Source organism: Dermacentor variabilis, chromosome 8, assembly GCF_050947875.1.
Source record: "Dermacentor variabilis isolate Ectoservices chromosome 8, ASM5094787v1, whole genome shotgun sequence".
Lineage (NCBI taxonomy): Eukaryota > Metazoa > Arthropoda > Arachnida > Ixodida > Ixodidae > Dermacentor > Dermacentor variabilis.
In genome coordinates this window covers 93373981-93518159 of record NC_134575.1, presented here as the reverse complement: position 1 = coordinate 93518159, position 144179 = coordinate 93373981, and the positions used below count along the sequence as shown (strand labels likewise).

The window sequence follows — 144179 nt, the reverse complement described above, 5'->3', positions numbered from 1 at the left end:
ATGGAATAAGAGCAACTTCGAGCACTTCGTCACCTGGCGGAACGTTGACATCGGTGTAAAAAATCAATCCATGACCTTAGGGCAACCAGGAGGATGCAAAAGAAGATTCAGCGTCGTATGGAAAGATTAGCGCCGGAACGTTGGACACCGTTTTACCAGACACTAGACCCCCGCAAGCCACTGTCTCACATTTGGAAAACGGTGGAAGGTCTGCGTTGCCTTCCGGAACAGCATTTTCCATTGTAGGCGCTCAAGTTTTTCCAAAGGCGGCAAGAAATAGATGTCACAGAAGACTTTTGTGCGCGGATCGCAGACCATGCGACTCGTCCAGATCCTCCTGCGCGAGGTGACGTCCCCCATTCCCGTTATTGCCTCATGGACCTTCCTTTTACAATGGAGGAGCTCGAGGTGGCACTAGCTCTCTGCAGGCGCTCTCCATCTCCGGGTCCAGATGGCATATGACACCGAGTCTTGTGCGATCTCAGAGAATTCGCACGCAGAGAATTGTTGAGTCTTTGCAACTCCTCATGGCAGGAAAGAAATGCTCCTGACGAATGGAAAGTAAGCCGCCTGGTGCCACTCTTGAATCAGAGCAAATCCCTGCTAGAGCTGGACTCTTACTGCCCAATAGCGCTGGCCAGCTGTCTGTGTGATTATGGAACGGATGATCCTTGGCCGCCTGGAATGGTACCTTGAACACTACAAGATTTATCTGAATTCCATGGCTGGTTTCAGACATGACCGCCCTTCCATCGACAATGTAGTTGATGTCGTTTCATATGTCCTGCACGAAAGGTCCCGTAAGCGTTTATCTGCAGCTTTTGTTTTAGACATGAAAGGCGCATACCATAACGTATTACATGAGGCGATTCTCCACGCTCTTGCGACGGTTAGCCTAGGTGGTTGAATCTTTTTGTGGATTGCAAGTTACCTATATTCAAGATCATTCTTTGTGTTAACTGACGATGGTCCAACTACGCGACGCGATACCAGCAGGGGCGCTCCTCAAGGCGGTGCTCTCAGCTCGACGCTATTCAACCTCGCTCTTGTTGGACTTGCTGAATACTCGCCAACTACCATCAAGCTTTCAATATACGCAGACGACATATGTGTCTGGACTTTGGCAGTTACACGTCCTCAGATAGGTGCGCGGCTTCAAAGAGTGGCGACTTTGACAGCGAGCTACTTGTGTAAGCAAGTTCTTAGCATATCACCAGAAAAATGCGCACTAGTGGCATTTACGCGCAAACCAATGACGCCTGTCATGTCAGTCAGTTTCTTATGTCAGAACCCACAGATTTCTTGGCGCAATTATTGACCGAGAACTTCTGTTGAAGCATGCACGTGGCCTGCATAAAACGGCGCCTGACAGCAACTTCCCAGTTGTTTAAATACTTGACAGGAAAAACGTGCGTGATGTCAGTAGACGCAATGCTAAAACTCTACAGTGCTCTCTTTCTCGGTATTTAAGATATAGTCTAGCTGTACTGAGCACAGCAAGACAAATATTCGTGTTCTGCAGGCAGCACAAGCTCAAGCACTCAGACTTTGCCTTGGTTTGCCCATGTGCACGTCAGCAGAGGCAACTATTGCGATTACTCGGGACCATCCAATGCAAACCCACATTGCGGTGGAAGCCCTGAGAATGCACATCAGACATTCCGCACGTGCCCCCTATCACCACCTTGCAACACTACCTACAGGCAGGAATCAAGCATCATATTCTAAAACTATCGTCAAGTAGAACGACAAACTTACCTCGGGCCTCACCGCTGCATCTAAACCATCGATACCTCTTGGTGTCTTATCAGCCCCCCAGTACATTTCAGTGTACCAGGAATCGCGAAAAAGTCTGAGCTGTCATCGCGTGTGCTGAAATAACTGTCTCTGCTTCTTCTGCACGAGAGGTTTGCGGACAGTGTACATATTTATACTGATGGTTCCACAAACATCCAGTGTTCGTCCGGTGCTGTCGTTGTCCCAGCAAGAGCTATTACCATCAGCTTTAGGACTGACCACCCAACGGCAGCGACATTTGCGGAATTGGCTGCTCCTCGCGCTGCACTTTGTTTAGTCAACCAGGGACCACCTCGGCAATACTAAATCTTCAGTGACTCAAAGGCGGCCCTACAATCTGTGGTATAACAGCTCTGCGTCGCGGGCCATACGAAAACCTCGTATTCGATATTAATGCGACAGCGTTAAGGAGCTCGTGTCGCAGAAAAGCCGGTGTCGTTGGCGTTGGCCATGAGTGAAAAATCCCGGAAGCCAATTCAAAATGAAAAGAACTTCCAAGATGGGAATCGAACCAGGGTCTCCGGAGCGTGAGACGGAGACACTACCACTCAGCCACGAGTTCGATGGTTCAAAGCGAGACAAAAGCGCCTCTAGTGAATGCGGTGTTGCCTATCAAGCATGCCGTAGAAAGGTATATTGCGGTGTATGTCGGTAATAATGAGCATGTGAATTACAGAAGTCGCAGTTAAACGAGTAGCGAAGTACGGTTCCGCTACATTTCTTCTGCGCTTGGCGCACATGCAGAGCCATTTTGCGGCAAACACAGAAGACCCCCTCCTCGCAATGTATGGCGCTGCCCCGACAGGTGGCGCGCCACTTGCCCGCTTCGCCCCTTCGTCTCGTTTGAGCGCATTGGGGCCATGCGGGGACCGGTGCGAGGATGTCCAAATACCCTTGCGTTTAATAAGTTTTCTCGCTCTCTCCGCTTCCAACTTCCAGCGTGAGTCACTCGAACCCTCGTGTTTAGGCGACGCGGCTCCTCTTTCCGCTCACAGCGAGATTCCTAGGTGCAGCGTCCGATGCGGGACGCCTCTGACGTGATTGCTGCGCCGTAGCGCGTCTGGTGGGAAAGCGTCCCCTGCGATGTGCGCCGTGCTGCTGGCGAGGAGTCATCCGTCTCGTGGTGCTCCTGGAACAAGTAATTAGAAAAAGGTTGTGCTGTGGACTTAGAAGTGTCGTATATGAAAACTATGTCTTTGTGTGACTCAAGAGCATGCCGAGCGGATGAGTGGGCGGAGCGAACGGGGTGCGATAACGCTCTCGCGTTCCACTCTTGAAGGCGAAGCTTATCCTTCCTCCAATTTTTTAGATGCCTACTCCATACATCACATGAGAAAGGACACCACGTGACGTTTCAGTGGCTGCCAAGTCTCTGTGGTGTCATAGGAGAGGAAGACGCCGATAATGCCGCTCGGACAGCTCTTGAACACACAGGAAGAGGCAATACCATTTTCACGGTGCGACGCAGCCAGCACACTTCGAGTGCTTGCACAGGAGATCACGCTCTCTCTATGATGCACACCAAGCAGCCAGACCAACCGGTGCAATCGTCAATACCATCTGCTCTCGTTGCTGCATCTCTGTATGCCAACTCGACTCCGCCGAAGACAGGCCACTCTGCTTTATCGCTTTATGGCTAGGGATGGCATTCACGAAATCTTACTGATTTCGCACTGGAATGGCCGACAACGCTCTCTGCAATGCCTGTCTTTGCGAGGAGGCGCTAGAACACATTCTGTGCGACTGTCCTGAATATAATGTTCAGAGACAGTCCCTGGCGTCCGTTCTAGCGCACGTTGACCATTTGCCATTGTCAGTTGAAAGATTTTCGCATGTCGTGGACAGAAGACATCGCAGCTGAAGGCGACGAAGGGACTGCTTCGGTTTTTGAAAGAGACAGCCTTGGAGAAGCGGTTCTGACAGTGATGTCACGTACCACGCAAGAGTGACGGGCTGTAATCGATGATGTGTGTGCTCTGCTATGTGCTCTCTCTCTCCTCCCCATCTTTCAACCCCCATCCCGCTCCCATGTGTAGGGTAGCAAACCGGTTGCGCTAAACTGGTTAACCTCCCTGCCTTTCCTTCTTCACTTTTTCCTTCTTTGTTAAAGATCCCCTGACGGCAAAAATTATTCTGGAGTGCCTAATAATAACGGTGTGCGGTGATTCCGGTGATTACGGTGTGCCTAATAATAAGATCTTGGTGCTGGCAGGTAACATCCCAGAATTCATTAATGAAAAAAGCAAGCGTTCACGTCAAATTAGATTAAACAATTTTCAGGTGAGAACAGTTTTGCTTTTTTGCGACTCAGCTACGATGGTCCAACCAATCTCTGACTTTACACAATAGTTCCTTCTTATATTAAAAAAAACATTCAATTGTATCTGCCTCTTGATGATACGCACATTTCTTGAATGTACACTTCACAATATATGCACACTATGACATAATGCATACCTACCATGATGCCTCATACACACTGCACACCCATCTTGAAGATACTGTGTTTCACAAACTTGTGCATGAATTCTTGCCGAGACTAGTTCAAAACAACTTTACTGGCAGGATCGGGAGACCTCTGTAACTTGGCCATCAGTGCCTATTATACGCAAATATGTGCGTAATTATTTACTGCGCTTGCCTTGCGTTGAAAGGGCGTGCACTTTTTCCTGTTCTTGCTTCTCTAGGTACGCGCACAATGCATGACAAGCGGAAGCTTATCTATATATCCTGGGAAATTGACTTTTAATATGTTATAAGGCCTGGAGGAAAAGCGATGCTGCTAGTTTTCTGAACCTAGTTCGCATGAGAAGTTCTATTGATATACCTGTTTTCATATTTATCTGTCCAGTGATGTTTCGATGTAAACTAAAACACGAATTTCATTTTCTTGTCTCACAGCCACTGAGAGAAGTGTTGACCATATTTCGCAGCAGCACAAGAAAACTGGGTAAAGTAAGAACGGAGACACACGCGAGCGCTACGTGTGACCTTTGTCTTCTTGCGCTGCAGTCGAACATTTTAAGCTTCAAGCACACAGCCTAACTTTCGTTCTGACGCGAGCTGCATATACACATTATATTTGTTATTTAATAATGATTGTGTGACGCAGGATAGAAAACTCAAACATGAGAGAAGTTCACTTGGAGACGGAGGCCAGACGTTGTGAAATGTGGTCGCACAAGGTATATCGGCTGCCGTCAATGTTTCTACTAAGCTAACGCTTTGAAAGGGCATTTCTCTACGTGAGGGCACTTGCCACCCTCACGAGGAGAAATGCCCTTTCAAACCGTTGGCGTCAGCGGCCGTCCTGGTTGGGCCATTACTCATCAAGATAGAAAATTGTGTTTACACATCCCACTTCTATAGAGTGGAACAGAAAAAAAAGGTCAAGTAACAGTAAAAGATAAACAGAGAAGATAACTTTTTTCCGTGCCTCAAAATGGGTAATTTATTTACACATACATTTTCCGTAAAATAAAACGTGAGGGCAGCTGCCACCCTCATGAAAAGAAATGCCCTTTCAAAGCGTTGGCGTCAGCGGCCGTCGTGGTTGGGCCATTACTCATCAAGATAGAAAATTGTGTTTACACATCCCAGTTCTATAGAGTAGAACAGAAAAAAAAGTCAAGTAACAGTAAAAGATAAACAGAAAATAACTTTTTCCGTGCCTCAAAATGGGTAATTTATTTACGCATACATTTTCTGTAAAATAAAACAGAAATTAATAATAAAGTAACAGAAAAATTTTAAACAGGAAACAGAACTTTTCTGTAACACAAAACTGGTAGTGCTCTTTAAACACAAAATTTCTCTTCATTTAGAACAGAAAGAACTTGTTAAATACCAGAAGAAGCAAAAATAGAAAACACAGCTTCACAGAAATTATCTGGCAAGGCAGCCGCCGGAAAATTTCTGTTTTTTTTAAGGAAACTCTTTTTACAGTGTATCACCGGGCCGCTTGATTATATAGTGCAATCTGCCACATCCACAACGCCGCAGACGTGGCGTGACCGAGCTAAGGACTTGATCAGGCCCCGATGACGCTTAGCTTGTGTACTGATTCCTTAGAGACGTTTACTTTAGGATGTCTTAATTTCGTGCAGTATACCAGGCCAATGCAACGGGCGTCACACGGTGAAAACTCACTCAGGTTTACGGGCCCATAGCACCCATTTCTCGTTTTGTAGCAGCTGCTTGCAAAAGAAAACGCTCTTTGCGAAACGTCGCGGCCTTGCTGAACGTGGCTTCGGCTGTGTGTTGGATGCTGCTGCTGTCTAGCGCATAGCCCACGTACAGGACAGCACTTATATTACGAATCGGCTTATACGCAGCCGCATGCTATGCCAAATACTTCTGCAGACGTTCGGTGTGCCGGCTTGGTTCTCTGGAATCAAGAAACGGTACCTAAATATTCCTACAACAAAAACGTGTACTCCTTGAAGCGCATAATTATTCTAGTAAAACGAAGCTTCAATGCCTTCTTCCCCGCGGTCGGCGCTTCTGTTGGTCCTGTTTCTCGCCGAGTAAGATGGGTAACCCTGGAGAGAGTGTAATAGTAAACTGGGCCGATCGCGAAGATGATGTAAAGAAAACTGAGCCTATTCCGAAGACGGTGTATGGAGGCTGTGTGGCAGGGTTGTCGGCGTCGCGCCGCGCAGGCAGGCAATTGCCATGCTGGAAAGCGTGGTGCAGAGGGTGAACATTCCCGGAACATTTCCGTAACTGCTTCAGATAGATTCCATCATGCGTGTGGTGTCTACATAATCAATTTTCTAGTTTCCAACTGTTTTGATGACCATAAATACGGTACTGACAACACTCCAGTCAGTCAATATGCGCGTTATGTGATATGCGAGAGCTCATCGTGTCTTTCAAGAACAAATACTACGTACCCTTACAAAATTGCCTATTAACATTATTTAGAACTTCTACCAACCTTCTATTTACTTTACTGACAGTGTATTTACATTTACATTCTAGTAACATTTGTTCATACATTGTCAAAATATTTCTTTCTTACTTTCGTATAAAGAATGTTTTAAGTACACCGTTAAAAGACATCCTTCTTACTTTCTATAAAGAATATTTTAAGTACACTGTTAAAAAGACTTTCTTCTTTTGTATATAGAATATTTTAAGTGCCCCGTTACCATATTTTCTTCTAGCTTTCGTCGAAATCACTTTAGTACTCCATCAAAATAAGGCTCGTTATTTTTCTGTAAAGAATGTTTTACTGTAGATCATTAAAATACATTTTTTTAGGAAGGACATGTATCCTCAGTACGTCCACAGCTCGTACTGTCTGCCGAAAAATATTTGGAATAAGAGGTGACGTGAGAGCTTTTGATCAATTTTTCTAACACACATTAATGCCGACATATGACACACTCAGGAATGAAGCTCACGGTTTTAAATCACGTTTCCAAACGAAGTCGGTAGCGAAATGTTGACGAAGTGCTACTAAAATGTTTAGAGAAATACGTTCGTAAACCGTTAGAACTAATCTTCTTGAGGTTCTGCTGGACTAGGTGAGCGCGAGGTGACGTCAGCACACTTCGACAAAATTTGCTTCAGCTACACCACCTGACCGGTGTGATAGCGGATCACTGTGCAGGCCGCGCACCAGTTACACAGCTTTATCCCGGCCTTAGGGCTGGTTAACTAGAGACCGATTTACGCTTGAGCCGTGACACCGCTCGCTTGCCGCACGTGTGCGGTCAGTGCGGAAAAACTGCGCATTTCGCACACTGGTTCACAGATTTCGGTATACGTACACTGGGCTCGCACATGCAGTGTGAGCCGAAATGTGTGCACCAGTCTGCGAAATATGCAAATTTTCACTCGACGACATGCGTGCGGGCAGGCGCTACGTTACTAGACTAGCTTCAGTTTTCAAACTCGGCGCCGTTGCGTGTAACCGCCACCCGCCCGCGCCTTCGTGGCGCTGCAGTCGCGCCCAGCTTCACTTCCTCACTAGCCGGCTACGCGGGCGGACCGGACTAAGCACGCAGTGCAGCGTTGGTGTATTCTGTGGTTCGTTGTTGACGGCGAATTCCAACAAGCATGTCATCCACGAAACTGTAGCCTTCACTGAGTTTGTTAAGAATATCAGCAGACGATGCCGACGTGCTGCGCACCTGGCTGCATAGGCGGCTATCGGAACGATGTCGACAGTTCGGCACGCCACCTTTTCTGTGCTCCCAGCAATGCGACGCTTCGCTCGGCGTGGAACAGAGCGATTCCGGGTGCCTACCGGGAACTTGTCTTGTCTTGTGTCCCAGACAGTGGCGCGTACCCACTATGGGGGATTGGCCAAGAAGCAGGCGGTTTTCCGTGAGGTTAGAAGTATAGAGAAACTAGATTTGAATAGTGGAGCGTGGGACGATAGAACTGTAATTTAGACTTGCAAATAAAATATTGGTAACAATTTTGATGAAATATTTTAACGTAAAGAAATGAAGTAATAGAAACTATCGATAACTCTAGAAAATCAGCAAGGTACTCTTTTTGTCTCTCTAATAAAATTGTAAACTGCAAGAAAAGCATCCCTGTGGCTGGTTCCCAGTGAAGTTGCCCCAAAAGAAAGAACTCTCTGCGAAATCCACGGCACGTGCTCGTGCCATGCTCCCGCGTTCGTCGTCGTCTTCCACAGCTGGCTGCGTTGCCGTTCATCATTACAGCGTAGAATTTCGATTCTCTTCTATCGTCGTACATATGCTCCCATTGCGACGTTCCAGACGCCCTGCAACACATGGTCCAGGATTGCCCACTGCGTGACACATCCACAGACCCTACCTCACAAGCTCCACAAGACGACTCCAAAGAAAGCCGCCCCATAGAAGCACAAAAAGAGCACCCCAACTCACCGCAGATCCATACGATAACTGAAACGTGGGAGGCCAAGCTTTCCTCCGATGACCTGGACGTTTCGCCCGGGCCAACGAGGCAGGCCAAGTCGGAGGGTTCTTGGAATAAGGAATCCTCCCACCTAGGGGGAACCGGGTTCTGACTCGGTTTACCGTCTCGGAAAATATTAGTTTAGTTCTCTCTCTCTCTCTCTCTCTCTGTCGTCGTAATGGGGAGGCCGCGTTTACGGGGGTGTCAGCCATTGCTTAAGGAAGTATGAACCACTCATTGTCTGACGTAAAGGACAGATCTAATATTGAAGAAATTTAATTTCGAAGAATCACACGCGCCAAATGGCGGGCGAAGGGTACTAACCACGCCGCCGAGCAAATTCGAGACATCGAACGCAAGCAACAACGGCGGATTGCGGGCATACCGTCAGTGACGTCGCTCTCTCAGTCGCAGACGATTGTGTGTTTGTAACCTCGTAAATGAGAAATACTTTAATGAACCCTCGGGTTTAACCAGTGATAAACACAGAGGCTGCACGTTTCAGCTTCGCTGGTTAACCATTATCACGGAGTGGAAAAGCCGACGATTCTTTTTTTTTTTTTTTGTGGCTTGTATGTTTAAAGACTGACCTCATCTTTCTTTTTGTAGTGCTTCTTTGGCGTGGTGAGAAGCTTCGGTGGGGATGAAGATCATCCTACAATCACGCACTTTGGCCAGGTCTTCAGGCTCCTGAGCCTGAAGGTCTGGCCTAGCAGAAAAGAACTATCCCCAAGTTGCTCTCGATAGAGCGTATGATGCTGCGTCAAGATTGGAGAGACAGTCGGAATTGGTGAAGAAACAGCCCACACCAGAATCTGACAGAATGCCTGCCTTTATAACAACATATTCTAATGCAGTCTCAAACATGAACAACATCCTAAGAAAATACCACCCAATATTATCAAGTAACGAGCGCCTGCGAAAAGCGTTCCCGGATGTACCTAGGGTTACCTATTGCCGAAACAGGAACATTAAAGACATGCTATTGCACGCAAAAGTCAGCCAACAGCCTTCCCCCGTAATATAACCATGTTGTCGCCCTAGGTGCAAAACCTGCAGGCACCTTCAAAGTGACATTAAAATTAAAAGCACCGCGAATAGTTATACACATGAAGTCAAATCTAGCTTCACTTGTACATGTTCGGATGTGATTTTTATGCTTGAATGTTCCTTTTGTAAGAAGCAATATATCGGTGAAACAGAAGGATCAATGAACGTCAGATTAAACGGACATCGTGCGGACGCAGATAAAAAGCTTGCCAAAGCCGTCGCCGAGCATTTCAACCAACCAGGTCATTACTTTGATGAACTTAAACTCTACATCTTACAGTCAAATTTCCGTTCCGAACGAGAAAGAAAATACCGAGAATCATACCTTATCCATAAGTTCAAGACATTGCAACCCCTAGGCATAAACGTTTCAAAGGGAGCTTTAGAATCTATTCTCTATACTAAATTTCAAGCTATAGGCAACAACACTTAGTTTGATTTCTTGACGTACCCCGCCCCCTTTTTTTCTTTTTTTTTCTTTTTCCCCCCTTTGCTTTCCTCTCTTTTTTTTTTCAGCCGGCGTGGCAGACGCCCTTGACACGCCGGCTAACACGCGTGCATTGACAGACCGGGGGGGGGGGGGGGGAGTAAGGGAGCGGCCTTGGCCTTGTGCACAGCATTCCTTTACTCTTAATTCGACACGCTAACATACCTTCCCTCGTTGCCGCACCCTCCCGCCTTACAACCTCTCCCCTTTAGAAGAACCCCACCTATATATACTGTGGCGTGGAAAGCACGTGTCGCCTTGAAGAAGACACCTCCATTTGTCGAAACGTTGGCTCCTGCGTTCACCTTGTTCACGTTTTGCTCATCATCTTGAATTTCCATCTCCCGCATTCCCCGTGTTTTCCCTGGATGTCAACTGATGTGCTTTACGGCGATGATAGCTTGCTGTGTGAGAAAACAGATCGAAAAGAGATCATAATGCACTATTGGTATTCAGTGCTTTCGATTCATAACACGGCAACAAAATTCTGAGCTCCGACAAAATGTTGCGGTGCCTTTGCGACATCCGTAATTATGGCATTCAGGGTACCAAGAGCCAGGATATCAAAGGCCATGCTTTTGCCGTGCTTCGGGCGTCTGAAAGCAGGTAACGTCATAGCCGCCACGCTTTGGACATCTATTTAGCTATAAACAATACTAGTACACTATGCTTCAGCATTATTTCGCGCGGGGCGTCATGAAGCAAATTTTTGTCTTTGAAAGCGACAAGTGCTAAAGGATGTTCTTGCGCAAAATAGAATAATCACATAATTTAACCTATATGATTTTATTGGTCTCTTTTATTACATTTGGACAAAAAACTCAGTTTTCCGAACAATAATTGTCTCGAAAGATAAAACTATACAGCCCCTAAATGCGCAACAAAATTGAGCCGGCGGTCTTGTCAGGTTCTTTTTCAACCTCGGGTATAAGGTACATTCCTCCCTCTAAATGCAGTTCCCAGAAAGGGGTGCGCAAAGAACCGCCACACTTGTCACCGAGAGGCGATGAATGTCTAGGCGTTAGTCAGCTCTCGCAAGGTATAGGGATGGGAGGAGGGGCATGGTTTGGCTCAAGAGGGGCTTTAGTTCCGCGGTGGTCAAGGCGAAGCGGGTGGATAGAATGAATATCACACAGCTCTCTCGCACATACGCACAAACTTGAGAGTTGTCCGAGTCAAGGAAAGAGGGAGACCGTCGCAATCGCCATCAGTTCTTTTGCGACGCCGGCGTGGAATGGTCGGAGTGATGTAGGTGTTTGGTCGCATATTAGAGCAGCATGTAATCTAGCTATTTTTGCTGATGTTTATGCTTATGCTCTGTTGTGGCTGATTCATCGATTCAAAGCAACCAGCAACGTGCTTGCGAAGCCCACGCCTCTTTCTTTGTTCCGTGATGTGAATGCCTCTGCAACTCCTCTGCCAGCTGCGATGAAGTGTCGTGTGAAGTGACAGTGATTTAATAGTGACTCTGCCCGTGTTTTAAACTGCACATTGCACAAGTAGCGAACAGCTGTTCCTTAATACAGCACGTCGCGTAAGTTTTGTCTCCCTGCAAACTATAAGAAAAGGTATGTTGTAGGTCCTTTGCCGCACTTTGGCCGGATATTATAGCACGAACTGTAATGACGTTAGATGTTCTAAGAACAATTTTCTTATATTTTTGAGCTACGCCGGGTCATGCGGTTCGTTTGAAGTTGCTATAAACACGAAGCGTACAAACACTACGTTTTCACAGAATGTGTAGTAAATATTATCTGAGCATGAACTCATTCTTTGCTCTATCCTACTCTGGCTGTACAGGATGGCAGGTAGTGAAATATTTCACCGTTCACAGTGACATAGGTTGCAGTGAACCGATTACCAATGGCATATGTTGCACTGGTTAGACCAGTGCGAATGTGAAAGATAATGATTGGCACTTGTCTAACCATTGCAACCTATGTCATTGTCAACCGGTATTTTTTCACACTGATATTTTGTTTTCGAGTAAAAATAAACGAACACGTGAAACTACAGAAGCGTTCTATATAATAAGGCGTGCTTAAAAATGCATCAGTCAGCCATTCGTTGCTATCACTGACAGAATTTCTATTGTTGAATACTGCTTCAAGTATTGTAATCTGTTTGATGACTTTCATGAAGATGGATGACTCGTTTTGCACATGCTCGGTGCAGCTTGCTGGCGGTTTTACGTTTTGTGTCTTTCCCAAATTAAACAGTTGGGAGCATGCGCTCGCGTGTCCACCTTTCCTGCGTCCGTGTCTATTATGCGCGCTAGAAATTTCACCATGAATAAACAATGTGATTGGCTTCTTGAGTGAATAATTTAGTTATGCATATAATTGGTGAAGAAAACATTTTGGGAAACTTAATTTATTCAGACCACATCTTTAGGGGCTTTAACAATAGTTTTCGACTGTTCCCTTTTCTACGGAAACGACCTTGCACACTTTCCTAATTTTAATAACACGTAGTAAACACAACGCAGCAAAGGATATGCATTGCAAGATCTGCTCAATCCTTATCATTTCTTCTGCAAGTTAACAGGGATGACAGCTACAATTTTAGCATTCATATGAACTTGCATGTAAACCTTGTTAAAAGGATGTTCTATGTATGTGATGCGCTAACCCGAACATGATGTTAACACTGACCATCTTGTTTCTGTGCAGGGTTCACTCTGAAAACATTCGCAGAGACATCAGCTTTGAATCTAAAAAAAAATAGATTATCATCGATGCTTGCTAGAGATTATGCAACCGCTGCCATGCCATATTTAACTAAGTCATAATTTATTTATTAATTTCTCTATTACATTTCTCATAATCTTGTGTAAATATTTTTGTGTGAATAAACTTATTTTAGCGCAAACATCCCTCTGTTTTCCACGTACATGCACCTTCTAGGTTGCATACAGCCTTATACCAACATGTTCACACAACTGACAAATGTAACTAGGTGGCTAGGAAAATGTCAGTAGCAACTAAATATGCACAAGTAAGTAAAATATTGCCACAATGTTACTACAGACACTAAAGACTTTTGTTGGTTGACGGTTACTAGAATGTTTACAGGCCATCTATGAACATGCTTCAATTGAAGTACGGTGGCTAATTCTTGACAGGATGTTACTAGGGTGTATACAGACAAATGCTAATAGGTGATTGGTAGGAAGTTGACAGAACGTTTACAAACATTCCTCAATTCGAAGAATCCTAATATGGTGTATAAAGAAGGCCTGTTAATAGGGGATTGGTAGGAAGTTGGCACAATGTTCACAAGCATTCTTCAATTGGAAGAATGTTAATAGGTGGTTGTTAGGAAGTTGGCAGAATATATATGAACATTCTTCTTTTGAAAGAATGTTACTGGAGTGTAAAAAACAAATGTTAATCTAAAATGGTTGGAAGTGTAAAGCCATCCCATAGAGAAAGAAATTTCAACAAGAGCGGACACTCGCATAGAGCCCAGCGGCCGAATTGACTGTAGGACACCAAGCGGATGGTATTAACTCCTTCCGGTTTCGGTTCTGGGCGCGCGCGTTTTGAACATCAGTTGGTACACGCCGCGCCGGCTCCGCTGTTCGGCGCGGCACTTATTTATTTATTTTGCTTCTGCTGAACACGCGTGGCCTTGACGTAGAATCGTTTCATTATTTAGTAAAAGTGAGTGCGAATGACCTTTACGAGACTCCGTCGAATCCGTCAGGTGCAATTTCATAAAGAAAACGCAAGACGTCTTCTGAAATGATGAAATGTTTATTTTGCTCTATATAAATACTCGCTCCGGGCTTCTACATTCATCCAAAGTTGGGGCACTAGGTAAGCAGCAGTCGTTACCGCACGAAAGTCCACCGGATGCCATCAGCTGAAAGAAAGTAAGTTACAAGCATGCACCATTTTGTTATATTGACGTAACAGGAGTATTGTGTGTATATAGGCGAAACGGGCGTAATGGACAGCCGTATTGCAGGGGCCCTGCTGCTTCGGCGTCGCCGCACCTTGTGTCTGCGCTGACTCTACTCTTAAAGCAACAATTTCGAAACACTTTTCGCGCGTTCAGCTCTGCGTCCCCTCTGTCTCGGTAAACCCGACCCCCGACTCGGTAAAAGGGTTTGGCTCCCACCGATCAACCCGCTCGAGCCAATAGAGCAAACATGTTGTTAGCGTATTGAGGTTGCATTCTCGCCTCTGTTATTTTCAACTGTGCCCATACTGAGCAGCTATCCCGCCGAACTTGCAGCAAAGCGCTCTCATTAAGAATTTTCTAATTACATGCCTAATTAAAAATGTTTACTCGACATATCGCCATATAGAAAATGTAGCCAGTGAGTTGGGAAGGTATATCTACACTGTCAAAAAGCGGTTGACTTAAAGAAAATTTACAGAAATTTCCTGTATCGCAAAAGAAATTTTCTGTAAATGCGCTATGACAGAATCCTGTCAAAAGAAAAAATAGGCATTTTCAGTTCTCCTTGATTTATAGCCTATGAATCCAATGAAAACTAAGATGTACATGTTTTACGTTATTGCAACTGCGTAAAAAAACGTAAAATAAAATTTAATAGTTTCTTTTTCTTTTCATACACGCCGTTTTTTGCATACACAACGCACGACGCGCTGTTTGTGGTACTGCCTTGATGCCTCGTGCCATAATCAAAATGGCTACTCTTCGAGTCAACGCATGTCGGCACTGCTTCGTTTCTGTTTTCGAAAATCGTAAAAGGTGAGTGGTTCTCTTTTCAATTACATTACAAACAGTGCACAACGGATTATTTTAAGCAATATTTTCCCTGTTTTCATGACATAGAACAGGATTACAATGTAGCTCGCAAAGAACATTCTGGCGGGCAATGACGAAACTTAGCAACTACATATTTCAGCGTATACGTTGCGTTTTGTGATGTAACGTGCAGTTTTGGTATTAAATTTAGGTTTAGCTTTTTTTGTTATAGCACACATAAGGGCTACCCAGTCGGCTTGACAAATGTACTATTGTCTCTTCTGGCCTTTTCAGAATGCACTTGTTCTTGCTATGGCTGTAAGAAAAAAAGCATGCGCGAGCTCTCAGCAAAGCTCACTCAGCGATGTTAGCCTTTAGCTACGATCAAGTGTTTAGCTTATAGCATTGAACGCGAAGGGCGACTGTATGTCTGCTGTGTAATATTTTATTTGTCTTGGTGCTGGCACATGAACCCACCGCATGTGAGGGAACATGGCATTCAATATTGACTTCGTTGCTGCGTTACCTGCAGTTCGACTGCTTTAGTGCGTTACTGTCGGAAAATGATTTTGCCTGGCCACTGTTTACGTTGCTCCATTGTGAAAATAGCGAGAACACTAGACTGCGAGGCTTTGTGTACTCGCTGCGCATTTTAAAAGCACAGTGCGGAAGGGGCTATTACCCAAGCCACGAAGATGTGCTGTCATCACGCTCGTGGCAAAGAATTGCTCTCATGTTGTCTACTAGCCTCACTTCCTGACTCTGTCAAAGAATAACTAAATGTAGGAATGGTAGACTGCAGAAAATGAGAAACAAATGGTCAAAATTTCCATAAATTGAACTGCAGCAACAGATTTAGTAAAAAAAAGAAGTAATAAAGCAACATGCGTCGTTGTTTCACGTAACTAGTACTGTATAGTTAGCGTACTGTTTCCAACACTCTAAATTATCGGGACTATTTTCTACTTTGTGCCGTTCTGCTAGACATTGTTACGAAAGTAGCTGAGGTGCAATTTCTTTGCGACTGCGTATTTAGCGACCGGGCGCAAAGGGAGCTGACGGAGGCAGCGCGATGAAGGACTTTGACTCCGCCAAGAAGTGCGTACTTTGCGCGCGTGACCGCGCGGCGTGTTTTAAAATCGATCTGCAGACGGCTCATGCCTTTGTGCGCGCTATGTTCTCGCCGCTCTTGCGTTGAACCTACTGGTCACGCGAAGGTCACTTCGCTGGCTGCTGCGGCTGCGCTTCTTAATGCCAACGTTTCGACGAGTGTCCGCGCTCATCCAGTGTGATGTGTTCATGTTTGCTAGTGAGCGCTGATACCATGCTTGTTAATTCTGTCAGTAAGCGAATGTTTCCGAGTTTATGCTGCCGATAAAACTAGTATCCTGACTTCGTACAGTTGTCTTCTAATTTGCTATAGCCATCGATGCTTCGCTTTTCCGGCGAAAGTGCGAGCTTTTTTTTTTTTAGTTCGATAAATGAGAAAGCGCATGGAGCATATAGCACAATTCGGCCTATTGATATGGATGACATGAAGAAGAGGACTTTACTTGAGTGAGCGATTGCAATGTTGAAGTTGCTAGTTAAAACGATTCACTGAATAACTTCATAAGTATTTTATTAGTAGCATATGTACAGATTCCAAAATTGAGGCCAAGAAGTAATCAAGTCGTCGCATCGCTTCAGTGATCGGCTTCAGTTCTGCAATTTCAACATGTGCCTGAATTGTAAGAATAGTAATGTTCTTACTATTCAGTGAATAGTACCATCAGTTTAGAATACCTATAAAAATGAATTTATGAGAGAATGTGCGCAGTCGTTTTTGATATCGCGTTCTAACTCTCTGCAGGGTTTCAAAAACGTTTGAACCATAGTTGCACACACGGAATGTTAATATCGTCATGAATAGGTAAAACGCACAAAAACAACCAAGAAATGGACGAAGATCGTTGTAAGCTGGTAATTACACTTGTAGCTGAACCGGTGCAGACCAAGCTGAGGTCTTTTTCTGTCTGTCTTCATTGACTGTTCTTCCATTAAAGTGAAGCAATAGCCATTCTGAGTCCGTCGCCGTTTGCATGTTTAAAGGGACACTAAAGGCAAATGATGAGTTCACATGGACTGCTTAAATGTCATCCCAGAAACCTCGCAACGCTTGTTTTGTGCAATGAAGGGACTTGGTTTTCGAGAAAATTGCACCCGAAGGCTCTGAATACTATTTTCTAGATTGAAATCTCCAGCGTCCCAACCGGGGGTGAGTGGTGACGTTGCATACACCATCGCCACACTTTGCTGCCGTCGGTAAGTAATACGGCGCCCAACAGACGGCGGCACCGAGCCAAGACAGAGCGGTGGATTCGTCGCTGCAGCTGCTTTTTGGTCGAGTAGCGTAGACCGTTCGGGCATCCCTCGACATAACATGGAAATTGAATTCTCCGCTACTTGCAGTTTGTGCGTGTTTTGCGAGCCAGCAAAACCAGCGCATTGCGACGTGATAACGAAACTGCTGAAACGCAAAAGCGTGGGCGCCGCAGAGTCGAGCGAGAACGAAAGCTTTGGACCGACCGCGTCGCTGTCAAGGGTGTACTTTCAATTAGTTACTTTTACTAAAAATGAAATAGAGCTGGAAAAGTATAATTTTATTTCGTCTTATAGAACAACACAATGCTCTTTTTGCAACGAGTAATCTAGTACTAGTGACAGAATTTAACGGAGGAGTGCTTTTGTCATCGGGCAAGTGCTTGAATGTCCCGGAGGAGTCTCTAATCATGTCCTACATTTACCTCAATTTCTCGATTAGTAAGGCCCTGTTCCGATAATATTGACGCCTTAGGGATTCTCAAGCAAGAACCATGACTTTAGCTTGACTCAATATTTGCCTTTAGTGTCACTTTAACTGTACCTAAAAAGAAAAACCACACACGCCTCAATTAACCTGACTTTCACACAGTAGTTAGCTTTTTGCATATTGGCAATAATGAAATTAGGCTTGTCAGTGCAACGTTTTGTAAAGGCTTCAGCATTGTTGAAACAAACAGCGACCACCAACAGGAAGTTGTGTGGGCGTTTTATGTTTGTGTCCATGTGTGGTGCGTGCAAGTTGCGTACGTGTTGTGTTCGTGTGTGTGTTTTGCACCTGTTGTGCGCGTGTCTGCTGTGTGCGCGGGAAGGGGGAGGGAGGGCGTGTAGAATATGTCCCATAGGGAGTGCTGTTTGTTTGAAAGTGTATGCGGTGCCACTGACTGGCCACGTACTAATGTTCTGCTGTTACCTGACACGAAATAGTCGTCTGGCTGGAATAAACATAATTTACACGCGCACACGGCACTCACATACGCACACACGGCAGTGCATTGTTGACCGCCCTTCAAAAAAAAAAAAGTACTGTGCTTCACTGAGTTCTGTGCAATCCTGCTACTGCCATATCTATAGTAAAACACCACTGCTGTTTCCAGGTGAGTTGCAGCATGACACCCTGAGAGAGGAACCAAGGTCTAGCACCCAAGGAAGCAGCGTGTCCTGGAACCAAAAGTTTTCTCCATAATCAGGTGCCTTCATGACTGAGTTTTACAGCGAAAATCTTCATCAACGTAATGCCGAGGCCACTTTGAGTTTTTTTTCAGCTGCCAATATGGTTTGATATATAATCTAGTTCTCTTGCACTGTAGTAAGAAGTTCGCTGTTTCTGTTTTGTTTCCATGTCGCCTATTTAGCTGCCAATTTTTCTTGCTTTAAAATAAAACACTTTTCTATTTCTGTACGACACAAACTGTAGCCTGGTTCTTCTTTGTAGCATCATTTAACACAGTGTTAGTGCTATCACGTGCTCTTTGTCAAGCATGACTCCATTAAATATCTGGTTCCTTGGTTTACCTGGAAAAAGAAAGAGAGACACCCGTGGTGGTGACAAAGCGGCCACAATGTTGCACTGCTAAGCACGAGGTCGCGCCATCGAATCGCGGCCGCGGCTGCCGCATTTTGATGACGGCGTGATGCAAAAACGGCTCTGTACCTGCATTAGGGGCACGTTAAAGATCCCCTGATGATTAAAATTATTTTTGAGTCCCCCACTACTGCCCACTACGGCGTGCCTCATAATAAAATAATCGTGTTCGCAGGTGACACCTCGGAATTCATTTATGGAAAAAAAGAAGCAAGCGTTCGAGTGCAATTAGATTAAACAATTTTCAGGTGAGAACAGTATTGCTTTTTTGCGACTCAGCTACGATGGTCAAACCAATATCTGACTTTACACAACAGTTGTTTTTTATATCAAGAAAGTATTCGATTGTATCTGCATTTTCAAAATACGCACGTGTCTTCAGCGTGCACTTCGGAATATCTGGACACCGTGACATAATGCACACCTACCATGAGGGCTCACTCACACTGCACACCCATTTTGATGCTGCTGTGTCGCAAATTAGTGCATGAATACATGCCGTGAAGGATTGTGGGCAGGTTGTTCTCGAGAAACTGGCCACCCTGTATACGCAATGCCTCATGACTTCGAGCGTACCGGAATCTTTGAAAAACGCTAACATATTCCTAATCCATGGGAAAGGGTATGCCAAAGACTTGAAAAATAATAGACCGATCAGCTTACTGTCCGTTGCCTACAAAGTATTTACTAAGGTAATTGCAAATAGAATCAGGAACACCTTAGACTTCCGTCAACCAAAGGACCAGGCAGGATTCCGTAAAGGCTACTCAACAATAGACCATATTCACACTATCATTCAGGTGATAGAGAAATGTGTGGAATACAACCAACCGTTATATATAGCTTTCATTGATTACGAGAAAGCGTTTGATTCAGTCGAAACCTCAGCAGTCATGCAGGCATTACGGAATCAGGGTATAGACGAGCCGTATGTAAAAATACTGAACGATAGCTGTAGCCGCTCCGCAGCCACCGTAGTCCTCCATAAAGAAAGCAACAAAATCCCAATAAAGAAAGTCGTCAGGCAGGGAGATACGATCTCTTCAATGCTATTCACAGCGTGCTTACAGGAGGTATTCAGAGACCTGGATTGGGAAGAGTTGGGGATAAGAGTTCATGGAGAATACCTTAGCAACTTGCGATTTGCTGATGATATTGCCTTTCTTAGTAACTCAGGGGACCAACTGCAATGCATGCCCACAGACCTGGAGAGGCAAAGCCGAAGGATGGGTCTAAAAATTAATCTGCAGAAAACTAAAGTAATGCTTAACAGTCTCGGAAGAGAACAGCAGTTTACGATAGGTAGTGAGGCACTGGAAGTGGTAAGGGAATACATCTACTTAGGACAGGTAGTGACTGCGGATCCGGATCATGAGACTGAAATAATCAGAAGAATAAGAATGGGCTGGGGTGCGTTTGGCAGGCATTGTCAGATCATGAACAGCAGGTTGCCATTATCCCTCAAGAGAAAAGTATATAACAGCTGTGTCCTACCAGGACTGACGTACGGGGCAGAAACCTGGAGGCTTACGAAAAGTGCTCTACTTAAATTGAGGACGACGCAACGAGCTATGGAAAGAAGAATGATAGGTGTAACGTTAAGGGATAAGAAAAGTGCAGATTGGGGTGAGGGAACAAACGCGAGTTAATGATATCTTAGTGGAAATCAAGAAAAAGAAATGGGCATGGGCAGGACATAGGGAGGGAAGATAACCGATGGTCATTAACGGTTACGGAGTGGATTCCAAGGGATGGGAAGCGTAGCAGAGGGCGGCAGAAAGTTAGGTGGGCGGATGAGATTAAGAAGTTTGCAGGGACAACATGGTCACAATTAGTACATGACCCGGGTAGTCGGAGGAGTATGGGAGAGGGCTTTGCCCTGCAATGGGCGTAATCAGGTTGATGATGATGATGATGACATGCCGTGACTAATTCAAAACATATTTACTGACAGGGTCGGGGGAGTTCCGTAGCTTGGCAATCAGTGTCTGCTATACACAAAGATGTACGTATCTATTTTCTTCGCTTGCCTTGATTTAGAAGGTCACGTACTTTTTCCTTTCCTTCCTTCTCTACATACGTGTGCGATCCATGGCAAGCGTAAGCTTATCTATATATCTTCGGAAATTGACTTTTAAGCTGTTATACCAGCTGGAGGAAAAGCTTTGCTGCTTGTTTTCTGAGCCTAGTGCGCATAAGCAATTCTGTTAATCTACCTATTTCATATTTATTTGTGCAGTGAAGTCTTGATGTAAAATGAAACAAAAATTCATATTATGGTACAATGTCCTAAATTACAATATATTTCTTACAGCCACTGAGAGAAAAAGTGTTCACCATGTTTAAGAGCAGCTCCAGAAAACTGAGTGAAGTAACAACGGAGACACACAGGAGCGCTACGTGTGGCCTTTGACTTTTCCCGCTGCAGTTGATCATTTTCATCTTTGAGCACAGAGGAGAATTTCCTTCTGAGACCAGCTGCATATTTACGTCTTATTTGTTATTTTTTTAATGATTAAGTGAGGCGCGATTGAGTATTCAAACGTTACAAAAGTTCTCATGAAAGGGAGTCTAGAATGGATAAACTGTGGTCGAACAGGGAATATCGGCTGCAGTCAACGTTTCTACAAAAAAAAAAAAAAATCTCTTTGTGAGGGCGGCAACTGCCCTCACGAAGAGAAATGCCCTTTCAAAGCGTTGGCTTCAGCGACATTTCTGGTTCGCCCGTCATTCATCACGATAGAAAAATGTCTTCACACGTCACACTTTTGTACGTAGAACAGAATGAAAAGTGACGTAAGAGAAAAATATAAAGAGAAGCTAGAACTTTTTCTGTGCCTCAAAATCGTTAGTTTTTAACACATATTTTCTGTAAAATAAAACTGAGAGAAAAAGTGTTCACCATGTTTAAGAGCAGCTCCAGAAAACTGAGTGAAGTAACAACGGAGACACACAGGAGCGCTACGTGTGGCCTTTGTCTTTTCCCAAAAAAATTCAAAAAATAAAAAAAAAATTTAGACTGAGAACAGAACTTTTCCTGTAATACAAAATGGATAACTGTCTCTAAACAGAAAATTTCTCTTAATGTAAAACAGAAAGAGCTTGTTAAATAAGAGGAAAAAGAAAAGTAGCGAGCAGAGCTTTACAGAAATTTTGTGGCAAGGCAGCTGCCAGAAAATTTCTTTTTTTAAGAAAAATCCTTTACAGTGTACTTGGTTACAGGATGGGCGCCAAGAGAATGGAAGCGCAGTCGAGGACTGCAGAAGATTAGGTGGTTCAATGAAATTAACAGTATCACAGGCGCTGCTTGGAATCGGTCGGTGCCGGACAGGCGTAAATATATATCGCAGGGAGAGTCGACCTTCGTCCTGCAGTGGGCACAAAATAGGCTGATGATGATGATGATCCACTTGGAGCGAATATTCAAGATGCCACTTGTTTCGAGATATGCACCGTCAAACTTGCGCAAAATTGCTCTGTTGTACAACATACCTTCATACAAAAACGTCTTATCCATTGAAGCAGGGGGTAACTGGGACGCCGAAATATTTTGTCGCCAATTTGGGGAATTAACATGTCGAAACTGGAGTCATCCTAAATATTGGTTCCAAGTGGATACACCTTATGAACTCACCGGGAAAAACTTGTAAATGACGGTAAGTGCCGTGAAGTACTCTGTTACGAAATTAATTAGTGATTTTTTTATTAATCGGTCAATCATGCATGTCGGCTTTTAGTCCTAGTAACGTTTGCCTCTTTGAGTAATCAGGCTGAATAACCTGAATTATGCCATCTACCGCAGGCTACATTTTAAAATTATATATTGTCTGAAAAATAAACTGTCTCCGCTTCTTGCTTGTGCGTCAACGCTTGGGGGCGGGAAATACATGTTCTCTAAATCTCTAAGGCATTGCTGATTGCCCATGCTGGGTGATTGTATTCTTGAGCCTTCTTCAATGAACATATCATTACCATAAACCTATGTAAATACTCTCTTGCATTTTGGTTCATGCTCTCGAAATGTTATCTGCCTCAATGCATGATAAACATTTCATTGTCATATACGTGTCCCTCAATGCACATAATTGCACCTTACACCTGGACACACCTGACCAGCGCTGGTGATGTGTGCTGTATATTTAGCAATCCTGGTGTTTATTACCGCTGATCATCATCATCAGCAGCAGCAGCCTATGTTATGTCAACTGCAGGACGAAGGCCTCTTCCCTGCGATATCCACTTACCTCCTGCGCCAACCGATTCCAACGCTATCTTATATTTAAAAAATCGGCCTACATTAGTTAACCACCGTTTATTTTTCTATCTCATATATAAAAAAGAAGCAACATGCTATTTTTTTTCTCTTTCCATAAGTTGCCACCACATGCGATCCCTGCGCGCAGCGTACGAATGACGTAATATGGAACAGTATTGTTATAGATGAAGTCATGAGGCATTAAATGGCCGTAAAACCAAAAGCGCGCCGTATCACGGTGATTTCAAATCGAAATACTATAGACTTTAGCTGGCAGTCCTTGGCGTCGTACAGAGACACGTAGCCTATAGGCTACGCTGCCAAGGAATTACATGTTAAAGATAATATTTAAAATTAATTAAATTAGGGGGTTTTACGTGCCAAAACCGCTTTCTGATTATGAGGCACGCCGTAGTGGAGGACTCCGGAAATTTCGACCACCTGGGGTTCTTTAACGTGCACCTAAATCTAAGTACACGGGTGTTTTCGGCCGCAGTGGCTGGGATTCAATCCCGCTACCACGTGCTCAGCAGCCCAACACCATAACCACTGAGCAACCACGGCGGGTAAGATAATATTTGAAAACGTGCGAGACAACGCAGGAGCATTTAAATGAATCGAAGAGTCGGGGCTCGTAAATACTGAACGTTCTTATTGAGTTTATGTAATTGATTTTCATTGGTTTCTGTACCATTTTTTACCACACTGCTGCATAGACAGATCAGAGATAGCGACGCTAACTGTTTCGTAAATTTTCCTGATGCACTTAATTTTGGTAATCCAAAAGTGCGTTCTACAAATTTCAACAAGGCATTAAAAGGCCGTAAAACCAAAAGCGCGCCGTATCACGGTGATGTCAAATGGGACTACTGTAGACTTTAGCTTGCAGGCCTTGGCTTCGTACAAAGACACGTAGTTATCAGAGAACAGAGTAGTTATCATGAGGTTAACGTTTGATGCTACGGCTCAGAGTGAGGCTTTACAAAAACAAAAAAGAAAGATTAAGAGAAAACGCTGCGAATGCACTTTCGTTGGGCGCGTCTCGTCGACAAACGCGGCCTGCTAGCAGATCTCGCTACGCGGCTGGATGCCGCAGCGAACAAGTACGCCGTTAGCAAAACCTAGGCTGATGTGTGCGTCACCGAGGGACATATTGATTTACTAGCAGTCTGGGGTGCGATCGGAGATCTTTGTTCGATACGTGTTCTGTTCGGTTGCTGCAACGTCACAAAGTCTCAGTATGCAAAATTTGTGAGAACGGGGCGGAGATAGCAGCCCATCGGCAAACGGGGAACTCCCCGGAAGTTTACTTCCCTTGTTCGTCGTCTGCTTGCAGACAGTATACTACAATATTAAATGTTTCTCGTCGTTCCAACGAATGAAGTCTTTATCTAAAAAACGTATTTTTTTCTTCTGAAGCTTAAATATATTTCCAAGTAGTAATACGTGCAACTACCACAATTTATAAATATTGGTCGTCGTCCCTAGGTAGCGTCGCGCACAGCGAGGGAAAGAAGCGCCCGCGGCTGGCGACGTCGGCGCGGAATAGGCCAATCGCGCTCCCCGGTAACTAAACGACCGCCCCAAATAACGATCTCCGATCGCACCCCTGGGGTGCGATCGGAGGACTGGTTAGTTGAGCACACAGCGGTCAAACTCAAGCTGCTGCTAGTCTATGCCACGGACTCCGCTCCCTGCTTCTTTGTTCATCCACCTTACGAAAAACATGCGCATGCTTTGGAAGTAAAAAATCTTGCTACGAGCTGATGACGTGAAGGAAGTACGCTCGCGTTCACCTTTGTAAGCTTTGCGTCGCCAAAGAATACGTAGCTAAAGGCAAGATTTAAAAAAAAAAGTCAACAAGAACCACTGAAAAACAGGGAGGATAACCGGGACTGAACCCGATTCATTGACCTCCACTTTGGGAAAACGTTCAAAAGAGGTGTTCATTATCATGCTAGCACAGCACTATTTGACTGTCTCTAGGCTTTGAGAGAACATTATCTGAAAACGTGGTGTCTGGTAAGTTGAATAACTTCAAGAAGTTTAATTTGTGACTCTGACTTGCTACGGGTAGCCACGAATGACGGATAGACAACGGGTGGACAGTATTTAAAAGCGTCGGAAAAGGCACTCCTTCGTGAACAGCTGTGAACAGCGGATACCGTTGTGTCGCATAACGTAGGGCAGTATTTAACCAAAGAGCACGGATAGAAGACAAACATCCAGTGAAGAAACACATGTGATACAAACTAAGGATCTGCCTGCTCCACAGCTACTAAGAGATGTCAATCAGTACACGTGAGAGGACTCATGAGAGTAAATATGAGCTCAGAACGAGCGTAGAAGACGGAAACCTGAGGAAGATGGGGTTCACTGAAAGACGGAATGAGCGACTAGAAAAACAGGGCTGAGCAATAATTCTTGAGAATAACCGTACCCGAGCAAATCTTGAGGAGCCCTTCAGAAGACAGTTCCGCTGAAATTAATGCTACCTGAGTGTTCTTACGTAAGCTGAATCTAAAATCCACGTACTTTAATGTATGGCCAGTATAGGCGACGTTCATGGGTATATTATGGTTGGAGTTTCTACAAATTTAGACAAGGAGAACGGTCACCCCATTTGGTCGACGGGCCCGCGTTGTTGCAAGTCTGGAGTTCGCCCGCACACCTTAAACAAAGACGGTTATTTTCGTGTCAGATACGAATGCAAATAAAATGTATACTGTCCAAATACATTCTGGTAGCTTCACAAATAGCTTATTATGCACAGTAACAGGGCCTTATCACTTTACTAAGCATTCTTACTAAGTACATGAAATTGTCGCCAGTCGGCTGAGTACGGTAATGACTCCGCTATTTTGTTCACAGGGGCATACCTCGAGGGGGGGGGCATACCAGCAACGGGCCCCCCGTCCTTATGTCAAGTGCGAGCTTACCTCTTTCCGCGGGAAAAAAAACTTCTTTACTACACCACTGTTGATTCATGCACTGTAATTCCACTAAATGCGGGATTGGCGAATGGGCCTATGCAACACAGAGCTGAGTCCCTCACAGCGCCACATGTCAGTGCCGTTGCGTTCGTGGGGAACGCGTGTAGAGGCCGTGAGATAGACAGCCGGAAATTACTAAAAGCAGGACGCGTACTGGAGTAGCTTGCCCCACGTCGACACCTCGCATCGTGAATAGTGTTGTTATTTGCAGGGGCACTTAACGCTTCGTTTTGTGTATAATTTTACAGCACGGTTATTAGTTGCGTAGGATTTCACCTTCTTGCACAGGGTCGTATATTCTTTCATAGCATCCATCAATACGAGTCATTTAGAAGAAGCGTAAACGCATGTGTTCGTTATTTTTGCCATTCAGCCTTTATTGCAATGTCCATGGCTCCTCGCTACAACAATATATTTGCAAATTGTTTTTATAGAAGCGGCAGAACTCCATCAAGACATTGACGTATCTTGCTGCCCTTGCTAACATTTGTAAACTCCCGGACCACGCTGTGAGGCCCACTGTCAACCTAAAATAAAGGGTATGGTGCAAGGTCCTGAAGGTGCACAGATGTTATCGGACGCCGTATAGATGAGGGAGGCTACGGATTTACGTTGGCCAACTAGGGTTCAAGAAATGCTGGCTGCCGCAGTAGCCAAGATGTGAACTCGTGTCCTCATTCTCCAATGCAGAGCACCATAGCGGTTGAGCCACTGCGATTCATCGAGGTCAGCAATTTGATAAGGCGTGCAGCTTGCATCCATATTGAGACGCAGCAGTTATCACGACGTTTATTCCGCGTCAAAGACTGGGCGAACCGACCACGCCCACAGCACGGATCACACTCTAGAGCCAGCCCCACAAGCTTTGATGAAGAAGAACTCCATATGAACCCCACATGATGATGATCATGTACAGATGACAAAGAATAGCTTATAAATTCCCACAATATATAGGCGTGCGGTACTCATATGCTGTTGAAAAGCAATGATCCCAAGTCCTTACGCGAGCCTAACATCGACCTTCGGCGCATCTGTGCTACTGCACGAGTAAACTCGAATTCAAAACCTGCACTTTTTACTACATATATGGAGAGAAATGAGTTTATCATGGCTTCATTTGTAGCTGATCACTTGCGTATGTACTCTATTTTGGAACCCAGCACTCTCTCCGCGGCCGGTGGTGCTGGGCTCGAACCCCACCGCCGGACACCCGCTGGTGAAACAGGTACATAAGCCAATCCATGTCAGGCGCCCGGATACCAAAGGTGAATGGCGGCGAACGTAAGGAAAAGATCAAGTCGAAGCTCCGAGAATGTCTACAAATTTATCAGATCCCTCGGGACATGCATACAAAACACCATCGAGGCACAGGCTGGCCAGGGTAAACGCCTCAGACACAAGGACCGTAACGACCCGCAGGCGCGCTACGTGGACGCAGCCAAGTATCCGGGCCGAAACGCCTTCGCCATCAGCGTCACAGACTACAGGGGGACGACACGGGCGTTGGCTACAATCTCGCCAAACGCGCGGACACAGCTGAGGAGGCCGCTATAGCACTCGCCAACCGTACAAGCGAGAATGCCATGGTGGTCTTCACCGACTCTTAAACAGCGGTACGCAACTACATGAAGGGCAGAATCTCCATCAACGCGATCAACATGCTGAAACGTGGCGACACTCCTTCCACCTACACCTGCATCCTGTGGGTTCGGGGACACGAGGGACGCGAGGGGAATGTAGTGGCACACACCGCGGCCCGCGCAAGCGTCAACCAGGCCTCCCCGCACGAGATTCTAGACATGTCCCACCCACCCAAATCAGCGGAGGAAACGGAAACAATACCGCTAACACACCCAAGTACTACTGCAGCACCATCGGCTTGGACGCAGGGTATACCCTCCACCACACCCAAAACTAACGAGAAACGAAGGCACCGACTACAGGCGGCTCCAGAGCAATGCCTTTACCCACGGAAGCTTACTGCATCATTTCCATCCGACGCTATACAGCTACATTTGTCCACACTGCGACGTGCCAGACACTCTGACGCACCTCCTCCTGCGATGCACGAACACCCGAGCAAGCATCACAGCGACACCACTAATAGCAGCAGACGCAGACTCAAACCTCCTCGCTGAAACATGGGAGGCTGCGATCTCCAAACCGGACCTGGTAGACCAGCGCGAACTCGCCACCCGCGCCCGGAGGGCGATCCAAGCCAGAAGGTTCCTCGAATAAGGGACCCTCCCACTTCGACCGACAAGTCACTGCTTCAAATAAAGGTTCATTCTCTCTCTCTATCTCACAAGAAAAAAAATTCGGTCATCTGTACATTTTTGCATAAACGCTTAAGATTAGTGTGATAGCCTTTATATGATTGAATATTGAATGATGCGTGAGCAAAGCAAAGGCTTTGAGTAATTTGTGCTTTTTCTTTCTTTTGTAGGATGATATAGTTTTTAACTGACTGCTATAAAGATGTCGCTGAGCATTGGCTGCCTACTATAAAAGTTCAGATGTCGTTCTTATGAAACTTTGAATGTCATTGGACTTAACGGGAAGGCTCTAAGCGCAGAACTTTACCTCTGTAGAAGTAGTACGTTATTACAATTTGTGGCAAAATAAAAAGCTCTAGAAGCCTTGATACCGTGGCGCTTTTCACGTAGTGCACGTGACATAGTTTTTTTTTTTTACAAATGTCCGTCTTTAGCGAAATCAAAGAGGTCACTCGTGTTCCTTACACCTTTAGGAAACAACTATGAGCCTTCGTCTATTAAATTTAAAAGAATGAATGCCAACATTTTTTAGGGGTGCATTTGCCCTTATAGAACGCCGCCATCACATGTCATCCCCGAATCTCGCATTGTCTGTTTTACAGAGTGCGATGTTGTTGACGAGGAAAGCTTTCAAGTGTGCATGTTGTTGCTGCCTCAAGCTTCTTAAGGAACGGGAGACGCACGGCACTCCGAAATGCCAGCCCCTGCCCTTTGCCTACGGCTGCAATGTCTTGAACATTGAGAAAAGTGGTCTTTATGGCCTAGCTTTAACGTCTACCGTACAAGACCGCCTTGAAGAGGAAAAACCCGCCAACCTTGTAAGATATCTGCGACGGCAAATTCGTTCTTCAGAACCAAGTTGTATTACTTTTTTATTCAGACTGTCGTTTTGCATTTATTCCTACTTACATCTAAGAAAGGCCGTTTTATTGTATTTAAATATATATTGCGCTTGGGAATGATGATGAAGGCAGTTTCTACGAGTGTCTTTGTAGCTTAGCGCAGCACAGCCAAAGTGCGTCCAAGATTTGCGATGTCATGTATTTGCATTCTTTGCGACAAATCCTCGCGAACCGAAAAGAACTACTGCATTTTCTCATAGCAGCATTTACACGGCCGAATACAAGACATGGCAGAGCTCGAAAAAGTAAGAACCCGGGAAAGTTTCGGGCGGGTCTGCTTTCCTATGGGCTATAAGAGTGGGCAAGATGCAGAAGCCGTGCTTAATACGGAACGCAGTTAGTCGATACCACTGCTTTCATTCTTAATGCCGGAAATAATTTTCAATACAGTTTCATTCCTGACATAATCGACAATTCAACAATGTGTAATATACAATATAATCTCACAATGTAGAATATGAGTGATATTGTATCGAATGCGCGAATAATATGAATGCCGCTAAACATCTTGCTAAAACTGAGATGGACACAGGAGTATTATGCAATTCCTCCATCTCCGCTGTACCTTATAAAGTAAAGTGTATATATTTAATTTTACACTTGACCATGACCTGAAACGCCGCCGAGCTTCACGCCATTCAGTTGGGCATATCGCGTCTAATATGCCAATTAGTACGTTTAAAAGACAGAGTTCTCCGCGAGGTTCTCGGCCTGTTATTGTACAAAACCGAAATATTTGTTCTACTTGTTTAGAATGTGTCATAATTCGCAGAATATAACATTTTTTTTGTTTTTATATTGAGTCGCCAAGCGAAGAATGAAGCTGGCATTCGTTTCGACTTAAAAGGGGGTGGTGATCGATCCTTGAAATGTCGTGGGGGCAGAATACTTCAACAACAATCCCGCCTGGCATGACATTTGGCAAATGCCATAGATAACGCAGTCTGCGTGCGTCCGTACTGGAAGCACTTCTATGGGACATCCAATGCGAACTTCATGTATAAATGCAAGGCGTACGAGATCGCGTTTACTGAGCCCCGCTGGGTTTATGTTAGACATAGGTGTGTAAGTACCTGGTGGTAGGCAATGTATTGCGTGGTTGTCATCGTTATTGGAACAATTACGGGCGTTGCGTGCGATCCATTTAAAGTGCCTAATATTACGGAAGAAGGTGAGTCATACCGATGGTTTTATATTACTTTGAGATGTTGTGCATGTGGCTACTGAGCGTATAAAAGAGGCCAAGGTGCAACATTTTAGGAGACATTCGCAATCATTATTCTTGCTTTTGCGGCGCAGTGCAGTAAATATGTCTGTGTATTTAACGGTCTGTTGACTGTACGCAACTACAATGACAACCCGTATCACAAGCATATGTTTCTAGTCTACGCGCAGTTTCAGTGCATGGACACATTTCTTTTTTTAACGTTATCCTAAAGTGCCAATATTCGCACATTAAAATAAGGGGTCTGCCATCCACGCTGTCAAAGAGGTTGCACAGCGAAGCTGTGGACAACTAGAACCATTACCCATTGCGACATAGCTTGTACCCATGGCGGCTTTCACCTGCCCCTTACCTAATTATTAGCCCAAGACGTTTAAACCGTGAGCTACTTGGCTTGCGCCACTACTTTGTTCAATTATAAATAGTGGACCAGAGAGAAGAGAAATGGGCTTAACCACAATTTCGCCGTCCTTAGTGGGCACCCTGCTCTTCAGGAGTCCTCACTATTCGTGGAAGGTCACGTATATGAAAGCACGGTCACAACACAAATCAGTCGCTATGCGGATTTCTCTTTTACATAGGAAAGTGTGATTACGTAACTCCACGTTTCGCACGCTACAGTTGCCGCTTCCCGGCAACTGTAGCGTGCGAGTAGAGTAGACCAACTACGCCTGTGGAATAAGACCCGGAATGCTTCACCCGACAAGAAGGCTTCTTTTGTGGCCTTCAGGTACTTGGACACAGCCTGGCCGGCTTTCTTAGCCCTGAAATAAAGCGCTTTTTCGAAGTTCAACTTTTTAAGTAACGTTAGTTCATGACCGAACCCAGTGATATGACCTGGTTATGTGCAGGGGCGTACCTCTTAGAGAACATCTATTGTCGTCCTCGATTCTTCATTTCTGATCTAAGAAAGCAATAGCACTGTTCAGCTGGATGATATAAATACCTTCGATTTATACATTAGGATGTTCAGGGCGTAACCACTCACTTTCTGTGCACTGCTCATTAATAAGCTGTCTTTACGGTACAATGCTGTGTGAAAAATTGGTAAATTGACAGTAATTAACTCCTCTTCTTTCCAGCAAACAGAACGTATTGGAGCAATTTGGGAAAGCTAGAAATCGAGAAGATTTTGAGCAAACCCGTTTACAATAATCGCGCAAAATACGTGGTGCTCTTCCTTGGAGATGGCATGGGCGTGAGCACGGTTACTGCTGCTAGAATCTACAAGGGCCAAATCACAAGGAACAACAGTGGCGAAGAGACTGTTCTTTCTTGGGAAAAGTTTCCCTATGTGTCCTTATCAAAGACATACGGACTAGACACACAAACGTCTGACTCAGCCAACTCAGCTACAGCGTATCTTTGTGGCGTCAAGGCCAATATGGGTACAATTGGAGTGGACTCCAGTGTAAAGGTAGGCGATAAAATTGACTTATAACCATATTGCAGGAACATTATTCATACACCTTTTTTGGAACAATGCAGTACATCCATTAATGATAAATATAAGGAACACAAAGCAGACTGCAACATGATAGACTAGAGAACATTATCTATAAGAATCATGAACAGAATCTAACTATAGCATAACTTGTTCTATTTCAAATGAACACACCTTCAACGCGCGTAACACACTTAAAGCACTTCTTTTATTTGGTCGTTGTGCCCTCGCTTTGTCCATGTTTCGGTCACTTTCGTGACCGAGGTGCAAACGTAAGAAAATACTTATAATATGATGTCACCAGACTTTCCGAGTGACTTGCCAACTAATAGAAAGACGGAAGATCTGACGGATAAGTGAAGCACCGATTGACGCAACGCTGTGGGATTTCCATATTGTGAGCACAATGCGCAGAAATGATATGTGGTTCGCTCTATAAGATTGTAGCTTTGTGTTTACATTATATTTGTCGCTAAAATTTTGTTTGAATGGTGCTTCTTCTTTGTTTACTGCTTGGTCGACTCAGAAGCAGAGTACTGGGTGCAATTTTCAGCCTTCCGCTGCGCTTTTTGTCACATCTTTACGGCTCTTCGATAGTGCATTCACTGCCCTGCGGCCAGGTAGACTTTGCAAGTCATGCCTGGCAGATAGTTGATAATGTCGGGGTTGTCAGCACCAACGATTGATAACAATTAAGAACACAGCAGCAGCAGTTCATTCATTCATTCATTCATTCATTCATTCATTCATTCATTCATTCATTCATTCATTCATTCATTCATTCATTCATTCATTTATTTATTTATTCATTTATTTATTAGGTACGGCCGGCTTCTGTGCGAGAACGCGTAGGCAGGAGTGGGTAGCAATATAGCCGATACGACATTTGACAATGCGCTTTCCAATACAAGAAAACAACAAAGGAGCGTACGAACAAGACGAAACAACGCAGGCTCGAAATGTAAACAGAAATTTAATGTTCCCAAAACAAAGAGAACACAGCAATGATTCGGAAGGGTGCAGCCTTTGCGGACGAAAGTCCAGAATTGCTGAGTTTAGCTAAAGGACAGATGAAGACAAAACAGAGATCAACACATTGAGCAAGTATTCGCAGATAACCGAACTGAGCACTGTTCACTGTAGTGAAAAACGCGAATCAGGCACAAACAGTGGTGATAACGCTCGAGCAATTGCTAATAGAATAAGTAGAATATCTGAAAAGAAATTAACGTTCGAAGGATGGCTGGTAGCTTCGATATCGCATTCAAGAATGAAGAAACACTTGGCGATGACACAGCCTAAGCGGGCAGGTTGTTAGAATTGCGTGCTGTTCAGGGAAAGAATGATTTTTTGAAAGCAATTGTGTTGCATGAGAATTCTCAGTCTTTCTTGCTATCATGCAACCGTGTTATTTGTAGCTTTATAGGTTCGAGATACGTGTTTTGATTAATTCCTAGGTTGTTGTGAAAAATCTGACAGACTAATTTGAGCCTTTCGTGCGTGCGCCTGATTTCCAAGGGTTTCAAATTCGAGCTGTGCAGCAAGGTTAAAGGGTAGGTGTGCCTGCTGTAAGCGTTATGAATAAACATAATTGACTTTCTTTGCACTTTCTCCAGCTTGGTATTATTTGCTAATGCGTGTGGGTCCCTAAAGGAAACGCGTACTCCAGTCTGGGCCGCACATAAGTTTTGCATGCCAACAGTTTAATTTCTTCGGTAGACCTTCCAGTTGTTCTGCCTAAATCCTCAAGCATCTTCATTGCCTTTTTTTTTCTGTGTGTGCTCTATGTGTTCGTTACACAGTAAGTCGGAGGTAATTATAAAACCTAAATATTTGTAACCGTTGACGAGAGATATACAGTTGTAGTGATGCAATAAGTGAAAGGTAAGGGATGGTTCTTGCGCGTAACTCTCATTACGATGGTTCTTTTTAGTAATGATGTTCATTTTCCAAGTAGAACACCAGGACTGTATCTTATCCTGGGAAACTATTTAAAGTTGCCTAGTAGTTAGGCCCGGTGATGACATTATAGAAAATGCAGTTGTCTCCAAAGTCTTATCTTGACAGGTATGTCATGGACTATGTCATTAATGAATACTAAAAACAGAAGAGGACCAACGATGGAACGTTGAGGCTTCACGGAGTGAACTAAAGTGGGCGTGGAGCTTGAACCGTCTACAGAAACGCTTTGATGCCTGTCTGAAAGATATCACTGAAACCACGCAAATAAAGAATTGATCTTTAGAATCGGTTTTATATACGAGTGGTAAACGCAATCTAATGCTTTTTCGACGTCCGGAAATATAATAACAATTTCACTATGGTTTGAAAAGCCCCTACGAGGTCGTGAAATGTCTGAAGAAGTTGCGTTGTGGTTAAAACCATTTACGAAACCGTGTTTGCGTGGGTCAATTACGCTATTAGTTTCTTGAAAAATCTGTATATGTTTAAATATCATATGCTCCAGCAACTTTGCGCGTGTACACAAGAACGAAATAGGCCTGTGTGAAAGCACGAATCACTTGTTTTCAGATTTAGTTAATGGAATTATTTTTGCAAATTTCGAATAATTGAGGACTTCGCCACAAGGCAGTGACTTGGCGAATATAGGTGTTAATATTTGGAGCACCATTATACATACCGGACAAGGAATGCGTTAGGCATGGCATCAGTTCCGTATTGTTATTTTTTGTGTCAATGTTAAGCAACAACGACAGAGCGCCTTCTTCAGAAACTTTATCGTCCTGCAGAGGTGGTATGCCGTCAAGCGAAGGAAATCAAGGGGCAGTTCCATCATCGCTTGTGAACAGCGAGCTAATGTAGAGGTTTAATGCTTTTGCTTTTTCTGCACTGTCAGTTAGATTTGAAACTTTTATGGAAAGGCTAAACCAACGTTTATTTTTAGGTGTAATATGACGCCAGAACTCTCTGGGGGAGGCCCCAAGAAAATTTTTAAGGGCACTTCCTGATAGTAATCTTTGACTTTTGTGGTTTTGTTTTTCAGCTACACGCACAGTCTGTGCATCTTGTCTGCATTGTTGCCTGAGGGGCATCACTTGTGCTGATTCCTGGCTTTGTTCGCCTTGCGACTTAACCAAATAATTTCTTTTGTTGTCCATGGATTAGAATTACCCAGTAATTCTTACTTGCACGTTACGAAATTGCGCATGTGTTCTAAGGCCAACTTTTTATTATGCGTATTATGTCGAACAGATTATGTCCTCGAAATGAAGTGCTGGCTTAATGAATGCCTTTCTTTGTAGAGTAAACAGTGCCACAATAACACCGCAGCGTACGTGGACAGCATCATGAAGTGGGCTCAAGACGCCGGCATGTGGACTGGCATTGTGACCACGTCGAAAGTGACCGATGCCTCTCCAGCTGGTGCCTACGCACACTCTGGCTACCGAGAGTGGCAGCATTCTGTTCCCGAAGGGTGCGACGCATCGGATATTGCTAAGCAACTGATCTACGAATCACCTGGCAAAGGAATGAGGGTAACACAGCTTACACTTGTATCGTTCTCTGGGCCGATGACCCGCCGTGATGGTGTAGTGGCTTTTGCGTGGCGCTGCAAAATGCGACGTCATGGCGTTGAATGCCGGCCGTGGTGCCTGCATTTAGACAGGTTAGACAGGGGCGAAATGTAGAAACGCTTGCACGTTAATGAGCACCTGGGTGTCATAAATAAACCTTGGTCATACGGCGAGCCTCGTAATCATACCTTGGTTTTAGCACATACAAACCCAGAGCTCAGTAAAAATTCTCGCACCTGATCCTGCAACAAGTTTATCTGCGGGTTTCCAATACAAGACACTTGCCTAAATTAAGCAGATTCATAACCTAAATATTTAGCTAGAGAGAGACAGACAAGGAAAAAGTAGGAAACGACACAACCACGCCTTTTAACTGAAGGTTCATTGAAAACGTGGGCGATTAAGTGTACATTCTCAAAAACAAACAAGAAGCAATACTAGAATGCCAAAAATGGGTTGAGACAATCAGCAATCACATGAGGTTGGGTTTAGTTACAGGTTTTCTAGAAAAGCTAAATCTCGCCGAGTTAGAGCGATGGATGTCCGGCTAAAACTAAACGTCGCAGCCCGACCAGTACTAAATTCGCGAACAAAAATTAGGCAGATAGGAGCGCTAGCTTAACCTGCATGGTCATTTATTCTGCTGTTTGAGCAATTTCACAACGCCGGAAACGGCCATAATATGTTGTCAACCCGTCGGTGAATAAACAGTGCAAAATAAACACGGACAAGGGAGAAACACAGGATAAGCACTCGCTGTCAACTACTTGTGTTTATTGCGCTCTTCCAAAAAAAAAAAGCGGTAGATCCCATGCCCTCTGAGAATCGATGTTATGCGAAGCAGTGTGCGAGGAGCCTATCAAGTTAATGAAACGACCATGATAGTACGAAGACGTAGGCGGCTGTCTCATGACCTACATGACACGCATATCACAACATTCATGTCCTGATCTGTCATTTATGCTCGTCATACATTCTTCTCATACTACGCATATTTTGGCACGTACCTAATTAACGAAGTGACCATGAGACCACCAAGTCGTAGGCGGGCAGGCGGGCGGGCAAGCGGACGAACAGACAGACAGACAGACAGACAGACAGACAGACAGACAGACAGACAGACAGACAGACAGACAGACAGACAGACAGACAGACAGACAGACAGACAGACAGATAGATAGATAGATAGATAGATAGATAGATAGATAGATAGATAGATAGATAGATAGATAGATAGATAGATAGATAGATAGATAGATAGATAGATAGATAGATAGATACTTTCAAAATGGCAAGTGGCATGTTCGCCAAGGAATGCATCGCATTTATTATATCGTCGCAAATGAATCTCTCTAGAGGAGAAATGATGCACTTCCAACCGCGCATGCGTCAAGTCATTAAAGTGAACTCGTAAAAATGAAACCAAAATGCACTATTCAATTCGTGGAGGAGATAAATAAAGATTTCGCCAGTAAGAGCGATCGAAGGATCACTGATGCATGCGTCACCTTTACATATCATGGCCAAAGCTACAAAAATCTCGTGTGCTGTTTGGTCTCTTCGCCGGTGCAGAACCCTTTTATTCTGAAAAGCGGATAACATCGACACTTTGCACTGTGGATGGCCACATTGCTCCCGCTTTTTGTCTTCACGTTATCGACGTGCACTGGCCGACGGTCATTAAGGCAGCGGCCCGATACTCCTATATACGATAGGCCGCACGAGGTGTGGATCTCGTACACGGCCTCGCATTTGCACGGAACATCGCTGGTGGTGTGCTTATTGATGCAGCACCTGTTTGCGGGTTTGCTACCAATCAATTTTTTTGTTGCTCAAGGAATTATTTTGTTCGGAGCCGGATACACAAGCCGCATGTCACGCGGCTTTCTTAACACAATAGCAAACACTGTGCGCATAAGGCGTTACCGCCACTTCGAAATTGTCATGGTCTGGCCGGATGTGGTCCTTGTAGGTACAGACCTCAATCAAGAGAGCACCATTCAAGGCAGATAACAGGGACTCGGGATAGCCGCTCCCCTTCAGCCGCAGAATTTTGGTCTCAGCTTTAGAACATGTCATCCCGGACCGAGTCCTACATGTTCTACATCTGGGTCCAAAATTCTGCATTGCTCCGAGCTTGGGCTGCACTGCGGCCTTGTCCCTCTTCAGGGCTCCAGCCACCAATATCACAACCCCAGAATCTGATCACATTGTCTTTGAGTGCGTTGAATCTCTACTGTCAGTATCGCCGAATTCAGGATGACTATGCCTGCCAGGCGTGGTTGTCATATTATACGTGACGACGACTTAAAACTAGGGCAGTTTGATGACAAGGGAGGCTTCGTCGTGGGGATCCACCCTGAATTGTATCGGCATCTGGCTGACAGAGCCCTGCATGACAACTTCCAGCTGGCAAAAGGCTTCCACCCAACAAGGGCGAAGAGTGAGGCTGTCAAATTTTGTGAAGAGACGGGTTCGACGAAGATGGCAGCATCCCCTCAAAATTGAAAGGCACTGTGCCTCAGCGATTCCTTCTCAGCCAAGACACCCAAGGAAGGTTCCTCCTTCAGGAATGTCGTCTCTGAGGCTGGTTCTTGGCAAATGTGTTTGGGAACCTTCTTGCGAAAGTGTTTGTCGCTGCTAGAAGACAAAAATCCTTTCGCCGTTCGCAGATCCTCACAGGTTTCACACTTTCTGGCCAATTCCTCCCCTGTGGGTATGCATGCTTTATCAGTGGATATCAAGGACGTTTTTTATTCTCTGCCTCAAAATGACCTCTTGGAAGTGGTGCAGAAAGGCATAAAAACATGTCTCTGTGCGTTAACAGAACGTCATTGGCACCAGGTTCAAGGTCTCGTTGCTACTGTACCTCCGCTACACTGTAGGCGAACACAGCATTCATTTGTACGTACTGAAAGAGGTGTATGCATCGGCTTGCGCATTGAGCCCATTTTGAGTGATGCAGTACTGGTAGGATTTTTGTATGTGTAGACTGCTTCCTGCTGGTACACCGCGCTCAGAGTAAGGCCCCTACCAAGTTGAACAAATTTTCAACTTGTTCCATTACTATAGTCTAGGCCTCACTTTTACCAGGGAGTTATCTTTCGATGGCACGATACACTTTCTCGGCTCAGAGCTGCACTTCAGGCAAAGTCATACAGACTGAATCCACGCGCCACGCTCGAAGAAGCTCCTTCTGTTCTCGTCAAGTTACTCAAAACTCGTCAAAGGCGCCATCACCAGTGGTATCTCGAGGAATGCCTTAGCCCGATCCTACTACCATTTAGTAGCCCAAAGCTACGATACTCAGGTGCAGCAACTCAACGCGAGCGGCAAACCCGAATCTTTGTTGTCTGTCTGGACTGGTGCTCTTTTGCGTGAGGTCCGGGCCTCCAAGGACCGCGTCCGGCCAGACCTTGAAATTTCCCAGGTTGTGGAAATCCCTGTGCACAATGAGCACTGCGTTTCTCATCGTGTTAAGAAAACCGCGGGAACTACCGGGTTGCGCTTGTGTATTCGGCTACCAGCTAATTAAGCTCCCTGTGCAGAAAACTGACTGCTAGAAAACCCGGCAGCGGGTGCTGTGTCAATGAGTACACCACCTGTGCGTACAATGCAAAAGCGAGGCCTTGTACGAGATCCGGACCTCGTGCGGCCCATCGCATATCGGGGAATCGCGCCGTTGGCTTAATGACCGTCTTCGCGAGCACGCCAATAGCGTGAAGACAAAAAGCAGAAGTAGCCTGGCCATCCACTGTGCAAACTGTGGCTCCTATCTAGTTTTTTCTGCATACACGCGTTGTGCGCCGGTACAGAGACCACACAGCACGTGACAACTTTGAAGTTTCTGTCACGATGTGTAAAAGTGACGCACACATCAGCGCTCCTTCAATTGTTCTTACTGACAAAGAGTTTATGTATCTCCGCCAGTTATCTGATAGCGCATTTTAGATAAACTCTTACGATTTCACTTTCAATCACTTGACGCATGCGGTGACAATCGCCCTGCTGGTCTCATTCAACGTTGGGGCGTGCAGATAAGATTGCCCTGCTTGCCGCGATATCTTTCTTTCTCTTTTGCCACTTTCTGATTGGTTACTTAGCGCACAAAAAGCACGTCGCTGAAGGAATAAACGTGATTTTCTTCCTGGCGCAGCATGGGTGGTCTGTTTCTTGGGCCGGTCGTCCCGCCGCCCTCGGCGTCTAGATGCCGATTACGTAACAATGCCCGGGTGGAAGTGCATCTTAATTCCACCTCCCCGCAAATAAGTTTTCAAAGAAATATTTGTGCTGAGACTTACACTTGGAGTACGGACTTATGGCAGTTCTCCATTGTGGGCTGCGAAGACACTTTTACCTTTCTGCGAAACACTGGCCTCAACGAGGTGCGTCGATTCTACTTTTCTGTGCGGGTTATTCATTTTTGCGCATCATTTATCATTTCGTTTACCTCACACATAATGTTATACGCACCGTCAAGCAAACCTTTGCAATTTTCCTTAAAAAGCGCCCCCTTCTCTCTCTCTCTTTCGCTAAGTTGATGTATTTGAAAGATACCGTTGTCTGATGTGCAATGAGCTGTCAGTGGCGTTCGAAAAATTGCCACTTTCGCCCTAAAGGCGAAGCACTGACGCCCATAGCAAGGTGTAGAGTTGCGGTTGAACTTCTCAGACAGTGAATAAAGGGGAAATCAGACATCCACCCGTTCGTAGCAATTGCTACGAACGGGTGGCCTCAAGGCCTCAAGTTGAAGAAAAATTCGTCCTGGTCCGGGACTCGAACCCGGGACCACCGCCTTTCCAGGGCCGCCGCTCTACCATCTGAGCTAACCAGGCGGCTAGCAGATGACAGGGCGAAGTCGAATTTGTCGACAACACGAAGCAAAGGCGATTGTTTAACGCAGTAGTTCTGCGGAAACCCGCAAGGTGGAGAGAAGTAATGAATAAAGGCGAAATCAGACATCCACCCGTTTCTCAGACAGTGTTTAACTATACTCGGGTCCGACTAAGGCGGACGCGACATTTCCTGCTGCATGAAAATTTATGGCACCCTTAAAAGTTGTAAGACGTCACGTAGAGCCTGGAATGGCATCGTACAGGTGCCACTGCAATGCCCGTGAAGAGCAGCGCCAGTAAAATCCCATCATTTACAGGTTTCAGTACTGATATTGTTTTGCACAGTTATTATTTAGGTGTGAGAAAATAAAGACAAAAAAACATGAGCTCTGAGGGGGTTATGTATCACGAAGTTTTTATGTGGGTTGCCATTCTCAAAATGCTGAGAAATAATTTAGTCAAGAATCTAGGACCTGGTATGAGCAATTTTAGTGATTGAATAGTTCAGCAACGTCACCCGTTTAATGAAGTTTTTATGTGGACTACCATTCTAAAAATGCGTAGGAATAATTTAGACAAGCATGTAAGACCTGGTATGAGCAACTTAAGTGATCGAATAGTGTAGAAACGTCACCCGCATATTCTGCATGCATAAGCATATATCATATGCGTACACACAGACATTTCGCAGCAGCCTTGCGGCCACGCCTACTAAGGGAAAATTTATTTGCAGTGCCGAAATAATTGCTATGTCAGCATCATAGTTAACGTGTTTTACGAGTTCAGCTTTTTTATATCAAACTATGATTCTCGGAAATTGCAGATGATGTCAGTCCAATGAACTGTGGAAATTCGTTTAAAAGGAACGCCTTCGTTCGTGATTCCGAATGATGTGTTTCTTCCTTAGAGACAAGTTGAAAGTACAGCACACGGTGAAGCTGCAGACGCTTTATTGTGATATAAATTGATACAGATGCTTGAGGCATAATCACGCCGTAGGCAACTCCGCTCTCGTGCGTTCCCCATCGAAGGCGCATGCGCGGGAAGCGCGCGAGGGTCTCCATAGATGGCGAAATGGGTTTGGCTGGAAAAACACCGAAGCAATGCGGACGCACTCCTGATGGTACACTCAATTGCCTCGGTGGCGGAGGTACGCCAGGGTTCTATCTTCCGCTGCTTTCATAAGTGTAGTGCGCATGCGCACTATAAGCACGAGCCGAGAAATGTATGTGTATGTAACGGTATGAACAGAATGAGTGGTAGACGTCACACTAACGTTATTGAATTTATTGTTGCATTTTGTTGGTTTGCGCCGGTCTGATCCCGCGCACCATCGGGGTGCAACGCCTGCAATGCCACTGCTGGCGCTATTCAAAACGCCAGCATTGTGAGACGCCATGTAGCGTCTAGGGCACCGTTCCTTCTGCCCGTTTAGGCACCCTGATCAACGCCTGGTGGCTCTACCGTCGGCTGCTAAAAGACGCCATCACACAGCTGTTTTAGCGTTTGTTTGGACGTTCTCTCGGATACCGGGTGGCGCGCAATCTTGAAGGCCACCTGTGAGCGAAGGTGAGGTTCGCTCCGTCGGCAAGTTGAAGGTCGCCGCGTGAGGTTAGTTCGGTGCTCGCTATGGCAAAAAAAAGCGTGTCCGTTATCGCAACGACAGGATTAATTGAACTCGGAGACTTCGATGCGTTCTATCGTGGTGCGAACCTCAAAATCAGGATCATGTTTACCGCAGGCCACGTCTATCAAGTCGAAGAGGTGGCGATTGCGGTTTATAAATCACCGGGACATCAGTTCCTCTAACTATTCAAAGCAGCGACAAGCCAGAAATTCATCCCAGAACTTACTTTTGAGTGTAGTTATGTGTGTACGTGTGTGTTCCAGATTGTTATTAAATTAATACCACCTGTTGAAAGTTCTAGCAATGTAGCAGTGGTACGCTGACAAGCTCCACTTAACAACCGTTAGCAGAATGCGTTGTTGGACAAGTTGGTTTATTGTATTTGGAAAGATTGGTTGCGCTTTGTAGACGATCACATGTAAGAAGAAAGGACAGGCGCAAGGCAGGATTGCGCCTGTCCTGTCTTCTTATATGTGATCGTCTACAAAGCGCAACCAATCTTTCCAAATAAGAACCGTTAGTATTTGAATTTACTTTTATCGGCTTCGTGCGCATTATGCCCGGTCTCTTGAACAATACAACTGCAAGCGAGTGGGACAAAAATATATTGTAGGTAACGCCACAGGGCGCCCCTTTGTCTCCAGAACAAGTTCAACGAAAAGAGCGAGGTTGTAGTTGAGGTTCTTCAATGAACCAGCTGCGTACAGAGTTCAAGCCGCTGCTTCACCGATCTCCGTGCCGGCAAAAGCCTTTCGTACCTGGTGCATTACTCTAACGGCTTTGGCACCCCACAAAACAACAGATTTCTTGGCTTCGACGAGGACTTATTACAGTTAACGCTGGGAACCTGAGTTCTTGAAATGTAAATGATCCTGAAAAGAACAATGCGAAAAGCACGGCCGAAGTTCGTACGCGTATAATGCCTCTACCGCTGCGAGTGCTGTTAATGTCAAGTTACGCTCGTTCCGCAGCTGTAGGTATCTCGTCGGGGTTGGAGTTACATCAGTAGAATGCCTTTCGAGGTGTTCCCAGAAGCTGGAGCTCTACAAAAGTCCTTGCTGTCGCTGTGAATGATTCGCACTTCGGACAACACTGCCAATTAAGTTTATACCACAAAGCACCTCCCACCACGCATGCGGCACTGCAATACCGGAGACATGGTTGACCTATATGATCCTGAAAACATATTTGTGTACGGGGGAGCGTGTGTATGCAAGCACCATTAGTCCAGAGTCCCTGTGATGTTTTCTGCGATGGCCTTGGCTCTGTAGTTGATCGCCCGCCGGGGCTCCCGAGTCCTTCCGCGAAGGGTCATGTCTCGCTGCCCCATGGGAAGGTTGGGTATCATTGGATGGGAAGAGAACAGGGGATGGGGGGGACAGTGCACCGTATTGTGAAACGCCGTCGGCGAGGCTCCAAATCTCGCGCGGGTGTCCGGGTATAGTGTGGGATGCACGAGGTGGAGGAAAAAATGGCTGGGAAAGGTATTTGTACGAAGTTGTAGAACATGCGTGAACACCGCTCTTTTCAAATATGATGAGAGTCTAGCGGGCAGTTTGTGGTATGGTGTTGTGTGACAGCTCAGTGTCTTATCAGCGGGGTGTTGTCCCCATGTAGAAACACAGCTGATATCGCCACTGCTCCCTCGACAAGCAGGACACGTCGCCTTCGTCCTCATGACATCGTTGAGTAGTCGTCTCACATTGTGCATCCGCCTGAGTTTCTGCATACATTTCACATATCTTGTGAGCGTTGTGAAACATCAGAATAAATACGGAATGAGGTTGCACTTTTGACATTTATGGTCGATAAACATAAAGATTGTATGAGGACACACGCTACATAGAATTAAATAGAACACATTTGCTTGCGTGGCCTTATGTTGTGTAAAAATTTATCGCGTAGACTATGACTAATAGTTCGCTTCACATAGTTTCTGCGTATGCGTTGGATCTGCCTGTATAAAAAAAATTGTTGCTTAACCGCAGTGCGTAGCAGTGCTATGCTCGAGAAAATTCAGCCACAGTATTCTGTACACGATGCAGGTAGATGTTTATTACAGCGACGCTGCTTATGCGTGCTCTGTGCCGTCGTTTTCGGACTGCGATAAAAACGGCCTGCGGGACATAGCGCGAGAGGTAAAGAAGAGCTAAAAAGGGGGAAAGGGGTTGTAGTGACGCCTCTCCCCCTTTCAGAATGGTACCTCATACGCAAATCTGATACGGTTTTCACACGGTGCATTTTAGGCGATCGAGCCAGATCGGCATAGAATATAAAGACGAATGATTCCACCCTGTCGCGAAAGAAACACATGTTATGCTGGCGGTTTGCTGCCAACGCACAGTGCCCAGCGATTGAAACACGGTACTGAGAGCGCGTGGCTTCCGGCACTTCTTGCTGTCGCAAGAACTGCCAGCAGCCACGTCAATCGTGAAACCAGTCCAACCAATCGTCAAAACGATTACAGCGCCCGCATCTCCGGTGGTGGCCATTGCGCCCAATATACGAAGCTTTGGATTAGTGGTTCCGCGCACTCCATTCCAGCTACAACTATGACATGGTCACGAGTATTGCGTACTCCCGAGCAAGAAGCTGCCTACCGCAAAAGCGAAAATGAGGTGAAAAGGCGGTGCAACAAAATATTTACAATATAAACTGCTTGCGAAGTTTCACTTGTATGGTGTAATAGTCGGCGTAACTAACCGAGCTTCGATGTTCGGCCATCTTCGCGGACTGGAAGGGGCGGCAATTTTTTTAGGGCATGTTAACATTTGTTAAAATGCCCCTATATATCATCTGACTCTTGTCAAAGGTGGTCTATAGGTCCTCATATTCTGTTGAAACCCAACGCCTCCAGCGCTTACCATAATGTGCTGAAAGAGTTAGGTTAGGCATAGAATATAAAGAGGAATGATTCCACCCTGTCGCGAAAGAAACACATGTTATGCTGGCGGTTTGCTGCCAACAACAAAAATTGAACATAATTGGCCAGCGAACCGTTGAGAATGACCATGCATAGAGTGCAGTACACAGGTACCCACTGTTAGGATTGGGGGCTCAACCCCATCGCTCGTAACCCGTGGTCAAGATTGGAGTCCGGCATGAATTAGAATGGAGCTGGCCCATGCCGTCGTCCAACTTATCCACGCTGAGGACGTTGTTGAAGGGAAGGACTGCTTCTCATCGAGAACGAGGAATATGGGTTTATTTACAGTATCTACATCAGTCAAGCATGACTGCGAGAGAAAGTAGCTCAGTCTAACATGACTGCTTGAGAGCGTGCACTGAGCAGCCGCACAACAGCGGTTTATAAACACTCGGTCGCCCCTCGATTCCAAGGTGACGGAAACGTTCGTCCAGTCATCGTAAACAAGTCGCCTCTCTGCGGGGCGGCTTACGCACACACACTTACACACACACTTCTTTGCGCGAGGTTCACGGTCCGGAGCCGACGTCAGACGGACTTCGTAGAACTCGGGGCTTGTGCCAGGAAAGGTGCCTTTTATTCCCCGAGCTGACCCCCGCAGCGCCGCCGGGTGCCCATTGTCTTGCGTCTTGGACGGAGCGTGGCAAGGAGCCTCGAACTACGTTCCCGCGAGCACTTCGGCGCTCGCGGCTGTCCAGGGTGGCGGTGGCGGGCTCAGTAACAGTTCGTCCGCTGATCGCATTCAGTCACAACGGCGATGAGGCTAGAGCGTAACGGTGGCGTTCGAAGAAAGTCGACGCTGCTGTCGCAACTGGCTGGCAAAGCTTGCCTCAGCTGGGCCGTTCTTAACAGCGCCTCTACGTTCTTAACACCACAGGCAAAGGCTTAGGACTTCAGTTCATTGCCAAAAAAAGTGTTAGACAAGACACTGCGACCCCGCTAGAACCACGAAACAAAGAGTTTAGAAGACATCCACGCCGCATCCAAAAGTTTAGAGAGTGATGGCTAGCAGATGACTCGAGGTACAATCCGCGTTATAAATGTGGTAGCAGCGGGCGTGAGCATCAGAAAATTTTAATGAAGGAATTCTGCAGTTTCCGTTCAAATAAATTTTCTGAAGTAAAAATATAAACCTTATTTTTAGGCGTTTTTCACGCTTAGTCTTGCAGTGCTACATGTGCAACTTGCGTTCAATTTCATTATTGTGGGGATTGTTTGCTGGATACGCTCGACATTCTTGCATGTGGATTACTCCGACGTCTTCAGCTCTATATACACTTACTCTTGTTGCACAATATTACCTGACCTGCAGATATTTGCAGATATTCCGCACATTCCATGCACGCCGTCTATAAACGGCCATACATTTGATTTCAAATTATACATGGCGAACTTCCGGAACAGATTTTCTTCCGCTTTACACGATAATGGAGCAAACGCCTATGTAACGCTCGCTAAAGCAGTTAGTTGCTTTTAAGTGTATTGCGTTTCATTTTTTTTAACCTTAAAACTCCCTGTTTCGTTGCAGGCGTTTTAACCGTAATATGTCAGTTAAATAACGGATCATTTTTTTTTTCGGTCTATAGTTGGTCTACGGAGGCAGCAGGCTACACCATGGATAGCCACACTAGGTTTCATTCGTTCCTAGTTATTCTTACCATTTCTTTGTTATCTTCAACTGTTTATTATCCATAAATGTTCATATGCCCACGCTTCTTGCTATGTCTCGTGCTGAAATTTCCGGGTATACTAAATAAATAAACAAGCAAGCAAGTAAGTGTGTAAATAAAATATGTGTTGTTTCTTGTTTTTTTTCTCCTGGTCTACTTTCCCGTCTGCGTCAGTGCGCTTGAAAAGGAAAGACAAAACTTGAAGTGACCCGCATTTTTGCGTCAGCCCTTCACGTATTTAGGCTTTTCGTGCACTTTGTTGCGCTCTGCTTCTGGCGAAGCTAATCAGGACGACGGAGTGAATGCAGATAATATTTGAGATGGGTGTAACGATTCCGAATTATTTACGCGCAGAATAATTCGTACTTTTATACTCCCCTACCGCATGCCTTAATACCCTGACGGAATTATGTAGACCAAAATGTACACCGATTTTTTTTAATAATTACTCCTCAGCTAATCAAGCTTACTTATTTCTTATAGGTCATCATGGGGGGCGGAAGAAAAGAATTTTTAAATGCTACATATTGCGATGAGCATAACCAAACGGGTGCTAGAACCGATGGACTAAATCTCATAGATGAATGGAAGAACATGAAGAACGGTTCAGAGGCTGTGTATGTTTGGAACAAAACTGGCCTTTTAGCGGTTAACACTAGCTCAACGGATTACTTGTTAGGTGAGTATGCTCCCATTTCTAAGCGACAAGTTTCTATTTCACTTCTTTTGGACTTCCTGTGTAGGCCTTCATTTGGATTGCTTTTTTGTGTGTGTGTGTGTGTTCATATGCTTGTCCCATAGCGGTAACTTGGGGGAGTTGGAACAGTTCCGTCATGATTACGGCCAGCGCACTACGCAAAACAAGGAACTAGAAGCCCAGAATGCAACAATGGCACAGTGCTGTGTCCTCGCTACTTTCTTGTTGTTTTTTTATCGCTTGTTTCCAGTAGGTCGCAGATCCCTATCGTGACTAATATATTTCTCCATGCAGAATAGCAAAAGTGTACAAGTGTCTCAATCCCCTACAGAAACACGTGGGAAATAACCCATTTTGTGAGAAGGAAGGGTTTGCATTTTGTGGTGGAATATCTGCGTTTGAATACCTTACGTGGGCGTTACCTGAAAAAAAATAATACTAAAGAAGCAGGCCACAATAAGTGCTATGAATTTGCTCCAAGGCCGTCCATCTGGATATAAATAGCCACTCATTCATTTTTTCGACGGCCCATTAAACAGAGCGGAAGAAACATCTGGTGGTCTGCCGTCGTCATTACGTGACAGAAGCGACAAGCATGACACATTGTACATACACTCAAATATCAAAAGTAGCAGAAAACAGCCTTTGCATTAGCTTCTACAATTCAAGCACTCACGGGCATATTAGTTTCAAAAGAGCTTCACATGTGGTCGATTGAATTCCAACATTTAAGGAAATACCTAGCAATCTATGCGACAGCTCAAACCAACCATTGGCCGATCGGCATCGCTTCAATGTGACTGACGCGGCAAAACAACAGCAGTGCCTATTGACACAATACAGGCACTCGAAAGTCTCAAATAGATTTCGACTGAAATTATTGTTAGTAAATTGACCAAACTAACCGCCAGCGATGCTATAGGTATTTTTATAAGTGCTTGCGCAAAAGCGAAATCTCATACCTTTACTTTTTTGCGTCTATTTACCTCGCAAGAAGGAATTCTTCTGGAAGAAAAGCGCGGGCTCTTTAGAACACAATGAAAATTGTGGTCATATAATAATAATAATAATAATAATAATAATAATAATAATAATAATAATAATAATAATAATAATAATAATAATAATAATAATAACTTTACATCCAAGTGCGAGAAAGAGGCAAGGAGCTCGAAAAGAACTCGTAAAATATAACAAAAGTAATAACGATACATTACATTATTATTATTATTTCAAAGCGAGATCATGATTCGCGTATAATGTTCCTGGAAAAGAACACTTCTGCACGACTGGCTGATATTTGGAATGATAGCTGTAATCGCTCCAGTAAACGCGGAGTCTTTTCGCCTGCTTGAGGGAAATGGGGTAGAAGTGTCAGCGGTTGGTAGCTGCATTGCTACAAATTTTTCTTCCATATATAAAACTTATGCTATCAACGACAGTAGATGTCAGCAGCTGGCTTTATTTACGATGCCTAGTACAGCATTCGATTAGAAGCTCTTCCTCGAATGCAATCGACTTGTGAAACCCTCATTGTCTTGTGTTTCAGCTGGAATTTCATCGGGCATTTCTAAAGCTCACAGGAATATATTTGCGCCAGCACTTGCATCTATATTTAATATATCTAGGTTTAATATATGTCTCAAATAGTCCATCTTTCCATGAATTTGAAAAGTGTTTGTGTTTTCCCTCTAGTTAAGTCTCGTTAAAAAACAGCCGTCTCGAATTACATGCAGATTTCACATGCAGTGGCCACGGACGCTGCTGGCTCAATTGTTGCCATGGTGATGAACGAGCCAGACATCCGGGTTTAATCCCCGTTGTTATTTGCTGCAACTGAAGTGGCGCTGAGACCCACCTTGTAGTCTGGTTGTCGAGTTCCGGTAACAGAGCAGCTTCGCGCGATGTGCGGCTTCGTCCTGGGGGTTATCTACGATCGACGCCCTCCTGACAGATGAGGCTGTGATGCAGGCTCTTTTCTTTAAAGGTTAAGACGGTTCTCTGAGCTGGAGCCTCAAAGAAACCAAATGAGGACAAAGCTTTTTGTTTCAAAAAACACAGACGCAAACTTAAAAAGACTAGAAAGAGAATAAAAAACCATGCAATAAACACCCAAAGAGACATCATGGCTAGAAACGAGCTTAGCGCTAGGATGGCATTACCAGTACGCGAGTCCGGGCTGACCACGACTGTGAGGGTGCATAGTAGTCTCGACGTGGAGAAGCGGAGAAAGGATGACGAGAGAAGTGTTGTCGGTCTCGGGCTGTTGGACCATTGACCAGACGACCAGAGCGCAGCAGCTCTGGCTTGGAGCGGGAAGGCAGGCGGCTTGAGGGCACGAGCAGATGCCGGCGGTGTCCTGGCCAGACAGCTAGGTGTAGAACTCGGGCCCGTAGCCGGACTGCTCTCGTTCTGCCCACGGGCGCAGAAGCTCGCCTCCTCTGGCAGCAGTTCACGATCGGATAGAGTGGCGACGCACAGGAATGGCTTGGCCGTAGGTCCCGGTCGGGTAAAGTCCTGATGGCTCAGGTCTGCAACCCGACGGCCTGTCTTCAACTTCTGATCCAGTGGCCAAGCTTCCCCTGGCGTCGCTTCCTGGAACTCTCCCTCCTCTTCTGCCAGCACGCCTCGCTTTTCTGCCGCTCTGGCCGATTCGTAGTTTGCTCATTGGTTACTTGAAGCTCCATGGTTTCTTCTGATTGGATTTGCTTTTCTTCTATTAATTTCTTTTCTTCCGCCGCGTGTTCTAGTGCCGGACGCTCTTCGACGTTGTCGTTTTCCATCCAGCATGGAATCTGCCTCGGCGCGCACACTACTTGTCGCCTGCTTCTTGTCCTCTGCAACCACCGCACCGTGTCGCGCACTACACACATCACAGAGGCCACCCCTCTGCGGGTGCTGCACCAGCACCTGAACCTCGTCTTCACGAAGCATGCGGGGTTCAACGAGTCCGATCGCGCAATAAGAGATACGCTCACGCATGAAGAGCTGGAAGTGGGCCTGAACACAGCTTTTTGAGTACGAACAAAAGGTGTGCTTTACCATGACAAGCTTGCACCTCGCCACTGAGCACCGTCCATCAATCATTCCTGTCTCGGTCGAATCCACAGCGAGACCTACAGTGCAACTTGCCTCGCCACTGTACCCAGATGCCCCTTCCGCCTCGCCCGGAGTTTCGCTCGCTGCATCGTTCTCTGGTGTTGCCCTGCCAAACCTGCACATCCCTATCGTTTTTGGGGTGCGGGGCCACTGGAAAGGCTTTTGGAACCTGAACCAGGCAAGCATTCATGGCAATGACTCACTATCCAAGATAGACAAATTTGGCTATCTACTGACGTACCTGTCCGGGATAGGTAAGATGGCAATTCAGGGTGTCCGCCCCGCCGAGGAAAACTATGATGTGGCCACCAAGGTGCTTTCTGACCGTTTAGGTGATCGTGACGTGCTGGTCAATGACCATGTGGGCCACCTGCTCACAATGGCACCCATTCCTAGTTCGGCAAAACTCGACAAGTCTCAGCTATTACTGATTCCCAGGCAGCTTGCCATATCTACGTGAGAAGCCGAATATCTTTCATCGCCCACCGACTCCTCAAACAAGCTTCCCAGTTCCCTAACGTTGAAATAGTATGAACTCCTGGACACGAGTTCCTCCGTGGAAATCAACGTGCGCACGCTGTAGCCCGAGCTCATGCCTCCTTGGCACCACAAGAGAGAGATGCGGCCATATGCGTGAAGCACGCAATTTTGCAATACAGGGCCATACTGCAACACCACTTATTCAACGGAGGACAATGCCCCCCTCCACACAATACCCTCTCACATGAAGACGCAGTAGGATGGCGACAGTTACAAATCAACAAATACCCCGATTTAATCAGACTACACACAATGCACCCTGTACTTCACTCGTGCAAATATCCCCTGTCTAACGACTATGCCTCCCTATATGATACCAGATGTGCGTGCCCCAACATAAAAGCATCCCCGCAAATACCCAACTCCACACACGAGCCGTGGGAGGCCGTGCTGACTAGGTCGGCCCCTCGCGACGTGCAGTAAGTGGTGCGGCGGGCACGCGAGACAGCAAAAGCTGCAGGATCCCTGAAGTGATGGCCCCTCTCCGCACAAGCAGAAAGGCACCTGCTTGGCTTTTTTACAAATACATCTTGTTCCTTTAATAAAACAATAATAATACCTTTAATTGCGTACAGCGGTGGCGTAGAGGTAGAGCGTCCGCCTCGCATTCCAGAAGACCATGGTTCGAATGCCGCTGCCCCGCAATTTTCCACCGCATTAAAAAAATCTGCGTGTTGATAAAATTGCATAACCAGGCCTGGAGTGCGGCCTGATCACGGTGACCCGAACCGGTAACGCACTCCCTCACCAGAGCAGGATTGACCACCCTGATGCATTACTTGGCCACGACCTCCTCTATGGATACACCAATCAAACCCCGGCCCTCAGTCCCCAGCACCTGCGAAGCAACTGACCTTGACGGCGGTCAGACATGCGACACAGCAGAGGGTGCTAAGCATTCCTGGTTCTGGACAGGCCGCCATTGTATTCTGTACCTGGCGACGATTAACAATAGAACGTTATCTAGTGAGGCGAGTCTAGCAGTGCTATTGGAGGAACTAGAGGGCAGTAAATGGGATAATAATAGGGCTCAGTGCAGTTAGGAGGACAAAAGAACCATATAGAGTGCTGAAAATCGGGCTAGTCCTATGCTACCAGGGCTTAGCGGAGAGACCAGAACTAGGAGTGGGATTCCTGATTAATAAGGATATAGCTGGTAACATACAGGAATTCTATAGCATTACCGAGAAGGTGGCAGGTATTGTGAAACTTAATAAAAGGCACAAATTGAAGGTCGTACACGTCTACGCCCCTACATCCAGTCATGATGACAAGGAAGTCGAAAGCTTTTATGAAGACGTGGAATCGGCGATGAGTAAAGTCAAAACAAAATACACTATACTGATGGGCGACTTCAATGCCAAGGTAGGCAAGAAGCAGGCTGGAGACAAGTCAGTGGGGGAATATTGCATAGGCTCTAGGAATAGCAGCGGACAGTTATCAGTAGAGTTTGCAGAACAGAATAACATGCGGATAATGAATACCTTTTTCTGCAAACGGGATAGCCGAAAATGGACGTGGAAGAGCCCGAATGGCGAGACTATAAATGAAATAGACCTTATACTCTGTGCTAACCCTGACATCATACATTATGTGGACGTGCTCGGCAAGGTGCGCTGCAGCGACCATAGGATGTTAAGAACTTGAATTAGCCTAGACTTGAGAAGGGAACGGAATAAACTGGTACGTAAGAAGCCGATCAATGACTTAGCGGTAAGAGGCAAAATATAGGAATTCCGCATCAAGCTACAGAACAGATATTCGGCCTTAGCTCAGGAAGAAGACCTCACTGCTGAGCATATCAACGACAATCTTATGGGCATCATTAAGGAATGTTAATCAACAAGCGTAAGACAGCTGACATAAGGAAATATAATATGGATAGAATTTAACATACTCTCCGGAACGGAGGAAGCCTAAAAGCAGTGAGAAAGAAACTAGGAATAGGCAAGAATCAGAGGTATGCGGTAAGAGAGAAAGCCGGCAATATCATTACTAATATGGATGACATCGTTCAAGTGGCTGAGGAGTTCTACAAAGATTTATACAGTACCAGTGGCACCCATGACGATAATGGAAGAGAGAAAAGTCTAGAGGAATTCGAAATCCCGAAGGTAACGCCGGAAGAAGTAAAGAAAGCCTGGGGATCTATGGAAAGGGGGAACGCAGCTGGGGAGGATCAGGTTACAGCAGATCTGTTGAAGGATGGTGGGCAGATTGTTCTAGAAAAACTGGCCACGCTGTATACACAATGCCTCATGACTTCGAGCGTACCGGAATCTTGGAAGAACGCTAACATAATAAAGGGGACGCCAAAGACTTGAACAATTATAGACCGAGCAGCTTACATTATGCAAAATAAAAGTGAGGCGTGCAGACAGGACACAAGAGTAGAGAAGTGGACAACACGAACGCAGACTATGATAGTCGGCGTTCGTGTTGCTCACTGGTTGTGGCTGGTTGTGGCTGGTCACTGGCTCACTAGTTGTGTTGTTCAACTAGCTCAGCTTTCTGTCGTTCTGAGCAGCTTACTGTCTGTTACCTACAAAGTACTTACTAAGGTAATCGCAAATAGAAAAAGGAACACCTTAGACCTCTGCTAACCAAAGGACAGGCAGGATTCCGTAAAGGATACTCAACTATAGACCATATTCACACTATCACTCAGGTGATAGAGAAATATGCGGAATATAACGAACCCTTATATATATATAGCTTTCATTGATTACTAGAAAGCGTCTGATTCAGTCGAAACCTCAGCAGTCATGGAGGCACAACGGAATCAAGGTGTAGACGAGCCGTATGTAAAAATACTGAAAGATATGTATATTAGCTCAGCCAATAAAAGCCACCTGTGAATATAGATGAGCATCTTCCTTCACGTAAAAATATTATACCAGGTTGCACGCCATGTAGCAGTTGCGTAGATAGCGGTACAATACAGATAGAGAAGGCTTGAAAAAAAAAGAAGAGTGAGGTCATATGTGCAAAAATGCTTCAATGAAAATACATGTATATCTGAATAAATCAAGCTGACTAGGTGAGCATGTCACCACCCCGTTTCAAAGGGGATGCCAATAAGTAATCTTTATCATCATCGTTAACATTGTATTTTGCCACCTGCGACAAATGGCACGATGCAAGATCATCATATGATGACGCGATAATGACCACCGAACAACCGAGAAGTCACGACGAGAATGGTACGATGACAGTCAAATCACTACGAAGAAATAACAACGATAAAACAACCATGGCCGTAATGACAACTGCATGACGGCATGGCATGACGACGTCGGAAGCGCAAGAGCGTGACGCCGATGCTGGAGAAAAGCTGATACTAGGATGACGAAGTAATAACGAAGATTGAACAAGCGGGGCGGCCTGACGACGCTGCAATGAAGACAATTGAAATGTGGACGTCAAAATGGCGGTCATTGGATGGCGCTCCCAGGTTATGACGGCGACCGCTTGTCAACGTGATGCCGATGATATCAATATGAAGGCACGATGCCAATGCTGTAACAATGGAATGTCGAAACTGGAATTACAACGACGGCATGACAACAATGAGGCTAAAATCATTACTACAGTATATGGTCAATGGTACGGCCGACCATGGCTCGCAGATGGCGGTGTGAGGACAACGATATGGCACCGCAGTGATAGCAAGGCAGTGAAGACGGTAGAAGTATGACGATGACAAGGCAACGAAGGAATAATCATGAAGACACGAAGATGACGTAATGACGACGACGGCGTTACAACGACGGCATGTTAGCGTTACAGTTCACGTCCGCCTTAAGTGCATCACATTCCGCTGCGCACCGGTAGTGTCCAGTCGTGCATGACTGTAGCTACCCGAGATGAGGACACTAGAATGCCGAAGACTTTATGTCGATGACAGCGTCACAACGGAGGCATGACGACAACGTGAAGCTAATCCGAGTCTATGCTTGCCTTTGCACTTGACCATCGCATTTCTTCCGCGCAAAGCCCTGTTTTCTCAAGCACAAGCCGTGAACATGACGACAATGAGTGCAAGGCAGTACAATCACTATGGCAGAACAACGACCATATAACAGCCAGGATGACAAGACGACGCAGGAATGACTAGAAGCAGGGATGCAAAAATAGGAAAGCTGTCCTGTACATGAATCTAGGGAAAGCACTGGGAAGGCGGCAGATGAAAATTCAAGATGATAAGCAAAACGACAACAAGGTAAAAGCGGGAGCAAATGTTTCGAGAAGTGGACCTGTCTTTTTCAAGGAGACATATGCTTTCCTCGACACCAGGCACGTACTCAAGGAGAGGGGGGGCGGGGGGGCCCGGGCCCCCCCCCCCCGAAATCAAGTGGCATACCCTCCCCCCTCCCCACCCACGCCACCACTCCTCACACATTCCTAAAGCGCCGCCAGATTAATGTTGAGACTTGGCAGCTGTTCATCGGTCAGCATTATGCTGACCGATGAACAAGACTGATGAAAAGACGATGAACAACGATGACCGATGAAAAGCAGGGAGATACCTATAGAGAAAGGGGTCAGGCAGGGAGACACAATTTCTCCAAGGCTATTCACTGCGTGCTTAGAAGAATTCAAGCTATTAAACTGGGAAGGCTTAGGAGTAAAGATCGACGGCAAATATCTCAGCAACCTTCGGTTTGCCGATGACACTGTTTTATTCAACGATAATGCAGACGAGTTACAAGAAATGATTGCAGACCTCAACAGAGAGAGTGTAAGAGTGGGGTTGAATATTAATATGCAGAAGATGAAGACAATGATAAATAGCCGGGCAAAGGAACAAGAGATCAGGATCGCCAGTCGGCCACTAGAGACTGAAGGAGTACGTTTACCTAGGTCAATTAATCACAGGGAACCCTGATCATGAGAAGGAAATTCACAGAAGAATAAAAATAGGTTGGATAGCATACGGCAGACATTGCCAGCTCCTGACTGGAAGCTTACCATTATTATTGAAAAGTACGGTGTGATATCAGTGAACTTTGCCAGTGCTGACATAAGGGGCAGAGACTGGAGAGCAAGTTAAGGGCCGCGCAAAGAGCGATCGAACGAAGATTGCTAGGCATAACGTTAAGAGAGAGAAAGAGAGTGGTTTGGATCAGAGAGTGAACGGGTATAGACGGTATTCTAATTGACATCAAGAGGAAAAAATGTAGCTGGGCAGGTCATGTAATGCGCCGGTTAGATAACCGTTGGACCATTAGGGTTACAGAATGGGTACCAAGAGAAGGAAAACGCAATCGAGGACGACAAAACACTAGGTGGAGCGATGAAATTAGGAAATTCGCGGGCGCTAGTTGTAAGCGGTTGGCGCAGCACAGGGGCAATTGGAGATCGCAGGGAGAGGTCTTCGTCCTGCAGTGGACATAAAAACATGATTATGATGATGATGATGATGATGATGGTGGTGGTGGTGGTGGTGGTGGTGGAGGTGGTGGCCCCCCCCCGAAAAAAAATCCTGGGTACGTGCCTGCTCGACACAGTATACATATGTAGGGTTCTTCTAAAGCGGAGAGGGGGTAAGGCGACTGGGTGAGGCAACAACCGAATGTGTGTTAGTGGTGAGGGTGTAGAATTGAAAATAACGGAGTGCTGTGCACAAGGTCAGAGATGCGTCCGTGTGTAAGCCGACGTGTCAACGGCCGTGCGCAAAGCACCCCTATATGACCTGGTTCGCTGACCTGGTCGTGGTCTATCGTGCCTGTGAAAGAGATTCTAAAAGGAGCGGCAGAAAATGGCGCTCTTTAGAAAAATGAAATGAAATTACTGAAATGAAATAAATCAATAAATGAAAGAAGCACTAAGGGCAAGCGAACTAAGTGTTGTTGCCTATAGCTTCAAATCCAGGGTAGCGAATAGATTCTAAGCTCCCTTTGAAACGTTTATGCCTAATGGTTGCGACGTCTTGAACTTGTGGACAAGGTATGATTCTCTGCATTTTTGTGCTCGTTCAGAACAGAAATTTGAGAGAAAGATGCAGAGTTAAAGTTCATCAAAGTTATGACCTGTTTATTTGAAATGCTTGGCGATGGCTTTGAGAAGCTTTTTAGCTGTGCCGACGCGATGTTAGTTTTAGCTGTGTCGAAGCGATGTCAGTTTAATCTGGCGTTCCCGGATTGTCACGTTTCACCGATATATTGTTTCTTACAAAAGGAACATTCAAGCATTTAAATGATATCCTAACTTATACAAGTAAAGCTAGTTTTCACTTCCTGTGTATGACCAGTCGAGGTACATTTAAGTGTAACATCACTTTGCCTACAGGTTTTGCACCTTGTGTGACAACATGTTTTTATTACGAGGGAATACTATTGGCTGACCTTTGTGCGCATGTCTTTAAAGTTTCTGTTGCGGCGATAGGTAACCTTTGGTACATTAGGGAACACTTTTCTCAGACACTCATTATTTGATAATGTTGGGTGGTATTTTTGTAGGATGTTTATATTTGGGAGGGCATTAGAATATTTTGTTTTAAAGGCTTGCGGTCTGTCAGATTCTGGTGTAGGCTGTTCCTTAGCTGATGCCGACTGCGTCTCCAATCTTGACCCGACATCATAAACTCTCTCGAGAGCAACTTTGTGAATTGTTTATTTCGGCTAGCTTTGTTTTAAGGTCATATGGGTGGTCGATATAATCGTTGTCTTCGCTTCAGATTCTTCTTATTCGTTTCGGTTGTCCGACAAAAATTCCTGCTTGCAGTGTCGAGGGTGATGACGGTGGTAGTCTAAATATTGCTGGCTATCCGTAGGCTTCTGGTAAACGGTCGTTCTCAGTTTTCCGCTTTCTATGTAGCAGTCGTGTCGAGGAAGTTGATTTTTTTATTTATTTATTGATTTCTTTCTGTACATCGACAGAAATCGAAGCAAAAGCAAAAGGCTATACAGCCTGACATAGGCTTTTGCTCCGAGATACAGTTCACCAAGCAAGCATAAGCAGACATAAGTCAATCATTGAGCACTTTAAGTTGTCTCTAGTTATAAAAAAACAAAAAAACAAATATCACAGAGCAAATAAAACAAGCAGATCGACATGCATATATTGTGACAAGCAGCAAAAAAAAAAAAAAAGAAACCCCAATGTGTGCTAAGAAATAAAACACAGTGTACATTGAGTAAGATAAAGAAAGTCAATACACATGGAGGTTGTAATCAACACTTAAACAGTAATTAAACATATTCAATGCAATTTTCAAGAAGAATTTGTTTAAACCTATTTTTGGAATTTTGTTTATTTAGGTCTAAAATGTTGCCAAGCTTATTAAGCAGACTGGGTATTTGATGCAGAATATGCTACCGACCATAGGTAGTTCTAATTTTTGATGTTCTTATACTTTGTGTACGGAGGCAATATTGAACAGATCTAGAACAACTGTACGTGGGGTATAGCTTATTATTTTGGATATGCAGAAAAAGCTGAGATAATAGATTTGGTTAGCTTGCAATATGAAATGTTTTGTAAATAGCGGACGCGCGCTGAGACTTTGCGGCTGACCATAATATCCCTCAAATATTTGTAGTACCTTTTTTTGTAATGTGAGTAATGTGGTATAATTCTGTGCTGTCGTTGTGCCCCAAATCAACACTCAGTAACTAAACCTGGAATAGAATAGCGTATAATATAGTGCTTTCTTGAGCCAAAGTGGTAATAATCGACTTAACCTGTACATACATCCAACAATCTTGCTCAATTCTAATGCTGATTTAATTACGTGTTCATTCCAAGACAGCTCTTCCTGGAACCATACGCCCAGAAATTTTTGAACCTTAACTTGCTGAAGCGTCTGGCCCTCAAAGGAAACATTTAAGCTTATATTCCGTGGCTTATTGATAGGTGCAAACAATATGTATATAGTTTTACTCGCGTTTAGCCGTATCTTTTTGATTTGAAGCCAGCAAGACAGCTTACTTAAATAGGTATTTACACTTCCTTCAAGGTTAGAAATTGAAGCACCAGTAAAAAAATGTTAGTGTCATCGGCATACATAATTATTTTAGGAGAATCCGGAATGCGACACAGGTCATTTACGTAAATTATAAACAACAGTGGACCGAGCATAGATCCTTGTGGGACACCTTTGTTGACCTTAGCATGCGAGGATGTTTCCTGATTAATAACTACATATTGGTAACGGTCTGTCAAGTAATTTTGTTGTAATCTATTGGCAATACCACGGACGCCGTAATTATGAAGTTTTTCAAGAAGAACGCTATGACACACGGTATCAAATGCTTTACGGAAATCTACAAACAGTCCCAGCGTGTAAAGCTTTGACTCGAAATTATTTAGTATCTCATTTTTAATATCGAGTAATGCAAGCTCGGTGGATTTGCCTTCTTGAAAGCCAAACTGGGCCACACTTATGTTATTATACTTCTTAAAAAAATTTGTAATCTGATATAATTACCACTTTCAAACACTTTCGACAGTATCGGAAGTACTGATACTGGCCGATAATTAGCAATTTCTTTGTCATTACCACCTTTGAAAAGCGGACGCACACGAGCTCTTTTCAGTTGATCAGGAAAAACTCCAGTAGAGAAAGTTAAGTTAATAATGTATGAGAGCGCGGGTGATATCACATCAGCAACGTATTTTATTGGCATAGGTTTGATGTCATCATGTCCTGCCGCACAGTTGTTATAATCTTGGTTATTAATTTTTCAGCCTCACTACATGAAATAGAATGCAAAACTATGGAGTTAGGTAAACCACGGTCATTTATCGATAATCTTGGATCATCGTCATCACATGTCTCATCGTAACCACAACTAGTAACGAAGTAATCGTTCATTTCAGTTGCAACCTCTCTGTAGCCAAGGCCGCTGGAGTTAGGTAGAATGCTAGGGACGTGGTTTTGTTTTATTCGACCGGAAAGATTTCTAACCTCGTTCCGGTTTCTCCTGGGATCATTACTTATTTTGCAAAATAAATTCTCTTAATATCTGAACTTATCACACCTTAGTTCACCATTTAGCTGGTTTCTGTACTTTTTAAACTCAATAAATAAATTTATGTCGCGTGTCTTTACAAATTCATGGTACATGCTATTCCTTTTTATTTTTTAAGTAAGATATTAGTTATCCAGTCTTTTCTAATTTTCTGCCCTTTAACGTACTTTACAGATACCTGGAAAGCATCATTATAACATTTTATGAGTTTAGACATGAATACGTTGTATGCCAAGTTAGTATCCTTTTCCCGGAACACGTGATTCCACTCGGTTTGAATAACATGATGCCGGAATACTTCTAGTGTCCTAGCGTTGATCTGGCGTGACAGCACTTTTTCATTAGCTTCGCGACTATCATTGGAAGTAGGAATGGTACAAAAGATAGGTAAATGGTCGCTTACTTCTACAACCAAAACTCCAGCAACGCAATGCGGCGGGTGTAAGTTCGTCAAACAAATATCAAGCAATGTCGCAGTCTGCGCAGTGAGACGGGTTGCCTTAGAAATAACATTTTTGCAAGCAAACAATTTCGCCAGTACTGTTAACTGACGTGACGATGCATCCTGAGATAACATATGGATATTCACGTCGCCCATTACCACAAATGGAAAGCCAGTGTGACACAAATATTCCAGCACATCTTCCATGAACTTGGCAAATCCAGATTTAGTTCCAGAAGGTGGTCGATAAACGACAACAGCAAATGCTTTTTCTAGGCGTATCATAAGACACTCTACAACCTCGTTAATAATAGAAAATTGGGAAATAACTTCATGTTTTAATGACTGCTTAACGTAAATAGCCACACCGCCTCCTCTTACTAAAGGACGCACTAGGCCAGTGTAAATATAGTTTTCAAAGTATGGCGGATCTTCACCTACAGAGTCAAAACTAAATGAAAAGGAGCCAAGGATATCAAGGATCATGTCTGTCTTGTTGCGTATGCTGCATGTGTTTAGATGAAAGGCCTTGATGCGCCAGAGCGCATCAAGGCCTTTCAAGGCGTTGCCATCAAGGCGTTGCTCTAACAGTGTTCATGAAACTTGCGAGCGTCTGTCAAATTTGGGCGTGTTCAGATACCGTGTTTATTGTCCAGTAGTTCCTCCTGCTTCTGCAGTCATCTTATCGAGGTCGTTAGCGTTTCTGATTTTCAGTACAGGCGAGCCTTCGTTTCTGCGTGAAAAGACACTGCCCCCCTATGTCCAAACAAATTTCCACCACATTTCCTTCTTTCTCTGTATACCTGACCAGAGAAGCTGTTTGCCGTGTTTCGTCAGATGTTCATTGACATATACTGCAGAGGACGTCTGGCTGCCGAAGTCCTTGCTATCGATTCTGACTTTCTTTGACTTGCTTAAAACAGCAGCCTTCTTTGTCCTGCGCACAAATCCGACAATTATTTTACTTTGGTCATGACGAGCGGTCGGTACTCTGTGACAGATATCGACGTCATCCGCAGTTATGTCTTCTTGAATGAGGACGCCGATTTTCTTAACTGCTGCAAGTGGTTCAACATCAGGCGGAACAACCTTAATTTCCAGATTACTTCAGCGCTGATATTGCTCAACCTGCTCTATCCTGCGGTGCAGCCTATTATTTTCAGCTCTGAGCTCTTCGTTTAGCCTCATTACCGACTGAATATCTTCTCTGAGATCTTTCACTTCCATCAAAGCATCTTTTATATCTCGAAGTTCCTTTCTCAATTCACATCGTAAGTCTTCTATGGCTTTGGCGGTATCGCGCGCATCTTTAGACATAGTTTGCCAACACAAATGAAATCACTAGCAACGCATCAAAGACAAGAACAGTACGTCCGGCAGCAGTGGACAGCTTACGAAGTTTAACTGCTGCAAATGCAGCTGGAAATTTCTCACCTGGAAGAGGCGTAGATTTAGTGTGCGATGCCAAAGTGCACTGCTGCCGGACTGTGGACGACGACTTTCTTGCAGCTTCTTTATGTAGCAGCGGTGAACCGTTGCCCTCTGGTGATGCGCAGCTTTCGTCGCCGATGCAGGAAACACGTCCCACTATGCCAGTTCCGGAGTATCAGGCAGCATCAGCGATGTATTGGCAGTAGGCGTATCTGAAAGAGGCGTAGATTTAGTGTGCAATGCCAAAGTTCACTGCTGCCAGACTGAGTGCCGGATTTGACTCGGAGAGTGGTGAACAGTAAACTTAAAGCTCGGTGAAAGGCCGCCATTGGAATATGAACCTGGCAACGTTTAACGCTAGAACGTTATCTAGTGAGGCGAGTCTAGCTGTGCTATTGGAGGAATTAGAGGGCAGTAAATGGGATATAATAGGGCTCAGTGAAGTTAGGAGGCCAAAAGAAGCATATACAGTGCTAAAAAGCGGGCACGTCCTGTGCTACCGGGGTTTAGCGGAGAGACGAGAGCTAGGAGTCGGATTCCTGATTAATAAGAATATAGCTGGTAACATACAGCAATTCTATAGCATTAACGAGAGGGTGGCAGATCTTGTTGTGAAACTTAATAAGAGGTACAAAATGAAGGTTCTACAGGTCTACGCCCCTACATCCATTCATGATGGCCAGGAAGTCGAAAGCTTCTAAGAAGACGTGGAATCGGCGATTGGTAAAGTCAAGACAAAATACACTATACTGATGGGCGACTTCAATGCCAAGGTAGGCAAGAAGCAGGCTGGAGACAAAGCAGTTGGGGAATATGGCATAGGCACCAGTAATAGCAGGGGAGAGCTATTAGTAGAGTTTGCGGAACAGAATAATATGCGGATAATGAATACCTTCTTCCGCAAGCTGGATAGCCGAAAGTGGACGTGGAGGAGCCCGAACGGCGAGACTAGAAATGAAATAGACTTCATACTCTGCGCTAACCCTGGTATCAAAGAAGATGTGGACGTGCTCAGCAAGGTGCGCTGCAGTGACCATAGGATGGTAAGAACTCGAATAAGCCTAGACCTGAGGAGGGAACGGAAGAAACTGGTACATAAGAAGCCGATAAATGAGTTAGCGGTAAGAGGGAAAATAGAGAAATTCCAGATCAAGCTACAGAATAGGTATTCGGCTTTAACTCAGGAAGAGGACCTTAGTGTTGAAGCAATGAATGACAATCTTGTGGGCATCATTAAGGAGTGTGCAATAGAAGTCGGTGGTAACTCCGCTAGACCGGATACCAGTACGCTATTGCAGGAGACGAAAGATCTAATCAAGAAACGCCAATGTATGAAAGCCTCTAATCCTACAGCTGGAATAGAACTGGCAGAACTTTGGAAGTTAATCAACAAGCGTAAGACAGCTGACATAAGGAAGTATAATATGGATAGAGTCGAACATGCTCTCTGGAACGGAGGAAGCCTAAAAGCAGTGAATAAGAAACTAGGAATTGGCAAGAATCAGATGCATGCGTTAAGAGACAAAGCCGGCCATATCATTACTAATATGGATGAGATAGTTCAAGTGGCTGAGGAGTTCTATAGAGATTTATACAGTACCAGTGGTACCCACGACGATAATGGTAGAGAGAATAGTCTAGAGGAATTCGAAATCCCGAAGGTAACACCCGAAGAAGTAAAGTAAGCCTTGGGAGCTATGCAAAGGGGGAAGGCAGCTGGGGAGGATCAGGTAACAGCAGATTTGTTGAAGGATGGCGGGCAGATTGTTCTAGAAAAATTGGCCACCCTGTATACGCAATGCCTCATGGCTTCGAACGTACCGGAATCTTGGAAAAACGCTAACATAATCCTAATCCGTAAGAAAGGGGACGCCAAAGACTTGAAAAATTACAGACTGATCAGCTTACTGTCCATTGCCTGCCAAGTATTTACTAAGGTAATTGCAAATAGAGTCAGTAACACCTTAGACTTCCGTCAACCAAAGGACCAGGCAGGATTCCGTAAAGGCTTCTCAACAATAGACCATATTCACACTATCAATCAGGTGATAGAAAAATGTGCGGAGTATAATCAACCTTTATATATAGCTTTCATTGATTACGAGAAAGCGTTTGATTCAGTCGAAACCTCAGCAGTCATGGAGGCATTGCGGAATCAGGGTGTAGACGAGCCGTATGTAAAAATACTGAAATATATCTATAACGGCTCCACAGCCACCGTAGTCCTCCATAAAGAAAGCAACAAAATCCCAATAAAGAAAGGCGTCAGGCAGGGAGACGCGATCTCTCCAATGCTATTCACAGCGTGCTTACAGGAGGTATTGAGAGACCTTGATTGGGAAGAATTGGGGATAAGTGTTAATGGAGAGTACCTTAGTAACTTGCGATTCGCTGATGATATTGCCTTGCTTAGTAACCCAGGGGACCAACTGCAATGCATGCTCACTGACCTGGAGAGGCAAAGCCGAAGGGTTGGTCTAAAGATTAATCTGCAGAAAACTAATGTTTAACAGTCTCGGAAGAGACCAGCAGTTTACGATAGGTCGTGAGGTGCTGGAAGTGGTGAGGGAATACATTTACTTAGGACAGATAGTGACTGCGGATCCGGATCATGAGACTGAAATAATCAGAAGAATAAGAATGGGCTGGGGTGCGTTTGGCAGGCATTCTCATATCATGAACAGCAGATTGCCATTATCCCTCAAGAGAAAAGTTTATAACAGCTGTGTCTTACCAGTACTCACGTACGGCGCAGAGACCTGGCGGCTTACGAAAAGGGTGCTACTTAAATTGAGGACGACGCAACTAGCTATGGAAAGAACAATGATAGGTGTAACGTTAAGGGATAAGAAAAGAGCAGATTGGGTGAGGGAACAAACGCGAGTTAATGATATCTTAGTTGAAAGCAAGAAAAAGAAATGGGCATGGGCAAGACACCTAATGAGGAGGGAAGATAACCGATGGTCGTTAAGAGTTACGGAATGGATTCCAAGGGAAGGGAAGCGTAGCAGAGGGCGGCAGAAAGTTAGGTGGGCGGATGAGATTAAGAAGTTTGCAGGGACAACATGGCCACAATTAGTACATGACCGGGGTAGTTGGAGAAGTATCGGAGAGGCCTTTGCCCTGCAGTGGGCGTAAGCAGGCTGCTGCTGCTGCTGCTGGTGATGATGATGATGATGTAAGCGATTGAAATAGCTAATTAAGCCTGCTACATGCAAGCATATACAGATCACTCTTGTGAAGGCTTGTGGTACTACTTCAGCAATTCTAATTTCGTCAGGCAACTTAAACAGACCTAGAAGCTATCTCGCGTGACATTATCAACTACAGCAGATATTCTTTTAATGAGTTACGATTCTTCCCGCATCCACTCGGGGCTAAGTATTTGTCAACTTATGTTGGTTTGTGTCCATGTATGTTTGTACCTAACCCTTCTTCTGCCTGCCTGAGTCATTGTTGGAATATGTCAGCTCACTTGGAAATAGAGACATGAAACAATAAACAAACACGAGCAGTGTGTCATCCTGTGTTACGTCTTTGTTTCCAAGTGCGCTGCCATATTCTGTCATGGCTAACCAACTAGCCCACCAGTACGTCTTAAGTGGGTCACTGGGTAGTGCGTGGTCGAACGGGTAGGGCATCGGGCGGCTTGTTGAAGGAACAAGGGTCGAAACCAACAATCGGATCAAATAGGGTCACTGAGTAAGCTGCAGTGTGATGTGCACATATGTAGCGCTCTTGAACGAACCTCTTTCACGCCGGCGTCGGTCACTGTAGACGCGCGAGTGGGTGTGTATCGCTGTTGGAAAGAACTTCTTGAGGCCGACACTGAGCACTGGGTATGTGCCGCTCGGTCTGGGCTGATCTCCAATGAACCTATTTAATGCCAACTTCGCTGACTTGCTATGTGCTGATAGGCCTTGACACCAAATTTGGTAACTGGGAATGTAGCGCTATACAATGACAAAAACATCCCTTAAGTTCGTCCGATGTTGAGCGGAACCAAACTCTCGTCACAAGGTTTCCTCAAGGAGAGCAAACGGACGCATTAGCAGGCTGTGCCACAAATCCGCTGGGTATATACCGCTATTCAAGGAACCCTTTTGACGCCAATACTTTAGCTAATCAGCCCTATCCAATGCCTCCCTGGGAATTCACCAGCATCACAACTAATGAGCCAACGAAGTTGCGACGCAGCGATACAACAGGTATTATTGACGAACACAATATCGTCGATGCACCATCGCTAACACCTGCAAAGTCTATACGGATGCTGCTATTCTCCTAGACGGCGGAAGGACATCATTCCTGAGTTCTACGCATCATTCCATCAGCGGCCACCAGCGCTATTGATCTACGGAAGCCGGCGCTCTAGTAATGGAACTTCAAGCCATCCACGACGCTGTGCAAGATGCGACATCTAAGCTGCCTACCATCAAGCAACTAGATATCTTCACTGATTCTTTAGCGGCTATTCAGGAACTCAAGAAGGTTGATAAGGCGATGGAAATCTGCGAGACAATACACACTATGAATAGTAAGACGGCTACTTGCGTCAAGGTACACTGGATTCAAGGCCATTCAGCGAACCCTCATAACATTGCTGCTGACCAGGAGGCACACTGCCCTCCTAATCCTGATCTTCCGCCTATTCCCCTCCCACCTCAACCCCTTAACTGAGCCCGTAAAGACTTTCTCCGGCAGCACACACGCGCTCTTATCCCACCGTGTGCCTGCTCCCTCCCCCTTCACCTTACTAGGGCGGAGGAAGTTGTGCTTAGGAGGCTTCGGGCAGGGGTGGCCCTTACACCGGCTGTTATCTCAAGGTGGAACTGGTCGCATTTACCACTGGGAGCTACGTGTCCATACTGCTCCGTTCCTGTGATGGAAGCAGATGCATACCACCTAATATGGACATGTACTGGTTTAAAATCGGAACGCTTGCCTCTCCTACTGCAAGCCGGCCTCCGCTACAGTGTGACAACCAGCTATGACCGCTGGATACATGACAACAGATTCCACAAAACACTGCTTCAATTCATACACAACACAGGCCTCACAGCACACGTATAATACACATATACGCATCAAGAATTATGCCTTAAGGGCAAGTCCTTATCGCAATAAAAAACAAGCTGCTCCATGCATTCACTGTGTATGTGCCGCTGAAATAACCTCTCACAAGTGTGGTCACGCAGTGTGTGCAGCTCAGTGTGTGGTAAGTGAGATAACAACCCTAAGCGCCCGCAGGCTCTGTCCCGCCAGACTTGTCGTCCCAGAATATACACGCGGACTTTACAACAGAGTCAATAAATGGCGCAGCATGAGCAAAATGAAGCGCGAGAGGGAGAGAGAAGCCCGGTTGCCGCACGACGCGTTTCTCTGTGCTAGATTTCCACCGTTGGTAGCACTAGATTGCGCCGAGTATTCTTACTAGGGACGCGCCAAAAAGGAATACCGCCGCAGTACACGCCTCATACATAACTTGTTCCGATGGTGACAATGGGTTCTGCCACTATATTGATTCGATGCTAAACGCATTTAATCACGTGAGCCTAGTTCTCTCAGCACAAAAGACCCACGCCCTGTGCATTCGACCAGGCAACACTGAGTTACCCAGTATAGGTAGCCAAATTGTTAGAGGCGCACAAAAAAGTTATCTCTAAGAAAGTTTGTGAAGCGCTCTAAAATTCTAAAATAGTAGAATTATTCTGTGCTGCTTGCACCGAAGCTCGCGTCATGTAGATCCGTTTGATGCGAACTAACAGGTGCCACCATGTTTGATAACCGTGTGACGCGTCCATTGCTTGCCTCAGCTACCTATGTTGCCTTCAGCCTTAGAATCGTGGTGCGTTACGCCGGTGCGGCTCAGGAATCCCTTGCTATGGCGCAGATATTGTATACGGTGATTAGGTGGCCAACACGAAGCTATAGCCACAAATTTAAAGGACGTGTAAGGATGTGAGCGCTCTTGGAGCTTATTACCCCTTGCCTAAACTATGTGAGTTGCGTGTACTCTGCTTGTACAAGAATAGGGGTTAGAATTGCGTTCCAAGCTCTCCAAAGTTTCACATTTTGAAATGAATCAAGTTCGGCGTTTCTTGCTCTTCATTGTTTATTTTCGGGCCACTTTGAAACAGCGACTTGTTACGTTTGTGACTCAATTAAGCTTCCTAGGTGCGGCCACTATCTGATTGTTTATTTTCCGCACTATGAGCCACGAATGTGCTCCGTTGCGGTAGATTCAATCTTGCCGCGCAAGAAGCTCGAAATATAGGTATTCTCAACTTTGTTACATCTTGCAGGGGTGGGGGGGGGGGCGGAACACCAAAGACGTATTATTGCTAGTCGCTTGCTTACTCTGTGAACCATCACCAAACTATCAGCTTCGAAAATTCGTGTGCTTTCGGTGTGACCCTGGTTTCCGTCAGATCTGCCACACTTGTTTTGGAACACTCATTGAAGGACGGGTACTCACTATTTTCAACGTACCAGGGTTGAATTTCTTTCTTTAGAGGTTAGAGACGCAATGCTGGCGCATTATTGAAGTTTTTCTTTTATCGTCGAGGAAATCCGTGCACTGCGAAGTACCTCAACACAAGGTAGCTTGGGTAGGAGCGGTGCGCGAACTTCGTCATAGATTCATTCCATGCCTTAATATGCAATAAAGTATTTTTGCAGCCAGCTACTGCAGACGTGTTCTCTCTACCGTTCCTCATTTTTCACCATGAATGGAGAACAATGAGGGACTCCCTAGATATATTTCCGAGAGCTGGTCGCGGAGTAGCAGGGCAAAAGTGGTAATGGTTTCGCATTCGTGAGCGCTTGAGACAACCTGCTGATGGTTATTATATTCGTTATTCGGTATCGTTATTATATTGCCTAATGACTACCTAAGGTAAAAATTGAAGACAAAAAAAACGGCGATAAGTTCCCATAACCAAACTTTCTGATCCCCTGTTGTGAACTTTGTTTTTGTATGGCTTCTTTTTTTTGGTCGTTTTCCTACTTTTCTTTAAACCAATCTTCAAATCGTTTCTTAGGCGCCTCCCAAAGCGCCATCTCATTCTTCCAGAGCAAACTCTTGTGGAATATGAGCTACATCATCATCATCATCATCATCATCATCATCATCATCATCATCATCATCATCATGCCGGTCATGTGCTAATTGTGGCCATGTTCTTACTCTAAACTTCTTAATCTCATCCTCCCGTCTAACTTTCTGCCGCCCCCTGCCACGCAACCCTTCTCTTGGAATGCAGTCCGTAACCCTTAATGAGCATCGGTTATCTTCCCTCCTCATTACATGTCATGACTATGCGCAATTTCTATTTCTTGATTTCAACTAAGATGTCATTGCCTCGCGTTTGTTCCCTCACCCATTCTGTTCTATTCTTATCCCTTAAGATTAAACCCATCATTCTTCTTTCCATAACTTGATACGTTGTCCTCAATTTAAGTAGAACCCTTTTCGTAAGCCTCCAGGTTCCTGCCCCGTACGTGAGTACTATAAGACACAGCTGTTATAGACTTTTCTTTTGAGGGAGAATGGCAACCTGCTGTTCATGATCTGAGAATGCCTGCCAAACGCACCCCAGCCCGTCCGAGACTGTTACACATTACTTCAGTTTTCTTCAGATTAATTTTCAGGCCCACCCTTCTGCTTCGTTATTGAAGTCAGTGAGCATGCATTACAATTGCACCCCTGACTTACTAAGCAAGGCAATATCATCAGCGAATCGCATGTTACTAAGGTACTCTCCATTAACTCTTATACAAATTCTTCCCAATCCACGTCGCCGAATACCTGCTGTAAGGACGCTGTAATTATCAATGGAGAGATCGTATCTCACTGCCTGACGCCCTTCTTTATTGTGATTTTGTTGCTTTCTTTATGGAGGACTACAGTGGCTGTGGAGCCGCTACCGATATCTTTCAGTATTTTTACGTACGGCTCGTCTGCACCCTGATTCCGTAATGCTTGCATGAGTGCTGAGGTTTCAACTGAATCAAAGGCTTTCTCGTAATCGATGAAAGCTATATATAAGGGCTTGATATATTGCGCACATTTCCATATCACCTGATTGATAGTGTGAATATTTTCTATTGTTGAGTAGCCTTTATTAAATCCTGCCTGGTCCTTTTGTTGCCAGAAGTCTAAGGTGTTTCTTATACTATTTGCGGTTACCTTAGTAAATACTTTATAGGCAATGGACAGTAAGCTGATCGGTCTATAATTTTTCAAATCTTTGGCGTACCCTTGCTTATGGATTATGATTATGTTAGTGTTCTTACAAGATTCCGGCACGCTCGTATTCATGAGTGATTGCGTAGACAGGATGGCCAGTATAACTAGAACAATCTGCCCACCATCCTTCAACAAATCTGCGGTTACCAGATCTTCCCCTGCAGCCTTCCTCCTTTGCATAGCTCCCAAGGCTTTCTTTAGTTCCTCTGGCGTTACTTGTGGGATGTCAAATTCCTCTAGACTATTCTCTCTTCCATTATCGTCGTGGGTACCACTGGTACTCTATAAATCTCTATAGAACTCCTGAGCCACTTGAACTATCTCATCCATATTAGTGATGATATTGCCAGCTTTGTCTCTTAACGCATACATCTGATTATTACCTATTCCTAGTCTCTTCTTGACTGCCTTTAGGCTTCTTCCGTTCCTAATTCCATGTTCATTTCTATCCATATTATATTTTCTTATGTCAGCTGACTAACGCTTATTGATTAACTTCGAAAGTTCTGCCAGTTCTATTCTAGCTGTAGGGTTAGAGGCTTTCACACACTGGCGTTTCTTAATGAGATCTTTCGCCTCCTGCGATAACTTACGGGTATCCTGTCTAATGAAGTTGCCACCGACTTCAATTGCACACTTCTTAATGATGCCCATAAGATTGTCCTTCATTGCTTCAACACTAAGTTCCTCTTCGTGAGTTAAAGCAGAATACTTGTTCTGTAGATTGATGCGGAATTCCTCTATTTTCCCTCTTACCGCTAACTCATTGATCGGCTTCTTATGTACCAGTTTCTTCCGTTCCCTCCTCAGGTCTAGGCTAATTCGTGTTCTTACCATCCTATGGTCACTGCAGCGCACCTTGTCGAGCACGTCCACATCTTGTATGATGCTAGGGTGAGCCCAGAGTATGAGGTCTATTTCATTTTAGTCTCGCCATTCGGGCTCCTCTGTGTCCCCTTTCGGCTATACCACTTGCGAAAGAAAGTATTCATTATCCGCATATTATTCAGTTCTCCAAACTCTACTAATAACTCTCCCCTGCTATTCCTAGAATCTATGCCATATTCCTCTACTGATTTGTCTCCAGCGTGCTTCTTGCCTTCCCCTTGGCACTGAAGTCGCCCATCAGTATTGTTTAGTTTGTTCTGACTTTACCCATCGCCGATTCCAAATCTTCATAGAAGCTTTCGACTTCCTGGTCATCATGACTGCATGTAGGGGCGTACACACGTACGGCCTTCAATTTGTACCTCTTATTAAGTTTCACCACAAGACCTGCCAGGTTCTCGTTAATGCTATAGAATTCCTCTATGTTACCAGCTATATCTTTATTAATCAGAAATTCGACTCTTGGTTCTCGTCTCTCCGCTAAACCCCGGTAGCACAGGACGGGTCCGCTTTTCAGCACTGTATATGCTTCTTTTGTCCTCCTAACCTCACTGAGCCCTATTATATCCCATTTCCTGCCCGCGAATTCCTCCAGTAGCACTTGTAGACTAGCCTCACTAATAATGTTCGATCGTTAAACGTTGCCAGGTTCAGGTTCCAATGGCGGCCTCTCCGGACCCAGAGATTCTTAACACCTTCTGCTGCGTCACAGGTCTCACCGCCGCCGTAGTCAGTTGCTTCGCAGGTGCTGTGGACTGAAGGCCGGGGTTTGATTGTTGGATTCATATAGGAGGTTGTAGCCAAATACTGCACCAGGATGGCCCATCGTGCTCTCGTGAGGGAGTGCGTTGCCGGTTCTGGTCACCAGGATCAGACCGCACGCCAGGCCTGTTTATGCAATTTTATCAACACGCGGATTTTTTTAAATATCCAGTGGAAGATTGCGCGGCAGCGGGATTCGAGCCACGGTCCTCTTGCTCGCGAGGTAAATGCTCTATCTCTACGCCACCGCTGCACCTTTTTGTACTATATATCCACATAATATTTTTTTCAATATATTGTTATGGTGGAAAAGAGGACAAAGTCGTCGATCGTAAAGACGACGAAGTGGCAGCAGCCTCTCGGCATTCTCGGCTGCTATTTATATATGCCTTGTAAATGCATGTCGTAGGAGTTTTATACGCGTGAATGTATACTCAGGCGCACGAACGCGTGGACCGCCCGGTGTGGCCGCTAGATGGCGCAATGTGTCCAGAAGGAAGCTCGAAAGAGGAGCGCCGCTGCACTACATGCCTTGTATACGTCGCGTACGCGTTTGAGCAGTAGCAATGCGTTGTTTCACTACATTGCTTCAAAGCTCATTGTATGTTCGACAGACGTACTGAGATGTATTCTGGCGGAATTTTTAAGCCTAAAATGCTGTGCGGCAAACCATGAAATGTACAAAAAAGTGGTCAGGTCATTATACACCAAGTATAGGTTATATTTCAACATTTTATATATTCCAAAACATACTGTCTCTGAATATTCTACAATGTATAAAATGTCTACAAGCTACAATGTATATATAAGAACTAATTTGTCAAGGGTCCCTATAACCATTTAGTTGGCCAATTCTGTGGTGTGACGTGCTCTTGAGTAATTATTCAAAAGCCATAACTCAACAAAGGCAATTAATGTCATAAAAGATTCAGAATCTTTATGTAAGAAAGAAACACCAGCCATTCTCTGACCGGTAACATAGGGCCTATATTGCGTAATTGCGCTGTCATCTCTCTGTATACGCCAGTCCAGTGCTTAATTTACATTGCCTTTTAGCTTTCACTGGGACCGCTTGTATTTTTCAAGGTAAAACTCAAGCTATAGGAATGGCGTTGGTGTTTTGTTTTTTGCCTTGTTTGATTTGCTCTTGTATTAGTGTCCAATATGAAAGCCGTTAAGATTTCCCGCTTTTTTTTGAAGACTTGAGTGTCGAGAAGAAAATGGCCAAATATTGCGAAAATATTATACCTGGATGCTTATGCTGGACATTTTCTCCAATGCTGTGGTCAAATAAATTTCGTTATTTCCGAAGATTCTGCATTTAATTTACCAGCAGGTGAAGTGTCTGCTGATAAGTGCTTTCGAGTGTCATTTGCATATTTATAGCGTGGTAATAACTCTACCTGAATACACAAGTGAATGTTGATCCCAAACAATTATTTCAGGTCTATTCGCAAGTGACTACATGCCGTTCTGGTTAGAACGTAAAGTATACAACCAATCAACACCAGGTCTTGGGGAGATGGTAAAGGTTGCAGTGCAAATACTTAAGAAAAATGCTAAAGGCTTTGTTTTGCTCGCTGAAGGTGCGTATAAACAATTGCTCCCTCTTATGCTGATTTCATTCATATCACTCTGCTTCTGCAGGCATCTATACAATAACTCATTGAAACTTCGGCCAGCTAGACTGATAAACCAATACCAGAAAAGCTATAAATGTCATGTATCCTGGACATTCTTTATATAACCCGCCGTGGTTGCTCAGCTGCTATGGTGTTGGGCTGCTGAGCACGAGGTCGCGGGATCGAATCCCGGCCACGGCGGCAGCATATCGATGGGGGCGAAATGCGAAAACACCCGTGTGCTTAGATTTAGGTGCACGTTAAAGAACCCCAGGTGGTCAAAATTTCCGGAGTCCTCCATTACGGCGTGCCTCATAATCAGAAAGTGGTTTTGGCACGTAAAACCCCAAATATTATTATTATTATTCTTTATATATTGTTACAAGGAGAAAACATTGACACGTGTACTTGTTTATCTTTTCTGGGTGACTGCTTGGCACCGCCTAACGAATGTTATCGCACAGCGCAGGATGCCCCTGCGTGTATCGGAAGTTTCTGGAATATTATCGATGGTTCTATCGGCTGCCTGTCACCGAACCTTGTGTAATCTGATTGCATGGACGCGCGACCCGAATAGTGTAGAACTTTGTGGAAGACACCCGGGTCCCAGCGATTACTCTGGAACATTCGACGACTGGTGTATCAAAGCCGATGCCCTTCACCAGCTGATCAGATTTTGACGATCGCCGACTGTGTTCGCCGCTGTCGCCACACTTTAAGTGTAGCGTGTTTTTGGGGGCACAGGTTCACCAAATAAAAGTTTCATCTTTCAGAGCACTGCTACTGTGTTCTTCATACGTCACTAACCACGTGACATCTGGTGGACGTGCCGGGATACCACGGGACATCTGGTGGTAGTGACGGGGTGGAAGGGAACACCGAGGTTGTCCCTACGGCATTTAAGCGCGGATTGTCTTCGTTCACACTACAAAACAACCTACTCGTGAAGAACTTATTACCAGTCCGCGCCAACTACCTTCTTGTTGTTCCGTCAGCGCTGCGTCCAGAAGTACTGTACGCCGTACATCACGATCCAACCACTGGGTGCCTCGGATTCTCCTGGACGCTGTCGAGGATACAGGAAAGGTATTACTGGCCGCGTCAGACCGCCGACGTCGCCCGTTACGTCAAGAGATGCCGAGACTGTCAGCGACCCAAGACACCACCGACCAGGCCAGCAGGATTACCAAAGCCAATCGAACCTACTTGTCGACTATTTCAGCAGATTGGGATGGATTTCTTGGGACTGTTTCCGACGTCAACATCCGGAAATAAGTAGATCGTCGTGGCGATGGACTATCTCACCCTCTTCGATGAAACTAAAGCTCTACCAAAAGGCAGCGCAGTCGAAGTGGCGAAATTTTTCGTCGAGAACATCCTGCTGCGACATGGTGCCTCAGAAGTACTCATCACCGACAGAGGAAAGGCTTTTACAGCAGAGGTCACCCAAGCCATTCTGCAATACAACCAGACAAGCCACAGGAGGACAATTGCCTACCGGTAACCCGCAGACGAATGATCTCACGGAGCGCCTGAACAAGACCCTCGCCGACAGGCTAGCAATGTACGTGGATGTCGAGCACAAGACGTGGAACGCGGTCCTGCCGTACGTCGCCTTTGCTTACAACAGGTCGGTGCAAGAAAAAACACAGATCACGCTGTTCAAGCTGGTTTACGGCAGGCACCCGACGACGAGACTCGACGCCTTGCTGCCACACGTCTGCGACGAAGAGAATCTTGATGTCGCCACCTATCTTCAGCGCGCCGAAGAAGCCCGACAGCTCTGCCGCCTAAGGATCAAGAACCAGCAGCGTACCGACAACCGACACTACAATCTCAGACGACGCTACGCCGAGTACCAACCGGGGGACTGCTTTTGGGTGTGGACCCCGATACGCCGACGAAGACTCGGTGAGAAACTATTGCGACGCTATTGCGGACCCTACAAGATCATCCGACGTTTTGGCGAACTGGACTATGAGGTCGTGTCAGACGGCAATTCGCTTTCACAGTGGCACCGCGCACAATCGGAAGTGGTCCACGTGATGGGTCTTGAGCCCTTTAACGCACGTTGACGAATTTCCTCATTTCTTTTTATTTGCTATGGGCGTTCTTGTTTACTACTTTCGTTAGTTTGCATCATCGGGTTAATGCTTTTTAAGGGGGGGATATTGACACATGTATTTGTTTATCTTTTCCGGGTGGCCACTTGACACCGCCTAACAAATGTTATCGCACAGCGCAGGACGCGCCCGCATCTATCGGAAGGTTCCGGAATGTTATCGATGATTCTATCCGCTGTCTGTTGTCGCCGAACCTTGCGTAATCTGATTGCATTGATGCATGACGCGAATGGTGTAGAACTTTTTGGAAGGCACGTGGGTCCCAGCGATTACTCTGGAACATTCGATGACTGAAGTATAAAAGCCAGCGCGCTTGACCCGCTGATCAGATTTTGACGATCACCGACTGTGTTCGCCGCTGTCGCCTTTCTTTAAGTGTAGCCTGCACGCCCAATAAATGTTAGTTTCGTCTTCCAAAGTATTGCTACTGTGTTCTTCATACGTCAGTACCACGTAACAATATATGTATTTAAATATATACGGTTACAGGGTTGTAGCTCAGTGGCCAGCGTAACAGAATCTACCGATCGTCGAGACACTTCAACCTCCTCTTTCCCTCCAAATGTCCTTGAGTCCACAGCGGCTCAATCTAGTACGTGACGTTAACCCTCGGTGGCAGAAGCATCGTCTCGATGCGTCTTAGGGTGTCAAATCAGTTTGCGAGTTATAGCGGTTTAGTCGCGAAGCGGTGCACGTTATCAGTTCTTTGTGGGGTAGAAGACGTCGAAGTCACGGGTGATATCTCACATGTGAGGCTGCTGACTCTGCGAAGAACTCGGTATGGCTCTACGTACGGCGGCAGCAGTTTTTCTCAAAGGCCGACGTGACCGGAGGGTAACCAAAGCAGGACAATTGACCCAGGGATGAAATAAATGTCCTGACGACGACTGTCGTAAGGGGGCTTTTGGATAGTCCATAAAGTAGATAGAATGGCGAATAACCAGTAATGTCGTGATGGCATGTATTGCATGCAAACGCAACGAAGGGTACAACCCAATCCTGGTGATCCTCAGGGACGTATATGGAGAGCATGTCCGTGAGCGCACGGTTGAGACGCTCGGTAAGTCCGTTGGTCTGCGGGTGGTAAGTCGTTGTGAACTGTGAACTTGTGGGACATTGAGAAAGAGCGAAGAAGGTCGTCGACAACCTTAGAATGAAAACAGCGGCCTCTACCAGTAAGTAACTAACTTGGGGCACCATGATGTAGGATCACTTCATGGAGAAGAAAATGAGCCACATTAGTTGCACAGCTCCTAGGTAGCGCCCGTGATATGACATAACGCGTGGTACAATTCGTCGCGACGGCCACCCACTTGTTGCCGGAGGCTGTAGTTGGAAATGGGACAAGGAACCCTAGGCCGACGTGGAAAAATGGCTAACTTGGGATATCTATAGGTTGAAGGTGCCCAGTGGGATACAATGGGGGCTTCTTGTGGCGTTGACAAAGTTCGCAAGCAGTACCGCAGCTTCGAACAGAGCGACATAGCCCAGGCCGGAAAAATCCCCTACGCACATGGTCGTTCATACGGGAGACACCCAAATGACCAGCGGTGGGCACGTCGTGCAACTGCGAGAGAATTGCCGAGCGCAGATGCTAGGGAACGGTGAGAAGCAGTTCAGCACCATGTGGATCCATATGGCGGCGGTTTAAGGTCCCGTCCCGGCGAACGAATATGGAGGGAAACGTCCTGTTCCGAGGTAAGGCGTTCGATGATGGACCGCCAATATGGGTCACGACGCTGCTCGTCGGCGATGTGTGGGAAGTCGGAGATCGACAAAACGCAGGTATCTGTACCGGTTTCTGTGCCATCCGGTGGGTCGACAGGATGGCGCGAAAGCCTCTCGGCGTCCTTATGTAGCAGCCCAGATTTGTAGGACACGCAAAAGGTGTACTCTTACAGGCGCAAAGCCCAGGGACCAAGACGGCCTGTCAGGTCTCTGAGTGAGGATAGCCAACATACGGTGTGATGATCTGTCACGACGGTGAAGTGTCGACCGAACAGGCAAGGTGGGAGCTTAGCAGTGAACCAAACAAGGGCCGAGCATTCACGTTCTGTAATGGAGTAGTTGCGCGCTGGTGCTGAAAGAAGAGGGCTAGCATACGCGATCACCCGATTGGTGTCCAGCTGTCGTGGGGTCAATATAGCGCCAAGGCTATGGCCGCTGGCGTCAGTGAGGACTTCTTTGTAGGCATTCGGATCAAAATGACCCAACACGGATGGATTGATAAGGCGACTGATAAGCGTTGGAAATGCTGAAGCCTGGTCGGGTCCCCAACGAAAGTGGCGTCATGTTTTCAGAGGTCAGTAAGAGGACCAGCAATTTCGGCAAAGTTCTGGAAAAATCGCCGAAAATAGGAACACAGCCCTATAAAACTTCGGACATCCGTAGAAGAACGCGAAAGTTCAAACTCACCAGCGGCAGGAAGTTTATCAGGATCAGGCAGCACACCAGCAAAGTCAACGAAGTGACCAAGTACTCAAATTTGGCGGTGGCCGAAATGGCGTTTTGCAGAATTGAGTTGTAGGCCAGCTCGTCGAAAAACAGCAAGGATAGGTGAGAGTCGGTGGAGGTGGCTCTCAAACGTCGGCGAAAAAACAATTACGTCGTCAAAGTAACAGAGGCATGTGGTCCATTTGAATTTGTGCACAAGAGAGTGACTCATGCGGTCGAAGGTAGGAGGGACAGTACACAGTCCTAAGCGCATCACTTTAAATTGGTCGAGACCATCTGGGGTGACGAAGGCGGTCTTTTCGCGATCTAGTTCATCCACTGCGATTTTCCAGCAGCCAGAGCTTAAATCAATCAATGAAAAGCAACTGGAACCGTATAAACAGTCCCGCACGTCATCAATACGCGGTAGCGGATGCACGTACTTTTTGGTAATCTGATTAAGGTGATCGTAATCGATACAATATCACCAGGTATTGTCCCTCTTTTTAACCAAAACGGCAGGTGACGCTCACGGACTTCAGGAAGGCTCGATAATATCTTTGGAGAGCATTTTGTCCACAACCGTTTGGATCACCTGGCGCTCAGCCGCAGACACACTGTAGGGTCTCCGGTGTATAGGAGGAGTGTCACCAGCGTGGATTGGATGTGTGATGACACGGGTTCGACCTAGCGTGGGATTGCCAAAATCAAACATGTCTTCATAGGACATCAGAATACGGCGAAGGGGCCGCACAGTCAATAAGTGCTGAATGGGCCGTGAGAAAGTCGCTTCCGAGAATAACTTCGTGGGGACACTCGGCCAGTACAGCAAACAGACTAAGACTGGACTGCCGGCAATGGTAACTCGGGCGGCGCACATTCCCGTCACGGCTGTTGTACTGCCATTAGCTACTCGGACGGCAGGTGACTCGGCAGGGGCCGTATTCGGAAACGTTCGCCTTGCGCGATAGTTTCACCGCCGCGATAGTCACGTTCAATAACTCAAACCACTGCTTACTCGTGGCGTCAGCGTGGAATATCAACAGGCGCTGTTGACCACTTTAGGTCGCATGAGAGAGCGCACCGTGAGAGGGCAGAGCGGTGCGGGTGTGTTGTTTTCGAGTGTAGTGGCCGCAGTACGGTTTCTCCCCACTGACTACGGTTGGTTACGGCCGCTTTAGGTAAAATAAATTGAATGAGCAAGTGTGAAATGTTTTGCTTTAAATGAATCAACAAATGTCGCGAAACAACGCTTGTAAGACCCCACCACAAAGGCTACCATAAACTACCACTTACCTTATCTCTGCTACACTCCACCACCAATCGAACGCCAAACGACGTCAAAAGACCTGTTCGTTTATACAATATATGTCGAGAACACCCATCGACACCATGACGGTAAAGCGAAGTAGGCCGGAACTACTAGATGACGCTGTTTATTTTGCGGTTTTGCTGAAACGGCCGATCAGCGCGCATCGTTGGTGGAGGCGCGGCCAAGGGTATAGTTTCGCGGAAGGCGAACGTTTCAGAATACGGGCCCAGGTAGAATACGGGCCCAGTAGCTATCATTTGCGTAAACTTGTCCTCGCGTCAAGAAGGAGAGGCAGAAGCTGCAACACTGTCGAATCGTGGTTCAGGTGTAAGAGCAGCTACACCACAGTCTTCCAAAGGGGACAGCACAGCGAGAGATACACCCTCAGAAAGCACTTGCAGAGGCGAACCAAAGTTCAGAAGAGTAAGCCATGCTCGATTGTTGACAAGAGTTACAATTGAGATTGGTAGTGTTATTTGACGTGCCAGGAGGGCGGCGCAAAGTGGGGACACCACGTAAGGACCACTTCGAAGTGGTGGAGAAGGCGACATGAGGACGTAAGTCGGAGCATCAGGTTGCAATCGAACAAATTCAGGAGAACGAAGTCTGGACTTGAGGTCGTCGGTCGGGTCGGCAGAGCAATGCGGCCGTTCAAGGCGAAGGGTGCTGGTTGCACAGTCAATAAGTGCTGAATGGGCCATAAGAAAGTCGATTCTAAGAATAATTTTGTGGGAACACTCGGCCAATACAGCGAACAGGACTAACACTGGAGTGCCCGCAATGGTAACACGGGCAGTGCACATTCCCGTGACGGCTGTTGTACTGCCATTACTACTCGGACGGCTAGCGACTCGGCAGGTGTCAGGACTTTACGGAGACGGCTACAAAGATATGATCGCCTAACCGACACCTGAGCGCCGGTATCGATGAGGGCTTGGACGGGTATGTCATCAACGAAAATTTCAACAAGGTTCGGTCGAGCAGCAGTGATCAGCAGGGGCTTTGCAGTCCGAGTTGGCAATGCAGCCTCACCTCTGGGGCTACATGCTTAGTTTTCCTAGAAGCGGCTCGCGTAGGACGGGGACGAGGGACGTCGAGGTGTATGCGAACGGGAATGACGGCGTTTCGGCGAGGGCCAGCGGCTAGTGGCGCTTCCCCGAGAGGGAAGGCTGGCGTAGTAGGGTTCAGAGAGGGACGACAGAGGCCGAGGGTATCGGTCGAAGCCACGATCAGCATATGGTCGAGACCCGGAGTAACAGCGACTACTACGGCAGTGGCTGGAGATGCGACCGACACGGGAGCAAGCAAAGCAGATTGGCCTGTCATCCGGTGCTCGCAACTCACAGGGGTTTTGATATCGATTCCGGAACGACTGTCGAGGTGCAGCAGAGGCAATGACTGGAGCGGTAGGAGCGGGACGTGGGCGGACGGCAGAATGTATGTCCATGTTTGCAATTTCTTGGTGGACAACAGTGTGAATGAGCGAGATGCTCATGCTGTCATGCGTTTTGGGACAGTCAGAACTTGGAGCCATATCCTCAAGTTCGCCACGGATGACCTCTGTCAAGCTTGGTGTTGTACGTGGATATGACGTCAGAGGGTCGTTATGTGACGCCGGAGGTTCGTTGCAGGAGGAAGTGGCAGCCGTATTTGGAAGTCGGTCGAAGCGTTGTACGATGCTCTTGCTCTTCGTTTGCTCAAAATTCCGGCATTTCTTAATGATGGACTCAACCATTGAGTAGTTTCTGCAAAGCAGGAGGTTGAACGCATCATCCGCGGTACCTTTCAAGACCTGTCCAACCTTATCGGCCTCCAGCATGTCCGCGTCCGCATTACGGCAGAGGACCAGAACATCCTCAATATACGCGACGTACGATTGGGTTGATTTCTGGGCACGAGACGGTAGCTCTTCCTTGGTCTCGATTTGACGTCCCACAGGTCTTCTGAAAAGATCGCGCAGCTTTTCCTTGCAGGAGTCCCAGCTTGTTATGACGGCTTCATCCGTCTCGAACCATGTCTTTGCGGTTCCTCCCAAGTAAAATACCTCGTTGGCCAGCAAAAGTGTGGAATGCCACTTGTTACTTGCTTACCGATGCGCTTATACGACGTCAGCCAGTCTTCGACGTCGGCCTTCCGAGGGCCGATGAAGATTCCCGGGTGACATCACTGGGTTAGCACCACTTCCGCTGGTGTCTGAGCGGCGGAGGCAGCGTCAGTAGCCATACCAGCGGAAGCGATGTGACGGCCGCTGCGAAGATCCATGGCCGGCTTGAGGAGAGATTAGCCCGCGCGTCCACCAAAATGTGACGGGGAGAAAATATATGTGCTTACAATATATTTATTTGCAAGGTTGTAGCTCAGTGGCCAGGGCAACATCATTTACCGAGCTTCGACACACTTCAACCTCCTCTTTCCCTCCCAACGTCCTTGAGTCTACAGCGGTACAAACTCGTACGTGATAATATAATGCATTATCACGTGTTTTCCTCAAGAACACAATAAATTAATACCAACAAACAAAGGGCCATTTTGGGGCTTGAAATTTCACGTTGTCTTCTACACAATTCCAGACAAGTCTCTGCACAACACTAAACACTGCCAAGTACGAACGAACGAACGAAGAGTACGAATGGCTGCTGACTTGTTCTGGAACATGTATTTCATCGAGCTGTCATGCATAGTGCCTTCCACTGGTCGCGCATAAAATACATATTTTTTGCTTGCGATTGGAAGTAAAGCACCTTCATTTATTTTTTTCGAGACTGCTGCCGGAGATGATGTGCAGAAACAAGGTGCAGCCGAGGGTGCGCTTCTTTTCTCTCTAGCTTATTCTGTACATTCTGCTCTTTGCAAATTATGTCAGGAAACTAGAGCGACGCTGTCACACATGTTGTGGGAGTGTCGGGTTACATCAGCTACAATGGCAGTAGCTCCGGAGGCTCTTGCGTCGAAGTGGGCCGCCACTCTGCGCAGCTCCAACCTCAAGACAGAAGAGTGGGCTGTCCAGCAAGCCCGAGAGGCGGCGACGAGGCAAGGCCTCGAAGTCCCCTCATGGGAGACCTGAGCCCGGGTCGTCAAATTTGCCGGATTCAGAATAAAGTTGTTCCATCCATGGTTCCTTGAGACAGTTGGGTATAATCTTTGCATGCATGCCGTTTGCATGGCTGCGATCGATAGGCTGTCGGGAGGTGATGTTTGTTCATATTTGATGGAGAATATCTAAACTTCGCAAAAGGCGTTTTTGCGCATTCGTTAGTATAAAATGTGACGTGTTCTGGAAGGTTATTTCTAAGGAACAAACTTTTTGTAGCTTGGCAGTTAAATTGTGATGTCTGCACTTATTTACAAAAAGTAACGGAATGAATACATGCTTATTTCCTGAGAGCGAAAGGAAATCGTCAGCTTATGATTTCAGACAGAGCCACTATTTTCGCACCGTGCCCCGAGCGATATCAACAAGTTCCCAGAAGAAAGCCTACCTTTATGTTGCTTGCAGTGGCGTAGCCAGACATCTTTTTCGTGGCAAGGGGGTGGGGGGGGCGGCCGATAGAGGAGTCTCATGACAGCCCAACCTCCTCCTCATAGAATTTGTCGAGGGATCAAACTCATGAATAACTGGACTGCCATTGCCAAAGAGGCTGCAAACGAATTCTTGAACGCTACGCGCTGTCAAGACAAGTAAAATATGCATATCCCACAAATTGTACCCACAATAACTTATATCAATGGTTCCATGCTTATGGACTATTTAAATGTAAATAAAATGTCATTAAGATCTTGATGAGCGCTAGTTGGTTCATATTAAGAACTGAGATTGACCAGCGTGAATAAAACATGGACACGAGGAAAAAAATGCTACAGACAAGCGCTGACCACCAGAAGTGGCCAACTGGAAGTTTATTGAAAATTCTCCAGCCATTTTATACCTTTCTCAGCATAGGCATGCGTACACCAGTCGCAAATAAACACATCTGCAAATCAGCACCACCATAATTTTTAATGCAAAAAAGCTATTTTTTCCCGACAAAGCAAGAGAGGGGCCCTTACACATTTATCTCCTTCCTTTCTAATGTAATAAGCCTCTATTATTTGAATTTTTCTCTCACCTTTTCCTTTCCCTTAGAATTTCGTTTTTTTTTCAAATATGGGATTCCAGTGACGCTGATTACAATATCCTGCCAAATGACTCTCATAGCCATTGTTTAGGTTACTGCTGTGCTGACGAGTTCTTTCATTGAAACACTTTCCCGTTGCACAAAAGGTATAGAAAGGCTGAAAAGGGTAAAAACAGCAAGCGAATTTCAAATAAACTTCCAGCTGGCATTCAGCGCTTGTCTGTGGTATTTGTTTCATCGTGTCCTTGTTTTATTCGCGCTATTCAACCTCAGTTCTAAAGAAAATATCACTCCAAGTTTAAAACCATATCAGTTAGAAACCAGGAAAGCAGTCCATGCCGCTGATATAAAAAAAGTACCACCGTGGTTGCTTAGTGGTTATGGTGTTGCGCTGCTAAGTAAGAGGTGGCGGGATTGAACCCCGGCTACAGCGACCACATTTTGACGGGGGTGAAATACGAGCACACCAGTGTACTTAGATTTAGGTGCACGTTAAGGAAGCCCAGGTGGTCGAAATTTTAGGAGAAACCTACTATGGCGTCCCTCATAATAAGAAAGTGGTTTTGGCACGTTAAAGAAAAAAAATGAAAAATGTAAAGGCCATGAAATGAACAAGTTGACGACGCATATTTTAATGAAACGTTGTCATTCAGGAACCTTATTTGCATATTTATACATATACAACGGAAAGGGCAAAATCTGAATGACGCTGTCCTTTGTTGCAATGTATTGCGCAGAAGCAGCTGTCACCGGTTGTGTATTGTGAGTAATAGCACTGGCATTATAGTCGCAACAGACAAGCCATCTGGAAGACGGGATTGCTGTAAAATATACGAGGGCGAGTCAAATGAAAGTGAGCCAATGTGAATATACGACAAACAGCAATCTTTATTTGAAAGCAGTCTCCATCAGCATTCAGACACTTGTCCCACTAACGAGTCGCGCGATTGCTGTCTCATGAAGCTTCTTGGGTTGCTGCTTCAAAGAGTCGGTAACTGACTATTTCACCTCATCGTCCGACACGAACCTTGTTCCCTTGAGCTGTTTATTGAATTGCCCCAAAATGTGGAAGCCGTAAGGCTACAAATCTGGGCTGTATGCCGGATGTTCAGCGTTTCCCACTTCATGTTTGCCAGCTTAGTGTTAACCACATCAGCGACCTGGGGACAGGCGCTGTCGTGAAGCAAGATGCCCCGATTCATCTATTTTCCACGTGGTTTGTTCAGGATTAAGACACGCAGCCGTTCTGACGTTTCACACTGTAGGAAATGATTGATAGTCTCTCCAGGTTTAACAAAGTTGATCAGTAATGGCCCCTGACGATCGAAAAAAGAGTCAACAACACCTCTTGGTGGAAATAAGGGCCTTTGCTTTCTTTGGGGGCGATAAATTGGAATGTTTCCACTGCAAGCCTTGTCGTCGTGTTTCAGGTTCGTAGTTGTGGCACCATGATGCGTTCCCGGTGACAGTTGCAGACAAGAAGTCGTCACCCTCATTGTGATACCGGAGCAAATGAGTCAAGGCAGCACCGAACCTCTCCGTCTTCTGGCGGTGATTTCTATAACCTTGGCATTTTGGCAAAAGAGCCCACAATAATGGTGTGAACTAAATTTCGCACGCTGACAGTCCATCGATGCTTATCGTCGATTCCCGTATAATGAGATAATCAACCATTGCACTTGTACTCAGGTTGAGTGTACGGAGACTTTGGCCCGGTCTTGGATGGTCCTTCCAACTTTCGCGTCCCTCTTTGAACCGTTTGCTCCAACGCTTCACAGCGGCCAAAGAAATGCAATGTCCAACGTACACGCCAGCGACACAGCGAATAATCTCTTGTTGGGAAACATCTTCAGCTGTCAAAAACCTCACGACACCACGCTGTACAACTTTCGGAATGTCCATTATGTCACGCAACCATGTTCTACCCAGTGTATGAGAGCATTCAATAACATTTATCTTCACACCTGCGTGTCACTTTTGTACATGAGAGATGTCTGTGTGCTACGCGCATGCCTCGCACAAGATGAACCGAAACCTTATTACGCCAGGTGGGTAGGCTTATTTTCATTTGACTCGCCCCATACATTAGAAATGCGAAGATACAATGGAATATACAGATGCGAAGATACAGCTTGATAAAGGGCAAGAAAGTGTCACTGGTAACAAAGTTCACTGTGCGTATACACAAAACCTCGCAACAAGATATTTAACTAACATATATGTCTCCAGTAAACCTACGTATCTAAGAAAAAGTCCCCGCATATAATGCGTCAAACAAGGCAAATAAAGATGTTGCGCAATCAAACATTCACAGACCACATAGTTCTAAGGCTCGCCCTCCCCCCACACATTCACTCCCCCTAACGTATCGCGCGCTACGGAAGGCGGCGCGCTTCCTCCCCACTTTTCTTCCTTGCGCACACAAGATTGAGCCAGCATCGTCGGCTCACCCAGGCCACCCCGCATCCCCCTATGGCTTCCCGCGCAGATACAGCGCGCGGTCACGATTTTATCGCCCTTGGACTTTATACGGAACATGAAGGCGACGGCAGGAATGCGCCTGCATGGAGTGTCCATGTAATTGCTACCGGAATAATATATTAAGAGTATCCATTAACTGAAGCATACCGTGACCGATTACTCTCCGTAAAAAAGAATTAACTGAATCGAAGTTTCCCCATGCGACAATTCGCTGCGACGCAACAATCTTTCTTTTTTTTTATATTGTGGCGCACGGCCATCAAAATGAAAAAAAAAGAAAACACCAAGCAAAGCATGTTGGCCACAATCGAATGCCTACTATGGGAACCTAATGTGGCTGCCGAAGGAATGCTGATGAAAACGTGAGACGCTTGGCCTACAGATAACCATACGCGTACCGCTCGGTACCCTACACCGACGAGACAAGACTTTCCGGAGAGGTTGCGCTCAAGCGAACACGTTACAATCCGTCGAGGCCTCACAGTGACGGCAGCGAACAACCATTGTTTCTTTTTCTCGTCTGCTAGCCAGAAAACGTCCACAACTCTGCCAGGCTCAAATCCTCTCAGCCAGAGAAAAACCAACGCGCACCCAAGTGCGTCGCGTGCACACCCAAGTGGTTGGTCAACACGAGAAAAACGCAAGCTGGCTCTGGCAGCCAGCGGGTAGCGAGAACAAGAAAATTGAAGAGGCTCAAGAAAGTTTCCCAAGTAACAGTCAAAGTGGGCAAAATGAATAACAACGTAGTTACCTTTGCTGATTTTAATGTCTTGCCATGGTTGCTTTGGCGCAGGCGAAAAAAAAGATATCTTCCTTTCTAAGGCATGACGGCACAAATGAACCACCAAAACGCTTCGTCTCATCGGACCTCGCTAAGTGCTTTGTAAGCTTGTCTGCTAGTGTGTTGATTTGGCTTGTCCCGTTGTATGATGCGATGTACGACTATAGAAAAATCAATGCACCTTTGGAGTGAAATGTTTAAAACAACATTGAACCCACAAAATTATGGAATTGAAAATCTAAATCCTGGAAATCCTGGAAAAGAAGTGGATGAGAACTTTATGCCCATAAAGTTTAAGAATTGAAATCCATGCGGTGTAGATTCCGAGGCCTCCGCTAGGTGCTGCGAAGAGCCCGCTCAAACGCTCGTGAACCTTTGGGCTTGGATGAGGTTCCTTGCGTTATTTGACTCCTTGTGTATGGGAGTCGCCGCGAAATCCATCCCGAGTTTGCAATATTCGAGCCCAAATGTCTGTTCGAGCGCAAAAGAAGCATTCTAAACTAAATCCAGAATGATTTCCGGCGCCGCGGGTTGTTTGAATCGGCGGTGCATGACATCACGAAAATATGTCGGGGGAGGGGGGGGGGGCAATTGCCAGGGAGGCTCCTCCCTGGCAACGCCCCTGGTTGCTTGCCAAACCCCATTTGATTGGAAAAAATTTTAAAAAACGTCCTGTGGGATGCACATCAGCACGCAGTGGGCGTCTCCCACGCAGGGATCGACAGGGTGTACCCAATGTTCGTATCAATTATACCGAAGTCCATTTTTGAATTATCACGAGCAAGGAACCGTGTCATCAAGCGGCGTTTTGCTGCTTAATCGGGTGACAAGCGATTTAGAGACTCACACCACCATATTGAAGCCATAGCTCCTACGTGCTCACTCTACTAGTGCTTTTATAGATACAAACATACTTAGCCGCAGAAAGTGCAGGAATTACCCTAGGAAAGCTGACGCATTAAATGGTTCATTCAATTTTGATGGAAGTATAATCGTGAAAAAGTCAATTGAATTTTAGTAAGGAAAGTGCAACAGGAAATGACTCAAACGAAATGTCATATCCCGTTAACTTGAAAACTGAGAAACGCAGAAGTTGTCATCTGGTACACTGGACAGAGATGTCTGAGGGTTAAAACTTACAGAGTCAAGTTTGCGCCAAACATTAACAACGTAAGCAAAAGAGGCCTACCATCGAATACTGAGGAAGCAGTTGCTTTTCTGTACATCCGTTTATGATTGGTTATTTTGTGTTTGCAACAACAACAGCAATAATGGTAAAATTCGATCGAAGATACTGAAAAACTACAGGGTCATGATCGGCGTCACCAGTGCAGAAATTTCAGTGCTAAAAGGTACCACCAAGCTAAATGAGTAGAACTAGCCATGTGTCGCCAAAAATGCGGCAGGTACCACGCTACGATGGCTGTGCTGCAGTTGAGCAAACACTGTTAGGATTGGCGGGTCAGATTGCAAGGAACATCATTATTTGCAAGCGTGTCAAGACAGACCAGATCAAATGTGTTTTCTGAAGACGCCTACGTGTAATGTGTGGAATGGTCAACGTCTGATGCGGCAGAACGGACATGAAAACACTTGTTTAGAAAAATATGGGACATGCTCTTTTATTGTATTTTGTTGAAAATAGGAGATATGCGAATGTAGCCGCACTGATTTTAAAGCGGCCGAGAAATGTCCAACTTGTGTACAAAGGTGCCAAGCGAGAACATTTGCGTAAGTCGAAGGGCCTCACAGTCTATTGGAAATAAATGCTAATGGACATAAGCAAGGCTTCCTTCATCTCTTACAATACACCGTATTGTCAGTAGCTGGAGAGTACGTCCATGGATGTCTGCATAGCTTATCGGCGCCTGTTTTATTGGAAGAGACAGTATAGATGACGTTCAGAGGAACATAGCTGTGTGACTTTATATGTAATGTAAATTGAACTGAATTGACCATCATGTATTGAGTTTTGTTGCGCAATGCACTGACTTCGGCACTGGCCGACATACCTTTCAAAGGGGCATGGTGTGTTTTTACAAAATATGCGGAGAAAATAAAACTTAATGATTAAAAACAATTCTAAAGTATTTTACAATGATATATGCATGCAAGAATCGTAATTAAGCAAATGAATCTTGCCCAGTGTCAGACTAGCAACTAGTTTGACCCGTAAATCGTTCATAAAGAAACTGCAGTAACTGATTGCATCCTGAAGTATCATAAAATGGTGCATGCGCATCAGCAGCCCCATAAAATATTATATTACGCGTCGTAATTAAACAAGGAATCTCGCTCCGGATTTGCCCGATATTAAACTAACTTATGAGCCTGTTCTTAGCGCCATTTGGAGCTGTGTTATCGACAGCTGCAGCTGCGGTTGGTGATTTCGCATCGTTGTATTCAAGATGTTCGGGTTGCTGCGTGTGATACTCACTTTGACTGCGCAGAGCACCTGGGAGTCGCAGCTGAATATAATAAAATCAGTTCGTTCACTGGAGTTCATCTAGCACACACTGCACATCATGAAGTGCGCAGTTGCGTCGTTATCTTTGCATGCAGTGAATGCCTAGCGTTACAAATGTGCTGAGCTGGTTGTGTAAGTTAACTGTTTTTGGCAGTCTTGTTGAGCTAGCGCCAACGAAATGTACCGTCCTAAATTTTAAAGCCTTAACAAATACTGAAGAAAACCAAGATTACATTACCAAACCATATACGATACAAAAAAGCAAAAGGTAGACATGAAATAGTATTTCAAAGCGCCCATAGTGGACACTGCTTTATAGAGCGGGTATTGTTAGCTTGTTGCGTTTGTTTCTAACTCCGGTTTTCTTGTAGGTGGACGCATCGACCACGCTCATCACGTTAACCTCGCCCAGCTCGCCCTGCAGGAGACCGTGGAGTTTGAAGGAGTGGTTGGGGCGGTATCAGAAACGCTTCCTGAAAATGAAACACTTATCGTCGTTACGGCAGATCATTCTCACACCTTAAACATTGCAGGCCATCCACCACGAGGAACGAACATCTTGGGTATATAGCAACGTTTCTAAGAATTTCTTCTGCTTTAGCTTATCGGTCATAAGTATACCGTATGTCCGCTGACTGACTATTGCGTCTCCGCTAGATCTGGAATTAACCCTTTTCGGCGTCCGCCGACGCTAATTTTAGTCTCGCCACGCCACATTCTCCTCAGCCGTCGTCGTGCAGAAGTATGGTCTATTGCCACCCATTCTCCACTCTAATGTTGAATTCCAATGGCAGATCCAGATCAAGTTTTTCTGCTCTGTATGGAGCAATCCTATTCCAATGGCAGAATGGGAGCGTGAGCTGTGTGTTCCAGTGGCAGATTGGCACCAGCCGCCGATCCCGGATTGCTCCGTGGAGCAAAAATGTTTGCTCCGCCGAAATCGGCAGATTTAACCGGAAGTCCTCGTGACGTATTTCCTTCGCCCGCCTCTGCTTACTGTCACGGTCGCCTGTTTCCGGTCGCGGGCAGCTATGGACGCCATGGGAAACGTGGACGCCGCTTCGCGCCGTGCGATTTTGTTTGCGCTCCTAGACAGCTCCGACTCAGACAGTACGATTTCCAAGTCGAGTGATGATTTTTCTGACACGGACAGTGAAATGGGGTGGTGGGTTGCGCTTCCAAGCGCTTGTTCCTTTCTCTGTTATAGCGCCCTCTCACTTGATTTTCCTGTACTAAGTGCTCCCGCGGGAGCGCACGCATTCCCTTCGCAGATATGGTGTGAGCAGATGAGAGCGATCTCAGTCGGAGTGACGCGCTCCGTTCGTGATCCGGCCGAGCGCTCGCGATCTACCATTGGAATTCAACATAATACTAAACCACAGGTTCATCATTGCAGACATGATCTCCTGAACAAGCAATCGCCAACCCGAACGGGAAAGGGCCTCTTTGGCACAGTATTTGACCACTAAATCACCCCTAATTGTGGCTCCAGCTATAATTCAAATATCGATGTGTCGAAAGGGCTAAGTTGCTTAGTGACTGCCATGGAAATTCAGATTTCTGAAAGATTTGATGACAAGGTAGGCTTGAGGATCCTTGATTGGATTAGTGACTCGTGAGTAAGTGCTTGGATGACCTTTTACCACATTCAAGAACATAACGAATTGGAAAGTCGCCAAACGACACAAATTTCTCTATGTGCATGCTTGAAAACATAATTTGGACTCTGAAAACGAATGAACGTGAAACCAGAACACCCTTCTGTAATTCAACAATAAGAGTGGGGAAATCTACCCTTTCTCATATTCATCCGGACAGCATGGCAAAATGACGCAGAACTACTAAATGCTTCGACATAAAGTGTAAAATTGTAGCAACAGCTTTCTACATTAAAGAGCAGGCAGCTAAAGTTCCATAGAATAGCAAAACAGCCAGAAAGCATTAAGCATCATAACTGTGGAACGTTTACTATAACTCAAAGAGAGACTGTGTGGCCTTAGTATATAAAAAATACTGCAAGGAATAAATTAAATGAAGCGTTTTATCAGGACTACTCTAAGGTCGCAAAAAGCAGCTTGCCGATATCTTAGAATATTTGTCGTCTTAATACAAAGGCCACCTAGCGTTTTGAATGCAACTTGAACAAGCGAAGAATTATTGAAATTGTAATGATATCCCTAAATATCAATATAGAAATACAATATGGTAGGTGGGTGACACACTAGTACAATAGAGTAGCGATCGCATAACTTCCTTGGCATTGATTTAGGCTAATACAGAAGAAAATTTTGTGTATCAAGTTAGCCATTCAAAACCCGTACTGTTCTGCGTATTATCTGGAGCTCTAGAAAAATCAATTCGATTTAAGACAACTAAAACACTTATTGATAGTATGGCCGCTGTGTTATGACCAAATTTTGGCGAAGATTAGCTTCTATCCCAATCAATAGTGATCCCATATGTTTTGCTTGAACTGTCAACTACACTTTTATAAAAAAAGCCAGTGAACTTTCAGATTTTTAAAGCAGATGGCTAACACTGTCAGTTACACGAACATGGGTGATAATTACTGTTACGTAATTTTAAAATTACAAAATAACTTTAATTACACAACGATCCATTCATACTTTGACAGTATGCCTTTATATTATCTCGTAACTGGCGCTAATGTGTTCAGCCTACTAAGTGGGCTCCACTTCAAGATTGACTGGTATCAATTCCACTACATAATTAGATATGCGGTAAATGGCATATTTCATGATATTATCATTATATACTCCTTCTCACAGTCGTCATACAATTTCTTACGTCAATTGCTGCTAATACGGCATTGCCGAAAGTGGCCTTTGTCTTTTTGGCGCTAATTTCAGTAATCGTTCTTTTTAAGAAATTTCAAACCGACTATTGTTTGCCCACCTACGCTTTATTTTTACGATAACTACATGGTGATCCTTCTTTACTTTGAAAAAACAGGTTTTGCTGGAAAGACAGAGAACGACAGCCCGGTTAATTACACCGTGCTTTCCTACGGCGTTGGACCAGGAGGGTATAGACCACTTGTGAATGTGACATTAAAAAACACAAGTAAGTTGCCTAACGTGTACCAGATGTTTCCCTTGCTTATTTCCACGAGAAGTGTAGTTCGACGCTCAATGCTTTTATATTCTTTCATTTGAACAAATATTAGTTGTTAAGGCGAACGCCTTAGACAGCTCATGGGACGAAACATGTGATGTCCGGCGGCGCGCCGTCTGGCGTTATGGAACCAAAATTCATGGGGCGTTGAACCCTGGACCTTTTATGGTAGTCGAGCCCCCTGTCTGTGGTATTAATTAGGGCGAATTTAATTCAGACTTACCGTCTTTGTCGGCAGCAGAAGCCACGATCTTTAGTGTTAATTAGGGTGAATTAGGCAATCATCTCGCTTATAAGAGAGCGTGAAGTGCCACCATGACTTCTGGTATTAATTAAATTAATTATTGTACGGTTAATTAAGATATAGTTAGAAGGCACTCGAACCCATGACCATTGGTGGTATTTGAACCCACGACCTTTCATGTTAATCAATACGAAGTTAATTAAGGCTTTCGAACCACCGAACTTTAGTTGGAGTCGAACCCATGACCTCTGGGGTTAATTAAGGCAAACTTAATTAAAACACAATATATTAACTTACGTTTATTAAGGCACCCATACACACGACCTTTGGTGGGAGTCCAAACAACTTGGAGATATCGGCGAACCGAATCCAAGTTGGATTCCAATTGACATCGTGGAGGTCGAAAGCCGAACCAGCTACCTTTGGAGTCAAGTAAAGTGACGTGAATTAAGGTCAATTCAATTAAGCTAGAGTTAATTAAGCAACTCAAATCCACGACGTTTGCAGGAAGAAAACAAGTAACGGGCAGTCACTACGCATTAGAATGAAAATGTAAAGCAATGTAATGAATGTCTCGTGAGTGAGCATGCTTTCGCCTGAAACCCTCTTTAGCGTTGCTCAAGTGACTGTCTACTTTTTGCCTAACTGCGACGCAATTTCCTTCGCTGCAGCGGACATTTTCTTTCGGCAGCAAGCGGCTTTTCCCGTGAAGCTTGCTCCTCATGGTGGTGAGGACGTGGCCGTCTACGCCAAGGGACCATGGGCACACCTCTTCACTGGTGTTCAGGACCAGACGTACATTCCCTACGCCATGGCCTACGCAGCGTGCATAGGACAGTTCAACGGCAGCAACTGCCACGAGTGCAGCGAGCAGGTGGCCTTGTAGTAGCGCCGTGAAAAGGGGGCACATAATGGCGGGAATCACGAAGTCAATCGGCCAATCTCCTTAGTACAACCACTTGCCCCCTAATGCTCAGTAAAATCACGGACAGGCGCCACCTGGTTTAAAAATATTTCCTACTTATTTGGTTTCACGTTGAGAATATTAAACCCTCTAACTGGTAAAAGTGGTAAAACTGAACCAACATGTACCCAAGAAAAAAGCCTTCTGTCGGGTTCTCAAATATGTGAGGCCTACACTACTGAGTAAGGAGAACGTGTTATTTTACAATAAACCCGATGCCAAATCACAAGAAAATGCCGCCGCACTTCCATGTCCATAAACGTTGTACAGTCGTTCTGTTCCTTTCTCGCTCCTTTAAACGTGCAATAAAGGGCTGGTTTCTCACACAAACGAAGTTATAATACAAACGTAGTGCAGACTTCATACCGAGAGGAACACTGGTTGCAAATTAAAGTATAATCGTTTCCTTTTGTTCACGACATTCTGTTTAGTTCACCTAAGCTATAATTCCAGCTGCAAAACTTCTGCTGCTGGTAATATCATTTTCGTCTGAGAGCCAAGAGAATGTGCACCTTTACACCCATCTCGTCGCACGCATACACGTGTACTATATTTGTGGGCCCAGGAAAACCTCGAACAGTCTCATTTGAAACACGGTCTTACCGGCAGCGCTCGTGATTGCAGCCATAGCGGAAAACCAATGGAATTTTGTCACAGCATGCGAGAACCCTCTACGCATAATACAATTTGCTTGAGATAAAGTATTGCTGTCGCAAAATAAGCTTGGGACGCCGATAAATCGCAATGGTGTTAGGAATGTGGTGCTTTCTCTCGTGGCCTCTGCGGCGCCCTTCGGGACCATGCTGTTTCGCTCGTGATACTTGCACTTCTGTAACTACGATGCAAGTATCACGCTCCGGTCCCGACTACTTAATCTTTTCTGCTGCTACAGTAAATGTTATGACGCTCTTTCTTAAGTAAGCCCATTAATGAGTCTTTAAAGCATTATGTAAAGGCACGATAGCTGTCGGTGCACCTTACTGCCCTGTGCAGCTTGTTGGCGGCCGGGCTAGTGCGCAACGAGTCACGTGTCTCGCTGCGCATGGGTGAGGAAGAAGAGCTTCTTCGTGCGTTGGCCTTCTAAGGCACCGCTATAAACATGCTAGAGTTGGAACACCCCGATTTATTGCGAAAAACTCGTGCAAAAAAGACGGCCGGTCCTCCGCGATATCTCTGCTCAAGAACTGTCTCGCATTTAAAGAGCGAGTGAACGAGATGGGTTGAATTTGAAAATGGAAAGCCGACAGACCGCGCCGCGCGCTGTCTTCATGGCTGGTAGCTCTGCTTGGATAATCGTCATCGTCATCGTCAGCCTGGTTGCGCCCACTGCAGGGCAAAGGCCTTTCCCATACTTCTCCAACTACCCCAGTCATGTACTAATTGTGGCCATGTTGTCCCTGCAAACTTCTTAATCTCATCCGCCCACTTAACTTTCTGCCGCCCTCTGCTACACTTCCCTTCCCTTGGAATCCAGTCCGTAACCCTTAAAGGGCCCCTGAAACGGTTCGGACAAATTTTGTAGATGCGTAGGGTACAGCTTAAGTAGAACATTCGCACCACAATTTAAGTGAAGCGTTACGTATTAATGGAGCTACAAGCGATTAGAAGTTACCCTCCTCCCTAGCCATGCTTTTCCTCCTCAACTCGTTCACCGAGCGAGCGGGGCAAAGCTCCGCCTTCACTGGTTCAGCGTCACGATGCCACGTCACATCGTCCACTTCCGGTTGTTTTGGAGCCCGCCCCCGCCCGCGCGAGACCTCTCCGCTAGCCGCTTGGCCGTCGACCCCAAGCGAGCGCTATCGAAGCAGCGTGCGTTGCAAGCATTCTGTCCTAGCGCCGAACGTGTCTTGTATTCCGGTAGCCACAGGCAAGCTGGTCATTTCGGCAAATGACTGGAGGCATAAACTCAAGCTGATGAAGGAACTTTAGCGCAGACGTACGTGAGCGGCTTGATCGGTCTGCACGGTCCATACACTTGTTGGCGCAGCGCTTAACCAGCCAAACAAAGCGCTAATATTGCTCTGACCAAGTGTAAAACATTTTAAACATTTATAAAAACAACGTGTTCATGATTACACTCCTGCGAAAAATACACACCAGCAGCAAAGAAGAATGCACTTCGTTGCTGCTACTGTGTATGGTTGAGCTCTGTGCCACCAGGTGGCTGCCCCATGCAGACCATTCGCATTTGCCCTTCTTCTCATCTCATGGCTCATCCCGTTACGGCACAGTCAAGCGGCCAGACTGTCCCCTTGCGCTTGCGTTTGCCCTATAGAGAGTTTTAGCTCAGCGGGTTTACGTTTCGCTCCGCTCGCGGTCTCCACCATTGCGCCAGCGGAGCGGCTCGCGAAACAAGAATTTTAGCCCGGCAGATCACTCACCCGCTCAAGCGGAGAGAGCGGGGCGCTCTGCTTCCCCACCTAGTGGTCCGAATAGGAGTTGCTGAGAAATGAATTTGAATTACGCTTGCTTTTATAATGCAAGAAATGTTGAATAAAGATATATTACATGTTCTCAGTACATTATTTGTTAATAATATACTGAGTACTAATGTACGGGTCAGCGCCGCAGTCGCCGTCGTCGATGCAGAACTGCCGGCGTTCATGTTCGCGGCTGCCATCTTGCATTTCCCATACACGCCCGCGCGCGCTTACGCACGCTCGCGCGCTGCGTATACCCTCCGCTGGGGAGTGCTTTCCAGCGGGCGTAAACGCTGCTCCGTAAAACCGCTGGCCGCCTCAGCGTTGTGCGCATGCGAAGTCGTGTCTCCGCTCGCCCGCTCCGCTTCGCTGGCCGTAAACCCGCTGGGTTAAAACTCTCTAATACCGGACTCGCGAAATGCTATTGCGTTAGTAATCTTCCGGTGTAAAGTGACGGCCACAAACGCGCAAATCCTGGCGCCGATCGGATAGCGGCAGTCCGTAGCGCAGCAGCCATTTCGCTCGTACGTACGCTGCCTTGCAGAGGGACACGATGTCGCAGCTTGACATATAGCCAGTCGCTACGTTTGCAGTCCACAAGGCAACAAAGTCGAATCATAGTGCTCGCGAAAAGACTGAGACCGACTTAGACCGCGGAGCTCTCATCAAAATGGAGTACGTTGTAACACAAGCAGACGACACATGCTGTGTGCCGGAAGTGCTTAAGTGTACTGAAAAATTATTCTTGTGCATTCTCTTTATGTTACTTTCTTTTCATAAAAACAAATTAACTAACATTCCAACTATTAAGATGACCATTTGTTTACCATAAAGTTGGAAAAATTATCGATCAGGCGCCCTTGTCAGCCAATCGGATAGCTCGCCCCACTGACGTCGTATGGGTGATCTCGGTCATATGGGTAGGGGCGGCTTAAAATTCCGCCGAGCAGTGTGCTGCGATCGGCAGCGATGTGCATATTTAAAGCCTTATAATAAATTACACGCTTTACGCGGAGCCCTTAGATGTGTCAATTAATGATCAGAAGGACCTACTCTAACGACTCAATACGATTGTAGAAAATCGTCAAAAGCGTTTCAGGGTCCCTTTAATGACCATCGGTTACCTTCCCTGCTCATTACATGTTCTGCCAATGCCCCCATTTCTTTTTCCTGATTTCAACTAAGATATCATTAACTCGCGTTTGTTCCCTCACCCAATCTGCTCTTTCCTTATCCCTTAACGTTACACTTATCATTCTTCTTTCCATTGTTCGTTGCGTCGTCGTCAATTTAAGTAGAAACCTTTTCGTAAGCCTCCAAGTTTCTGCCCCGTACGTCAGTACTGGTAAGAAACAGCTGTTATATACTTTTCTCTTGAGGGATAATGGCAACCTGCTGTTCATGATATGAGAGTGCCTGCCAAACGCACCCCAGCCCATTCTTATTCTTCTTATTATTTCAGTCTCATAATCCGGATCGGCAGTCACTACCTGTCCTAAGTAGATGTATTCCCTTACCACTTCCAGTGCCTCACTACCTATCGTAAACTGCTGTTCTCTTCCGAGACTAATAAACATTACCTTAGTTTTGTGCAGATTAATTTTTAGACCCACCCTTCGGCTTTGCCTCTCCAGGTCAGTGAGCATGCATTGCAGTTGGTCCCCTGAGTTACTAAGCAAGGCAATATCATCAGCGAATCGTAAGTTACTAAGGTATTCTCCATTAACTCTCATCCCCAATTCTTCCCAATCCAGGTCTCTGAATACCACCTGTAAACACGCTGTGAATAGCATTGGAGAGATCGTATCTCCCTGCCTGACGCCTTTCTTTATTGGGATTTTGTTGCTTTCTTTATGGAGGACTACGGTGGCTGTGGAGCCGCTATAGATATCTTTCAGTATTTTTACATACGGCTCCTCTATACCCTGATTCCGTAATGCCTCCATGACTGCTGAGGTTTCGACTGAATGAAACGCTTTCTCGTAATCAATGAAAGCTATATATAAAGGTTGATTATATTCCGCACATTTCTCTATCACCTGATTGATAGTGTGAATTTGGTTTATTGTTGAGTAGCCTTTACGGAATCCTGCCTGCTTGGATAAGGCGCTTTGCAACTCTAGACGCGCTCAGTAGAATATACTGCTCAGACCTTCACCAGATGGCCAGGCCTTCGTAGTGACAGGCATGCTGAGTTCAACAAGTGAAGTCATGATGGCTGTATTAACAGAACCTTCCAGGACTTCCTGCATATTGCAATACTGCATACGTATTTATAGTTTGTTTTAGTTCATATCTTTCTGTGACCTTAAGGCAGCACTCTTTGAAAAAAAAAACAAAGAAAATACGAAAACTGTCCTGCTCCGTGGGACACTATTGGTGTTTATTTATTTATTTATTTATTCCTCTTTAGAATACAGCTACTACAATGCCTCAAAGCACCGTCTATTTATTTTCGCATAAATGTCGTTTATTTGCGTCGATCACACTCTCGCTAAGCACGTCTAGGTATACACATGGCTTCGCAGTTTCCTTATAATTATGGGGCTGGTGATCAGGTCGTTGCCAATTGTCGCAGTGCTTTCCTTAACACACGTTCATAGACGGAACAAGTCACGCCAATGTGAAGGGGCACGACGCTCGCTTCGCAGTGAGAAATTAGGATCATCTACTCAGGTGGCCGGGCAGATGTTTTCGGCTATAATACAGACGTCTTCTTTTTTGTTCAAATTTGTGGAGCTGACTCAGACTATGAGCTGCGCTGGCAAACGCGGAGTAGTGTCGGCACGCGCCGCCATTAGGATCTTCCTTGCAGAACATGAACGTCTCGCCAATTTGGAGCGTCGTGTTAAGTGCTGTCGCGGGAGTCTAGACACGAGAGACTCATCCACCTCAATATATATATAACACAACGACTTCACCGCACCGTACGCCGAAGAGAGGCTAGCTTTTCGACTTGGAAACAGATAAGCGATCAGCTTTCAATGCTCCCTGCAACAGCATCACTAATATTCGAAAGGAACGCGGTTCTTAGCATTTGAAACGTGTGATGCGATTGTGATTTGTGCGAAACGATCATGCAGAATCAGGGTTGTCAGTTTGTCGCAACTTTTTTTACGGATATTGCTCTCGTTTCTGAGCCGTGAAATTCATAACTGAAGCTTTGACAGATTTGTCTGTCATATAATTACCAGCTCATTTAGAGCTACTATGCATGTCCGTGAAATTTGGATGCAGTTTTGTACACAGGTGTCAGGGCGCATTCCCACTGGAAACTGATGAGGTCGCGCTGCCAACCACGACTGGCGGCGAAGGAGCCATTCGCAGAGTCTCATGTTCAGACCGGCGAGCACGACCTATTCGTTTTCGCACAGGTCACGGCGCTATTGGTGCCGGTCATGTGTTCTCGGACAACCATTGCGACGTCAAATAAACCATCAGCGTATGAAGACGTCCTACGCCTGCGACGCTGGTTGGATTATTAGGTTTGCGACCCACAGGCGCGCCGCTGAAAAATTTGAGCAGTGAGCGACTTACCGAAAATGACTAATTTTCAACCAAAGTGACTATTCTAACCTGCCCCTTTGGAACCAGCTTAGTCGTGCCACCTCTTCTAGTAACCGGTGTGAATGAGCCCTAGTGTTAGTCGTGGGTCAATGGATTGTCCTTTACTCTCACTGCCACATATCATGGCACCAGACACATTTGAAAAGTAGGATCAAACTTTATAAGCGCTCACTATAGACAGCGTTTTCTTTTGACTAATGAAGTCGAGTAAGTCGTGTGCAATGGCGAGTTTGGTGCCTCAGACAATATAATGCTTCCGACTTATTTTCCGCATTTCGGCGGCACAAAACGAGTGCCCCGGTTCGCAATGCTCAATCTTTCTTCAGCGAATTTTTTTCTCTCAATGACGGGTATTGAAAATCGCGCCACACAGGACAAAATTATCTTGGAAATGACATGACAACCACTCTACTTCCCACAAGATGACCACACTTCTGTAAGATGGTTTTGCGAGTGTAGGTCGACAGCTTTTGAAGAATGCTTGCGTAGCAAAGGCACTCTATATGGCCCACCGCATTCCCAATATCGTTCCTAAGCTGCTTTTAGAATGCCGCACTAAAGGAACATTGAGAAAAGTAAGCTGCCAGTGGATTGCTCCTGTTTTTTATTTTAGAACTGCCATGGAATTCTGAGGCGAAATTTACTACAGTATTGCAGATATAACGCTATTCTCGCGACCCACGTGTATTATCCTTTTCTAATCATCATATGCTCTTCTTCAATTAGTACGAATGTAGATTCTCACTTCTTACTGAATTCTCAGTTTTGGTCATATTGCTAAAGAAGGTAAACACCTTGAAGTACTTGGCTGGGGAAATAATTTTACAACTACCCGGCGCGGTACCCTAGTGGTTATGAAGTTGAGCTGCTGAGCTAGTAGTCCCGAATGCGATCCCAGGTGCGGCGGCCGCGTTTTGGAAGGAGCGGAAAGCAGAAATGTTCGTGTGCCGTGCTCCTGGTGCACGTTAAATGACTGCCCCAGGTGGTCAAAATGCGGAGCCCAGCCCGCACGGCATGCTTCATACTCGGCTCACGTGAAACGCCACAAAATAATTTTAAAGTTTAATTCGCCACGAAATACGTTACATACGATTCAGTTTCTGCTTTTTTTGGAAGTGGTATATGTCACGCGAAATTTCAAATTTTAAGCTTGACTTCATGTTTTATCAACCAACCCACATCTGCCCAACTCTTCCGGATCATGCCCTGTGGCATTTAGTGTTTGCTTCTTAGGAGGCAGCGGCGAAAGCTTTTGTCGAGTAGAGTCGGTTGACGACACGTCCAGCTATCTGACATTGAATATTTTGCAAGAGCTATTGTAACAGTAGCCTAAGAACGACGCACTACGGTCGTTTCTTTATAGTGAGGCTGTTCTTGTTGTTAGCATCCCTTTCCGTGCTCACAAAAAGCTTGCGTAGTGCGTGTGCAAGACAAAGTGCCAGATTGGTTAGAATAAAAGCTATGCTCCGTCAACTTCGAACTTTCCCGGAACACGGAGTAAAAGACGCGTCAACAGGAGTTGAAATATGATTGGATTGTAATATACTTCAAATGAACAATAAATTATTGATACCCCGCTAACTAGAAGTAACACCTTAGTGTCGGTTGTAGACGATTGCTGTAAGCAGCTTGAACTCAGATCCCAATAAATATTTATACGAATTAATCCTTAGCAAAAAACATCGAAAAGTGTAGTGGACCACTCGCCGAGCTCGCAAAGATAAGTAAATAATAGCCGCGGTAAACTTCAATTTATGTAACGCTGAAACAACTTAATGTTGCATGGAATGAAGCACCTACTCTACGCAAAATTTGAAGCGTGTGGGACAGTTAGTTGCACAATAAAAAAAACATTGTAAATATTTCTGCAATGCCCACTAAATAGCCTTATGAGGTAGCATTGCACAGGCGCCGTAAATGCGTTTCGCTGCGAACATCGAGTGATTAACTCATCTAAAATTTATTTTTTTATACCTAACAACCCCCCCCCCCTCCCTCGCGATACAAGAAGGAAGAGTAACGCCTTCCTGCAGTGACGCCCTTCACGCCTCTACCTGCATTGTTATAAAAGCAACCATCGTTGGTAGAGTAATAATTTTCCAGATATTTGTTGCTCTCTGGGGCATATTGTTTTTGTGGGAACTTTAACTGCTGAGCTGAATTTTCGTGGACACATCGGTGTCCATAGTTCCTCTTTGGTAAAGGAAATAAATGGGTCTCACGCTGTTGGTTTCAGCGCATGCATGTGTTTGAGAAGATAACAAAGAATAGGCATATGATTTGTCGCTTGACATCATCCACCACAGGAGAGCTATGTGCCACTGTAGAAGCAATCGACCAAGTTGAGTGCAGAAAGTGTCGCGCATTAGAACTTGGCGGTAGCCTCGGACTCGAAAGAGGTCCTACAGCTTCTGGGTAAAATCCACGTCAATACACCACACAGCGAAATTGTTGCTTCAATCCCAGAATACGCGCAAAGCGCAGCAACTACATAAGGTGCTCATACGATGCATTTCTTTGGCTGCCGAGACAAATTGTATTATTGACAATGACCAAGGAGGCGACATCCGCCGTGGTGGCCTAGCAGGTATGGCCCTGAGGTGCTAAGCGAAAGGTCGCGGTATCAAGTTGCGGGTCGCATTTCGATGGGGGCGAAATACAAAAACGCCCATCTGCTGTGCATTGGGTGCACGGTAACCCGGAGTCTTCCACTAAGGCGCGCTTCGTTATCAGATTTTCGCTGTGGCACGCTGAATCCCGGGCTTTTAATTAATTTTCATGCAGACGATGACCGAATCGGCTCATAAGCTTGGCAGAATGTGCGTTATTCTTCTCATCGACCACTACGCCAGACACATCGTGAACAACTCTCCATAGAATGGCTGATGACAATGTGGCTCGAAGATGCAGTGCGGAGGTCTCTGCTACGAGCAAGGGATACTAAAATAATATTAACACTTTCTGTGAACTTACCGAGAGATGGGAAAACTTTGCTTCAACGACTCCTTCCCCACCTCACCCACTCCCTCGGCTAAGTGTGCCATTCTCTCATTCACTTCTGGCATAAAGTATGACGCGCTGCTGCATAATTAAGGCTCGTGCTGGACCAGTGTGTCCCTTTGGACGTGATATTAACTTGTCCGGTTGACTCCCAGCAGAACCAGGAAATTTGCACCAAGTTCACACAAACGGGGAAATATTCTTGGACCGTTGCCTTCTTCAGACTTTGCAAGACGGGTATCATTCACCGCGCGAATTTCTAACTTTTTTATTCCTGCATGCAACCTGGCCTCAAAGTACTGACAGCTTGCTTGTGTTTCCACTTAGATTATTTTAACATCTCCCTTGTTGCATCACAAGTCAAACGCCCTTTGTTTACATAAAACTCCTTTTTTTCTGTTGTACGTCACTTTCGGGTAATTATCACCTATAGCCTTGTCACCTAAATAGTGAAATTACATAGACCGAAGCACAAGCTTCCAACCTCTGCACCTGATGTACAATCTAGATGTATCTAAAATGGAGATTGGCTCTAAAATCTACCAGCCCCACTTACGACCCCCTTGACATTTGCTTTGCTAGCTCTCGGTTCTGTTGGAAAAGTGATGTGGAAGTTTACGTAGAAGATATGGCGACAGCTATTTGTTTACGCCTTTTTCTAGCGAGAGCTTTAAGTATCTTTTGTTCATTTATTTCCAGTTCACGGTACACCGCAAAGCAAGGTGGGTCAGGTAAGAGGTGTGCATGAACACCTTACTAAAGACCACATACTGGCAATAACAAGAAAACCTTACATCCCCTCCCCCCCACTGGCTCCCTATGATTCTATTCTGCCCCCCTTCCCCTTCTGATACCACTTGCGTTAGCCGTGGACGTAGATTTTAAATAAGAGAGTTTCTGTTTACTGGACAGATTCATTTTAAAGGCATAACACACAGGAAGTTTATTTACAACAGAAGCACACTGATCTACATAACTGGTGAGGATGGATGGATAAAAGCTGCATAAAGGCAGCAACAGCAGGGCAAGCACTGTAAGCGGCATGACAAACTAGTGCTTTCATTCGACAACTAAGAAAGTAGAGTCACTAATTGCGAAAGTAATGCAAACAAGACAGACGTTCACATGACCATGGAGCTTTGAATTTAATAACAATGGTCGAACAAAGAACATTGCTGGAGCCAACGTTTAGCCCAGAATACGTGTAAGAGAAGCAACTGCTTTCACTTGCTGCCCTGATGAAGGCAGAGACTCTTGTCAAAACGTAAGCTCCCGCAGCAATCCCTGTTCGACTACTGGTATTCACCGCATGAGGATAATGGGTGTCAACAGTTTTTTTCACATCATATCCACATTGCTGCATCCTTGGTTCTTTAACAAGTCTCTCACGCTGCAAAATTCTATCGTAACATTCGGCGAACAGTTATTAGGAACTGACATCACATAATTAGTTCTAAAGTTTTGGTGGTCACATAGTGTCCCTAGTTCCTCTTTGGTAACAGAAATAAATTAATCACGCTGTGTTAGTTTCTATGAAACGATGTGTTCAAGAACAAAATAAAGAACAGGCATATGATTTGTCGCTCGACATTATCCACCGCAGCAGAGCCATGCGCCATTGCCTAAACAACGAAGTTCTATGTAGGAACTACCGCGCATGCAGAACTGGGTGGTAACCTCGCACTCGAAATCTGCCCTACACCTTTTGGGTAAAATCCACGCCAATACATCACACAGTGAAATAGTTCTTTCAATCTCAGAATGGGTACACAGTACAGCTACTACACAACGTGTTTATATCACGTATTTCTGTAGGTGCCCGGACATAGTGAATCATTGACAAAGATCAGGGAGATGATATCAGCCGTGGTAGCTTAGCCGCTATGGCGTTCAGCTGCTAAACACCAGGTCACCGGATCAAGTAGCTGGCCGAACATCGACGGGAGCAAAATGCGAAAGTGCAAATAGCTTTTAGTTGTTAACTACAGTTATTAATACGCTGGTGCCCAGATATTGTACAGTACAAAGTGATGAAGTTAACACAATCTAACAAAGTAATTCTTGAAAGCAAGTCTCTGGTGAAGAAATTCAAGAAAGAGGACAACCGAGCAAAAAGCGCAAAAAGCACAGTAAGCAAGGAACAGCGCCGTAACATGCACCGGTATATCGTCCATCTCGGCAAGCTGAGAGCAATGCCAGGTGGTGAACCTCATGAAGCGCAGATCCCATCCGGTCTCGAAGGTTCTTCGGACTAGCGAGATCAACTCTGAACGCCACTCGTAATCTCTTCGAACAGGAAACCCACCTATCAAAGTCCGGATTGGCTCCTGCCCTTCTGTAATGGTCTTCTGAAACGGTGAGTGTCTGCACGGGTCAATGCCACCTGCAAAAAACACGTGAGTTCCTCTTTTGGTCCGTTCGAGGCACGACTGGATGCTCCCTGTGAAGTCCCCTTTGCTCTTGGCCCACCGCTTGGCGGACTTAGCCATGGCTTGTACGACACCGCTAGCGTTGCCAGCGGTCGTAGTCAGCAAGACGTCGAAAAAAGAATTGCTCTCAGCGCAGGGAAGCAGCCGTCCCTGCTGTAACTTGGGCAACATCTTCTCCAGCGTGTCATCTGCATCCCAGGTTGGCTGCGCCATGAGGCTGGCAATAAGGAGGCTTCTCGTGTAAGCAGCCAGAGAAAAGCCAGCAAGCATCCAAAACCCCATGACGACGCGGCCACTGATACATGTCGCATGGTGTCCGCGTAGCGGCGACGTAAACGACAGTGTGTAGGCTACGAGTGCTAGCGCCACGCCACCCAAATCGCGCATGGGTTGGGTTCCGTGCCGTATATTGATCAGTACAAAAGAACTCGCGGCGACAACCATCGACAGTGCCAACAGAGCCGTCCAGGGCAAGAGGCTGAAAACGAAGTCAGCTTGGTGCTTCCAATTCTTCTGTACGAAATAGACGGCTTGGCCAAATTTGTTGACAGAGAAGTCGAAATGCTTGTAACGGCCCGGAGTAAGACCTACCGAGCTGGCCACTATGTCCACCTCCTTTGCTACTAATAATGTCGTGAACTTTCCTCGTTCAACCAGTGTTGAGGTTACACTAACATTAAGCGCATCAAGCGCCTGCAGCAGAGTCCTTCCGTCGAGAGAGATGCAGGTATCGCTGTATCCGCTCTGATTCAAGATGACACATGCAAGTTGGAGCTTTTTTCCACAAAGCTGGCTCCATCGCGGTTCGCCTTGAGACAATTCTTCTATTGAAGATACATCGCCATCCATTTCGTTTGAGACCTGCATTGTAGTGTCATTTGTGAACGGTTGGGGACTTATTTCACTGTGGCGTCCATCTCTCGACAATATTTGCGCGCTATATTCTTCGATATGTCGCCATTCAATATCCGAACACACATCCCTCCCATTTAATGTATCGTTTTGTCGGATGCTCTTCCAGGCCACATTTGACATGAGCGCGACAACATGACGGCAGGATGATTGCAGCACCTCGAAGTATTTATCCCAATCCATGCACCAGGACAGTACCTTAAGAGGTCTGTCGTAAACCTTATGCAAGAACCGTTGAGACTCTGTGCCATTTTGACACAACATGTGTATGTCAACGTCATCGCGACTGAGTGAAATCTCTATTTCCATATTCTTGACTGCCTCGAGTCCCTGGGAATAGTAAAGGGATGAACATAGAACAAACAACACACATTTTCTAGCAGACATAGTCCGAGACATCTGCGAAGACGACGCCGTACACTATCTTAGCTGCAGTCTTCAAAACAGTTAAAAAAAAGAGGACACTTGGAGTCGGGAGTGCATGCAAAATGTTTTTGCAGGTTGCCTTGTTTCGTAGGAGACTGTACGCACATCCACACTGCAGCGCAATGTTGCTTGACTGTCGGCAAGTCTAGAAATGCTCGAGCGAAAGAACTTCGAAAAGATGTCGTGCAAGGGCCAAACGTGATGCAGAAGTGGGTCACATGCCGGAATATTGACTTCCTGGGCCAATTTTATCACGGTATACAGCACGAGTTCCACACAGCGCGGTAATACCTTCTTTCTCATTTTTTTCATACCAAATAACAGTTTTTATGCTTGTAAAGAATATTATATAGAATAGAAAATGTCAAACTACCATCCATACTATAATGTCCCTTTCAGTAGGAAGATTCCTGTTTCGAAGCGAATTCTCTGCTTTCTCCAAAATGCAGTGGGATAAAGGTACTCGCATATGAAGCCCATAAAATTATTTATAAAGTCTCACGTGCTGCAAAAATAAAAATATAGGATTGTGCATTGAAGGTGAAAGGAAAAAAAAATCTTACAAAGCACAATGAGCCGTAGGTCGATAAGTCAGGAAAGTGCTCAGACGTAATGATGTCGTTGCTTGGATACCTTGATCACAGCCAAAGTGTTTATTACAAGGCTGCTGGATTCAGCCGCCATGCAGCTAAAGCTCCACCAGCCTACATAGGGTTCCCGCATTCTGAGCGGACAAAGAGATCAGAAAGTCCCAATAAAGGCTATGCCACAAGCTCGCGCTCTGTCTGACCATCTACGTCTTGTACGCTTTTACTTCTAAAAAACATTATAAACACATGATCCTTTCTCGTCCTCTTACGTGTGATGTCTTCATAGAGCCACGGATTGTTCCTCGGAGCGAAATATGTTACACCCAATATGAAACATTTTCCGAGCGAAATAAGCCACACATGTCGCATTTATGTGGCGGCCAAAGCTTCAAGGCACATCGATGAACAATTATTGAGCGGTGGGGTGCTCAAATACCTGAAAAACTTTGCCGGCGAATCAATGCAAATAATTTTCCTCGAGCTCTCGTGTGGCAAAGCAAAGCCAGCAATGAACCACCGCCGTTCAGTGGGAAAGTTCGTGTTCTCGCGCTTTCTTTTGCCTCGTCGGTGTTCGTTGCACTCGGTCACGTTTACTCGCCTAAGCGATGAAGTTGATCATGCCCTACGCACGTTTCGACTGGATTTGTCGGCAGCGCAGGATTTGTCATATTCTGCAGCGCGTTATCTTCTGAATACCGCTTGCCGCTTCTACCGCTTAACGCTTCTTTACCGTGTTTCCCTAGCTGGGGTGCACGACCGTACGAGAGCATCCTGTTATGTGTTAAAACTGCCGACGCTTGCAGCGAATGATTTTTGCATCTTTAAGCGGCCCGCTATATTGCCGCACCAGCTGTCAAGCAGTTCAGCTTTTTGCATCAATTTTACGGTTGGCATTACTTATGTTGAGCTGCTGCTAGTTGCTTCATGCAGAACTGCTGTTGAAGTACAAGCTTTCCGCCTCGCTTCGTTTGCAGGGAGATTAAATCACGCTTTGTTTTCTCGGAATCATTACAGGCAAATGGTTGTTTAAAAGCTGTAATCGTTTCGCCCGTGCATGGCATGGTAATGTGGTTGCTTTAGAAGCATTTTAGAACAGAGGAAGCTTTGGACGATGATTGCTGTTAGCTGGTGGAGATGGTATTGCTGTTCGATTTTTGCTAAGCATACCACGTCATATTTGTGTAATAACTGCACATCGATGCTGTCTGTCCAGACATACCACGCAGAGTGCTTTGTTTTAGAGCTGAGTGGCTTTTGGGGTGTGCATCTTGTACTGAATTTAATTCTTACTGAATATCACTTGTGGTGTAAGAGTGCAGTTACTATGCCGCCAAGGAGCAAACCGGGCCGCTTGCCGCGTTTTCATTTTGCCTTACCGAGGGTCGTTTAGAACGCGAGCGAGAGCTTGCACGGACAATGACAGCGCGCGTAACACAGGCTTCCGAGAGCGAGGGTGACGTGGCGTCGCAGCGATGCACTCTTCTCTCACGCAAACCTGGCGTGCTGTCGAGGCAGCAGGTGTGCCCTTTCAGCCCCTGTGCTCCGTCGAGGCGAGCTCATGCCGTGCCGTCGCAGCTATTGGTAATGGGAGCTTGGAGAGTGCTATACTCGCCGACAACTTTCTGTGGAAATGAAGGGAAAGCTACGGGCGCGTGGCCGCTGCACATGTGTTACGGCGCCAAGTATTCGGCCAGCGTTTGAAAGTGCTTTTGGTTGCTCGGAACAGGCTCTGAATCGACGCAGCTGCCCGTGCGACGGTATCGCGTTTGCCCAGACGCGGAAGGGAAAAGCCGCAAAATAAGTAAACATTTAGATTCAGTGATGTGTTTTAGCTTATTGAAGTGTTGCTAAAATTTTTTTTTTATGTTTTCTCTTCCCAAGCTTTAACTACCGTGGATGAAAACAGGGGACTCTATTCAGAAGCGATCTCACCTGTGCGCGCAGTGCCTCCGTAGCTTTCCCTTCATTGCCACAGAAAGTTGTCTGCCGGTACACAGATGACGGACACCAGGCTTTTACAGTGGAGCTGTTAGAAGCTCGCTGAGTTTCTCTTGACCTTCGCGAAGGTTGTAAGCGAAGCTTTGTCTGCTGTTTGCGTTCATTGATGTTGTTAGTCTGTCATGTTGAGGGCATACGGTAGCCGTAACGTGATGTGAAATGTTACCTTGCTTTGTCGGATGAAAGAGAGGGCACCTCAAAAAGTGCTGTCCCCTAGTGAGAGTTGAGACCTCTGCTGACCATCATCATCCATACAACCGCCTCAAGCAAAGCCTCCAAGACCACGGGGGTTAAGGAGTTTTGGGGTTCGAGGCGGAGGTCATATTCAGAACGAGTTCGAGCCACCATACTCTGGCGGGTGATGCTCGCAGCGCCATAACACCGCATTCGAGTGCGCTACCAGCGGCTTCGTATATGACGATCAAGTTCTTCAGAACTCCACAGCGATCTTTCCCTGTCGCTGGGAGAAAATTCTCGTCGGTCGGCACCATGTTTGGAAGAATTAAGAGTCAACCCAAACGACGTCTCTCCCTTTCCAGGTTGAACCACAGTTCTTTCCTTATTTTCGCCAGTACCTCGCGAAGTCCTGGCTGTTTGTCCTTGAAAGTCGCCTTGCATATCGCGAGCCATACCTGAAAGCTACGCTCAGTCATCAGTAGAGTAAATTTGTTTACCCCTTCTTTCGGGAATGGGCTTAAGTACCGGACAGTCTAGTATGGCACTCCCGGCAGCTTCAAAATATTTTTCGCTCTCTCAATCAATGCTGCCGGGATCAAGCACTCGTAAAAAATGTGCTCAGGCGTTTCTTTCGCATTGGCAAGTGGGCAGTTTTTGTTGAGACCGCCCTTAGCGGATACAAAGGCTCTCTTATAGGCAGACACCCGCGTGCAAACGCCACATGAATGATGCCCTTCTAGCATCAAGGAAATCTGCTAAAATCAATTCTTAGTTCGGTGTTTTGGCCGGTTTGTTCAAACGTATCATTTGTTTCGGTAGCTTCGGCGACAAATGCTCTATAAGCACTTTGAGAGGCGGGCTTGTCAGATCAGAGTTCGGGATGCTCTTCTTCAGTGTACAGTGCGCATTGGCAACTTCCTTATTAAAGGGTAGGCGGAATTGTTACCTTGCTTGCACCACTCGTTTGTTGTTCTTACTCCGCTGGAGGCTTATTCGAGCCACCGTTTCCTCGGCACTAAGTGAGCGCTTCGGCGCCATTGTGGGTTGCAGCGTTGTAACTCACAGAACTGCCCTCTCTCCCTCTCTGACATTCTCCCAACCTCCTCTCTCTACTGTCGTTGCTGTTGCGGGTGCGCACGGAGACAAGCATGGCAGCTCTTCCACTGCATTTGTGGGGGGGTCAATACTAATGACGGCGCCCAGAGGGCATTGTGCACATGCGATGGGCGCAAATGTGGACTCAAGCGTCTCGGGTCGGCTTTCCTTCGCACCACACTCCTGTCATGTATTGTTGCGACATCGCTAAGGGCCCCACGTCCCAGAAAATCCGCAGAACTCGTTATGAAGCGCAACCAAGCAGGCCCTCCACATGGCTCATACCATGTCTTCCCTTCTTTACGAAGGTATTCCTTGTTCTCTTGAGAAGGACAGCTTATAAAGAAATCTCGTGAAACAAAACACCGACAGCGCATACCTTTTATGTTTTTGTGACGTGGCCACCTCTCAAATACATCATGACGCGGCCGGAGTTAGTGGCGTGCGTCTCAACTAGAGTGGTCTAAAATACGGTTGAGTGCGACGAGCGGCTGGGCCGCCAGCCTGAACGAGCCAACACGAGCCAGCCAGCCTCCCCCACCTTACTCAGGGAATCGATTAACGTGCATGTGGCGGTGTAGAGGAAGCGTTTTCGTTTCGCGTTCAGCAGTTTTGAAATGGCCAATTTTGCCATGCAGATAATTCTTGATGTGTCTGTCTGGGTCACTCATTTTAGAATCAGAATTTAACTTCTTGGCAACATGTTATGGCAAATTGCGATATGACGACTAAGCCAATGGCAATGTTCTATCCCGAAACAACAAGCTTTTATTTTTCCATCACTCCAGAATTCGTTATCACAGAGCAAGAGCAGCTGCACTGCCACTGTTATCCGCCTAGTTCAGCACGCTTTCAACGATGACGTAAGGGAAAGCGCTGGCTTCACCACTGCTGGTAGGAATCTGCGGGAGTTGCCACTCCAGAATTTTTCGTAAAACCTCCTTGGCCTCAACAAGATCTCGCCGTTGGAAACTGCTGGCGATCATTCTCGGATCAGTCATTAAATTAAATTATGGGGTTTTACGTGCCAAAACCACTTTCTGATTATGAGGCACGCCGTAGTGGAGGACTACGGAAATTTCGACCACCCGAGGTTCTTTAACGTGCACCTAAATCTAAGTACACGGGTGTTTTAGCATGTTTTCACACGGGTGTTTTTCGCGGGATCGAAACGCGGACGCCACGGCCGCGATTCGATCGCGCGACCTCGTGCTCGGCAGCCTAACACCATAGCCACTGAGCAACTACGGCGGTTTCGGATCGGTCATTCGTACTAGTTCGCACGCTGGTATATGCGTTCAGACCATTCAAACGGTGTTTATAATTGGATATGGCATGTACTTATGCCACAGAAATAGATGCCTTTCTTGGCCTTCTTTATTTCATTTCTTTAATACTGCTCGGTGGTTGCATGTGCATTGCAGCCGCGGTGCCGGCTTTGATTCTACTATGTTATTGTGCGGTTCCCGTTGGAAAACAAATATTTTTCTTTTTCTTCAAGCAACACGTATCTCTCGTCTGTATTTTTGCGAATACAGTTTTTCATCAGTGGCGCTTGCGAAATGGAGACGGAAAAACACATGTAGGCTTCCTGCTTGCCGCATCAAACAAATGAAACATATGTGCCCCATCCGGTACCCTGTACTCAGATTTACGGGAGGCATTCTTATAGGAAAAGAAGAAAAGAACTGCAGTGCAACAGTCCATTCATGTTTCTGTCTTCCTCGCGTAACCGAATGCGGAGTAATTGGTACGGGTTCTTTTATTACGGTCGGACCTTGGCCGCCGAATACTGTTTTAAGAAGCCATATATGGTAATTTTTGGCCCTTAAGCTGCGTGAAATTCTTTGTCCACTCCATGCTTAAGAAAAAGAAAAAAAGAAAAAAAGTGGTGCGGTAGCCTAATTTGGCTCCATATTGACTATGCCATTGCGCTACTAAACACGAGTTCACGGGTTCAAACCAGGTCGCGGAATTCTATGGGAACGACATCGAAAAACACTCGCGTACTTCTGTTTAGGTGCACATTAAAGAACCCCTGGTGGTGAGAATTGAAAAGGGCGATTCTTAATCATATCGCCTAACCTAATATACCTGAATTTGTTTAATTAAAAATAGAAGGTGGCTGCGTCCTTCGGCTTTTCTATAGGGGTGTAAACGAAAAAAATATACTACGCATATCTCATATTTCATGCCTAAATGTAATGCCGTTCCCAAATATACAGCCGCTCAACTAAACACATTCTGCATTAGATACGGCTGCTTTCATTTATCCAGCGCAGTATCATAAGGACAGTAATTAAGCAATTAAAGGAACTGCGTCCCTCAAGCACATACAGATATTTGTAGATCTGCTGTGTTCGTTGAAGAAGTTCAATGTGATACCACACCGGGCATCCAGTTTTAATGGGTTGCAGATATAGTGAGACTGTCAAAAAATGTTTTCCTTGCCAAATAAAATTTGCAGATTTACAGGCTTCCCCAAGACGGGGCGTTTAAGTTGACTGACAGCTAGGAACTTGTTTAGCACAGCCCTTTAGCAACCGTGTGTTAATTCTCACAGGAACTGGTGCGCCTCGGCACAGCACCCACGAATCTCCAGCAGCACAATCATTGGGAATAACACTCCGCACTTGCATCCGCCCTTCACCTCTGAGACTTCAAAAGTACTCTTATGCGTTACATTCGAATGAAAACGGCTAATATTAATTAGTATAATATTAAGTAGTGAATTTTGAAGTCGAAAGCGATTTGAACAGTAAATACCATTCGATTAGATTATATGTTTCTACTTCATTTCGCCTACTGGAAGGCTGAACGGGATCGCCAGACAAGCCACGGAGATTACATTGGTGAAGACTTTCCGATCTCGCCGATCTATTCTGAGCACATAGGAAATATCTTCTAGATACATTCATACCCACTAAAACTAAGAAAGTCAATAAAAATACGCCTTGGATGACGCGTGTAATAATACAACTAAAGCGCAAAATCAAACGAATAAAAAAGAAGCATCGACGCACAGTCGATATCACGGAACTCCAAAAACAGCTGTCATGCGCCGTGCGCGATTCCAAAAATTTTTATTTTTCCACAACATTGCCCAACTTTATAAAAAACGCACCGGATAAGTTTTGGGGATACCTTGGCAATAGCAAGAAGACTATTACGGAAATTGCAGTCAATGGAACCATTCCTAATTACTTGAATGCCATCGCACAACATTTTAACACTTACTTTCATAGCGTATTCTCCCGCGCACGGTCAGGCCCACCTTTGAGTTCTGTAGTGTTTGAAGAGCATGAGGCGAGCTTTATATCTTACCATGGCATAGTGTCTATGTTACTCAACTTAAAAACCAAAACAACCCCTGGTCCTGACAACCTTCCGAATGTGTTTCTTAGGCGATACGCCGAAACTGTTGCCAAATTCTTAGTTGTATTATTCAGAGCATCTTTGTTAAGCGCGAAAGTGCCTGAAGATTGGAAGATGGCTCGAGTTGTTCCGGTCTTTAAGAAAGGCGATCGATTATTGCTCGAGAATTACCGCCCCATATCATTAACGTCATCGTGCTGCAAACTTTTCGAGCACATAATCGCAACTCGCATTAATGAATTTTTAGATGAACACTCCATACTAACAAGTGCTCAACATGGCTTCAGAAAAGGTTGTTCTACTACCACACAATTAGTGACAATAATTGATTCAATTGCGAAAGCTTTGGACGCCAACGGTCAAATTGCTGCAGTCTTTTAGGACTTGAGTAAAGCATTCGATAGGGTAATTCACAGAAAGCTAATTTTAAAATTAAGGAACATTAATCTTCCGGACATCATAATTACCCGGATTACGGACTATCTGGATAATCGCCAACAGTATGGTTCAGTTGACGATCACCACTCGGGATATCTACCAGCCACTTCAGGGTTTCCCCAGGGCAGGGTCCTGGGTCCATTGCTCTTTCTTTTATATATTAACGACATTGTTACCGTCGTCAAACCAAGAACACAAATAAGGCTGTTTGCAGATGACTGCGTTGTATTCCGTACTATTAAGTCCGTGGATGATCAGAAGGAACTGAACTCTAGCTTGAATAATATATTTCTGTGGTGCGAAGAATGGGGCATGGCTGCGAACATAGATAAAACTGTCTCTCTTCGCATAACGCATAAAAAGAATCCCCTGGAATACACGTATCAAATGGGATCTGTTTCATTAAAGCAAGTTGAAAGTTACAAGTACCTTGGAGTAACGTTCACTAATAAATTTTCTTGGAACCTTCACATTGACAACACATGTTCTTCCGCCTTTCGGAAGCTAACCTATCTGCGACACAAACTAAGAAATGCCCCTTCAAACGTTAAGCTACTCACTTACCTAACCTATATCCGGCCAAAACTTGAATATGCTTGCGTTGCATGGGATCCCTATACTAAAGTCAATCTTAACAAACTTGAGAGAATACAGAGAAAATCTGTCCGTTTTATTTATTCTAAGTTCAAAAGTTCGGATTCCCCGTCAGAGCTGATGTTGGCTAACGATATTCCTTCGCTTGAACAAAGAAGACAAAAACACAGGCTAGACTTTTTACATAATCTAATTAATCACAAATTGGCTTTGGACCCTTCACTATCTGTAAGTCATCTCTCCACTAGGTATACACGACACCATCGTCCGGATACACTGACACCTATCTATGCTAGGACAGACAGCTATAAGTTCTCCTTCTTTCCCCGAACTATTTCTGAATGGAATTCGCTGCCCGCCCCTTACAATATGTGACTGTGTTTTATGTAAGTTCTTGTTGTCTTTTTTTTTCTGTATAGAATGTGTTCTTCCTGTTGAATGAGCGGGGCAGGTCCTCGGTTCTCAAACTCCCTTGCCTTTGATGTGCGATTTCCCTTGCCTTTTTTTTTCATCGTTCTGTTTGCACCATTAATTGATTTAGGTATTGTGCTTTAATCCTTTTCACTAAATGTTCGTGAGCAATATATCATTGTAAAGTCTATATATTTTATGAATGTATACGAATGTATCTTGTATATGTCTTGTACTCAATGTCTTCCCGTCCTGCAAGGACCACAATGTGGTCTGCAGTATGTACTAAATAAATAAAATAAATATTTTCCCTAAGACTGTTGTTCATAAGAACATCCAATAGTTGCCTTGATTCTTTTTCTCGGAAAGTCTATTGGGTCGTCTGGGGCTGGTGCAGCGTTTAAAGGAAACAGGCTTATTCCGGTCGGGAGTTCTCCCTTTTTAAATTAGCGCAGTTACAGTATATGATAATTTTTATCTTACATATATGTCGTAGATATACATATGTCTATGCACCCTTGCATTTACCTAGAAGTGCACTGGTCATCCTCATGTCTCGCGCCACGCAGTTAATAAACCTAATTTATTTCACCATAATATTGTTTTCTGTGATCATCGCCCCTGATGAATGTTCCACTAACGAGAAGCGCGCATAAAAGGACACGATATCAATAATTTTTTTTACGTAGCTTCATATCGCAGGTAGGGGATTTCTGTGGCAGAAATTACATCTTACTTTTAGAAAACGCACGTTTTGTGAAAAAATCAGTGCCTGTCCACTCTGCGGAGAAGTTTGACCAGCGAAGCTGCGTGTGTGGGCCCCTTAATGGCGAACTGCGCCTCCGCCGCGGGTCGGCTCGGCATTGCATTATTTATTTATTTTTATTTATTTTCAATACCCTCAATCGCCGAGGCATTGCAAACGGGAGTGGGTGACAACATATAAACAAATAAAAGAAGAGGATGAAACGTGCAGCGTTATGCAGTATTAGCGACAAATTGTAAATGTGAAATAAAGAATGGCACTAAAGTAAATACAACTTAACTGAGCAGAAATAAATACAGCATGTTATACAATGCTAGTGCGAAATATGAGCGTAAGGGAAATTTGGAAAAGGGAGAGAAAAAAAAGCAGGCTATAGAAACGAAACAATTGGAGAACGCTTAAGCTTCGCTGTCAAGAGTGGAACGTGACAGCGTTCCCGTCGACCCGCCAAGGGGTGTGAGATAATGGGCTACGGCGCAGCGACTACGCCCCCCGCATCGGACGCGGTGAGCGTCGAGCAACGCAGCGTTCGGCGCGACAACGAAATGTGCGCCTGAGCAAGCGACGCACGCCTGAGCCTTAGAAACAGTTTCTAAGGCAACACCGCGTTCACTAGAGGCGCTTTTGTAGCGCTTTGAAGCATATTTTGTGTTGTCACATTGGAAATAAAGAAAAAAAAAACTCGTGGCTCAGTGGTAACGTCTCCGTCTCACACTCCGGAGACCCTGGTTCGATTCCCACCCAGCCGATCTTGGAAGTTGCTTTTTATTTATGAAGTGCTTGCCGTGATTTATCGCTCACGGCCAACGCCGCGGACGCCGACACCGACGCCGACGACACCGGCTTTTCTCCGACACGAGCTCCTTAACGCTATCGCGTTAAAACGTGGAAAGGCAAAAGAAATTGCAGGCATGATGACACATGTAAAAAGAAAAAGAAAGGAGTGGGGAGGAGAGATACACGAGATGATTAGGCAGGGCTGTTATCTCAGGCCGAAAGTGACGCGAAACGCGGTAACGGGCAGCACTGTCTTTGGGATCGGCCCACGTATGCGGAGTGCTTAACGCCTGCGTCACCTCCGCCGCGGGTCGGCCCTGCATTGCACTATCTTCGGGATACGGATACAGCTTGACTGTAAAAAATGGGCCGGCGACTGCGCTTCTTGGTAATGCGATCTTTGAGCGCAGCTGCTGCCTTATTTCAACAACAGGCAACCACATACAGAACACGCAGTGCCGAACGGAGGCGGTGCGCACCGGGATCCGGCGGCATGGAGCCGGCGCTCCGGCGACGCGCCATTGGACGCGTCATCGCGCCGTCCGCCCCGCAGGAGAGGAGGCGGCAAAATCGAAACGCGCCAAGCGTGTCAAGATGTCTCATGCCCGCGATAAATTCATAAGTGCGTTTCACATCGCTTGTCGATACATGCGTCCATGGCTTGATGGTCTCAATATCCGGCTTCTGTGGTAGAGGCCCTGTGTTCAAATCGTGCCGTCGGGCAGTTTAAATAGCGTTTATTCAATTATTCATTGCGCAGTACATTGTTGAAAATGACCAGTTTACAAAGTCACAAAGCCGTTTGAAGCAAGAACGAGAAAATTTAGGCAAATCAATGTACTTCCTATAATTCCCATGCTGGTACACCCGTTCCCATTGCAGGTCCCGCAGACACTATCACCAGAGTTTCCTATAGTAACTATTGTATGAAACTCTATGACAAAGAGAGCGCGACACTCACGCCGCGGGCGAGGGATGGAAGCAGAAGCGCTGATGATGATTTTGGTTACGGTTAGGCCGACGGCGACGCGGGAACGGGTGCCACAGAGCTGCGCTCTAAAATAGCAGCTCACCTGCATAAAACTACAGTTGTACCCGCCGACAATAGTCGTGCACGGTCGAACCAAAGCAAGTAAAGCCATAAGAACATTTACTGCACAGATTTTCTGCGAGAAAAACTAGGCGTCCGCAAATTGAACATGCGCTCGCTAGCAGACGACGTACTAAACAACGACAGCAAAATTGGAGATGTCATGCTGTATGATCCATTTCGCAAATATGGATACGTAGGACAAAAGGTCTCAATATAAATTTGCAGTTGGAATAAAGCACCATTACAAGGCCATACGTGCGCAAAGGCGAAGCCAGGGGGGGGGGCGCCTATGGGGCCTCAGCACCACCCCTCCCCTTCGAAATATTTTCGTGCGGTGATGCACCGCCAACAAAAACAACCACCCGCACCGGACATCATTATGGGTTTTGTCTAGAATGTCTATTTCATGCTCGAAAAGACGTTTCAGCGCGACCATTGCGAACTAGGGACGGATTTCGCGGCAACGCCCCTGCACCGGGAGTCACATGATGCAAGGAACCCCATCCGAACACAAAATTTCAAGGGCGTTTTGATGGCGAGCGGGCTCGTCGCGGCATCTTGCGGAGACCACGGAATCTATGGAGCACTTGGAATTCAATTCCTAAACTTTGTGGATATAAAGCTCGCATAAACTTCTGATGTGAAAGGCGCAGTGACAATTCCCAAATTGAGCTTTAGATTTTCAATTCCGGAACTTTGTGGGATTAATGTTGTTATAAGCATTTATCACCAAAGGTGCATTGACATTTCTAAAGTCGTACATCGGACCGTACAACGAGACAAGCCAAATCAGCACACTATCAAACAAGTTGACAAAGCACGCAGCGAGGTTAGATGAGACCTCGTTGTGGTGTTTCATTTGTGCTGTCATGTCAACAAGAGAAGAATATCAACATTTTTTTTTTACCTGCGCAAACCATCTATGTCAAAACACTAAAGCCAGCAAAGGTAACTACATTCTTATTTACATTTCTACTTTTACTTTTATTCGCGAATACCACATTGAGCCTCTTCAATTTTCTGGTTATGGCTACCCGCGGGCTGCCAGAGCCAGCCAAAGCGCATGCGCTTTTCTCCTGTTGCCCCGGCCTCCGCGCGGCGCACTTCGGTGCGCGTTAGTTTTTCTCTGGCCGAATGGATTTTCGCTTGGCAGGGCTTTCGACGCTTTCTGGCTGGCAGACGAGAAAAAGAATCAATGGTCGCTCGTCGTCATCACTGTGCTTCAAGTACCTACACAGCGGGGGAGAGAAGGGGCTTGCCCCCCCCCCCGCAAGATTAAGTGCCTCCTTCCCCCTCCCCGCCGACGCCACCACTCCTCAAACACATTCCTAAAACGCCGCCAAATCAATCTTGAGACTTGACAGGCATTCAGCAGTCAACATTTTCCTGCCTATTTTACCCCTTTTGGGTGGCGGTAGTTAGCGGCATCTCCTGTGGTGTGAAGGCCAATTTTCTCATCGATTCGGCGCCCGTGCCATTAACTCAAGATGCGCTCAGTTGTCACCATCAATTGGTGAAGGTCGAGGCATCTCTCCTTTATGCCTCTTTCACTTCCTGTCACCATCTATTGGAACGGTCATGCGCATCGCTGTTGCTTCGTTATTTCAACGTTCTTTGTACAGACTGATTCAGGGATAGGAAATGGATTGGTGCGTAGTCAGCTGGTCTGTGTGCTCGGGGAACCAGTTGCGGCCGGAGTAAACGTCAATTGCATTTAAATATTCCTTTTGGCTCATTATATTCTCGAGTGATGGCTCGATAAGACGCTGGTAGGTCCTCGGAACCATATACCTGTGGTATTGGTTAGATAAGGTGGAAAATAATGCGAGACAGCGTCCATCATGAAACCCTGCAATAACCGTTAAACCCATAAGCAATATGACTGTAACCCGTTACCTCGTCTTGTGTTTCCCTAATTGCACGACAATTTTCGTGCAGAATTGGCCACTGGAAACAAGAGTCGCCAGGAGTTGAGAAATTAAGCAATCTGCTAAGGGAGAGAGCCCAGGCAACAGCGAAACATGAAGGAAAAGCGAAAGTTAACAAACGTAACTGTGGTTTGTGCAGATATTTATGGATCAACTTCTTTTTATTTTTTAAACAATCAGCGCCCCTTCCAGTCCGTGAGGGCGATCGAACAGCAAATCTGTGTTAGCTACACCGAGTGCTACACCATCCAAGTCAAACTTCGCGAGCAGTCTATATTGTAAATGTTTTATTCCACCATTCTTTCACCTCATTTTCGCCTTTGCTGTAGGCATCAGGAGTTCGCACTGTTCGTGGTCTTCCCATATTTCTAGCTGGGAGGGAATGTGCGGAACCACTAATCCATTGTTCCGTATATTGGACACAAGGTCCACCACTGGAGATGCGGGCGCTGCAATCGTTTCGACGGTTTTCTGAATGGGTTTGATGATTAACGTGGCTGCTGGCACTTCTTGCTTGCGCAAGAAGTGCCAGCAGTGCCGCAAACCGCCAGCATAACGTGTTTCTTTACGGCAGGGTGGAATCAATCGTCGATAAATTCGATGCCGATCTCACTCGATCGCCGAAAATGCACCTTGTGACAACCGTGTAAGGCTCGCGTTTAAGATTGCATTCTCACAGGGTGAGAGCAGGCACTCTAAAAACTTTCTCCTGTATAGCTGATCTTTTCCTCTCCCGCTGGGTAACGTGGCTCCGTTTTAGCGAAGTCGGCAACGACGGCACAGGGTCCGCATAAACTGCTTCGCTCTAAAACGACGTAGAAAAAAACGCTGCCGGAAGAAAAGGATAATTCCGGGTGTTTTGAATCACGCTTCTACAATTATCAGTCGAGCCGCCTGACGTAGTCACTTCTCCGCTGTGCTTATGTGGGTGTTTTCATAACCTTCTGCGGCGGGCTCAGTACGCCTAGAACTGCAGCGTCCTGCGCTCTACGCGGTTGTATGGGACTGGCAGCCGCGCATATTATGGAACTTCCCTAATAACAATATAAGTCGCTTTTCGCAATACGGATTCAAGAGAACTGTGATTGTTCTGGAAATAAATATTTCTCTATTATTTTTCCAGTGCTAATTAAAAAAAAAACACTACTAGAAATCTTTATTCTACAGTTTCACTTGTTTACTTATTCTTGACAGTGTTCTTCCTGCGCTTCTTGCCTGTGCGAGTCCATTTGATGTGGTTCTTTGTTTGCCAAGTAAAGGAGACGCGTATCTCACAGGCGTACCTGCGAGATACCCTTTATTTCATTTACCTTTGCGGGTATACGCGTCTTCATGGCGAACGGTGGGCATTATTCAAATTTTCACTAGTAAAAGTACCTTCCCCACCCCTCCTTTGCAGAGAAAGTTACCTAGCGATTGTGACCGGGAACGAATCATGGTGCTACTACTATGAGCCTGAAACACGACGGCAAAGCTCACAGCGAAAACATTCGAATTCACCACCTCCAAAGAAAGCAAAGGCCGTCATTTCCGTCGAAAGGTGTTGTTGACTTTTTTTTCGATCATCAGGGGCCATTACTAATGAATTTTTTTAAACCTGGAGATACTATCAATAGTTTCCGATATTGTGAAACGCCGTATCGGCTGCGTGTCGCAATCGAGAACAAAAAACGTGAAAAATTGACTAATGGGGTCATCTTGCCCCACGACAATGCCCGTCCCCACGTAGGTGATGTTGTTAACACAAAACTGGCAAAGTTCAAGTGGGAAACGCTGCAACATTCGCCATACAGCTCAAACCTGTCGCCTTGCGACTTCCACATATTGGGGCAATTGAAGAAGCAACTCAAGGGAACCAGATTCGTGCCGGACAATGAGGTGAAAGAGTCAGTTACAGACTTTTTAAAGTACCAAAACAAGGAGTTTTATGAGGCGGGAATCACGCGACTCATTAGTCAGTGGGACAAATGTATAAATGCTCATGGAGACTACTTTTAAATAAAGTATCTCGTTTATCATATATTCGAATTTGTTCACCTTCATTTGACACACGCTCGTATATGTTGCAGAACTCCTGCTTTTTATACGTGGTCCATGTTGCGACTTTAATATCAGTGCGATTACTCACAATACGCGACCAGTAACAGCTGCTTCGGCGCAATACATTGCAACAAAGGGCAGCGTCATTAAGATTTTTCCCCGGCGTTTTGATATGTACAAATATAAGCAAGGTTCTTGAATGACAGTTTCCTTAAAATATTTGCCCTCAACTTGTTCATTTCATGGCCTCTCCATTTTTTATATCAGTGTCATCTACTGCTTTGCTGGTTTCGAATTCATATAGTTCTAACGTTCGTGTGATATTTTCTTTACTCATTTGCAAAAAACATGGAAGCATTGATATAAGTTATTTCAGGCACAATTTTTGGGACATACCAGTATGTCCGAAAGAGTGTGTAGCGTTTAAGTATTTGTTTGCAGCATCTTTTGCAATGGCAATGCAGTTATTGGTTATGTATTTGATCCCTTGACCAGTTTTATAAGGAGGGGCTGAGCTGCAGATTCCATTCGGCCATTTCTATGCGTTCGTTGACACGCTACGCAGCAAATGAAGTGCATTTTCCCGTTTGCTTCGTACACCTTTGCGCGTTGCCAAGAGACGACATGGCCTTTTGAGGTCTTCACAATTTTCTTTTGTTGAATGGCATAAAAAATGGCGCGTACGGAACAGCTTAAATAATTTCAACCTCGGCAAAGGCAAATGACAAACAGCAAAGTACCCGAAGTTTCTACGTTGTGCGGAACGCGGTACCGTTCGGTTGCATTTTCTTGTCGGTTTCCTAGCGTGAATTTCCCAATGCATCTTGAAAGGTTATCTTACTTCACTTACTTGATAAATATATTTATTAAATAAATTATTAATAATAAATTATTAGATACTTATTAATAAATAACTAAAATAAATTAAATATTAAAAAGCAAACATATAGGTTATCGTAATGAACTTTAAACGATAGCATTAACTCTGTGGCTTAAATGAACAGCATCATTAATTTTTTTCGAATATTTCATGCACCTTAGGTTGCATCTTTTCTCTGGAGAATAATTTTCTTTGCACAGAAACCAACAAAAATTGAATATGTTGCGCACTCTGTATCCTTACGGCACCTGTATTAGGATTTGCTTTGAGCGGTAATTAACTCGACAGTTAGTAAATTAAGTAAATTATTCGCTTGCTATAGTGGTACAGTGACAACGTAGCGTACTGCACTGTCATGTAAAACTCGTGCGACAATGCGAAAAGCAGGCAAACAGCCTGCTCTTGTAGAGATGAAATAGTAGGAGACGACACAATAAAGGAAAGTAAATCAAAACTGTGCACAGAAGTGAGCCAGTTGCAGCCCTTCCTCTGATTCTTTGAATTTTTAAGTACATATGGTTCTTTCACATTCGCAGCTTATCGAGAGTGCAGAAGCATTCATGCTTTACTTGTTTCTGATAACAGTTTCTAATAAGTTGCTGATCAGATATATTAGTGTGTAAACCCATATAACGATATCCGCTGTAACTGCTACCTTTATAAGTAATGAAATACCATGCTACCTGCAAGAACATATCACCCCAGGATTTGAAAAGATATTTCTGCATTTCAAATGTACACAATATGCGGTTTATTCAATAAAGGACCACAAACTGCTTTTTTGGAATGACAAACTTATTCCAAGTTTTACCTACATTCAGGAAACATAAGCAAGAAACAAATTTGTAGACAACGAAATTGTTGTTCATTGTATTCACCTGCTACTGTGGCTATAGCAATCTGCTGCTAAGACGAGGCGAGCGGTTGAATTGCCAGCCATGGCAGTCGCATTTCGATGGGAGCCATAGGTAAACAAAAGGCTCTTGCACTTAGATTTAGTTCATAATTTATTTAACCTTTAAACTTCCAAATACTATTGCATAGGGGGGCGTGCTTATGCGAAATCTTGCGCCAACCGAAAGCAAAGGGCACAATTGTAAAACAAGCATCTTTTTCTTATAATTTGAGTGTGTAAACATTCGTTGCATCAATATGTATTGTTCAAGAGCAATGCACAAATAAGCATGATCAGGCATAGCAAGTACTTTGTCAGAAAACTGGTTGTACAGATGTATAACTGTCAACACAATAATGCTTACGCTACACCGTGCACACAACAGAAAAAAATACTTTTTGAAGAGTTGTCCCTTCTTGCAGATATGAGTGGACCGTAAGCAGCAGAAACTTTATTACAGGGCACTGTGTAATACTGTTTATGAAAGATTGAAGATGACAAACTTTATGAATGAAGAAGCGTTTAACAGCAGTACCTCATGCTACTCTAATAGAAGGAACCTAGAGAAAGAAAATTTCTGGTAGAGGACTTAAGTTCAACAGTAACTTTTTGAAAGGCAGAAAATTCCAGGAGAGAGTTGGAGGTACATTTGGTCCACTCACGCCAACACAGGCCTACTACAAGAAGTACTACAGTCTGTGGCGTACTACAGTATATGGCAAAGCTGTCTTACAAAGAAATCAGGAATGATACAACAATGCAGACTTTCTTGGCTAGTCTGGCCTCTCGCTTTCTGATAAGTCAGCTTACATCGACGCCGGAAGAAAGACTAGAATCAAGAACTACACCAGATTGCACATTGTACTCCACACAGCTGGACAAATGTAACCTCAAATCAACATCCACAAATCCTCCGCTACTGTAAGACCAGGACGGCAGGAGGAGCACGTAGGTGAAACAATTATGCCATACCTGGACGCAAATTCTACACCTGGTGAAAAAAATAATCTCCAAATCATGGGGTGTGGACAAGCAGATGCTGTGAAAAATCGCAGGTTCTTTGCTTGTGTCCAAGGTGTGTATGGTATGAATTACCAGAAGCGCACCAAACAAACAACTCTTTGAATACAGGCATCGGGTAATAACAGGTCTTTCGAACTTTACCATGCTTGAATATCTCTATGAGAAAGAACAAACCAACACGCACCTAGACAGAGTAGAGTTGCAGCCTGCAGCAAAAATTCCTTGCCTCAAGAGCTCAGAACATGTTCCTAAGGTACTATGCAATCTAGCATATGAGGTACAAAGACGACTGCCTTCAAATGTGATCTTCCTACTTTTTAAAATCTCATGGCTAAACATCTGCTGCGCTTTCCGGTGTCACAAACAACGCATCTTTCCATTCTCTGCTCTCCGAAGGGTCACCTTTCTTAATGATGCATTTCTGAGCTGCCAACACTTCGTGATGTTTACATCGCGCATTACATTCAAATGCAGCGCAAAGGGAACACGGCGCGCGTGCTAGCTGCCGTGCACCGACTCCTTCAAAAGACGCGAAAGCTGCACACCAGCTGCAATTAACGCCATCCACAACTTTCATCGCACCTTTAAGCGCCTCACCGGCTCCCGCCCGTGCCACTGCCCCCTTCCAGCTACCATAGCAGGGCGGATCGAGAGTACAGCGCGTTCTCGTTAAAACGACGCCAAGAGACCTTGCCGCGAAGTGTCTGGCGCCGAAAATGGAGCTTTTAGGTACCTCTTCCTCCAGCTTACGCTGTGAATGTGCTGCGCGTGCCACGTAGGTCTATGCGTTTTTTTTTTTTGTCCTACAATGTGCGTGATCAAGGGAAGGGCGACCAGCCACACGATACGCGCACGCGTGCGCGCTTCGCCGCGCGTAGCACAGGGCTGACAGACCAGCGGCTCAGCGATGGCGGAAACTGTCACTTAGCTTTTCCCTCATCTTTTCAAAGTTTCGCTACATTGTTTTGTTTTTGGCGAATAGGTCCTTGCGGCTCTTTGGGCCGCTTTCCTGGTTTGCCGATGATGCGATTCGGCAAGCAGAGGGTAAGTTCATTTGTTCGTTCGCTCAGGAGTGCGCCGTTTCCCTTCGGTAACTGAATCGTGCTTTCTTTAGCTCCTTCATTGGTTCGAGCAATTCCCTTAGACTTGAAAAGAGTTCAGCGGCGTCCGCGGCGCGCGCTTCCCGTTCTGAATGGTTGTTCTTGCCCACGGGAACGACAAATGCATTCCAGGGTATAAGTATACAGCTTCGTTGTAAAAAGAAGCCGTCAATAGCCTTCAGCCGAAAAAAATGGGATGATAATGCGCTGAAAGCGATAACGCAAAACTGAAACAGCAGTCACCGGTTAACAATGTAGCTTTCATGTAACATTTATTGAGATTGCCCGAAAGGATTGTACAGAACAACCAGCGGTTTGCGAGAGAATTCCAGTATGCACAAAGGACGCAGCATGGCGAATGCTGCACAACAATCTGTAGTCTCTCTACACATTCTAGAGTGCTAAAAGTGCGCGAGCTTGGACACGAAACCAATCGGACAAAAACCATTTGCAAGAATGAAGCGTTAATGGCAAGTTCAATGGCACTAAACCATAAATTCCCGAAAATGCTTTCATTACTGACTTCTACTGGCTATATTCTGAATGCGAACATCGGGTAGGCAAGCGTCATTGCGAAAAACGCATTTTATAGACGCACTGTACATTCATCACAAATAACACCGAGAGGTATATTGCGGTTAAATAGTTGCACTGCGCCATGAAACCAAGCAAGTGGTATCGAAAAATTACACATTTCTGGTACGTGCTTCCAAGAAAAGGGGAAGTAAGGACGTATTACTGAAAAAAATGGAGTTATAGAAATAACTGCAGCAAATTTAAAATATGCAGACACGCAGTACTTTCAGTAAATCTAAAGCGATCGATGCAGTGTTACTGGCTGGCTAGCTTTACCATAACGCGTACAAAGACCGCTTGAAGGGCGTCCATTTGTATTATACAGTACTATATACTATACAGGAAGTACTTAAAACAATGTCAGCGAATGCTTGCAAGTAACCATATGACGCGAAAAATAAAAAGAACACGAATGCACTTTTCAGAAATGGTCATAACATAAAACCACCAGAGTGGCATATAAAGACGTGAACAGCAAGAAATAACAGGCAATTTTAAAACTCATTACTGAACACACTCAAATGACAGGGGGTTTCCGCTATAGAGGAAACAAGTTTTATTCGTGATCTGTATTTTTCAACAGATAGTACATTTGATATCCACTACACGTTTATACATTGGCAACGCCCATATGCCATAAGGAAATGCTGTGCCCAAATATGTCATTTTTTTGTGACTAACGATTACATGTTCTAAAACACAGTCAAACTTTAAAAAGTGCCAGACTAGCACACATTCAAAATTACAAGTATTATCTATCACAAGGAGGTGCACCATGTGGTAACAAAGTCAGTGCGCAAACTTGCCGTTTTCGCCGATTCACTTGGAGGCCAAGCCAAGCCAAGCCAAATAAATTGTATGAGCGCAAGTTCAGCTTCGCGTTTTTAAAAAATTCCGACAAGGCAAGAAGTTAGAGGAAACTCCGAAACAGCCACCGCAATTCTAAAGGCACCTAACGAGATTGTCTGTGCCCCCAATGGGGAATAGAGAGTCGACCAGGCGTCCTGCGTATCACCAGCGATGTGGCAGGCAGCAGCCCTGTTGGGCCTAAAATGCGTAACGCAGTGGCTCCAGCTCACGCTGCATTCCTGGGGTGACGCTCTCGAAATGACTCAGCTGCAAAGGCAAGCAGAAAAGCCTTTTTTCTATTCCCACTGATGACCCCAATGACACTGCCGATTGGAACACGGAACAGCAAACGCGGAAGCACGGAAAAAGGCCGCGACCGCGGGACGATGATAAGCATGTGAGCAATCGACAATGGAAGCGTGGCTTTGCAGAGCAGGTACTGCAATGCGGCTCAGAGTCAGACTAAGAAATTGAGATTACCAGTCAAACAAGCATTTAAATAAACCATGCAGGCCAAGAAAGCCAAAAAAAGAGCGAACCTTTATCCGAATGAGGTTTTGCAGGACGACTTCACTATAATAGTCAGACCAAAGGCTGCAGCGTCTATTGTGGTGATTCCAGACAGTGCTAAACGTCTGGCTAAAATAACGTCTCCACAGCGAAACACCAGCCACCCCTCAGTCCGTAAACAGCTTTGCGTAAATGTCATTGCCATGGTCATTCATGCAGACGTAGTAATGCAAGCATTTCGAAACGCCAGAAACTCGGCCCTAATCGAGTAGAAGCCCAGGTCGCTCCATCTAAAGTCCGTTTTCTGCTCTTAAAAAAAAGCAAAAACAAATCTGGGGACTTGAGGCCTCATATACGGGGTGAGCATAGAATGTACTGACGAAAACATTTGAGATACATACAATTCGCCCCCTGCAACCTGAGCCAAAAATTTTGAATGCCTAGCAGCTTGGTAAATCAAAGCATACTGTTCTTGCGGTGTTTGACGTGTAACATTTTGAAACAGTGTTCACACTGTCAAAGGTTTGGGCACAAGGCAATCGTTTGCCCAAATGAAGCACGATGTGGTAAATGCGGGGGAACACACACTGCAGATGAAATCTGCACCGCTATGAAACCACGATGTCTAAATTGCCAAGGCGAACATGTTACGGGTGATCCAAGCTGTCGACGCAACAAGCGAGAAACATTTCATCTTCCGCATACAAGCTGTGGAAACGTCACTCACACGCCGGCAGGCAATTGCCAAAACTAAGACTGAGACGCAAGTTAACAAGTCTTTCTCATCGAAAGTTGCTGAACCAGAGAAGAAAAACAGACATTAAGAAATTACCAGAGGAACGTCTGCATGCGCAGGCTCACTTCAAAGAGCACCAAAAACCCCTACAAGGCAACCTTTGCCGAAAGGCACCTCGATAGAGTTGAGAAGGAAATATACCGAGGATAAATCTCACGCCACGATTGATACACCAGGGATAAAAACTTTCGAGCAAGATCACCGTATGGAAAAACGAGAAAACACGGGGTCGCACAATAATTTGCCCACTGCAACCTTATCATAGCTAGTGAGACACGTAACAGAAGGTAATCAGCAACGCGAAACTGGGCCACGGGACTCATTCAATATTCAATGGCAGCGACTGTATGCGAGTGTATGCACAGCTCTATCATGACTATGCAACCAATAATAGGCAATCTTGGAGCTCGTATTCTAGCGCTAGAGAAACAGGCACAACACTGCATGCTTACTGCAGCGAGTCTCGAAGAAGCAGGAAGTGAACGAAGGTTAGCAGCTCATCGGTGACATTATCCACTAGCCGCAGTACAAGCTTCGGCATCAATCAGCCCCGTGAAATCATTCGTCACCCAACGTATTTGTTGCAGTGGTACTGTCGGAGTTTCACACATGCAGAGCTCTCTCTGCGTCTACAACGCAACCGAATTCGCGTGATATTCCTTCAACAAATGGGCGCCTCATCAACACTGCAATTGTCTGGCTACAACTACCTCCAACGTAGTATACCACGCAATCTAAAGGGTCGCCACATGGGCTCAAAGGTCACTGCTAGAGGCTTAGCTGGCGTGTTCGTCTCCAAACGCCTACCGCAAGCTCAGGTCAACACTCAAGATTTGTGCACACCCCATACGGGATCGTTCGAGTTGCTGTGACGTTAGACCAGTTCCGAGTTACAGTTGCTTCAGTTTATATACGGCCTGGTTGTCAGCCAGTAGAAGACATGAGTTGGGTGTCAAGTCTTAAACAGAGATGTCCCACTGGACATATTATTACAGCTTGCGAGTTCAATGCGCCACATACCCAGTTGGGATACTGAATAGACATAGCAGGCGACTTCAGCACGACAATGTCCTTGGCATCTACACGAGAGCAGCGCTACCTTTAGGCCACCAAGGCAGCACACGAGATTTGACGTGGATGCCACAGGACTTGCTCTTACATTAGCAACGACAAGAAAATAGAGATGGATCTGACAAGTATTCAGTTCTGATTAGCACAGAGAATATCAGTCGAACTAGCAGAAAAGCTAGAACGACAGACACGGCAAACTGGGGCCGTTTCCACATATTGTACGAGGATCGCATAGGTTCTTTCCTTTAGAGACTAATTTTAGCAAAGCAGAGGGCTAGAAAGGCGAGTGAACGCGTTGGAAAGATCCTGCTCCGCACTTGTAGGTGCTGAATCCCATCGTTTCTAAGCATAGAGTACAACAGCTAGTAAAACACCACCCCAGAAACGTAGAGTTCTGCATCATTCATAGTCGTGCAAAGGCAGCAGCCCGAAGGTACGCGAAGGAGCTTCGCGTACCTTTGTATGTGCATCGTACATGCAGTACACAGCACCATCGTACTAGCCATTCCTAATTATAACACCTAGCATTCGCGCTTGATCAATCCGCCCTGTCAAAACAGCCCGCGGGCAGCGTTGGCTAAACCAGGGACTACCGTGATGGAAAAGCGCTGCGAAAACAGAGACATAGGAAGAACACAGGACAAAGCGCTGTGCAGCATGAACGTTTAGCAACATGCCCAACTGACAGCTATCAGATGGACTACCACAGCAAGATTTCGCCACTCAACTCGTGACCCAGTTTGCGCTCTCGCCATTCCGAGTACAACAGACAACGGATCAACTGCCATTCCCTGCAGAATACCGATGCAATGCATATGCTTGATTATCCGTTCACAACTGCCGAGCTACTGTACGCACTCATGAAAGTGAATGGCAGCAGTGCACCTGGACCTGATGGTCTGACATGTACGACACTCCGCAATCTCGCAGATGAAGAATATCAGACCTCCTCGAACTTATAAATGAAGTGTGGGAAACCGGAATGGTACAGGAAGGATGGAGGAATTTCCTCGTCATTCCCATCCCCAAACCAGGCGAGTCAGCTACGATAGCAACGACCCTACGCCCTTTATTCTTTAACGTCACATTTGCAAAAGATCATGGAAATGTTTAACGGAGAGACTTCACTGGTTTCCAGAAGTTGAACCAAAACTGTATCACACAGAAACAGGCTTCCGTGCTCGCTTGTCGGTGCAAGACAACCTCCTTATGAGACACGAAGATCTATCCTTTGAGCGCTTGCAAGGACCCCAAATACTAGACACCGTTTATATTGCTGCATTATCTTTGTCGTGTCGAAATCCTCTGTTGACCCTCCCAACGAACCATAACTTACTTGATCTTCACGTCGAAGGTGTCCCTTAGACGGCGTTAATAGATACTGGAGCCCAGGTGTGCATAATGAGTTGGAACATCCGTCGTCGACTGAGGAAGCTTCTCAGGCCTCCTACTACTCGAACCATACGCGTAGCCGATGGCAGCACTGTTGACGTCACCGGAATATGTACTTCCTGTACAAATATCGCCAACCGCCACGTTTCTGTTCTTCTTGCAGTGCGGACCAATTGTCCCCATGACCTAATCCTCGGACTGGACTTTTTTACGGCACACTCAGCTTTGATTGACTGTTCTGCCGGTACCCTTTCCCTCGAACTTCCTCTACTCGTGCATATTCCCGCCGCACTGCAGAACAACTTTAGTACGACCGCCTTCGTCCGCCTGCCGCCAGAACCTTAACTTTCGTCAATTCGCTATCTTTTCCGGTGCCCGACGGTGATTACGTCACGACACCTGTTCCTGATGTCCTTGTGATGCGCAATATCGCTGTGCCCCACTCCGTCGTCACCATCGCCGATAACCGGACATGCCACCCCGTCGTCAATTTCGGCCTGACAAAGCAAGTTCTACCCAAGGGCATGTCGGTTGCAACGCTCCGTGCTATCGGAAATGACCACGTCACGATGTATTCCGTAGACGTCGGCTCCGGTTCTTCACCATGTCCACAGGATGCCATTTGCGCTGACGCAACATTTCGGCCCATGATTGCTGCGGCCCTATCGCCTGAGCAAGCAGCAGTTCTGTGTCGCCTTTCGGTTTCCTACCATGACATCTTCGACCTCAGCAATCGCCAATTGGACCAAACTTCAATTGTTAAGCATCACATAAGTACTCGTGATGCCAGTCCTATTCATCGCCGGGCATATCGAGTTTCTGCTTCAGAGCGTATGGTTATTCAAGATGAACTGAACAAGATGCTTGCCAAAGGCATTGTTGTCCTTTCGTCCAGCCCTTTGTCGTCACCCGTGGTGCTTGTTAAAAAGAAAGACGGCGCATGGCGTTTCTGCGTAGATTATTGTCATCTAAACCGCATTACCAAGAAAGAAGTCTACCCCTTACCTCGCATTGACGGCGCCCTCGATTGTCTCCACGGTGCCAACTACTTTTCATCAATAGACCTGCGGTCTGGTTATTGGCAGATTTATGTGTATGAAAAAGACCAAGTGAAGACCGCATACGTCACTCCTGATGGTCCATAACAATTCAAAGTTGTGCCCTTCGGTCTATGCAACGCCCCAGCAACGTTCGACCGTATGATGGACTCTTTGCTTCAAGGGTTCAAACGGTCAACATGCCTCTGCTACCTAGACGACGTTCTAGTATTTTCGCTTACATTTGAGACACACCTTGAATGCTTATCAGCTGTTATCCATGTCTTCCGCAAGGGTGGGCTCCAACTAACTTCCTCGAAGTGTAACTTCGGTCGTCGGCAGATTATAGTGCTGGCCCACCTCGTCGACGCTTCTTGTTTTCAACGAGACCCGGAGAAAATTCGTGCTGTTACGTCTTTTCCTGCAACTCAGCCTGTCAAAGACTTCCGAAGTTTTGTAGAACTCTTCTCCTACTTCCGACGCTTCGTTAAAGACTTCGCAACGGTCGCCCGACCTCTCACTGATCTTCTGAAGAGGGACGTGCCATTTATGTGGGGCCTCGCTCATACTGACGCACTTGCCCACCTCACCAACGTTCTCACCATGCCATCTATACCAGCCCACTTTGACCCGTCCTCTCCTAAAGAGGTGCGTACCAATGCCAGTGGTCACGGTATCGGAGCCGTCTTAGCGCAGCGCCAACAGGGTCAAGATCGCTTTATCGCGTACGCTAGCCGCCTCTTCAGAGAAGCAGAGCGCATCTATTCGATTACAGATCGTGAACGCCTGGCTCTCGTCGGGGCGGTTTCCAAATTCCGGCTGTACTTGTATGGCACGCACTTCTCTGTAAATACGAACCACCACGCGCTGTGCTGGCTTTCCTCACTCAAGGATCCTGCCGGCCGGCTTGCTCATTACGTGCAGCGGATGCAAGAATATTCCTATGTAGTAGTGTATAAGTCGGCCGGATTACATCAAGATGCAGAATGTTCTTCACGCTATCCAGTGGACGAACCACCCGCCGACCCTGATCCTGATACCGATGCTTGCGTTTTCTCCGTTTCTCATCTGCTACACGTTGCCGACGCGCTACGCCGTGATACCACATTGCACGCCATCATTGATGGCTTCGAATCTTCGCCTTCTGATTCGTCCCTTCACCTGTTTGTTCTCGGGGATGATGCATTATACCGCCACAATGTATGCCCCATCGGTCCTGCCCTACTCCTCGTCAGTCCTAAGCACTTCCGGTCAGCTCTTCTCCAAGAACTTCCCGATTTACCAACGGTAGGTCACCATGGCGTCTCCCGCACTTACGACCGCATCCGCCGACGCTCCTTTTTGCCAGGCCTTGCCCGCTCCGTCCGGAAATACGCTGCGGCGGGCGAAAAATGCCAGCGCCGGAAAACACCATCGATGCTTCCTGCCGGTTGCCTTCAACCGCTCGACATTCCTCCGGAGCCGTTCTTTCGCGTTGGCTCTCACTTACTGGGCCCTTTTCTTCTATCTACGTCTGGCAACAAGTGGGTCGCTGTGGTGACAGATTACACCACGCGCTACGCCATCACCAGAGCTCCTCCACCAAGCTGCGCCACAGATGTCGCCGATTTTATTTTACGCAACGTGATTCAGCAGTATAGTGCTCCACGTCAACTGGAGACCGTGGTCGGACATTTCTTTCTCAAGTCGTCGCCGACATCCTGCAGTCCTGCTCCACCAAGCACAAGCTGATTACGTCTTACCATCCACAGACCAATGGTCTCACTGAGCGTCTGAATCGTACCCTAAGAGACATGCTTGCAAAGTACGTCTCGTTCGACCATGCTGATTGGGACCTTGCCCTACCCTATGTCACATTTGCTTATAATTCCTCTCGTCACAACACTGCCGGTTATTGCCCCTTCTTTCTGCTGTTCGGTCGAGAACCCAGAATGCCACTGGACGCATTCCTTCCATCCGCCGTAGCAGAGCCCAGCGAGTATGCACTTGACGCCATCGCCAGGACAGCCCAAGCACGCGAAATTGCCCGCGTTCACCTTTCAAGGGAAACAACGGCGCTTGTACGATCGCCAACAGAGACGTCCACTTTTCGCCTGGATCCCTGTTACTCCTGTGGTCCCCGACTCGTCACGTTGGCCTGTCAGAAAAACTCCTGTCTCGGTGCACAAGCCCATATCGAGTGCTACAGGCCGTGACTCCAGTTACCTACGAAATTGCCCCAGTCAGTTCCAGTGCCTCATCTGCCCCAAATTCCACTAACGTTCTGCATGTCGCATGCCTGAAGCCACATTACTCTCCGGTTATGAACCGATATTTAGACTCCCGTGGACGGTGCTTTTGCCGCCGGGGGTAATGATACATGCATATTGTGTGTTCCTTGTGGCCGATGCTCGCGGGCGCCCTGACGAAGACGACGAACGCTCTGTGGCTCTCGAGTGGTCGGCTGAACTGCTCAGCGCTGCAGTTACAACTTGTAAATATACTCTGTAAATAGTCCTCAGTCTTAATCCTTCGTTCGCGTAACAATATGCACAAAGCTTTTGACAACGTAGGAGTAGATGCTATGCTGCAAGAAATGCATGCAGTAGGACTAGAACGTCACATAGTGACATGGATCATGTCACTATTGGCAAACCGCATTCTTTCAGTCAATAAAAAAAGCTAGATTCTCGCCGCTTCATTACATCACAGATGGCCTTCCGCAAGGCTCAGTATTATCCCCTGCTCTTTTTAACATAATTATGCACCGTCTCCCGTATAATCTAGCAAAGATAGGTTGCATCAGTCAATATACCCAGAGGACATCACAGTATGGACCAAGGGAGGGTCAGTAGCAAGAGGCCATCGAAGCAGGTCCAGATGCAATACAATGTCATCTATGAGCAGCCAGGCTCTCTTCTTCCACTTAAAAATCATAGTATATACCTTCAGTCCGAGTTAACCTCGAACTATCACATTGATCTGATTCTAGCAACTGCTAAGCGTTCTCTTGGCCTCTTAAAACGTAACCTTCGACATGCTACGGCGCCTGTGCGTAAACTTGCTTATATCACCCTAATCCGACCTAAATTACGCTTCAGTACGCTTCAGCGATATGGGACCCGGATCAAACCTACATCATAGATAGCATCGAATCCCTGCAGAACGGTGCTGCTCGTTTCAGTTTTCTTTAGATTACTCACGTTTCACTAGCGTCATAGTGTTAAAGGCTCGTGCTGGTCTTGATAACCTTTCCCATCGTCGCAACCTTGCTCGCTTAACACTTTTTCACAAAATTTACCATCATCCGTTGCTCCATGACGATTTCTTTCAATCACCATCGGCGGTCTTTCCACGCCGTGACCATCCTTTCAATATCAAATGCATCATTTGCCGCACTTCATCTTTTGTGAAATCCTTCATACCCAAAACAATTATTGAGTGGAACCAGCTCCCTGTTCAATCACAACTGAAACGAATTCGTCTGAATTTCACGAACTTCTAAAAAATGAATGCGTCGAATAGCGTTTCTTCTAGTTTTGTTCTGTTACCGCAAGGTGTTTGATGTTTTATATATATATATATATATATATATATATATATTGTGTGTGTGTTATATTTATGATGTTGCGTTTTTCCATTATGTCTCACTGAGTGTTGCTGTTCTGCTTTTTTTTTGTTTCCTATTCCTTGAATACGATTCTCTAGATGTTTGTAGAATTTTTGTCACTCCCCCTATGTGATACCCTTGTTGTGAGGGCCTTTAGGGGTTTCTTGAAATAAATAATAAATAAAGAAATATTGTGGTTGGTCCGCAGAAGATGAGGGAAGAAGCGTCAGCCGTATTGAATGTGCCGGCAATGCTAGGGATAACGATAGAAAAAATGCAGGACGTCTGAATCCTAGGACTGAGCATATCGGACGCAGGCAAGCGCATTGCGTGGTTTCAGCAGACATTCAATTGCTGCTGATCAACGCAAGGACCCCTCCGAAGACTCACCAGTCGTAAGTGGGGCCTCAGAGAAGACATCCTCGTTATAATGATGAAAAAGCTCGTCACATCGACAATTTTGCACGGCTTCCCTTACACACGAACCAAGGTAACGATGCGTTGTCGCGTCGAAGCAGCTCATCGTCAAAATATACGCGTGGCCTATGGTCTGCCGAAGCATACTCCGAACCATGTGCTTTACTCGGAGTCACAAATTAACACGTTTTAAAAACTGGGGGAGAACGCAGGACATGCCCACGTGTTGCGACTAGCCGCTACGTCTTCAGCACGAAGAATACTCGCCTAAGTCGGTCGGAGTACAGAAGCTCCCCTTCTCTCAGCACCTTCGACGCCGTGGCTGCCAGTGATGGCGCCCATTGTTCACCCCTTTCCAACCAACGTGCGAGGAAAGGAACAAAGCCGGAGACATTACCAGCACCGCAGAGCTATCCTTAACGATAGTACAGCTCAATGCATTTACACGGATGCTGCTGTTCCCGAGAATAACGTCAGAGCTGCCTGGAGGGACAGGGACAATAGCAACATGGCAACAAGTACTCATAGCGCACCATTAGATACGTCCAGTGCAGAGCTACAAGCGATTGTAGAGCTTGTCTAAGCAGCCAGAGATGGTCGCCTCAAGAATCGCAGCGCTCTGCACATATACATGGATTCGCAAGGTGTCGTACGCGAACTAAGCAAGATTGAGCCCACACGCAGGCAACCGCCATCCACGAAGATGCGACAGTTATGCGGCACAAGCGAACTGAGCTGCACATTCCTTGGACACCGAGTCATATGGGCGCAGGTGAGAATGAGCAAGCAGGTCGCTCGCCGGGGAGCAAATTGACTCACTCCCCATTCTCCTTGACCCATTTCCATAGCAGCCCGAACGCCAGAACATGTGAACGCTGTCGATGCTCACCTGCAGCTTCGATAGCATGGAAAGTTTGCTTTACAAGCGCTTCTGTCCGAAGGCAATGACCCTCTCCCTCCTGGGCTTGCACGCCGGGAACGCCTGGCACTCTGCCTTCTGCGCGTCGGTACGGCAGTAACACCTGACCAATACGCGCGCAAGCCGCTTGACCCAACCTGTGGAACTTGCTATACGGGTGAGCCAGGCACAGCACTTCTGCTATGGACATGTCCTGAGCTATGCTCACTGCGAGGACAGCCTTGCTGGCCTACAGAGCTCAGTCGTCTCGCTAAATGACTGGATCCTTCCAATAGGCACCCCTGAGCTACGCAAAGCTATATACGAAAGCTTGCTGTTCTGTCTATTAAAGCGGTAAACAATTCATCTAATCTAGGAATATTGCCGGAAATACCACTGGGGCTGCCATTTAATACATGCAGATGTTTCCTTTGTTTATTAATTATTGTCTTTCCCTCTATATCTTGCTGATTCACCTACTAATCTTGTTCGTATCTCTGTGTCTATAAAACCGCCGTACGATGAAAAAAAAAAGAACACGGTTCTTGCTCACAAGTACTACACTACAGCGACAGTCACCCGTCGCCTCTTCTCTTGACATTATTACAATGCCCTCTCAGTCTATCATTAAGGTAGCCGCTCGTCGATGACAGGAAAAAACTATAGGGTACGCAGCTGCTTTCCTACAATTTGCAGACGGTGTTCCATGCCGTTTCATTTTTGCAAGTATGCGTCGTCCTGGGGAAGATTGGTGCACTCACCCATTGTTTTCAAGTCGCATGGGCCCGCAAAAAACTACTTTGTCCAAGAGTAGCTAGACCACTCTATTATCTGACTAATGCTAGAACGACACCCTGCGATTGCTTTCTCATTGAAAAGTTGCGCAATTTTACTTTCAAAAAACCGCTTCATTGCACACACACAAAAGGTCACTCACTTATTTACGTACTCAGTAAACATAAACTGAAATCGCGTTGTATCAGAATAACCAAAAATGAACATTGGCAATGACTACGTCCGGCAATGGCAATATACCTTGCACTTCAAATCATATATAGAGTGGCTACATGACCAATTAAGTGAATGTCGCGATATAGGCACTCGCGTTTAATAACGACGTACCTTTACAATTATTTTAAATCGCATGGTCTGCGAAGGACAATATAGGCTGTAACATTCGTGATGAAAGTAGGTCTGAAGAAAGATGCCTCAGCTCTATTAATATTTATGGCCCTATGAAGCATAACTGCACGTCGCATACGGTGCCTAACTTGTGATTTTCTATGAGAGAAACGATGAACCCCGTCATGTGCCGCACTCTTGCAATGGGGCGCCTTTTGTCGGCTTCTCTGACTAACTATTCTTGAGTGTACAAATTCGAGAAGCAAGCAAATGAAGCTCAGAGCAGAAAGCAAAAAATAAGCTACTACCAATGGTTGAATGCGCAACGGCACGTCTTCTTCGCGTGTAACTACAGAGCAGTTCCATTCGGCTTTCTGACTGCCATGAAGTTCCCACCCAGTTTCAAAGATTCTATAAACTAGAGAGACAAGCTCCGCAATCAGCGGGTAGTCTTTCCTAATTGGAAATCCTCCAACAATACTGAAAAGGGGCTTCTCTCCTACTGCAATTGCTTTTTCTAATCGTGAATAGGGGCAAGTTTCCAAAGTATCCGTTATATATACGTGCGTCCCTCTGCTGATGCGCTCTATGCATTCCTCAATGCTGCCGATGCAGTCACTTTTCTTCCGAGCCCATCTCCTAGCTGCCAGCGCCATGATATCCATGACATCGCTACCACTACCATTTGTTGTTGCAAGCAAAACCTCCATGAATGAGTTGTTCTCAGCACAAGGGAGCAGTCGGCCGCGCTGCACTTTCGGCAGCATCTTCTCTAGACTGTCATCGGCTTCCCACACTGGTTTCGCCATAAGACTGGCGGTTAGCAGGCTCTTAGTGTAAGTCGTGAGAGAAAAACATGCCAGCATCCAGCATGCCATGATGACACGGCCGCTCCTGCTACGGGAGTGCTCCCCGCGAATCGGAGCTGACAGTGAGAGCGTTGTGGCAAGTAGGGCGAGCACGACTTCACCCAATCCGCTCATTGGCCGATTCCCACGATGAACGTTCCGCAGCACAAAACAACTCGCCGAGACCACCATGTACAGGGCCAGCAGAAATAGCCAGGGAAACACGCTGAGAAAGAAGGCGGCCGGGTGCTTCCACCTTTTCTCGACGTAGTATACGGCCTGTGCGAATCGGTTAACCGGGAACCGAAAATGTTGGTACCGGTCCGGTGTAAGCCCGAATGAATCGACCATTATGTCCACTTGCTTATTCATAAGGGCTTTAGCAAACTTTTTTTCTCCCACCGGCGTTATGGCGAAAGTGGCGTTAAGCTTATAAAGTGCCTGCGCCATAATGTTCTTCTCACGTGAAAAACAAGGATGACTACGGTTTTTGTCTTGCAACACAATGCAGCCCAACGATATCCTTTTGTTAGAAAGCCTTGACCAGAATATATAGGGAGCTGTCAATTTCTGCACAGAATGTCTGTCATTGCCATTTTCCGTTGCTCGCTGTGGACTGGTGCTTGCTGTGACCTGTAGAAAGTCGACCAAATCAAGAAACAATGCTCCTGAAGACGGAGTTGCTGGATTTTGCTTTTCCGTGTGTACCCATGTGACGACAGGACTGCAGTCCTTGCGAAGGTGGGTAGTTTCGACAATCATGCGGTTCCAGACTATGCTTGACGCTGCTACCACAACCTGCTTCTGGTGAAGACAGGCCAGTGTTAGCACATCGGCGTAGCGGGTCCAGTTCATACACCAGGACAGCAGTTTAACCGGACTACGTCTTAGAAAATAAGAGGCCCGTTGATACCTTCTTTCACACAATAGGTGGATGTCCACGTATTTGCCCAATAATGACTTCTCGAGGCGTCGAAGATGAACTGGTGTCTCTCCGTGGGCGAAACATGCGCAGTAGCACAACGCCGCGATTACGTAAGTCACGTGGACCTTGAAACAGCTTGCAGCACCAAATAGTGCCATTAGACGACAAAGTTCACGGCAACGCTTTCCTTGATGTATGCTTGGTGCGGCAAAAATTGAACGCGGTGTAGCACTGTACTCGATGCTTTTAAGGATAGCACTAGCACTACACTCCATTCGCAAAGAAACTATTGCTTCTGCTCTCAGCGGCGGTCACACATTGCGTACGAGATGAATAACTAAAGCTGCGCTCGCAGTAGTGACGCAACACAGACATCAAGCCCTTGCCTTTTGTTTAAGAACATACTTCGTTGTACAAATTTAGTCAGGGGCAACTTATGAGAGAGCAAAGAGTACAATCAAAAGGCTGTATTGTTATAACGCGAAATATTCAGTTCTTTGTGTGCGCTACATAGTATGTTATTACCAAGACACACTCTAATTGCAGCCCAAATGCAGTCGCAGTCGCACCTTTGTCTCCCACGGCGGCAGATAGCGCGAGGCCAACACAATGCGACGTGTACACCACACACATCACTTGTCAGCATCATTATTTATTAGAACTTGTTCTTGCTTTCTGTATGCGCGCATATAAATTTATTATTTAGCGCCTAGCATTACACAAAAGTGTGAGCAGATTGTGCTGGGACACGTCGATTACAAGAATGATAAAGACCGCTAATTATCGTGGGCGCTAATCAAATTTCGCAGAAGCTAAGCTCTATAATTGGATGCCCCTGTAATGACAGGTGTTTTCATTTTGTTATTGACAACACTATAACACTGGCACTTTCACCAACAGATGTACTGTTCCCTGTGACGGCACACTGTAAACGTTTTCTTTTTTGGCAATCAACAGAAGCTTGCACATTTGGGAATTCAGATTGACAATGCGAATAGTTCCTCACTTTGGGTAAAGATTATCTTCTCTTTGCACTCTGGCTCTATTTTGTGGGGTAGCTACCTTGCTTGACATGCCTCTTTAAAAAGTATCTCAGCGTTCTCGTTCCTTGTCTATGAAGCCACGACAGCAGCACAGTGGCTGCCTACCTCCCAGAAGACGGTGGAATGGAAAAGTGTCGAAGCATGACTTGCCAGTAACCTGCCAAAAGGATATTGCGCGAAATTAAAAGCCATGTCTACGTAAACACGTGTTACGATGCCACGGAAGAAGCCGCCCGAGTTACCGAGAGCGTTTATGCCAAAGAAAACAGGCCAGCTCTTGCGCGAAAAACCCAACGAGGCAGCATGATGGCTAACTACCTATGAAAGCGATGAAGTACAATAATAATGATGATGCTAACTTCCCGCCGTCATGGAAGCGGCGAACCTCGCAATTTTAAGAACCGCTGATTGGGGAGTGAAGTGCATATTACGGAAGACGCGAGCAATTTTAGTGATGAGGTCCTGGCGGCCAGTGACGGAGTGAAACTAAGTGACGAGATAGTTTAGTGGGGAAGTTTGTTGCACACTGGTGCAGGGACAATGTAACGCTGAATTAACTTCCTAGAAAGGATAGTGGTTGAAACCTGAGTCTAAAGCGACTTGACCTCCCAGGGGAAAGGTGATGTCGCGGTGTTTCCGGTTATCTCAGGTTTCTTGCGTGCTTCGCTTGCCAATTCAATGGCAATGAGCAGCTTGTGCGGCCAACTGCTCTCAGGGAGACATAGACGAGGAAGAGATAACACACAATGCTGGGCAGAAAGTGGAGGAAAGAGGTCGTCCATACACGAACAAAAAAATTGCCGACGATTACGTTACTTCCTAATGCGAAATTTGAGCGCAGCAAATAAGCTGTTTCACCTTTTCGATAGATTGAGGCAAAGAAATCGAGCAACACATGTATGCGCTATCACAGAATTTTTTTTTATTTTTCACACGTATTCCTTTAACAAAGACTCCACTAACAGTTCTTGACAGTCATGAAGGATGCTTTGTGGTCGGAGAAATAGACTGATATATGTTCGACTTGGTACACCAATGCTTGATTCTCAAAGACGAGATCTATACAAGTGCCTCGCGAGGTTGTCACAGCCGTGGGACGCGTTACGAGCGAGAGGAACGGGATGTTCTCCCGCATAAGTGTTAGGAAATTGCTGTTTGTCTTTATGTCAAGCCGCCACCGATCTGGCTCTCTGATTGCCACCGCACAGGGCGAACGGCAGCGGCAATTTCGGCTCGGGCGGTGCACATATACAGATCCGCCGCCACCGATCTGGCTCCCTGATTGCCACCGCACAGGGGTTGCATTGGAGGAGGAGCGAAGAAAGGAATTAAGTTCGAGCCGGCGCTTTGACAACCGGAGACTCGCAGGAAGAGGGGGGAGGGGGGCGGCGTGTACACCCAGCGGCAAACGATGGGGGCAGAAGCGCGCGCAGCAAGCGGACAACACAATAAAGGGAGGAGGGAAGAGATAGCAGCGACTGACTGATGCCGCAGACGCCGATAGTGAGTCAACCCCAGCTGCGGAGTTGGTTTCAGGGACAACGAATAACCGGCGCGTCGGCAACTGAAGAGCACCCTATCCGCCACACAAGAACAGGGGGGGGGACCCTTTCCTCCTCTTTCTGCATGGCGGCGACGGTGTTCTATGCAGTCACGTTATCTTGACTCTCTAGCGGCGTCAGCGGCATCCAGCGGTATCAGTCGGTCGCTGCTAGCGCTGGGGGGATGAAAGGGGGGCGGAGCTGGTTACGAGGCCGACGACGACGCCGACGCGAAACCCAGGAACGGACGCCAAAGAGCTGCGCTCTAAAAAGGGTTGAGGCTGTTAGACCGTTCAACATCACTATCCGAGTTATTGTGGTCACTACAGACGTACATAAGGAAATAATTGTTCAGAACAACATTCATTTGGGCTAGATGGTGCATACTTGAATTAGGAAGCAACAGCGCCAACTGACGGTCTCGAGACGGAGAACGACACAGGACAAGCGCCAACTTTATCGATCTTTATTCACCGAAAAATCTGCAAATGTAAGGAAAATCACAGACATGCGCACGAGGACTATAATGCGTCATCTGCCAAACTGTTCAAGTTGTGACATTTCGTTTTTATAGACGGTCACGGAAGTATCACTAACACAGTTTTCTTTCTCTCTTCTTTATATGGAATGTCTCTAAAACCTCACCTGCATTTGTATCTCTGCTTCTGCCAAGAATCTTTATATCTCGGAACCGTGGTTCACTTCTTGCAGTAGAGGCCCATTTGGCCCACATAGGTTTTCCCGCAGGTCAAATGTACTTCATGTACACACCAGTGCAGCACTGTATAAAATGCTTTCCATGTTTTTTGGTCCAGCTGCTCTTCGCACCCTCGCTCGTGAGGCGGGCGCAGAGCTGTGCTTGTTTCCGAGGAGCCGAAAACACGACTGGGACACCGTATCTGTTTGCCACCTTTTTCACATCGTGGGCGGTCCTATGTACACTGCAAAAAAAAAATCGCCGTAGTTTACATACAATCTGCTGGTAGTGTGTGACCGAAAGTTTTTCCGTAATTGATGAACGGTCGTTTCCGTAGAACGGACAGCTGTAACAGAGACCGTAATGCAAGATACGAGTGCTTCCGCATCTACAAAACGGAAGACTCTGTATGCTGAATCTGTACTAGAACCATTAAAGTACAGGTGCTTGTCGTATTCAAAAAACGGAACACACTGTATGCTTAATCGGTACTGTTAGCGATAAAATACACATGCTTCTAGCATTCAGAAAACGAAAGACTCTGTATGCTGAATCTGTACTATATCCGTCAAAGTACAGGTGCTTCCTGTATTTCGTCTTGCAGAGCATATCTATTGTTTGGAGAATGTACCATCGGGGACAAAATTGCCCAGGACGCGCCAGTCAACCGAATTTTATTGGTGCGATATTTGCTGGGATCAGCAACGCTAACATCTGCGTTCGGAATGTGCATACGTGATCCACTATTTCCAGCGGTCTTGAACATAGAGATGCAATTCGGTCGACGCTCGCACTTCCAGGGTACTTTTGTCCACGACAGTACATCTCCTTTAATGGAAATGTCATGAAACAAGCTCATAGCCGAAGCAGCAGGTGACCATTGAGAAAGTTGTCTCGCCAACACTCTAACACGGCTGCAGAGATAAAACACTTAGCACTTTGTGATATGAATGCATTGTATAGCATATATACAAAAAGGTGCAATATTTCAGTCCTCAAGTTCATAGATCACAGCAGCAACTTTATTTTCTTTAATCACTCGTTTTGCACTTTTTCATGGTGAAAGTTGTTCTTGACCCCAAACGCTTTGCAAGGATAAACTTGCTGCTGTTAGGACAAACAAGAAGTATTCGTGAATTTCCATCCTAAAAAAAGCGGCAGAAAAAGATAATCACAGAACACAACAAAGCAGTAACTTCTGTGTTAGAAAAACGCGTACATAGACCAACACTGTTTGAACATACGATGTTACTGTAGCCGACATTTCGACATGGGTGCTTGCCGTCAGGGTAGCAAATGTTTTACTTGACACTGTTTTTTTTTGTGCATAGCTCACTTGCCCCTAGCCTCATTGGGGGAGAAGAAGCTTATGCATATTATAGGTTAAGAGAAACCAAAGTGTTAAAATAAAGGCAGTAAGGGTGTGCTAAGCAGTGGTGATTGTGATCGAGCGGGTATGAGCACTGCTGTCAGTTCTTGCAAACAGTAGGGATAACGAAAACACAAAACGATGTACACATGTAAGGAGTCAGTAATCCAGCAGACTTAATCTTCCCAGAAGTCAGAATAGGTATTAAGATA

General features: G+C 45.8%; 1 protein-coding gene and 1 long non-coding RNA gene across 4 annotated transcripts; both read left to right on the top strand.

Moving 5' to 3' along the window:
• Positions 1-19097: 19097 nt before the first annotated feature.
• On the top strand, positions 19098-21265 carry LOC142591185 (uncharacterized). The gene is made up of 3 exons (XR_012830380.1): positions 19098-19150; positions 20857-20907; positions 21217-21265. It is a non-coding gene; the product is annotated as an uncharacterized LOC142591185 (long non-coding RNA).
• A 7868-nt stretch (positions 21266-29133) lies between these two features.
• On the top strand, positions 29134-93772 carry LOC142590414 (alkaline phosphatase, tissue-nonspecific isozyme-like). 3 transcript variants are annotated; one of them, XM_075702508.1, is made up of 8 exons: positions 29134-29244; positions 31636-31970; positions 35261-35494; positions 47075-47270; positions 73122-73262; positions 89382-89573; positions 91984-92094; positions 93061-93772. In XM_075702508.1, exons 2-8 carry the CDS (start codon positions 31746-31748, stop codon positions 93273-93275), a joined length of 1314 nt encoding a protein of 437 aa, XP_075558623.1. In that variant the 5' UTR covers positions 29134-29244; positions 31636-31745; the 3' UTR covers positions 93276-93772. The 3 variants fall into 3 exon arrangements, with proteins under 3 accessions (XP_075558623.1, XP_075558622.1, XP_075558620.1); XM_075702505.1 differs by lacking the exon at positions 29134-29244 and adding an exon at positions 30288-30499; XM_075702507.1 differs by lacking the exons at positions 29134-29244; positions 73122-73262 and adding an exon at positions 30284-30499.
• Positions 93773-144179: the final 50407 nt, after the last annotated feature.

Bases quoted from the DNA above. Each gene is read 5' to 3' on its own strand.
- LOC142590414 (XM_075702505.1), top strand. From the start codon at position 30,415: ATGTATTGCGTGGTTGTCATCGTTATTGGAACAATTACGGGCGTTGCG. The intron at 31,971-35,260 runs GTAGGCGATAAA...CTTTCTTTGTAG, and splicing joins GAGTGGACTCCAGTGTAAAG to AGTAAACAGTGCCACAATAA. The intron at 89,574-91,983 runs GTATATAGCAAC...TTGAAAAAACAG, and splicing joins ACGAGGAACGAACATCTTGG to GTTTTGCTGGAAAGACAGAG.